The sequence below is a fragment of the Pyrus communis genome, chromosome 10, assembly GCF_963583255.1.
Source record: "Pyrus communis chromosome 10, drPyrComm1.1, whole genome shotgun sequence".
Taxonomy (NCBI): domain Eukaryota; kingdom Viridiplantae; phylum Streptophyta; class Magnoliopsida; order Rosales; family Rosaceae; genus Pyrus; species Pyrus communis.
Genome location: NC_084812.1, coordinates 2,357,216 through 2,501,394, shown reverse-complemented (window position 1 = coordinate 2,501,394; position 144,179 = coordinate 2,357,216). Strand labels below are relative to the sequence as shown.

Below are 144,179 nucleotides of genomic sequence, written 5' to 3'. Positions count from 1 at the left end.
AGCTGATGTGACACAAAGATGGGGCCTAGGAAGCCAATCAAATGGTGCCATGTGGATTGTTAGGACCAAATTGATAAGAGTATGGAACATAAGGGACAAAAACCGATGAGTTGATAAAACATAAGTAAAAATTCAAATAATATTGCAAATATGGATGCCCCACGTGTGTTGGATAAGCCTTCACCTACCATTTGCTACGAGAGTCTTTGCTTTCTGACTGTCATAGCCGTAAGATTATGGTTGTTTGTATCTATGATTTCTGCCCATATAAAAGAGTCATATTATGACCCCAAAATACACATAAACAACTTCGCATTTTCCTTACAAAACAACAAAAGATCAAATCATATTGTAGAAAGAAATTCTACAAGTTTCTCTCACTTCTTTTCTTCTATATTCATTTTTCTTATCTAACACAAGTAAAGAGAACAAGACAGAGTGATACACTGATCATGTCCTACTTCGATTCTAACAAAAGTTTTCTCTCTTTTACCTATTTACAACAAATGAACAAACTTAAAAGTACTCCACTTTTTTGGCTGAAAGCTGAATTGTGAAGCTGAAGGTGAAGGTTATTGATTTGGCTATTCTACCTGAAGTTGTCTATGCTTGTTGGCATTTGATTTAAGCCCATATTATTGTGAAGAAAATAACACTATAAAAAGTCCAAATTAAAATGCTACAGTTAAAACTAGAGGGAAAAAAAATTAATAAAAATGACTTGAAAACTTTGAGTTAATGATAAGGACAAAATAAAGGGTAAAGTGAATAGTATCAGGTTTGACTTTTTAGTGTAAAAATGTGATTTTTCATTAAAGTGAACAGTATCGCGGACTTTTCATTAAAACTCAAAAAAAAAAAAAAAAAAAAAAAAGCATATTTAATGGCTTTGCTTTGTTCTTAATACAACTCATATGCATGAACAATTGCACATGTGTAGGTTGAAAGCTCAAAACTCAGCATGAGACCTCACATGATTAGGCACCAATCTCCAATTGCTTAATTGAAATTAAACGGCGCAAAACCAAATACATTGATTATTAATTATTACCATCATATGCCAACTAATTTAAACTTTGAATCATTCTATGAAATTCTATATAACTACGACTACACTCGTGGATCCACTGTAAACGTTAATGTATAAAATTGCTCTCACTTCCCGCTATTCAGTTGATGGTATCTTTGAGTAAGTTTGGCAATTTCTTGTGCAACTCGTTAACCCAACACAAAATTATATGAAAATAACATATTTCAGGTCAACCTGTTAATAAGTTGGATCGTTGTCGTGTCATCCGTTAAGAACCTAATAACATATCGTTAGCCAGATCTAGAGATTAGGCTTGACAATTTCTTGGCATGATCCGTTACCCGGATACGAAATGACCCATTAACGAATTGAGTTGTTATCGGATCACCTGTTAAGAACTCGTTACCAATTCGTTATCAGGTCACCTATTAAGACCAGTTAACGTAACGAGTTTGACACCACATGACCCATTAAGATAATGAGTATGACACAAACGACACGAACACGACAAATACAACTCTTTTGTCAGGCCTTTGAGTATGACTCGAAAGGTTTAACTAAATGCCTCTAATAGGCTGAGGCAAGGTAATGAGTCAAACGTAACTAGTAAAAGTAGCGTGTGAACTTCATCTTGATATCAAGAAGAAAAAAAAATTATGAATCCATAACTATGAATTAGATGACTGATGTCTAATCCTATGAATCTCGCCAATGTTTGATAATAGTGAGATTTCAGCGGTGAACAAGGGTTTAAGTAAATGTTTAATTAAATATTAACTGGATTAAGAAAAAGAAAGAAGATTAACAAGTAATCTAAAGTTAAAACTGGTTGTGTTAAGCTGCGTGCTGGTGTAGCAATATAGGCATCTTCATTTTCATTTTTAGTGGCTGCCACTTGTTGGATTTCAATTCAACGAATTGAAAGGCGACACCTTTTCGACATTCCAACACTTGCCACATGCTTGTCGACTTATGTCATCCTTACTTTGGGAACTTGAAGCACTTTAGTTGTAGTCAACGAGTCATCCCCCCACCCCACACTTTTTATAGTTTTATTTACATTTTTTGAAACATATCATATTATTTACACTAAGAGATTGAAGCGTGAACCAAGTCCTACAATGACTAGTTATAATAAATTGGTTCGAATTCGTTTTGATGAAAATTAAACTTAAAATCTCTCATTTACAAATAAAAACTAATACATTCAAAACATAATACTAAGTGGCATCCTGTTTTATTTTACATTTTGAGAGATGAGTTTAGTGATCCAAGTTGATTGAAGGATTAATATATTATTATTACTATTAATAAAACAGCTTAATTAATTATTTTTGTTGTCAATAAATTTATCGACTTCAAAACCACCTTTCTTTCATGAGATACTCACATATTGTATGGGTTTTATGATTAAAGGGAAGGAAACGAAGGAGATGATGTGAAAACGGCTATATACCATTTTGTGTTTTTGGAAAATATTTTTGTTGTCCTTGAACAAAAGTATATTATAAGTCTTTCAAATGTTAAAGGAGGTAAAGATGTGGATTTAGACCAGTTGGCATGGACAATGTAATCCGCTTCTTTGCAGTCAAAGTTTTTCCTCTCCAAGTTTTGAAAGACCTAGTTAGATCATTCGTTAGATTCAATTTATTGTGATAAATTAAGTACACTTATGCATCCTTAAAGTTTGATAACTTATGTTCACAAATAAAAAAAAAAAAAAAAAAAGTTTGATAACCATATGTCACACAATCATTATACATTAGAACTTTAATGAGGACAAGCTTCTGACATGACAGATAACGTGATCTACCACATCAACTGTCATATTAAGTGGTTTATAAATGTGATATATAAATAGATGTATATCTATCCTTATTTTGCTCAATAATTAATTTGGCTTAAGTATTGCGTATGTTTGGCAATATCCCAATAAGAGTTGAAAACTAGAATTCATATGATGTTATCAATTAAACAAACTTTTCGTCTAGTTACATTTTTCTCCCTGATGTTTGAGCATTTTTCTCCCTAATGTTTGAGGCTTCAAATTTCAAATATCCTTTTCCTAGAGAAATACTATGATTCTCTAAATCAAATATTTAAGTGATATACCGTAATATCTACAAAAAAAAAAAAAAAATACAAAAAATACAAAAAGAGGATTGGGATTACGCTTATTGGATGATCCTAATGAAATTATAGATGTAAGCACAACAATTAGCACGAATAATTTTTTATAGACTTAAAACACGATTACATAACATTATAGTTTCACTCAAATGATATCACGTATATTTATAGCATATTCAATAATACAGTATGTAACTTTTGTTTATTATGCCTACAAAATTTCCTCCAATTAGTACTATTGATCATGTGGAATTTCTAAAAAGCATTATGGTAATTTTAGCAAGGAATAATGTATGGAAGTCGATTCAGAGAGAGTGACAGAAACTGAATCGGATTGGATAAACCGACAGCCGGCACGAACTTCTATGCTGCTACTGTCAAGCCATACATGTTAACAGCAAGCAGTGCTCCCACACCGGACCCCACGTGGACTCTCCTCATTCGCCTCCCCTTGTGCCGTTGAAATTTTCTACCTCCACTCTTCCTGTACTCTATATATGTAACAGCAAAGCAAACAACCTGCACAAGTTCACACAGTAATAGCCGGCCGACCGGAGAGCTGATGTCATCAAATGGAGTTTAAGGATACTGAGCTCACCTTAGGGTTACCTGGTACGACGTCGGATTATGATCATCATTGTGTCTTTGGAGTGTTCAACTTCAAGATAAGTAGTAGCAGCAGCAGCTCGATGAAACGGGGGTTCATGGAGACCGTTGATCAGATTGGCCTCCGGAAAAGCTCTACCGGGAGCTATCCACGTGGCAGTTCATCATCAAGTACTACTACCGCCGTCATCAAAGCCCCGGCTGCAAAGTAAAGATTTTGTTTTAACTTACATATGTTGTTTCTTACATGCATAGTTCCGATGTGTGATATCAAATCGTTCAGTTTTTAAATTGTACTCCAAGAATTATATATCCATGTCAAAAGTTGACTAAATCACCATACTTGTTTAGCTTGTCGACATTTTCATTTCAGCTTTGTCTAACGAACTGTGTATTTGGGGTTTTGATATTCAGAGCAAGAATAATTGGGTGGCCGCCGGTAAGATCGATGAGACAGAAGGCGTTGGTGGTGGTGGAAAGCAGGCAGAAGGAATGTAAAAGTGAGTGCAGATGGAGCTCCTTATCTGCGTAAACTAGATTTGGAGGTGTACAAAAGTTATCAGGAGCTATTGAGAGCCTTAGACCAAATGTTCACTTTCTTAACCATATGCCGTGAGTATTATAAAGTTAATTAAGCTAAAATCTGGCTAGCAATTAACTAGTTGTTATACCAATATAAATTTGTGATACAAGCTCTAATTAATAAATACAAGGTTAGTAATTAATCTGGATAATGTTTTAATTAGGTAAGTGTATTGAGGACAGCAATGAGGTTATGAAACCTACATTGAAAGGAATGGATCAATATGTGCTGACATATGAAGACAAGGATGGAGACTGGATGTTAATTGGAGAAGTCCCTTGGAAGTAAGTTGCCAGTACCTACTACGGGCTCTTATGGAAGTGTTTTTAAAATAACTGAAAGCGTTACATATGCATGTGTAATGAAAATGATTGTCACAAATCTGCCAAAACATTTCATATAACTAAAATTAGTTAGTGTTTAAGTATATATGTAGCAAGCCAAGAGTACTATGTGCATGTTAATCCTTATGGTTATATATAGTTGAGTTGGCAAACTGTTACATACTAGCGACCCTAATTCAAATCCCCACTAACCTTCTAAATTGCCAACTCTTTAGCATGAGTGGAGTTTGGTTAGTGGGACAATCATAGAATAAACTGTAAATTTAAATATTATCTTAGTGATTTTTCATCAACTATGAGAGTCTTGATTTAACGTGGTTGCGTAAATTAATATAGAGCCAATTCGTGTGACTAGGGTTCAGTCTATTTCTTGTTCATCATACTTTTATTTTCTTTTCCAGATTTAAGTTTGGTTATGCAATTTGCTTTCATGTGATTTGTCAAACCCTAAGCCTATGTATAACCATACGTTTTCTTCTTTGTTTTTTGTTCCAATTAATTGCAGGATGTTTATAGAATCATGCAAGCGTATTCGGTTGATGAAAAGTTCAGATGCTGTTGGGATAGGTACATGGCGTCCTGCACAGTCAAACTAGAAATAGATAATCCCTTTTAATTTAATTTCATTTCATTTATTTCTTCTTTTAAAAGGTAGTCATATAATATTTGATGTAATCATTTTGCAGCTCCAAGGACTCAGATTCCTTCCTGACCATGGATACAAATAGTACTGCTCATCATTTACATACAGATGGAATTCAGATTCCCTAGTTTAGGCCCGACGGATTGCATAATTCGAACTATTTAAGAGAGGGAGAAGAAATTTCGACGGTGAGATCATTAATTTTTATGTGGCAGACTAATAAAATAGGCTAATAAAGACCGTAAAATTTAAAATAAATGATCCGAATTATTCAATTTGTCGGCTTCAAATTGTGAGATACGGAGAAAATCTCAATTTAGGTGTTCCTATTTTCCTTGTTAAAGCCATTTTAGTCAGAAAAATAACAGAGAAGTTAACCTGACTGTACCTTCCACCCCCTCTCTTTTTAGTTGTGTGTTATTCAGTGAAACTTTGATGGTAATTACAGCTGCACCAGTAAAAGTAACTCTGCCCTACTACTTTTACTGCAAATTGATCATTTGGTTAGTAATAATAGCTTCCTTAGTTTATGCCAGAAATGCGCACCAGCTTTTGTTTTTTGACAACATCATCTTGACCTTAATAAGTACTTGTACTGAGCCAAAGTCATGTGCATTTTGCTGTTAAATTCTCCCAAATCAATACCTTCATGTAAACTTCCTAACCTTTCCGAACTTGGATACAAGAAAAAGGACACCGTTCTTACTAATAAGTGTAACTCGCAACTTCCACTCTAATTACCCTTAATTTGGTGTAGTTAGAATGTTTTAATTAGCTAGAATAGTGTGATAATCTCTTTACACTCATGTTCGAATTCTTTCGTTGTAGATTAGATTAGAACAATCAAAATATTACTTGAATAAAAGAAAAATAGTGCAAATCACAATATAAACAATATAATAAAGAAAAATGAGTCATCACATGTAAAGAGCAAAAATATTTTTACGTTCTTAGCATGCAAGGCCTTGTTCTACCCAACAGGGTGCCAATCAATTATAGTACCTAGAGTTAACGGAAGATTTGACGCAAAATTGAGTATAATGACGTTCTATGATTCATATATAAAGTCAACCTCATTTAGTAGAATAAGATTTTGTTGTTGTTATTGTTAGAATGTCATTAGACAAGCATAACTCTACAAAGAAAGTTCACTATAACGGATGAGATTGAAGTTAAATGAAAACAAAGTCATTGTTATGGGAATCATTTGGTCTTCTTTGCTTCTCAAAGCCGATAAGCAAACTCCAACCTTTTATTATTTTAACTTTGCTTTATTTTTGTTTAATACACATTTTTTCTGCTTACCAACTAATTGATGGGCACCTGTTGGGTAGGACAAGGCTTGGCACTATATTTTGTCATTTAGTTATGATGTTGATCCCATCATTTGTCCTGGGGAACAATTGAACAAATCAAAAGATTAACCTTTTGTTAAATTGGCCAACATGCATTATGGTTCCCTTTCTTTTCTTTTTTAAAATCACCCCTATGGAATTTCAAGACTGAAATACATTAATAAAAGGGTGGTGCTATCCATATATTATTTTTTACGTTTCACATACTATCTTAATAAAAGTTAATTATAATAATTCAAGCCACGAAGTTCATACAATGATTAAACGCAGAAGGCTCACAGTTAAATTACAAAGCAAGATCTTAAGCCGAGTTATTCAAGTAAGGAACTTGTAACTTAGTTTGTTAACAGAATTTAGTATTATCATTAGAGGCCATGAGTTGGATTCTCTCATTTTATGATAACGCTTTATAAAAGTCGAGTTACCTAAATAATCCAACTGGGTTAAAAAGATTATGTACAATATATGTTGGGGAGTCTATGCCTCGTCTAATTATATGTAAGATACTAATGTGAAGGTATCTCAAGTAAAAAACACATGTTCGGATTTACACTATAACATATTCAATATTTGATGCATCAATACAAGTTGCGACTTAAACTTAAAATATATTAGTAAGTAAGAGATACTGTCATAATAGCCTCATTATAGTAGGTTATTAGTCCTCTCCATCTACCCCTCTTCTTTGTTCAGGGCTAATCAAACATAAGTACACCAAATGGACCAACAAAAATATCAGTTAGAAAGGGAACAATACACAAGAGTTGGGTTGGTGCTACTGCTAACATGGTACACAACGAGGCCGCTTTCGGTGCCCCACAAGTACAATAATAGCAATGCTTTTTTACCAAATGAAAATCCCATCCGGATCTTATTCAGCTCAGCCAAGCTTAGCTTAAGGAATATTTCTCAAATAGTTTTCTATTTTTTCATATAATTTATTTTCTTTCATTTTTCCTCTCTACCAACTGAACCCAAAAGTGTTGAACTTTATTTTTGTTGGGTGGAGACTGGCGCCTGCAATTCTCAGAAAATGCCACACCGCCTCTTCTATTCAATCGAGGACCTCGTATTGATCTCCCATGGAAGCCCTCTAGCTTAAGCTTTTTGTCCAACATAAAGGGAGATAGTGGATCAAAGCATCATTTTTTTCACAGCCAAACGCTGCCTCTCCCTCCCTCTCTCTCTCCTTCTCTCTCTCTCTCTCTCTCTGCCGCCTGCCTTGTGTTTTTCTTCCCTTTTATTCTAAAGTAAATTGCTTTTTCATTTCTCACCCAAAATTACACTTTGGGTAGTTTTGTGGATACCATGACCTCCTCCTCTGCTCCTCTCATTTGCTAAAAAGTGTCTCTCTCTGGTTTTTACAAGCACACCCAGAAGCTCCAAAATAGGTTTCTCTCTCCTCTTTCTCTCTCCTTGAATGTTTGTGTTCAGTTTAGTTAACTTGGGTAGACTTCAAATTCTTGTTCTTGATGAATTTTGTTTGTGCATTGTGTAGATCATGCCCAAGTTTTCTTTTTTTGAGAGGGTTTTATGATAATTGTGATCTGGGGTTGGTGTAGATCTGTGTTATAATTGTGTTTTTGTTCCAGATCTGAGTTTCCATTGTTTGTTGTACCAAAATCTAGTAACTTTATAGGCATTTATTATCTTATAATTTGTTGCTAATTAGAGACTTGTTTTTAACTTGTTTCTTTCTGTAGTGTTTGTTTCTTTTTTGGTCAGATTGATGTTCTTCTTTAGTAAGATAGAAGTATTTGTTAGATTTTTATTGGTGTATAAAATTTTCATGTTTTGAATTGATTGCTTTTGAGGTTGATCTGGTGGGTGAAAGATTCAGTTCAATTGTTACTTGTATATGCTTTTGTTCTGGACTTTACTGAAGAAATGCTGTCATGTAGATATTACTAACTGAAGTTGTCTTCTAAACGGCTTCAATTTCATCGCAAGTTGTGTTCCGCTCAGTCTGTTTTTCATTTCCCGTTACTACCTACACAGTTGAAGTCTTATATTGCTTTGTTGTGTAATCCCTTTGCGGGACATTGTAGTACTATGATTACACTCCATATATGTGGATGGTTTTGTAGCTGATGTGCCTGAAAATGTTCTTTTTGAAGGTTTTATGCATTGATGTATTGATTTGATTGCTACAACATTTCGCCATCTTAAATGTTGGTTGGATTATGCAGGGTCCACCATGCTGAAGCAAATCCTAAGCAAACTTCCTCGCAAGTCGTCAAAGTCTGATTCACTAGATTCTATAGGGAGTGATTCTGGCAGCAATACTTCCAATTTGGGGAGTGGGTTCCCATGTACAATTGGTGGGAGTTCTCTTACAAGCAAATTAAATGTTGTCAAGCGGGTGTCTTCAGCAGTTTTCCCATCAAGCATCGCAGCCGGAGCTGAGGCAGTGGAGCCCCATCTATCCTTCAAGGAGGTTTCAAACCCACAGAAGCATAATCTATTTATCAGCAAGCTGAACCTTTGCTGTGAGTTCGTCGATTCCAGCGATCCAGTTAAGCAAGATCTCAAACGTGAAACATTGATAGAACTTGTTGATTATGTTTCTTCTGGGACTGTGAAGTTCACTGAACCAGCAATTTCTGCAGTGTGTAAAATGTGTGCAGTCAACCTGTTTAGAGTTTTCCCACCTAAGTATCGATCTAATTTTACTGGGGGTGAAACAGAAGATGAAGAACCAATGTTTGATCCTGCTTGGTCGTATCTGCAAATTGTGTATGATCTTCTGGTTCGGTTTATCAGTTATAGTTCACTTGATGTAAAGGTGGCAAAAAAGCATGTGGATCACTCTTTTATCGTGAAATTACTTGACCTCTTTGACTCTGAGGACCCAAGAGAAAGAGATTGTTTGAAAACCATTCTGCATAGGATTTATGGAAAGTTCATGGTACACAGGCCATTTATTCGGAAAGCTGTCAGCAATATCATATATCGTTTTGTTTTCGAAACTGAAAGGCATAATGGAATTTCTGAGCTGTTGGAGATTTTTGGAAGTGTAATTAGTGGGTTTGCTTTGCCACTGAAGGAGGAACACAAGATATTTTTGTGGAGGGCTCTGATTCCTCTACACAAACCAAAGTCCGTGGGTATTTATCATCAGCAGTTGACATATTGTGTTGTACAGTTTATAGATAAGGATCCGAAATTGGCGAGTACTGTAATAAAGGGGTTGTTGAAGTACTGGCCTGTAACAAATAGCCAGAAGGAGTTGATGTTTTTAAGCGAGTTAGAAGAGGTTTTGGAAATGACTAGCATGGATGAGTTTCAAAGGGTCATGGTTCCCCTGTTCCGGCGGATAAGATGCTGCCTCAATAGTTTTCATTACCAGGTAATATTCTACTGGATAAACTGGAACCCCCTGTTTGACTGAAAATTTGCTTGCTTGATAGTAAAGAACTATACGTTAGCATGATCTAGGTCATTCAACTGATGATGCTTCTAAACGATGACATATTTCTTGTTTTAGGTGGCTGAACGAGCCCACTTGCTGTGGAACAATGAACACATCCTTAACCTTGTCGCACATAACCGCCAGGTGATCTTGCCGCTTGTCTTCCCAGCTATTGAGCGAAACACCCAACACCACTGGAATCAAGCAGTGCTGAACCTGACCCTGAATGTGAAGAAGACGTTTTGCGATATGGATGAGGAGCTGGTAATTGCCTGCCAATGTAAGTTGGAGGAGGAAAATTTAAGGTCAAGCGCTGTAGCTGAGAAGCGAAGGTTAACATGGGAACGCTTGGAAGCTGCGGCTGGGGTCCAACCTGTAGCCTGTAACTTTTTATCTCCCATAAAACCTCCTGCTTACCCTGTTGTCTGCTAATTTCTTAAGTAACGGAACTTGGCATGCATAGTTTGACAGCTCTAATGGAGTATCAAAATTTGGTTCTGAACTGGACCAGAGATAACAAATGGTGCAGATTGTGTTAGTGCTTGGATGTTGTACTTCTGAGTTGTATTGATAGATGATCCCGCTGCGCTGAAGATTCGTTAAAGGACCGTTTTGCTTGCCGTGTGTTATGTTTGTTGACACATCTTGTATCTTTACAGAAGGGTTGGTTTGTTGTGGCCTATCTTTTGTAAGTTGTATTTTTTCTGTCTCCCTGTTGAGTAGATAGTGATCATGTTTAAAGCCATCCGCTTTGCAATGTCAAGAATTTGTATAGCTAAATTAATGCCCTCCCCATTTCATATTTTTTATTTTGGGTTTTTTTTTTTTGGACAAACATGTTTGACCTTGGCTAGCATGGATTCACATGTACTAGGTGAAGTTCATAAATCTAAATGTTGTTGATATGATGACTTTTGGAACAACTTTTGACTCGTTTTATACACATTATTTGTGTTATTGTGTCGGTGTTTTGGTCTTGCTTGTGTTGATAAATTTTGAGTTTAAAGTTATTTTTCTGCTAAAAAGAGTTTATCTACATACTTGAGAAATTTTGGTAGGGCTGGTTGACTAGGATAACTTTCACATGAAACAAGATCACATACAAATGGTCGAAATTTCAATAGGACTGTCTGACTAGGCAACTCCTGCACCGGTGGAAGATCAATGGGATCGAGTAAGACCAAATTATACGCCATCCCTTAATATTTTGAGAGGTGTTTTATGGATGACGTGGTTGGACTGCATTACCCATATTTTTCTGTCTACTAACCCATGTTAGAATCATACAATTGTAATACATGAAAGAATAAAAAGAGAGAAGGTGTGGTAGTCTCGTCTTAATACTGATAAAGAAATCAGTGATTTCTTGTGAATATGAATCACGGGAAGCCCTGATGATGGTGTCATGACTCAAGCCATTGGAATCTGACTTCACATCTCCATTTGGACAGTGACCACACATGGCCTGCGCGTATGTACCCACATGTGTAAATGTATATACACACCATGTATACATGTGTGTGTGTGTGTATATATATATATATATATATATATGCACGTAAACATGTATGTACGTATGTTTATATTTATGCTGTTGAGAATGTAAGGTGCAGTTTGGGATTAAGGTGATTAAAAAAAAAGTTGGGATGAAAAAAAAAACTCGTAGGGGTTTTGGTGTTTGGTAAACATCCCAAAATAGCTTTATTTCAAAGTTTCACATGAAAAAAAGCCAAAAAGTGGAAGCTGCATTTTGCAGCTTCAAGAAGCCGCTTATTATCCAAAACACGGAGCTATAGTACCAAGTTAATGAATTTTTTCAATTTGCCAATACTGCCCCCTCCTTTCTCCTTTCTCCTTCTCCTAATTCCTACACTCTGCACTCTCTCTTTCTCTCTCGCAAAACACTCCGCATGCCCCTCTTCCCTCCTGCTGCTGCACCTCTTCCTCCTCCTCCTTTTCCTTTCTCTCCGTCGGTCTCAGCGCCACACCGCCGTCACCTTCCAGGTACCAGGTACTCGACTTGCTTTCAATTTTTGCTATAATTAATTAATTTAATTTTTAGGTTAGGGTTTGGCTGCTCTCTGATGATGAACCCATTTTTTTGAGGGTTCAATACCACCTCTGGATCAAGTTCTATACATTGGTAGGAAAGGAATACCGACTCAAAATGTTATGGCTGCATGTAATTTTGACATACAATTCACATTTGCTTGTGCCGGATGGGAATGCACTGCACATGATACAAGGGTTTTTCTATCCGTGCTACGGAATCTAAATTTAAACTTTTCTAAGCCTCCAAATGGTAATCTTCATACTTGCTTTGTATAATTATTACAATACAAAACAAAATTTTCAATTGTCAGGAAAATATTACTTGGTAGATGCGGGGTACCTACAAATGAGAGGTTATTTGGGACCATATAAAGGTGAAAGATATCATGTCCCGGACTTTCGTAGGGGTGCCGAACCAACGGGTCATAAAGAGGTATTCAACCACATGCATTCTTCTCTTAGGAGCATCATTGAACGAACTTTTGGGGTATGGAAGAAAAGATGGGTAATTTTAAAGGATATGCCTAATTACCCGTTCAATAAGCAAGTGAAGATTGTCATTGCTACAATGGCTTTTTATAACTACATACGGAGGTATTCTGAATGTGATCGTCATTTTGATGACCCCAGAGACTATTGTGAAGAGAGTGATAGTAGTGATGATGATGATGAAGAATACCAAAATTATGAAATTGAAGGATCACATGAGATAAAAGCATTAGGAAATAGAATAGCGGCAAGTTCGATGAATGCATCTAATTAGACTACTTTCAAGTACATTAACAATATTGTACTAATGAATTCTAGCTATTCAGTATAAAATATTTCAATTGAAGTAGTTTGTCATATTAATTAATATTTAAGATAAAGTTTATAAATATTTTTCTTTTACAAATAAAGTATATTTAGTAATTCACCTTTATTGGTTAAGAAAACTAAATTAATGGCACATCTAGTATTATACCATTTTTGATCATTTTACACAGTCACAGCTGTTTTACATAAAAGTTTACCAAACACTATCATACTGCTTTTTTTTCCAAAAGCACTTTTACAAAAAAGTTTACCAAATACTCTGCTGCTCTATTTCACAGCCGTTTTTTTTCACAGTACAGCAGAAACAGCTTTTTTTGCAAAGCACAACAATACCCAACCAGCCCTAAATTTCACGTTGGTGAATTAAGGATCTTGCATGTCCTCGTAAAGAGTTGGGCTACCTCCAATATTACTAATTGGTTTATTTACCTCAACTTTTCCTGAACTCTTTTGTAATGATATCAGAGCATGTTACTCACGTGTTGAGTCACATCTTGCTTGCTCCCACTTTACCCAGGTGTGCTGTCATGTGCTAAGGCTTAAATGACCCCACACAGAAGGAAGTGTGTTCCACAACGAAGATTAAGAGATTTTGTCTGTACTTACAAAGAATTAGACTGCCCACTTCTGTGGTGGGATAGAATCTCAGCTTCATTCCCTCACCCACCTGTCAACCACTGATTTTGTAATGGAAGCTCATAAAAATGATTGGTGGATACATTTAATACCAAATCTGAGTGGTTGCAAATCACACACAGCTTTTATCATTCAGTATTTCTATCAAATTTGTAAGCCTAAAAAAGAAGAGAGTTGCACAGAAAAATCAGCACTCAGTCTATTTATCTTTCTTAACTTGTGGTGGGAGGAGGAAGAAGAGAAAATGTATGCACCACCGGGGTACCAAGAAATGTCGCCGGTTGATCACGTTCGACGGCGCCATGAGGAGAAGGGTTGCCTCTATGCTTGGTTAGTCTGATTGAAATTTTTACAGTTTTTACTTGTATATGTGTCCTCGATTATCCTTTTAATTTCGTTTTGTAATCTGTGAATTTCGGTGCAGTTTGTTTGCAGCTTGTTGTTGTTTCTGCTGCTATGAGACTTGTGAGTGCTGTTTAGATGTACTCTGTTGTTGCTGCACTTGATTTGTCATCTTTTATTTGGAGATGGAGACTTGGAGTCTCCGCTCTTTAGAAAGGAGGTTCTGACTTTAAAATTTTATGGATGACGGGTTGTAATAAAAGTAAAAAGAATCGGAGATTAGATTTCTCATGAATAAATAATGTAATAAACTATATATAAAAAATGCTACTCTAGTTATATTTTATACATCATATTTGTGCCCGTTTAGATTCTTTTCAAATTTTGCAGTTCGGAGTCGACAAACCGCGTAATTTGGATCATTTAAAAGAGGGAGAATGATCTGAATGTTTGGATTTTGTGAGATGAGTTAGTAAGATACACTAATAGGGGCCGTAAGATTCAAAATGAGTGATTTGAATTATTTGGTTCGTCGGCTTCGGACTTCAAGATCCGGCGAGGATCTCGATTCCATTTGTACCACCTCTCTAACATTTTTTTGTTATTTTTTATTTATTGTAGTTTGTCTTTTCCCAGTCTATTTTATCTTCAATCCACTTGGTCATATGTTCTACATCAGTTAATTACACTAGAGAAGGAGAAGCTCTTGAACAACAGATAATTAATTAGATTTGACATTAAACTAGTGCCAAAACAACTGCATTAATTCCCCTTCAAGTTTCGAAAATACATAATAACGATACTAGATTACATAATCAACAAACAAATTAATTAACAGCATATATGCCGTGATTATAACGAAATTAAGAAGCCAGCACAGTTGGGTGTCATTTGAAGAGTTTCTTGACAAGTTTTCTGGTTGTGTGCCTCTCTCCTGTGTACGATTTCCCAACGCCACGAAAAATGACTTTAGCTCCAGATAAGTACGCCGTCGCCAGCACAGTTGCAGCCTACACAATGCATGGTCAAATTCAGTCATTAATTCACACAACGCATAATCATAGGACTTAATAATTTTTTACATGACCCGCTAACCTAACACGAAATCATATGATACGAAAATAACAGGTTTTGGATCAACCTATTAACGAGTTAACCTAGTATCATCGCAATATTCTCCCAATTAGATAATTATCTTGACAAGTATCGTGACGATTTTGTTTTCGACCGCGATTCTTACTAAATACCTGCAAATGCTTATGATTTAGTGAAATATATGAAAATCCTTGTTTGTTTATTAGACCAGATTGTAGAAAAAGAATGTGTGGCTAAAAGTATATTATTGATACGTGAAGAAAAGGAAATATATACAATTACATGCCTTGCACAACAAGGTACTATCCCTACAAGATAGGAATACACTTATAATTAGGATTACAATCATATCTAGACTCCAACTAGGAAGCTATTTCTAACACTCCCCCTCAAGTTGGAGAGTGGATGTCAAGAACTCCCAACTTGCGCAACATAGTCGAAAACTTATCCTTCCCGAGAGGCTTGGTGAATAAATCTGCCAACTGGTGTGTCGTACCAACATACTTGGTTGTGACTGTGCCATCCGCAATCTTATCTCGTATAAAGTGACAATCCATCTCAATGTGACGAGTCCGCTCATGAAAAACAGGATTAGCAGCTATATGTAACGCTGCTTGATTATCGCAAAAATAATGCAGAAGGACCATCCAAAGGAATGTTCAAGTCCTTTAATAAATACCGAAGCCAAACTAACTCACAACAAGCACCGGCCATAGCCCTATATTCGGCCTCAGCTGAAGAAAGTGAAACAGTTTTCTGTCGCTTCGTTCGCCACGAAATCAAATAATTGCCTAAGAAAACACAATACCCAGAAGTTGAACGACGAGTGATAGGACAACCTGCCCAGTCAGAGTCACAAAATGCAACCAACTTGGTGTGGTTGTCTGAACGGAATAACAAACCTTGTCCTGGAGTAGACTTTAAATAACGAACAACACGAAGCGCATCATCCATATGAGGTACACGTGGCTCATGCATAAAACGACTCAAAACATGCACAGAATATGTGATATCCGGCCGAGTGATGGTGAGGTAGATTAACCGTCCTATTAACCGCCGATACTTTTCAGGATCCTTGAGAAGTTCTCCTTGATCAGATAATTTTGTATCATCCATAGGGAAAGCAATTGGCCATGCTCCCAGAAAACCATAATCCTTGAGGATCTCTAGTGCATACTTCCGTTGTGAAATATAAATCCCACGTTGAGATCGAGAAACCTCAATACCCAAAAAATATTTTAAATCACCAAGATCTTTTATTCGAAAGTGATCTCGAAGAAAAGACTTCAGAGAATCGATGGCATTAACATCATTGCCTGTAATCACAATATCATCTACATAAATGAGCAAGGCTGTGAAAGAAGTACCGGATTTTCTGGTGAACAGTGAGTAGTCAGCTTTGGATTGTTGAAAGCCGGCAGAAAGAATGGCACTAGTGAACTTGGCAAACCATTGACGAGAAGCCTGCTTGAGACCATAAAGAGACTTGTGAAGGCGACACACAAGATTCTCCCCCTGTCGCCGAAGACCAGGAGGAGGAGACATGTAAATTTCCTCATCCAAATCACCATGCAAGAAAACATTATTAACATCAAGCTGATGGAGAGACCAAGACTGGCTAGCAGCAAGGGCAAGAAGACAACGCACTGTAATCATCTTGGCAGTAGGAGAAAAAGTGTCATGATAATCAATACCTGCGGCTTGAGTGAAACCCTTAGCCACCAAGCGAGCTTTGTAACGCTCAATAGAACCATCAAAATTATGCTTTAGTTTGTACACCCACTTACAATCAATAGGAACTTTGCCAGGAGGTAAGGGAGTCAATGTCCAAGTACCGTTGGCATGTAAAGCCTCAAGCTCCTCATTCATGGCACGATGCCAATTAGGATCACGAGCAGCCTCTGCAAAAGAAGATGGCTCCAAACTCCGACTGACAGCGTAAATATATGAAAGATGATTGGGAGATAACCGGTGGTAAGAAATAAAATTACAAAGTGGATATCGCGTACCTTTAACAGAACTGGGCTGCGAAGACGATGGGTGTGGAGGCAAAATCACTTGCGAGCAAACATAGTCTTTTAAATAGGACGGGGGATGGTGAGGGCAGGTGCGAGTGGCTGGTAAAGGAGGTGGAGGTGCCGTGGGTGATGAGGGAGTAAGAGGGGCCGTGGGGAGGATAGGAGGAGAGGGGTAAATGTCGGTGGAGGGTGGGACAGGTGGGGCCGGGACTAAAATGGGAGAAGTGGGTGGCAGAGAAGTGGAGGGAGGAAGAGGTGATGTGGTGTCGGTGACAGGAAGCAGGGGAATGGGTAGGGTAGGAGGAGGTGAAGGGGACGTGGGGCCAGGAGAAGGGGAATAGGGAAAGTCCGGGAAAGGGGGAATGGGAAGAGAAGGTGTGGGGGGTTGGGAAGGTGGCGTCGTGGCAGCAAAAGGGAAGGAATCTTCATGGAAAATAACATCTCGACTGGTGAAGGTGCGGTGAGTGTCTAAGTCATATAATTTGTATGCTTTTTGGCCATGAGGGTAACCAATGAAAGCGCATCGTTGGGCCCGAGGGGAAAATTTTGTGGGAGGATGGATAGAGGTGGCATAAGCAAGGCAACCGAAGACGCGAAAATGGTCATAGGATGGGGTTGTAGTATGGAGGACCTCAAAAGGAGATTTATTATGTAAAAGTCGAGTAGGGAGACGATTGATGGTATAAGCAGCGGTAAGAACACATTCACCCCAAAATTTGAGGGGAAGGTGTGATTGAAAGTGAAGGGCGCGAGCGGTTTCAAGAAGGTGCCTATGTTTGCGTTCAATAACGCCATTTTGTTGCGGAGTGTAAACACAAGAAGTTTGAAAAAGAACCCCATGATTAGAAAAAAAATTGCGAAGAGAAACAAATTCTCCTCCATTATCGGTACAAATGCTTCGAACTTGAGTGTGAAATTGGGTATTAACATAGGCAAAAAATGATTTGATTAATGGTTGAGTATCAGATTTGTGCGTCATGAGAAAGACCCACGTAAAGCGGAAAAATCATCCACAATAGTCAAAAAATAATGAGCACCAGTAAGGGAAGATTGACGATTCGGACCCCAAATATCACAATGAATTAAATCAAAAGGAAAAGTTGTAGAAATTGAACTTAAACCAAAAGGTTGACGAGTTTGTTTTGCCAAAGGACAAACAGTACAAACATGACTAGAATCAAATGAACAATTAAGGAAATTAGAGGCTAAAATTTGCAAACGGCTAGGAGAAAGGTGACCAAGACGTCGATGCCATAATGAGGATGGGATGGTGATGAGATTGCATAGAGGTTGACGGGTGGGAAGGGAGGAGGTAAGGGCCACGAGGTAATAAAGGTCACCACGTCGCTTACCCACACCAATCATCGCCTTCGAAACCAAGTCCTGCAAAACACACCAAGAAGGAAAAAATGTTACGAAACACGATAATCCATCTGTAAGCTTACCAACCGATAAAAGGTCCACTTTAAAATTAGGGACACATAAAACATCTTCCAAGTCAATCAAAGAATTTAAACGAAGAGTGCCAGTTAAAGTAATTGGAGCAGTGTCACCGCTAGGCAAAGAAATAGGTGGCAGGTGCGAAGCAGAAGTATTAACCAAACATGAAGCGGAGGAAGTGATATGATTCGTGGCGCCACTGTCAATGATCCATGGACCATGACGAGAAGACACAAGTAACAAACCTGTGGCAAAGTGATCACGGGAAACGACATGAGCCTGAGGAGTAGATGCCGTGGATGCTGTGTTGTCATTGAGGGCAGCAAGGAGACGATGATGCTGTTCGGCAGAAAGATGTGGCATGGCAACCTGCAGGTCATGTAAAGTGGGCTGCGGCGTGTGAGGGGCTGGTGGGCCAGGGTGTGGAAGGAGATCATCCAAAATGGGCTGATGTGCGTGATTAGCAGATGGGCGTGAGAGGCTTGCGGAGCTGCGGATGGGCCGAGAGGCAGCAGTATTGCTGCGAGCAGATGGAGCAGCAACGCTGCGGGCAGAACCTGCGGAAGTGGAGGAGCGGCGGGGAGGTCTCCACGGCTGACCATGGAGAGGAAGTCCAACCGGATACCCATGAAGCTTGTGGCAAGTATCACGGGTGTGGAAGTCATAACCGCAATAGGTGCAATGTAGAGGAGGCCGATCGGACTAAGACCGAGGAGAGCTACGCACCACCATGGCAGCAGGAGGCTCGTCAGTGCGTGAAAAACCAAGGGCACGTTGTTTTTCGGCTTGAGAAACAGAGGAACAAGCTTGGCGGACTGTGGGCAAAGGATTCATTAAAAGAATTTGGTCCCGAACGGCGGCAAACGATTCATTGAGACCCATAAGAAACTGCATAAGTTGTTGGCGATCATGTTTGGTGCCACAAGAACAAGAACATGCATCACTATAGGAGGCGAGCTCGTCCCAAAGACCTTTGAGGCGAGTGAAGTATGTTGAGACCGAGGAGGACCCTTGGGAGATGGTGGCAATTTCACGATTCAGGTGGAAGATACGGGGAGCATTAGACTGTGAAAAACGTTCATGAAGATCGTCCCAAACAGCCTTAGCGGTGGTGGAAAAAAGAACGGATTCGGCAAGGTCGGGCTCCAGGGAATGAAGGATCCATGAAAGGATCATATCATTGCAGCGCCTCCAAGAGGCGTGAGCATCAGGGTCTTCGGCAAGGTTGGGTTCTGCAATATCACCTGTGATAAAACCAAGTTTATTCTTGGCGCTTAAGGAGATGTGCATCCCGCGTGCCCAGGTCGTGTAGTTATCTCCGTTTAATTTCTTGGAGACAAGAACAAGATTGGGATGGTCGGAATGGTGAAGATAAAAGGGGTTGGGGCCATCGGAAGAAGAGTCTCCCATGATAAAAGGAGAAACGGCAGGGATGACTGCCGAAAAAAATTGTGGTTGAGAAAAAAGCTAGGGTTTGCAACCTGCTCTGTATACCATGTAGAAAAAGAATGTGTGGCTAAAAGTATATTATTGATACGTGAAGAAAAGGAAATATATACAATTACATGCCTTGCACAACAAGGTACTATCCCTACAAGATAGGAATACACTTATAATTAGGATTACAATCATATCTAGACTCCAACTAGGAAGCTATTTCTAACACAGATCGAGATTTCGTCATGGATGTTGTGAAATTTCTCCCTTTGATCTTGTTTGTTTGTACTGCAGACTTTGGACGTATGTTATCTATGTATGTATGTATGCATGCATGCACGCATGTACCCATGCGGAATTATACCATTTATGCACATTAAAAGGAATCTCACAAGAATAATATAACGTGGGGCATATCCCTTTTTCTTCGATCTTCTCCAAAACGCCCATCTGTTTTAGATTTGAACCTATATATATGAGAAATTTTTAGTGTGCCGGAAATACAGCCTGATACACTAGGTGTTATAATACAAGTGGTAGGATACTTGAAAAAAAATTTCAACTATTTGTACTATGACATTTAGTGTGTTTCCAGCACATTAAAAAATCTCTCTGCATATATGGTGTGGTGCTTACAGTGTACCTTAATTGCCAACATGCAAATTAAAATAAACAAAACAAAACAAAACAAATCTTTAGTATATTGGATACAATATCGAACGTGATTGATATCTAGCAAAAATCATAGTTTCTTTTATAAATCAACCATATATCATTTTCCATTGTAATCTTTTCATATTCTAGACCACGATCTTCCTACACTAAATTAAGCTGGAAAAATCGGTCAACCGGTTGCATTTTTAGTGGTATTTATTGTTGTTTTACGTGATAAGATACGTAAAAAGAGATATACACATGATTGCATCTAAGGTAAATGAACTTATTGGTGCCAATTCCTACGAAATTCATCCATTTTAGTGAAATTAGTTCGCCACACCAGAGGAAAGACCGATTAACTCCAATTTAATAACTCCCAAGACAAAATCAGTTACAGCCACACATAAAAAATTGTAAGATTAAGGCAAGTTGGGTCTAGGATTAAGGCCAATATACATACAATGTGATCACGAGTGTGAACAAAATCAAATTCATTACTTAATGTAACTCGAAATTACCTCGAACAGATTTCATTGGCGCACGTTTTGCAGCTGAAAATTCTACAATGCTGCTCGCTAGCCATCTAGAAGTATCAGTTCCTCAAACCACACTTATCAGTAGGTTGGCATTTACTGAACCCTTTATCCAAATCATAGTTTACAATGATAGAGACTATCGTTATCCTGCCGGTCTGCATGAATCAGTTTCGAATTGCATCAACACCATCTTAGCTGATAATGGAAAGATATTTGGTTGAGCAGGTCGATCTCAAGAAAAGTAATTGCAGGCAATGGAAGTGAGGATTGTTGTCAGCAGTATTGAAACAACATTCACAGCATTGTTGTCAAGAAAGTTAAGACCTGAGATTTTCTTAACTTTTGGCCAACAACCTAGAGAAACAAAAGAAGTTAGAATGAGATTAGTTAGGCAGATTCAATTGTTGCCATAAATATGATAACGTCAGATTCACGTATTATATCTTTAACACACCTTGTTACGAACAGTGCAGAATCCACTGAATTGCAGCGTTGCTCCCAAAGAGAATCGATGACACTACCGCCTAGTGCAGCAAGAGTAGAAATAGGTATCACCAACAACTGCTTCAGTGCTACATCATATGCGCATTTTGTAGTGAGAAATCCAAAAACCACAAATGTCAGTCCGATAACAGAGCCTGCAGCTGCCAGTAGTCCTGCTTTCGTAACTCCGCCATTGGTAACAGGCTGCCAATACAATGTGGAAACCCAAAATAGTATCCATAGTCTACGTATTGAAGCAGCCAGATAATTTCATTTTGTTCAAGCTTGACCAATACATTCCCCAAAACTCTATAAATCCCAACCATGACAGAACAAATACTTGATATCCTTAGTCTATAAGGCGATCGGTATTCTTTAGAACAGTTCCAAGAATAAAAAGATGCACAAATAACACTCATAAGCAACGGCACGAACGTAACTAGGCTTTTAAAAGAAAGACGTGAGACGACAGGGAACTGCGAAAAAAATAATGATACATATGTTTGTGTGTTCATATGATAATTGAACTATTTATCGAGTTTAAGGAAACGTTTTCTAGCCAAGACTTTGATTATTAAGTACGAAGAGAAATTCACCTACAACGGGATGCCAGTTAGGTAACGCAGCTCAATCACGCTTAGCCATTCATTTTAACTTTCCAAAATGATTGTGAGTTATTAGATTCAAATACCGTCACGATAACATCCCGTTATGTAAGTTTCTCCAGCTCAAAATATCAAAAGAAATGCGGGCACATGCAGCAAAGCAGAACAAGATTGGGAAAAAAAAAATCGAAACTTTTCAAAATTCTAGCTTAACCCAAGTGACAAAATGCTAAAATCGAGCCGATCATACAGACCTTGAGAGTCGTGATCAATCGAGGCTGAGCACTCCCAGCTCAGAAGACCAAGTGTCGCCATTGCTACAAGCATAGTGACTAATAACCCCACCAACAAGCGACGTAACAAGAAACGAGTCTTCCGAGTCCAAGCATTTCTCCGCAATACCGATTTTGCCCAGAGAACCAGAACCAAGATCGACGCAATCCCACTGTTGGATAAGACCTGCACCCAATTCCTCTGCCCAACATCTTTCAAGTCGGCATCGACGCGCCGCTTCTTGTCTTCCCCGACCTTGGTCAGCTTCGACGATGTGAAGAAGAACACCAGCAGCAGAGATCCGTACCTTCGAGGAGCAAAGTTTGTTAGCAATAATAAGGCTGTTTGGATGCCGAGAAAATGAAAGAAAGTAGAAAGAAAATTTGATACCTGTATACGACGGCAGTCTGGATGGTAATGACGGCAAAACCCGCGATTGCCCCTGAGGGGTCGAGTGATTTTCGTCGGTAGGATCTGGCGGGGATCAACAACGAGATTAGGACCGCGATTAGGGGTCGGATTAGAAGTTTATCCATGCTTATCGCTGATTAAGTTTCGGGATTATGGTGGGAAAGAAGGAAACAAAGGATGGAATGAGGAAGAATTTGTGCTCATTGTGCACTGCGCCTAATAATGTTTAACATCATACTCGTTTACTAATATGTAATCAAATTGAGGGGTATTGAATTGAGAAGAAATTAGATTGAAGATGAATTACAATGAGGTGAAATCAGAATTAAATTCCTATTAAAGTTGTTTACTAAAATAGGCCGGAATCGGAGTACGAATGATATTGATTTATATAAACTGTTTACTAATTCACATGAATTAGAATGAAAATTAATGTGATTACAAAAATAACCCTATTGTAAATTAGGGGCTTTTAGATTCAGGTTCAAAAACATAGATGGTTTATAGGAGTGAGTACAATTACCTAATTATACGTATTTATTTTTTTAATGCTCATTTTATATTTTCTAAAAATATTAAAAATCAATTAAAATCTTCTAATATTATGAATTTTCAACCCCAAAAAATATAATTAATATCTTATAATAATAAAAAATTAATATATTGATATAAATCTATCTGTAAATCATTTTACCCTAACTCAAGTAACAAATATATGAATGTATATCATACCTATAAGTAAGATATGAAACTTAACTAAAAGGTAGAAAAAAACATAATATATCTACAAGTAAGACACATGAATCTTACTTGATTATAAAAAAGAATCTATCATATAGGTAGATAAATGTAATTAACCTGTGATATAGGTTGATTATAAAAAAAAAAAAATCTATAAATGGGGTTTAAAACGGGATAAAGAACAAGAAAGAACAAAAAAAAAAAAAAAAAAAAATCAAAGAGATAATTAGGAAGAAAATTGATTTTTATAATAAATCTTATCATTTAAGAGATAATTATTGATAATAAAATAATAAGAATTAAGGAATTGGACTTATTTTAATAAATTGGACTATTCCTGCTATTGGCTCAAAAAATTGGACCTATATCAAGTTTTACCTTTTAGTAAAATTTATATTCTTTCATTTTTCAGTAGAGAGAATAACCATTTTTTTAATTTTTTAGTAACTTTTATTCTTTCATTGCTCCTTACCAGTTACCAACATAAAACAAACCCTAAAAAAGGAAAATGTACTTCATGTCCTCTCTCACCCCCATCTCTCTGCTGCCGTGCCGACCCATCCATTTCTAAAATTTCCCAGGCACCTCTCTCTCTTCCCCATCTTTCTCTGCTACTGACCCACCCCTGATCGTGAGACCACCATCTTCCCTGTTCTTTGGTCTTCATCGGGAACGCTAGCCTTGTCAAACAAGGGGTTGAAGGCAGCACCTATGGCCAACCATCACCATCGCAAGGGCTGCAAACACTGACATTATTCTCATCTTTGGAGTTTGAGGGTATTATCGGTTTAAAATTTGGATTCCTAATGAAAACCATTTCCAAGAATCTAAATACCTCCTCCCACTCAAGAATTGGACTTCGACCATTTCAGGAGTTGAATTCCTAATTTTATGCGGGTCCCACAATCATTTTGATTCCTGATGGTTTGGTAAACGTTGGAATGGTTAGGGATATGTGCAATTCCTGTTCCCACCATTTCATTCCCCTCTGGCAGCCTAGAGTGATTATATGGATAATAGTAGGAAGACTAAATTTGTACATAAATTTACAAACTTCTAATAAGAATGAGTATTATCAATTCTTGAGTAATAATTCAATCACCAATTTCCATATCATTTAGTTAACAAAATTTTGGTCATAAATTTAATCTCCTTAACATTACCTATATACATATGAAGAAAGACTTGTTACATTAACTATGACGGTATTTCAAGACTAATCACACGTTGACACCATGCAATGTAAAGGTAATGAAAGCCGCGACAGTATTTCAAGACTAACCATGAACTGACACTTTGACATCCTGAAACGTGATGGTTGGTGATAAGGGACTTACGTTTATTAGGATTGTTTATGCAAGATAGGAATATAGTCTCATTTCTGAAGTTATATAAGCTAAATAGTTAAAATGGTTCCTGAGATTTGCATAACACATTGTTTTGATCCCTGAGATTGTCCACCATCCATCATTTTGGTCATTCCGTTAAAAACTCCGTTAAGTGTCCCGGAGCTCTTAGCCGAAAGTTTGGACAATTTTCAAAGCTTCGTAACTTAATCGTTTCTTAACCAAATAAGATCCATAATATATCAAAATGAAGATAGGAAAGTGTAAAACAAGATTATACCTATCTGAAAGCCCAATGGTTACCGGTGATGGCCAGAAAATAGCTTCAAAGGTGACTGGTCGGCGAGAAAACTGGGTAAACTTTAAACGTTCGTAACTTCTTTAATACTCAACGAATCATACTTCTCGACGAGACAAAGAGAATGGTATCTTTCTCAATAGTTAATTCTCCATGGTTGGTTTGTTGTGGCCTATCTTTTGTAAGTTGTATTTTTTCTGTCTCCCTATTGAGTAGATAGTGATCATGTTTAAAGCCATGCGCTTTGCAATGTCAAGAATTTGTATAGCTAAATTAATGTCCTCCCCATTTCATTTTTTTTTTTTTTTTTGGACAAACATGTTTGACCTTGGCTAGCATGGATTCACATGTGCTAGGTGAAGTTCATAAATCTAAATGTTGTTGATATGATGACTTCTGGAACAACTTTTGACTCGTATTATACACATTATTTGTGTTATTATGTCGGTGTTTTGGTCTTGCTTGTGTTGATAAATTTTGAGTTTAAAGTTATTTTTCTGTTAAAAAGAGTCGTCTAAATACATGAGAAATTTTGGTAAGACTGATTGGTTAGAACAACTTTCACATGGTGCAAGATTACATATAAACGGTCGAAATTTCAGTAGGACTGTCTGACTAGGTAATTCTTGCACCGGTTGAAGATCAATTGAATTGAGTAAGACCAAATTATATGCCATCCCTTTATATTTTGAGAGGTGCTTCGTGGATGACGTGGTCGGACTGCGTTAGCCACATTTTTCTGTCTATTAACCCATGTTAGATGCAATTGTAATACATGAAAGAATAAAAAGAAGAGCAGGTGTGGTAGTCTTGTCTTAATATTGATAAAGAAATCAGTGATTTCTTGTGAATATGAATCACGGGAAGCCCTGATGATGGTGTCATGACTCATGCCATTGCAATTTGACTTCTCATCTTCATTTGGACGGTGACCTCACATGGCCTGTACGTATGTACCCACATGTGTATACGTATATACACATCTATGTATACATATATATGCACGTAAACTTGTATGTACATATGTTTATATGTATGCGGTTGAGAATGTAAATTTTACTTTGAGCCACATCTTGCTTGCTCCCATGTTACCCAATTGTGATGTCATACGTTAGGCTTAAATGACCCCACACAGAAGGGAGTGTGTTGAGAATGTGAATTCCACTTTTCTATATTATATTTGTACCAGTTTAGATTTTTTTCGGATTTCGTAGTTCGGAATCAACGGATCGCGTACTTTGGATCATTCAAAAGAGGGAGAAAGATCCGGACTCTTACATTTTGTGCGGTGGGCCAATGAGATAGACTAATGGGGGATGTAAGATTCAAAATGAGTGATCCGGATTACTTGGTCCATCGGCTTCGAACTTCGAGATCCGGAGAGGATCTCGATTCCATTTGTACCACCTCTCACATTTTTTGTTATTTTTCATTTATTGTATTTTGTCTTTCTCTGGTTCATTCCATCTTCAATCCATTCGGCCATCTATTCTACATTAGTTAATCACAATAGAGAAAGAGAAGCTCTTGAACAACAGATAATTAATTAGATTTGACATTAAACTAGTGCCAAAACAACTTCATTAAGTCACCTTCAAGTTTTGAAGAGTTTCTTGAAAAGTTTTCTGGTTGTGTGCTTCTCTCCTGTGTACGGCTTCCCACCGCCACGAAAAATGGCCTTAGCTCTAGATAAGTACGCCGTCGCCAGCAAAGTTGCAGCCTACACAATGCATGGTCAAATTCAGTCATTAATTCACACAATGCATAATCATAGGACTTGACAACTTTTAACACGACCCGTTACTCTGACACGAAACAATACGAAAACAACAGATTTTAGGTCAACCTGTCACATCCCGGCCCGGGACGGATCACTTTCGGGGCCAGCTCCACCACCGTAGCACGATATTGTCCGCTTTAGGCTTACCATTCCCTTACGGTTTTGTTTTTGAGAACTCACGAGCAATTTCCCAGTGGGTCACCCATCTTGGGATTGCTCTAGCCCCCTTCTCGCTTAACTTCGGAGTTCTCATGGAACCCGAAGCCAGTGAGCTCCCAAAAGGTCTCGTGCTAGGTAGAGATGAGAATATACATATAAGGATCACTCCCCTGGGTGATGTGGGATGTCACAATCCACCCCTTTAGGGGTCCGACGTCCTCGTCGGCACACTCACGACCAAGGTTAGGCTCTGATTCCAAATTGTCACATCCCGGCCCGGGGCGGATCACTTGTCACATCCTCGCCCGAGACGGATCACTTTCCGAGTCCACTCCACCACCATAGCACGATATTGTCCACTTTGGACCCCGACCACGCCCTCACGATTTTGTTTCTGGGAACTCACACGAGAACTTCCCGATGGGTCACCCATCCTGGAAATGCTCTCGCGCACTACTCGCTTAACTTCGGAGTTCCCATCGAACCCGAAGCCAGTGAGCTCCCAAAAGGCCTCGTGTTAGGTAGTAATGGGAATATACATATAAGGATCACTCCCCTGGGCGATGTAGGATGTCACACAACCTGTTAACGAGTTGAGTCATTATCGAGTTACCGATTAAGAATCAATAAATGAGTCATCTCGTTACCAGTTAAGAAATCAATAAGACATTAGGCATGACAATTTTTTGCATGATCTGTTAACTTGACATGAAACCACACGACACATTAACAAATCGAGTCATTATCTAATCACTTGTTAAGAATCCTTTAAGATAACATGTATGACACGAAAATAACACGAACACGACAAACACGATCCGTTTGGCAGACCATCAGTAACGCATAAGAAAAAACTCGGAAACGCGATATACCTGCTTTGGACTGACTACATGAGCAACCACATCGGAACCATCGTGTCGGGCCTCCTGGACTGCTTTGTTATGGTAATTGCAGGATCCTTCTCATGCTGCATCTCGAAAGCAGGAATCCGCTGACATGGAGCAAAATTGGTTTCTTAATAATCGGAAGTTAATTATCAGGCTGAGACAGTAAGTAATAATCGACCCTAATTTACAAGTAAGGGGGTTCGAACTTAAGTGCAGGGGCGGGACACTACCATGACAAACTGACTTATCCCACGTCTGTTGAAATATAATCTTCTTTAAGTGAATGTGAATCCTATAAATAAAAACCATATGTAGTTCAGTACCTGGAGTTTCCATGCATCTCTGCGCAGCTGCTTAACAGTTCTGACCGGAATGTATCACGGTCAGCCACCATAATAATGCTGTTCTTCCGTTCCTTCTGGAGCCGACAAGCAGCCAGCAGCAAATTGATCACAATATATGATTAAGCAGAACCATTTAGTAAAATTAGAGGCCTGCTTGACTAAAGCACAAGAAACAAATTAATCGGCTCAATTACCTTAACCGAACTGGTTGCTTTCCAATCTCCTGTGGTGTCAATGTAAGCGAAAATACAAGGTTTCGTGGGCAGATTCTTCTGCGGGTTCAGTATGGGAGAAGAGTCCACAGTAGTTGTTAAAATACAAACAAGTGCTTCTTCCATTGCTGCCTGCACAGCAGAAGATATTGTCGTGAACCATGGCAACTTTTTAGCCTCAAGACTAGCTGCCACTGATCCACATAGCTCCTCAGCTACGGCCTTGGCCTACGAAAGAGCACAAACCAATTACAAATGAATTTAATTAAGAAACTTGATGATCAAGGCAACAGCATAAGATTGGGTATAATTGAATTAAGAAACAAAATTATATACCACATTCTTGGTAATGATCAGCTTCTCTTTGAGAGCTTTCAAAGCTGGTTCGAGGCCAGACTTCTCCAATGGCATTCTTTAAGAAATTCACCAGCATAATTAGTAATTAATCAGCTTAGAGTAAGAGTATAGATAAAGATAATAAAGAATTAAGATAAATACAAATACTTACCTCCGGAACATACACGAAAACCACCCCTGTTCTTGTATCCTTGAAGTCCAGCCTTTTGCGCATTGGGAAAGTGTATTCAACTGGGATTTTAACAGACTGATTAAACTCCCTGTTAAGGCGAGGGTATTCAATCAGATATTTGAATTCCTCGTCAAGGGAAGGGTACTGAATTGGGATTTTAATGTAGTTCATAAGTTGTTGAAAAGGTTCATCAAAATCATTGTAGACATCCCTCGTCAGATCATATATCTCCAAGAACTTATGCTTTGCCATCGAAAGCAGTTCATCCACATACCAGACATCATGGAAGGTTTTCTGATTATAAACAGAAAGAAACACGAGGCGAAGTTCATCAAGGAAGGTCCATTTGAGTGTGTAAGCAGCCCCCGGGCGAGTATGATCCAAAGATGATGTTGCTGCTGCTGCGCCAGACGGTTCCTCCATAAGGCAGAATTCGATGAAGGTTCCAAGTACTGGGACCCATGGCCGCTAAGAGCACATTGAAGCTCTTTATACGTCCACAGAATTAGTCCTCCCCTGGTAAATATGAACAATTGTTCCAACATCTTCAAGTGATAACTTGAATGCCACTCTGCAGTCAAATGCATAACAAATTAATTAATTCAGCAGCCGTAGAATCAAAAGTTAAAAACAAGAGGTTTATGTCCTCCCAACTAAATGTACTTTCTTCAGTCGAAAAACAAAAATTATAACTAGATATTAAGTTACACTACACAAGAAGGAGACAGCGAAAAGTTTATCAATGTTATGAACTAAGAAGATCTGTAGGCAGAGTGCTGAAAATCAAAATTACGTTCGCTACACAGCGTTGGTGCTTCGAAATGCAGGCTCGGTGCTTAAACCAAGATTAGGTTTGTACAATGAACTCAGAAGAAATGCATCTATCTCTCTCCATTTATACTCATCGTTCTTACTTGGTTCTCAAGCAATCCCTAAGTCATGAGAGGTATCATGATCTGCATCTTGATTTTCTTAGGAGAATCTGTTTTCGAATTAACCTAGTATCACCGCAATATTCTACCAATCAGATGATTATCTTGTTAAGTATCGTGACGATTTTTTTTTCGACCGCGATTCTCACTAAATACCTGCAAATGCATATGATCTAGTGAAATATATGTAAATCCTTGTTTGTTTATTAGACCAGATCGAGATTTCGTCATGGATCTTGTGAATTTCTCGCTTTGATCTTGTTTGTTTGTACTGCAGGTTTTGGACGTGTTATCTATGTATGTGTGCATGCATGCATACATGTACCCATGCGGAACTAGCTACCATTTATGAACATTAAAAGGAATCTCTCACAAGAATAATATAACGTTTCTTCTTTGATCTTCTCCAAAATGCCCATCTGTTTTAGATTTGAGCCTATGTATATGAGAAATTTTTAGGGTGCTGGCACGACATGATACACTAAGCATTATAATACAATTTGTAAGATACGTGAAAAGAAAAATTCAACCATTTGTATTATGACACTTAATAAACCGAACTATGTTTCAGGCACACTGAAAAATCTCTCTGTATATATGATGTGGTGCTTACGGTGTACCTTAATTAACAACAAGCAAATTAAAATAAAACAAAATAAAACAAAACAAAAGAAATATATAGTGTATTGGAATACAATATCGAACGTGATTGATATCTAGCAAAAATCATAGTTTCTTTTATAAATCAACCATGTATCATTTTCCGTTGTAATCTTTTCGTATCCTAGACCACAATCTTCCTACACTAAATTAAGCTGGCAAAATCTTTGGTGAACCAGCTGCATATTTGATTTGTATTTATTGTTTTTTTTTATGTGATAAGACACGTAAAAAGGAGAAATACACATGGTTACATCTAAGGGTGGCGGGGCAGAGCCGCCCTTAGACCAGGGTGAGCTCCAGGTCAGTGTACACTTCGGTAAATGAACTTTTTGGTGCCAATTCTTACGAAATTCTTCCATTTTAGTGAAATTAGTTCGCCACACCAAAGGAAAAACTGATTAACTCTAACTTAATAACTCCCAATACAAAATCAGTTACAGCCACGCAAAAAATTGTAAGATTAAGGCAAGTTGGGTCTAGGATCAAGGCCAATATACATACAATGTGATCATAAGTGTGAACAAAATCAAATTCACTGCTTAATGTGACTCGAAATTAGCTCGAATAGATTTCAATGACGCACGTTTTGCAGCCGAAAATTTTACAATGCTGCTCGCTAGCCATCTTGAAGTATCAGTTCCTCAAACCACACTTGTCAGAAGGATGGCATTTGCTAAACCATTTATCCAAATCATAGTTTACCATGATGGACTATTGTTATCGTGACTGCCTACATGAATCAGTTTCGAATTGCATCAACACCATCTTAGCTGATAATGGAAAGATATTTGGTTGGGCAGGTCGATCTCAAAAAACGTAAACGCAGGCAATGGAAGTGAGAATTGTTGTCAGCAGTATTGAAACAACTTTCACAGCATTGTTGTCAAGAAAGTTAAGACCTGAGATTTTCTTAACTTTTTGGCCGGGGTTTTCCAACAACCTAGAGAAACAAAAGAAGTTAGGATGAGATTAGTTAGGCAGATTCAATTGCGGCCATAAATATGATAACGTCAGATTCGCGTATTAATGTCTCTAACGCACCTTGTTGCTGAGTGTGACTCTACACCATTTGCTAGTGTCTTTGTGTGCATTGTTGTCGGTATCTAACGACCAAGTTTCTTGCGTATGCCAATATCCGTTGACAGACTCGATCGGAGGTTTGTCTTCGTCTGACAACAACCGTGCAATAAGGCTCGGAAGAGGACTATAGCCAGTGGTGGAGCCAGGAATTTAATAAGACAATGGGGTCAAAAAATAGCTTTCAATCATTCGATCGCTTACTAGATTGCTCTGCTCTTCTTGAATTCTTTGTTCCCTGGCTACATCTTGCTGAGCCCTCTTCTCTCGCCTCTTCAAACTCTTGCTGGGCTTTACCTGCTCAGGTTGACTGGTGACAGAAACACCAGCTATGGCCTTCACTAAAGTGTCAAGTTTACTTTTCTCATTACCATTACTAGCACTATAGCCTAACGAAGCAAGTTCTGCAGCATGTTTTTCTTTAAGATTAGCAGAAAGCCGAGTAATCTCTTCCTCCACCTGTTTTTTCTTAGCTTTTTGTTCAGCCTCGCTCCCTTTGGCAGCTGCCCTTTTCATTTCAGTTTCCTTGTCCTGAAGTTTTGATCTCTTTCCTATATAAGCAAACATGTCGTCAACAGGGAATGACATGAATGATTTATGGGAAAGTCAACAAAGTAGAACTAACAGTTTTAAGGCACCAGCCTCAATGAAACTACGACAAATCCTCATTCTTATTCTCAACCACTTCTTGGAGAGCATGAAAACGCCTTATGCATGTCATGGTCGAAACAAATACTACCAATAAAATTACATGGTTTCGAATATCTTGAAGATAAGTTTTCATATTAGACGACCACAAGTGCGTTTGCGTTTGATTACAAATTTACCATGTAGATTTAAGAGTTAATCTTACTTGCTTTACCAATGGAACCACCAGCCAAATACAACATCACAAGAAAATCTAAAAAGAAGAACCAATAACGCAGATTTGATGAGAAAATCCCAGCCTGACCCAACATCTAAAATCAAAGCAGAAACTAAAGAAATATTTAAATACTACACACAATCAAATCACAAAAATTAACACCAACTATACAAGGAACTTCATTAAAGTCCAATGAATAATTTTACCATAAACAAAAGTACAACATAGATTTGAAATTTAACATTCTTTGAAAAGAAAAAGCAAAAAAACAAAAAAAAAAAAACCAACATTTGGACTCTGTTTGTTGGTTCTGATAATTTGAATCAACAGTTTGGATTCTTGAATATTATGCTAGGACTATGAACTTCAAATTCCAAATTTAATTCAGCTGATGGGTAGAATGAAATCAACTTACCCGAGAGTCCTCCCTTGCCGTCAACGACGGCGATCGCAAGCTAAGCCTTTGAAGCTTGTCACGGCCAAAGCCCTAACCCCTTACGTCCAATTCCTATTACACTCTACTAATCACTGCAAACCTCATCCCTTCACTCTTCCCACCCCTTTTTCATTCAGATTCTCCCCTTCCTAAATTTAAAAACCCAAACAAATAAATAATGAAATTTCAGACAAGAGAAGCTTACCAGAGGAAGGATGCCAAGCCGGGAGAATGCAACCTGGAGAACAAGAGAGATCGCTGGGAGGAATGATGGCTTCTTTCTGATCTGGTGTGGACTGTGTACTGGAAAAACTGGCTTCTTTCATCAAAGGGGTCAAATTATTTTTTAAAGGGATAAGTTACAAATCTATTGGGGTCAAGGGAGCTCAATGCCCGCGCATTGGCTCCGCCATTGACTATAACACACTAATTATTCAAGAAAATACCACACTAAAAATGTATGTGTTGTTTTCGTCCGACAAATTTGCTTGTGAGCTATTTCCTCACTGACCCTCTCAAGATTTTTTCCTGGATCCGCCACTGGTAGGTCAAATATTGTTAGTCCATCAATGGCAGAAATTGCAAGAGTTTTGGTACATGAAAACGATTAGGGTTTTGGTAAACTTCACAATTTTCATACAATATAAAGAAGACAACAAGACAATTAACAGCAGCTATTCTGATGAAAATGTCACTTTCAGTAAGGTCAAGAACTGTCATGCCATATTGATGAAATGAAGTTCTCATGCTAGCAAAAGATATACAAAGAATTGCATTTAACTTCCATATATCTTCAGTCGTTCATGTACCCATTTTAGGTTTTCACAATCCATCAACCATTAATAACTGCCGATGATGGCCTGGAGCATTTTTGACCTACGTACAATGCGTTAATAATTAGAATTGTAGGCGATGAATCAAAGCATCCCTAACCAATAATGCATCAACGGTCAGGATTATTGAGATACCAAAGCCGATGACAATATATCAATTGTTAGGAATTATAGACATCAACGATGAGGAATTGTAGATTATGATCTAACCATGTATCTTATCTACTATACATCAGTAGTAGGCGATCGATAGAATTAGCTATGACCTACTATGAGTCAACGATTATCATTTGTGAGTGCTGATAATATCAACCCCAACTTAATACACATAAACAAATTAAGCGGAAAATTCAAATGTATCAACGGTTAAAATGGCAACAAGTGACCATAGCAGCTCTTAGAAAACACACAAGTATCACCATTCATGAAGGTACTTGCAGTAGTTCAAATAGGAGAGGAGGGAAGGGTTGAGAGATTAGGAAGAGAGAGAATCGTCCTTCAGGAATAATACCCGAAGAAGATCTTGATATATCCGTGAAGGTACTTGCAGTTGTTCGATATGTCAATTCCATTGTATATTAAATGATTGCTGACACAATTTCTTTTCCAGTCATTAGCTCTTGGGAGGGAGGAAGGAGACAAGCTTTGTGGTGGAGTACATCATGAACGTACTTGTTTGATGCTTGTCATTTTCAAATACATGCCATTTGGAGTCTGTCTGGTTCTTTTCATTTATGGAATGAATGAAATATTTTGTGAGGTTATATTCTTGCAAAAGTGGAAAGGTCTAGTTTCAACAACATTCTGGACCACATTGTTAAAACGGGCAAATTTTGATTTTAAGTTCAAACGGAAGGAGAAGAGATTTATGGAGAATTTGTTTTCACAAAGTGAAGTGTATGTTCAGGGCATTAGGCTTAGTTTTATATTAAAGGAGGACCAAGAGCAGCACTAATCCAATGCTGATCTCCCGTACTGCTATGTTCCACAGGCAAAGTATGTTGACGCGTTCGTTTATTTCAAGTTGGAAAGACCATCCTGCAGCTTTAGCAACGTCTCTCTATGGCATGAAGAGGGGTGAGCTTTTCAAAACAAGCTATAACTCTCAACTGCTACTAACGAAGCGAAATGTGCATTTATCTACGTTTTCAAGTTCATTCAGGCAACAGTTCACTTGTGAGTTATTACCTTAGTACCTTTTTCTTTTTTTTCTTTTTTTTTTTCTTTTTTTTTCTTATCCCGGTCATCAGTTATATGAAATTGTTACATTGCGCGTAAGCAAGCCAAGCGCCAATTTGAAAGAATTAAGCTTTCCAACCGAGTACTCTATGTCATTTCTTGAACAAGTTCTCACTTGTCTTATGAAACAAATTTGTTTTACCGGCGGAACCTCAGTACTGTGCATTTTGCTTCTTTTGTTGGTATTTTGGATCAATGGGCTCAGGGGGCCTACTCTAACACATCGATATTGTCCCCAACGTGGCAATTACCAACTGTCCAATCTGTCAGACGTGTAGTTTTATTACAAAATGTCTCGATATTAGTTAGAGTAGGTTTATTTTATAAAATAATTGTTAATTATCCCTTCACATTTGGGTTTATAGATTCTTTAATCACTTTATGTTTATTATGTAGTTGTTGTCATGTTACTTCTCAAATGTTTCCAAATTTCAACATAAAATAATGCATAATTGATAGTAATCACTTTCCTTGCACCTTCCCGCTCGACTATATGTTATTTCTCGAGTCCATACGCAAACGTTATTATATTGTGAACTTTTTGTTTTTGTTGACTGAAGGATCTTGAGATCACCTAAAATAATCGATAATTGATAGTAATCACTTTCCTTGCGCCTTCCCGCCCGGCTATATGTTATTTCTCGAGTCCATACGCAAATTATGAACTTTTTATTTTTGTTGACTGAAGGATATTGAGATCACATGCTTTTGTAGTGAGACCACATTTTCGAAAGTTGATTGGTTAACCAATTTGTTTTATAAAAGTTGCAAAAATACTTTCTACAATAAGCAGTTCATTCCCTCCTTAGACACCTATTTTGCTTCTTTTTTTTTTAATTGTAAATAAATTTATACATGTATGCAAATAGTATTGTTTATTGTACATATATTTAGAATTTTCTACATATTTATATGATTTTACAACCCATAGCATCACAGGTACACCCTTGCTAGTTTATTTCTAAAACCTACAAACGCAAACAATTGCGAAGTAAATAAATGTAGAACCTTTATAAAAAAAAATAAGTTCACTAAATGTGTTTTTTGTGTGATTGTTGATACAAACAAAACTTATCAGAAATATGGTTTTCCCTCGATTCAAATTATTCAAGTTTTATTGTGCCACCTTACACCTACCCCATCTACAACTGTATATGCACCGCTAGTCCTCTAGAAATAATCAGTGAACAAATCCAAGGGTAAAAACATCGGTCTCCTCTCGACCACTTCCCCACGACTAAGAGACAAAATTAAACTTAAAACTACATTAGTGGTAGTTGAACTGCACGTGGAACGGATGGACCTAGCTAAAATTAATAGGGTCGTTCTAGCCAATTGTAAATAAAAATTATGTGTTAGTTCCAGAATTTTCAAAATTATTTTTTTACTCCACAATTCATTTCGCTCCAGTATTTCATACATACTATCTGAAAGAAGCCTCCCCTCAATCCATCCTGCAGCAAACTTGCCAATCCACAAATTATTAACGAATGATGAGTGTTACAAGAATATAGATTAAAATTGGTGAAAAAAAATATCTTAAGAAATAATCACTACTAGACTTCTAAACTGAAAAAAGAAAAATTCCACTTATTAAGGAATCCAATGTATGCTAAGATAATTTTATTACTTAGCACAAATAAGTTTGGGGTCGTCACTTGCATATATAATCATATCATGTTTTATACATATTCATTGTTGACTAGGTGAATAGTTGTAATCACGGTCAATAAGTCATTGTTATAATCTGTTGGATAGTCTTTGTCCCTTTATCCTCTCCTTTCATTTTGAGTAAATTGTAGCAATGATTCCTTAACTTTAATCAAATTGAAGTAATGGTCTTTCAACTAAAAATTCATTACTATTGGTCTCTCAAATGATCAAAATGTGTAACTATGGTCATTTTCGTCAGCTTCGTCAGAATGTTGTCAAAATGAATTATGTTGAAATGACCATTGCTACATTTGGGATCTCTCAACTTATCACAACATGTAACTACGGTCATTTTCATCAACTTCATCAGAATTTTGTCAAAATGAGTTATGTTGGAAGGACCATTGCTACAATTGGGTTAAAGTTGAGGAATCATTGCTCCCATTAGCTTAAAGTTGAGGGATCATTTCTACAGTTGGATTAAAGTTGAGGGACCTATGGTAATTAATTTTTAGTTGAGTAATCATAGTTGCACGTTTTGATGAGTTGATGGAACAATAGTAATAAACTTTTAGTTGAGGAACAATTACTCCAATTAAGTTAAAGATAAAAACTGTTGCTACAATTTACTCTTCCCTTTTTAAACTGACAAAGTGTTCCGACAATCCCATAGACAAATGTGGCATCCAACAATTTCTTTGTCCCGGGATCATTCATTTACTTGCTCAGGCCACATTCAGCCGGGAACCTGACTCTCGCCTTTCTCCTCCGTGGACCTTCATGGCGTCCTTCCGCTTCCTTCCCTTCTCCGTCTCAGCTGTAGGAATCGATTATATACTCGGCACCCATTTCTATACAAACCAACCCAGCAAATCAGCTACTTCACTCCTCCGAGAGAGAGACCAAGTAGTTCAATCTAAGCAGCAACACTCTCACCATCAAATCAATGGCACGAAAACATTCAAACCCATTTTTCAACCCACCTAACCAAATCAATCAACAATTCAAACCCAAATCTTCAATCCAATAAAAGAAACCCATTTCCCTGTTTCTCCGTAGACGCATCACAACGCTCAATCCCAGCAGCTCATCTCACCGTCCCAACCCCGCCGCTCGTGGCGGTCGGTTCAGCTAGTGTCGACATCTACGTCAAAATCGACCAGATACCCAAATAATGCGAGACATTTTTAGCCAAGAGTGGACAGACCCTGATAGGCGGCAAAGGCGCCAATCCTGCGGCAGAAAGCTTTCTCACCGAACATAGCCAAGTGGGCGAGGACGCGCACGGGAAGCTGATCACTGAGGCTCTGCTGAGTGGTGGGGTCGTCCTTGATCACCTGACTGCTGTTTCTGGTGCGCCCACCGGTCGTGAGGAATGCTGGGATTTTTATTTGCCACGTCATAAAATATGTGGAAGTCATTATTTGCCATGTCATCAGGTCAAGTTAACCGATTATGTAAATATGTATGACATTATAATAAACGATAAGAAAATGAATGGGATTGAAATGTTTTAAAAATGTTAATGAGATTGCAACACAAACAAACAACGCTCAGGAGATCAAGGACGACCCCACCACTCAGGAGATCAAGGACGACCCCACCACTCAGGGGATCAGCTTCCCATGTGCATCCTCGCCCACCTGGCGGAATCCTCGCCCACCTGGCGGACGAAGTATGTTGGGTAAGAAAGCTTTTCGCCACAGCAGCCTGGTTGGCGCATTTGCCACCGATTAGGGTATGTCCACTCTTGGCCAAAAGAGTCTCGCCTTCTTTGGATATCTGGTCGATTTCGACGTAGATGTCGACACTGGCTGAACCGACCGCGACGATTGGCAGGGTTGGGGCGATGTGAGGGGTTGCTGGGTTTGGGGCTTTTGATGCATCTATGGAGAAACAGGGAAATGTGTTTCTTTTATTGGATTGAAGATTTGGGTTTGCGTTGTTGATTGATCTGGTTAGGTGGGTTGAAAAATGGGTTTGAATATTTTCGTGCCATTGATTTGATGGTGAGAATGTTGCAGCTCGGATTAAACTAATTGGTCTCTCTCTTGGAGGAGTGGAATAGCTGATTTGCAGGGTTGGTTTGTATAGAAATGGAGTGCCGAGTATATAATCGATTGCAACAGCTGAGACAGAGAAGGGAAGGAAGCGGAGGGGCGCCCTGGAGGTCCACGGAGAAGAAAGGCGACCCCCTTTTTTTCCTTTTTAAATTTTATTTTTAACAATTAATTTTTTATTTGTAACGTCATCACGCAACGATCAAGTTGACAAATTATATAACGAACGTAGATAAAGACAAACAAATGGATGAAATTAAAATATTTTAAAATTATTGTATAAAGACCTAAATCTGAAGAAGTAAAATATAATTTACCGTTGAAGTCTTATTTTGCCACCTTACACCTGCCATCCACAACTATATATGGGCCACCCCATATGCCTCCTTGAAATTCCTAAATATTATATAGAACAGCACTTTGAAAGTGAGATTTGGTTTGAGATTTTTACAGACTTTACGTTCATCCTGAGGAATAGAGAGAAATTGTTACCTTTAACTGTTATTAATTGTGGAACCAATACGAGGTTTAATCGAATAAGTGGAAAACCAGATGAATAAAGCATCTTTCAGAGTTCCTTGTGTCTCAAGTATTATGGCGGAAGTGGAAGCAATGCGGGTGGTTTTGGTGGCTTGTGTGGAGAGAGGCTTTACCTCAATACAATTGGAGACCGACTCCCAGGTTCTTGTTGATATGATTCATGGCCGTATACAACCGGAGGCGGTTTTAGATGGTATCTTGTGGGATATAAGTATTTTAACGCAACAATTTGAAGCTATTGAATTTTTATATGCTCCTCGTACATGTAATGAGGCTGCACATATGGTGGCATCTTATGTCGTGCGTGTGGGAGATAGTCATTCTTGGGATGGTTTTGAACCAGAATGGTTGTTTAACACTTTGACATTTGATGTAAACATTTTGATTCGTATTTAATATTACTCCAACTTTTGGCAAAAAAAAAAAAAGAGTTCCCAGTACATACCCACCACAACAAGTTGCCAATTATCTTGTCGTATTCAGATTTACGAATCTTTAATCTTAACCGTCTAGTGATCAGATCGTGCGGCCACAAGTGGCATCGTGGTTTCCAAATAGAAACGTCCTTGTATTTTTTTTTAAATGCAGCTACTGCTTTTCCACCGCCCTATTACGTGTCGGTAGGTTTACACGACCTGTCACATCCCGGCTCGGGACAGACCACTTCCCAGGCCCGCTCCACCACCGTAGCACAATATTATCCTCTTTGGGCCCCGACCACGCCCTCACGGTTTTGTTTATGGGAACTCACACGAGAACTTCCCGATGGGTCACCCATCCTGGGAGTGCTCTCGCGCGCTACTCGCTTAACTTCGGAGTTCCAATGGAACCCGAAGCCAGTGAGCTCCCAAAATGCCTCGTGCTAGGTAGGGATGAGAATATACATATAAGGATCACTCCCCTGGGCGATGTGGGATGTCACAATCCACCCCCCTTAGGGGCCCGACGTCCTCGTTGGCACACCACGGCCAGGGTTAGGCTCTAATACCAAATTGTCAGAACCCGGCCCGGGGCGGACCACTTCCCAGGCCCGCTCCACCACCGTAGCACGATATTGTCCGCTTTGGGCCCTGACCATGCCATCACGGTTTTGTTTATGGGAACTCACACGAGAACTTCCTGATGGGTCACCCATCTTGAGAGTGCTCTCTCGCGCTACTCGCTTAACTTCGGAGTTCCAATGGAACCCAAAGCCAGTGAGCTCCCAAAATGCCTCGTGCTAGGTAGGGATGTGAATATACATATAAGGATCACTTCCCTGGACGATGTGGGATGTCACACGACCACTTTTGTCTCTGTGGAGTGTGGAAAACTTTTGTCTCAAATGCTTCCACTCCCGCGTCATTTTAATATTTTTCTTAACGGATTGTGGCATCATTTTAAGACTGTCATTTCGTGTTCTTTTCTTTCCCCTCTTCTTCTCTCTTCTCGCCACGCAGTATGTTGTTTTTCAAGTCCATACACCAACATTATTATATTATAAACTTTCGTTTTTGTTGACTGAAGGAGCTTGACTTGTATTTTCTTTAGTCGACCGATAACGTTAGTATGTTAGTTGTTAGATTAGTTATCGACATGATTCAAACTCACATCGTCATGTAATGGCACAACATATTTCCACCGCTGTGGTAAAAGAGTTGTGTTTAGGTAACACAACCACTGCCATTTTTTAATTGTCTTCTGAACCACTCAGTGCCATAACGGTGGATACCGCCGTGACAACCCACGAAGCCTCCTCTATTTTGCCCGTCGATGTTTTGTCGGGCTAATGCAGCACCGGAATAACTTAGACGCTGTTCCCTTAAAATATGACTAAGAGCACGTGCAGGATGGTCGTAGGTAACAGTAACAAACTTCCAAAATTCTAAGATTGCATACAGACTGTCCGTAAGAAGCCTTTCACCGGCAAGCTTGCTATAGTTTTGCAGATTCTCGATCCAGTTACAAACTTCCTCCACCAACTTGACCAGAGATATGTATATATACTCGACTTGCCTTGACATGTTAGTAGCAGATGAGTAACTGTTTCTTTGGCCTACTCACTAGGTATGTCTTGAGTTCTTTCATCAAGGGAATCTACCTTACAAGTGTTATCTATCTTATTTTATTTATTATTATTGAATAAGTTTAAATTTTGAAATTTTTTTTTGTTAATGACTGACTTTATCGAACATCGAGCAATATTTGCACTATTCTTAAAAGTCAGAACTTGATGTTAACGATTCAAACCGTTCATATTCTTCAATTCACCAAAAGAGCATGTTTTCGAAAAGGAAACTCCAAAAAACGGTTTCCGTGATAAAAAATTGGAGAAATTAGGCTCCAGTCCTTAATTATTGATCTTCTTTGATTAAAACCTTGTTATTTTTTACTTTTTGATCAAGGTCCTTGAAGTTTGTACACATGAGCATTTTATTATCAGTATATTTCCATGTCAGCTTTTTATTTTTATTTTTATTGAAATAGTTAATTATTGCATTTTTTTATTCGGGGCTGCGTTTTTATTCCACGATTGTTATGCCTCAAACGCCTCCTATGTTTACCAAACTGAATTGACGCATCCATTCCACCAACTAATCCCGCTCACTTGATTTCTTCCCTTTTTAATTTTCGTAACTGCAAATTCCACAATAATCTCACTAAGTTTTTCAAATCCATCATTATTATCTTTGATATGATGCTTCAAAGATAATAATAGTAAAATTTAATAACAAGCTGCAAGCTGGACATGAACGAAGATCCACCTTCTTTTGGTCTCGTAGTCGTTGCAAAGCTACTCTTTTATCTTGAGTTCTTTCATCATGGGAATCTTCCTTTCGATTGTTATCTGTCTCAATTTTTTTATAAGATCTATCCTTTTGCTTTCAATTGAAGGTTCTGCTGCCTTCCAACTGATCTAACCTCAGTATTTCTAGCAATAGCCCACTACTCTTGGAGCTAACGTCAGAGTAATCCGCCTATGATTGCATCATGCCCATGAGTTATGCATGCAATAGCAACGTTGAGTGGTTGAATATTATGGTAATAGCAAAGTGTCTTGTTGAGGAAACCGACTTTTAGCTGCCCCAACTAGCAACTTCTCAAATGCAGGGGGGCGTTACCATCACCTTCCTGTGAAACCTGGAATATTTTTTATTCGTCTGCCATCGATTGAAATTCATATTGAGTTTATAGAGACACCTAAAACTTCTTATGAAATTCATATTGAGTTTCATGAAAATGTACTTACATCAATTAAAAATTTGATGTGGATTCGCTTCAAGATTGCATACACAAATACGAAGCAGTGTTCATTACTAAGTTCTAAGAAAGTGTTGGTTTCTTAATATGGTATTATCCCATTTGCCGTTGTTTTCCATAATCTAGCTCAATTTCATACCAGCTTGAATACTAAACTGAACATATTCAAAATCCAAAAAGTGATCAATCAAAGAAATCTCTAACTTATTTACATGTATAACACAAGCTGAGCAATGCTTAGAGAGACAGGTTATGAAGGAATACACTGAGGCTAATTAGTGGTCATGGGAGTGGGCAGATTAAGAGTATGATAAGCACGTGATTACTAATTAATAATAAGTTATTCTGGAAGGATTAAACCCGAATTAGGCAAACAATTAAGAAGAAAAAAGTAGCCACTTACGACCTGGGATTTTCTATGGATCTCAGTGTCCGAAGTGAACAGATGCAGATTTGGATCACTTATTTTAAATTATGCAGTTCTCATTAGCTGATTTTACAAGTCCACCTCACATAAACTAAGAATCAAGATCTCTCTTTTTCCTTTCTTCAACAATCCTTCTGCTCCGACACAGAGATCTAGAGAAGATCTCAACTAAGGATGGGCAACGGTTATGGCAGACGGGTAACCGTTGTCATTTACCCATAACCATTTAAACTTTTACCTGCATAACCGTTTACCCGTTGGGTAATTGCATAAACGGTTATACTCATACTCATAACCGTTTATAAACAGTTAACTATACCCATAACCGTGTACCCATTTAACTGTAATCATTTACCCCTTTTTTTAACTATCATGGCTTTTTAACAACTTCAAAATTAAAATAGAAATTTGTCATAATTTTTTTTCTAGCAATTAAACACCGTTATAAGTAGATTGAACATGCATTTCTGTATTTTAATATTATAAATCCTGAAAAAATGTGTACATATTACTGTATCGTTGATTAAAACAATTACGATTGATATATGCTCATGTTATACAAGTTATTGTCGTTAAGAAACTAGTGTGGTTGAGGTTGACAATCAATTCGTATCTTAAGAAAAAGAGTAAATAAAACAAATACTGAGGCATCAAGATAAAAACCCAGTGTGCGAGTGTCCATGAAAATAAATTAGGAAGCAGGGACTCTCGCCTTGGAGATTAGTCAGCAGCACCACAAACAATTGCCTCCTTCCTTAATTATTTACCACATGTGAGACCAATCCAAACCTCCAATTCAATTAAATCCAAAATATAAATCATTGAATTAATTTTGAATAAAAATAAAAAGAGAAGAGAAGTGGGATTTGTGGTTGACGGGAGTCGGAATGAGGTGCCGCCAACATTGACGACAAAAAAATGGGCAATGAATTCAAAGTTTCGCCGGAGATTAGAGAGGCGGATATGAGAGAGAGGGTAGCAAGAAGAGAGATGAGCGGCGGAAGTGTGGGAGGCCGAATAATTTTAGAGTTTTAGTTTTTTAATTTTTTTTTTTAATGTGATGTATATTAAATAAATAATTAAATGGATACCCATTACAATTGTGCATGATAATCATAACTATTTATTTAAATTTTATAGATAAATAATTACCCACAATTATAATCGTGAGTTTTAAATAAATAGTAATAACTCATATCCCGGATATTTTGCCCATTCGTAATCTCAACTCGCCACTTCCTAGAAAGCAAGGAGAAAGCCAAATGGTGGAATATTCCGTTGGGGATCAGGATCCTCTCCTAATCTAATCTAAGGATGAGGATCCTCTTGATTAAGGAGCATAGATTGTTGGATGAAAATCTAACGGTTATAAATAGGAAATCCCTTTAAAATTATAATAATTATAATCGTTAAATTTTCATCTAACAATCCATATTCCTTGATCAGAAGGATTCTTATCGTCAGATGAGGAGAGGATCATAATCCTTGGGTTGGGATGTGATCGTGTGAGTGGAGTACACGTAGGCGTTCTTGTGTATATTTGGGTGCTTTTGGCAATTGCTCCATCCACATTTTCCATGCCCTGCCTGTCACTCGCCAAAACTATATTACTCCAACCCAACTTTCTCTACCTTCAACATTTCTATACATGAAGATCGATCTGGTCCGTTCTACAGTTCTACTTTCACTGTAACCCAACTTTCTCTCAAACTCTTCTCCAAATCGTACTCTTTTTCGGCTCTCTGATTAATCATTTTTATTGAAACTTTAATTCAACTGCAGGATGTTTCTCTCTCTGTTCTGGGGCTAAGGTTCATTCTCTCTCTCCCTCTATCTATATATCTATCTATCTCCTTCCCTTCTGCCAATTTCTCTGCAGAATTTAATCTTGAAATTACAATCTGAAATTATAAGGAATGGGTTTTTTATTTTCTGTCAGTTAAATTGAATTTACTTAATTGTTTGGGACTAATCCTTTTTCTTTTGGGGTTATTTTCTTCTGGTTGTAGTAGTTTCTGAAGAGAGGAAGGGAAAGCTGCTGTTTTCAGTAAAACGGTACTAACTTTCTTACTTTTTAATCATTTTTATCTTCTGGGATTTTATCTAGATCTTTCTTATGCCCCCAACTTTTGTTTTTGGGGGGTTTTGTTACAAATTGCCCATCTGGGGTATTCTGTACATTTCAAAATCTATGTTGATTTTCCCTTTTTTTATTTATAATATAACATTTAGACTTTGGTGGCTTGTTGGTATAGTGTTTTTTTTACAGTAATTAGGACAAATATAAATTAAAAGCTCATCTGGTAACGTTTCACTACCAGTTTAAAAACCAAACAACAAAAATAGAACTTTAATTTTGTGCAACTCTCCGTTTCCGGGACTCGGTCATTTCTCAAGTTTTTAACGTGAAGGCTATATTATTAAGATTTAGACTTGGGTATTTATTTCGGTATTATCTTTGGTAGCTTACCACACACACATAACAAATGCAAATATTGTAAAAGATTCATACAAACTGATCAACGACCCTAATTGTTAACTAAAGAAGCAGCCATTGTTGGCTAAAGAATTAGGTGAAATCCATTGTAATTAATATAGTAGTTTCATAGCAGTTTTTTTTGGCTTCTTGTACTGGTTTCATACCTGATCATCATTGCTTGTATTCCTATATAAATCCTCCGATTGGGAGATGAAAATATCAAGAAATTAACTCTATTTTGGCATGGTATCAGAGCCATTCTGATCCAAAAGGAGTTTCTATTCTGATTAACCTACTGGCACTACTGCCATCTACCCCATAAGACCTGCAGAATAGCAGGCCTTCTACTTTCATACGAATCCAATCCCTCTTTGGCCATATCTGCCAACATCACTACCCATATTGAGCTTGTTAACCATATACATTCCGCTGCATCTCTACCCATCTTATGTCCATTTGCAATATCTCCACGAACCCATAAAACTTTCCAAAAAAAAAAAAAAAAAAAAAATTAAATACTACCCCATACCCTATAAACCATACCCGTTGGAATCACCCAACAAACCAGTGCCATTGCCTCTTCCTCCTTGCATTTTGTTCCTGCATCTCTCTCAGTGAGATTGACTCTCTATTGTTTCAATAAAGAGAATTCGTTGCAGTAGTAATGGGTGACTCCAAGACCACTGTTTCAGCTGCTGTTACACAAAATGATATGTCTCTACATATCACCCCAGACAAGTTGGATGGGTCCAACTATTCCTCGTGGTCCCAAAGTGTCCGCATCTACATCACTGGCAGAGGCAAATGGTCTTATGTCAGTGGAAAAAAGAAGGCACCAGCAGAAGCCGATGCATCGTATGCTATATGGGAGGAAGAGAATGCCATGGTTCATCTTGGCTTCTCAACTCCATGACTAGAGATTTGCGGGCCATTTTTCTCCGACTCTCTACTGCAAAAGATGTTTGGGATGCTGTTACCCAAACTTACTCAATTGAAAAAGATGCATCAAAATTATATGAACTTCGCCGTCAAGCACTGGCGACTCGCCAGAATGGTGAGCCTTTATCTGCATATTATGGTAAACTTCAGCAAACATGGAAAGAAATAGATTTCTTACGTCCTGGAAAATTGAAATGTGCTGATGATGTTGTTGCTCGAGAGACAGAAATTTCAGAAGAAAGATTGTATGATTTTCTGGCTGGCCTTGATCCTCATTTAGATCATGTTCGCAGTCAAGTTTTGACTCAAACACCTTTGCCATCTGTTCGTGCTGCTTATGCTCTTGTGAATGCTGAAGCAAGTAGGCAAACCATTATGTTGGTTGGCCCACAAGTGGAAGGATCAGCCATGGTAGCTGCTCCGTCTCGATTTCCCCGTGGAGTCTCGAATTCTCGATTAGGTGGATCTAAAGTTACTGATACAAGGAAGTGTACTTATTGTGACAAGGATAAGCATACTAGAGACACTTGTTTTAAGTTGCATGGATATCCTGATTGGTGGGTTCAAAAGAAGGAAAATCAAAAGAAAAGCATTGTTGGATCACAAGCACACCTGTCTACACCAACGCCTTCCGTGCCTCGAGTAGATCAATCTGCTCACTCAGTTTCTCCTACTACTGCTTCCACTTCCTTAGTCGACGCAGGTAACTTTGGTTTTGCCTTGAACACCACATTTGGTGCTCCAAATACACCTTGGATCATTGATTCGGGGGCTTCTGACCATATGACCAATAACTCTTCATGGTTTGCTTCTCACACTACTCCACCTTTAAATACCGTTAAAGTTGCTAATGGTATTTCCACTCCAGTGCTTGGAGCAGGCTCCATCTCATTAACACCATGCCTATCTCTCTCATCTGTTTTACATGTTCCTAATCTTTCTCACAATTTGCTTTCTATTGGTAAACTCACAAATCAACTAAACTGTCTTGCCATCTTTTCTCCTACTCATTGTTGGTTTCAGGATATTCGAACGAAAGCGTTGATTGGTCATGGTAGAGAGAGGGGAGGTCTATACTACTTGGACTTACCACCAGATTGTGAGAAGACAAGTTACAGTTGTCAAGTGGAAGCTAAACAATTTGAAGCTTCTGAAAAAATTTGGTTATGGCACAAAAGATTGGGACATCCTTCCTTTCAGTACCTGCAATATCTATTCCCTTCTTTATTTTCTAAAGTCAAGGTTTATAATTTCCATTGTGAAACTTGCATCTTTTCTAAAAATCATCGTGTCTCATTTCCTTTAAGCTCCAATAAAAGTGATGTTCCTTTCTCTCTTATTCATTTTGATGTTTGGGGACCATTTCATATTCCTACTTATACTGGTGCTAAATACTGTCTCTTTCATTGATGACTGCACTCGAGTTTCTTGGGTATACTTACTAAAAAATAAGAGTGAGGTTATGTCTGTTTTTCCAATATTTCGTCAAATGATTCAAACCCAATTTAATGCTAAAATTCAAGTTGTTCGATCTGACAATGGGAAAGAGTATTTGAATTATGGACTTGGAACATTTTTTCAACAAGAAGGTATCATTCATCAAACATCTTGTCCATATACTCCTCAACAGAACGGTATAGCAGAACGTAAAAATCGTCACCTCTTGGATGTGGCTAGATCTTTATGTTTTGCTATGCATGTTCCTAAACGTTTTTGGGGTGATGCCATTCACACAGCTGTTTTTCTTATCAATCGCATGCCATCACGTGTTCTCCAATTTCAAACACCTATCCAAACCCTTTCCCAGTATCATTCTCTTCCTTCACTCCTCCATATTCCTCCAAAAGTGTTTGGTTGTGTCTGCTATGTTCATGTCCACATGCAAAATCGTGATAAGTTGGATCCTCGAGCCATCAAATGTATGTTTATTGGCTATTCTGCTACTCAGAAAGGGTATCGATGTTACTATCCTCCCAATGGGAAAATTTTTGTCTCTATGGATGTTACCTTTCAGGAACAAGAGGCTTATTTTTCAGAGGGAGATTCGGTCACTTCTCTTCAGGGGGAGATGGGGAGTAAGGAGGAAGAGCAGTGGCCACTTGACATTGGTGGTATGCAGTTTTCGGATGAACACTTGTCTGATGCCGGTGATGGTCCAAATTTGCCTAATGATGAGGCAAAGAGTGGAAAAATATTGAAGGTATATGAGAGGACAAGAAAAAGGAGAGATAAAGGAAAAGAAAAAGAAAAAGTGGCTGATGAGATAGACCACCCACATATAGATCCCCTCATTGACCAACTCTCTGACCAATCAGCTGCTACTCATACGAATTATCCTGAGGTAACCACTCATTCTCCTTCTCTTCAGCCTACTATATTTGATGAGTCCAATCATGAGATTTCAGTAAGTGATGATCCAAATGAACCACATCATGAGTCTGGTTCTCGTTATCCTATTCGAGAAAATCGAGGGATACCCCCTGTTCGTTATGGTTATTCTTCTACAAAGGGTATTCAATATCCTATATCTAATTTTGTTTCATCTCATCGCTTGTCAGACTCTTATATAGCTTTTGCAAACCAATTGTCATCAGTCTCAATTCCTAATAAGTTACAGGATGCTCTTAAAAATCCAAAATGGAAAAAAGCTATGATTGAAGAGATGGAAGCTCGTCGAAAAAACTCCACTTGGGAACTGGTTAAACTTCCTGAAGGCAAGAAACCTGTTGGGTGTAGATGGGTGTTCACAGTAAAGCATAAAGCTGATGGTTCAGTGGAGAGGTACAAGGCCAGATTGGTAGCCAAAGGTTATACTCAAACCTATGGCATTGATTATCAAGAGACATTTGCGCCGGTAGCAAAGATCAACACTATTAGGGTTCTTATGTCATTGGCAGCAAATCTGGGGTGGCCTCTACGACAGTTTGATGTGAAAAACGCATTTTTACATGGAGACTTGGATGAAGAGGTATACATGGATCTTCCTCCTGGATTCACTACCACTTGTGATATTGGCAAAGTATGCAGGTTGAGAAAGTCCTTGTATGGATTGAAGCAATCACCAAGGGCATGGTTTGGCAGGTTCGCTCAATCGATGAGAAATTATGGGTTCAAGCAAACTCAGGCTGACCATACCTTATTTCTTAAGCATGATAAAGGTAAACTTACAGCCTTAATTGTTTATTTGGATGATATGGTGGTTACAGGTGATGACGTCGAGGAAATTCAAAAACTTCAAATGTATCTAGCCAAAGAATTTGAAATGAAGGACTTGGGTACTTTGAAATATTTCTTAGGTATTGAAGTTGCAAGATCAAAGCATGGCATTTTTCTTTCTCAAAAGAAATATGTTATAGACTTATTAACTGAGACTGGGATGTTAGCTTGTAAACCTGCAGACACACCAATTGAGCAAAACCATAGATTAGGAGACTATCCTGATCAAGTTTCGGCTAACAAGGAAAGATACCAAAGATTAGTTGGGAGGTTGATTTATTTGTCTCATACACGACCTGACATAGCCTATGCTGTAAGTGTGGTGAGTCAATTTATGCATAGGCCAAGTGAAGCCCACATGGATGCTGTACAACGCATTCTCAGGTATTTGAAGTCTGCTCCTGGAAAAGGCTTGATGTTTTCCAATCATGGACATCAAGAAGTTGAAGGATACACTGATGCAGATTGGGTTGGGTCAGTAACTGATCGCAGATCGACTTCTGGATACTTTACATTTGTTGGAGGAAATCTAGTTACTTGGCGCAGTAAGAAGCAACATGTAGTGGCTAGATCCAGTGCTGAAGCTGAATTTAGAAGTATGGCACACGGCGTGCAAGAATTGTTATGGCTCAAGATTTTGTTGAGAGAATTGGTTTCAATTCTACAAAGCCATCAAATCTTTATTGTGATAACAAAGCCGCCATTAGCATTGCTCATAATCCAGTTCAACATGATCGTACTAAACATGTTGAAGTGGATAGGCACTTTATTAAGGAAAGGTTGGTTGATGGTACCATTCACTTGCCTTATGTGAAGAGTGATGACCAGCTAGCAGATATTTTAACAAAGGCAGTATCAAGTAGGATTTTCCATCTTTCACTCAGCAAGTTGGGCATTCGAGATATTTATGCACCAACTTGAGGGGGAGTGTTAACTAAAGAAGCAGCCATTGTTGGCTAAAGAATTAGGTGAAAACCAGCCATTGTTGACTAAAGAAGCAGCCATTGTTGGCTAAAGAATTAGGTGAAATCCATTGTAATTAATATAGTAGTTTCATAGCAGTTTTTTTTGACTTCTTGTACTGATTTCATACCTGATCATCATTGCTTGTATTCCTATATAAATCCTCCGATTGGGAGATGAAAATATCAAGAAATTAACTCTATTTTGGCACTAATCACACCAATATTTTCTCTCAGCTTGAATCTTACCACATGCACAACATATCATATGTGAAAGTTTCATCATAAAATACTTTGGTATAATTAGAAGTGGAAACCGCACAATATAAGTTATCTTTAATTTTGTCAAATTTTATATGAGATTCTTGTACACTTCAACATGTATAGGGATGGACTTCTTGTGGAAATGGTGGCATTTATCTCATGGTATTTATGATATTCCCGAGTGGTTTGAGTTTGCTTGCGAGGGAATGTAGCTGACTTTGTTATACCTGAAAGTGATGGTCGTAATTTTTAAGTGTTGGTTGTCTGATGCATTTACTCGTCAAGTGAACAACCTGAAGGTCCTCATGAGGTTATTGTTATAAATTCTACCAAGCATACTACTTTGCACACCTTGATAACATTTACCTCAGTACTACCAAAATCTCATGAACGCGAAAGCGATTATCTTTGGCAAGTTGAGATACTGCAGAATAAAAACATAGTGCGAAAAAAATTAATTATCTGTTCTTGAAGAAAATTAATGTATAAAAAGCAAAATTAAAACAGAATGCTACTAACATTGGTTGGGAATAAATGTAATATGAGGTAGATCTTAATTAAACATGAGCCTTTTCCCTTCACGTGAATAAAGCATCTTTCAGAGTTCCTTTCTTTCCTGCTTTCCACCATCCTATTACGTGTCGGTAGTCTGTCCTTTCGTGTTCTTTTCTTTCTTATTTTCCTCTCTTTCCTTGCATGGTAGTGTGTCGTTTCTCAAGTCCATACGCCAACATTATTATATTATAAACTTTTGCTTTTGTCTACTGAAGGATCTTGACCGGTGTTTAGGTATCATCCTTCGGCGACACAACCGCAACCATTGCCATTTTTCAGTCTCTGATCTGAACCATTGCAGTGCCATAACGGTGGATACCGCCATGACAGCCCACGAAGCCTCCTCCTCGTCCTTCTCCAAGTCAGAACTTTGGAGTTACGATGTGTTCTTGAGCTTCAGAGGCGAAGACACACGGAATGGCTTCACCAGCCACCTCCACGAGGCATTAAAATACAGAGGATACCATGTCTTTATTGATGAGGTCGGTCTAAAAAGAGGGGAAGAAATAAAAGAGAAACTGTTTCGTGCAATCGAAGAGTCGAGGATCTCTATCATTGTCTTCTCAAAGATGTATGCGGATTCGAGTTGGTGTCTTGACGAGCTGGTGAAGATCATGGAGTGCAGAGACAAACTGGGGCGACATGTTTTGCCAATATTCTATCACGTTGATCCTTCGCATGTCAGGAAGCAGGACGGAGATTTAACCGAAGCATTTCAGAAGCACGAAAAGGACATCCGTGAAGAAAAAGATGACAAGAAACGTGAAGCTAAACAAGAAAGGGTAAAGCAGTGGAGAGAGGCTCTCACAAAAGCTGCAAATTTGTCTGGCCACCATCTTCAAAGCGCTAATAATAGGTAATTATTCACCTGCTTTTCAAGATTTAAGTTGTAATACTCTAATTAACGTACTTTTTTTTTTATCGGATGTCTCCGAAGGGACTAATTAACATAATTAATGCACCTTAATCTCTCACGCTGATCCTTCACATGTCAGGAAGAGGCGGAGAGAGGCTCATACAGCAGCTACAAATTTGTCTGACCACCAAACAACTGGCAACGGGTAAGCATTTACCTGCTTATTTCAAGATTTGAAACATTTTAGTGAATGACTTGATCTCTCAATTAATTAACATGCTTAATTAACATTTTACATAATCTTTTTTTTTTTTTTTGGTTGAAAAACCTCGACAGATCTAAACTTTAGTTCACATGCTTAATGAATACACCTTAATCTCTCATATAAAACCTAAACCGTAATTGGAGTTTAATTGATACACCTAACTTTTATGGATCAAGGAATGACTTTCTGTCTTTTATTCAAGTTATCGTCACAAAATCATATGCTAGCTGTTAGTTAGTGTATTATATATATAGACACCTCTTGATCGTTAGATTTGACTTCAATGAAATTCTGTGGTTGAGATTAAATCACAAGCCACATAATCCCAACCACATAATCTTAAACACATAATTTTATTAAAACCAAATCTAATGGTTAAGAGTGTGTCCTCATTTTTTTTGAAAAATGAGGATTGTTAAAGGGTTCCTCTCTCTCTCTCTCTCTCTCTCTCTATATATATATATATATATATAATCAAAGTCCTTTGATTTTGTCCACGTCATCATTTGAAAAATTACACGTCAACAATTTGCTAATTATTTATAATTTTTGGTTGAAGTATTAGCCCTTTTTTTTGTTGAAATTAATATTAATTGCTTTGTCCAGATTTTTAGTTAGGTAATTGAAATCTCATCCCATCCTGCGTTTGAGTCAAATAAACAGCAACTCCTCCATTCTTTTTCATCCCTCACGCACATCACCTCTAAACTCAATCCATCATGCTTGTTCATTCTCGAGACCCCAACCAATATATTTATGTATCAACTTCTTTTCTTCTTTTTATTTTTTATTTTCCTTTTATTATTGAATATTAATCATTTTGTTTAAAGAATATTGAATATTAATCTTGATTGTTGAATTTATAGTTGGCTATACTTTTGTATTTCATGGGTACAATTTTATTCTACATTTTATTTCATTCTAATATATCTATTGGTACAATATATTTTGTGAGTACAATTTCATTATACATATATATATATATATATACCCATGAGTTTTTTCTCTTTTATTTATTTTTATTTGGGTACAATGTGAATTTTATATATATATATATATATATGTATATATATTTTGTAAATTTAGTATATGTACCCATTTGGTATTTGTGTGTTGTAGTGGGCACGTACATTTCTTTTATGTTCGTTGTTACTTTTTTTGTCAAGTTCAAGGGTACATTGTTTTTGTATGCACTCATAATAAATTTCATAGGGTACATTATTTCCCTTAATACCACTTGATAAAATTTGCAGAAATATGGGCACTATTTTTAATTGTAGACTTTTTTTTTAAGTCTCATTATCTGTAAGATTAGTAGATCTATGATCCAATAAATTTTGGGAATTTAAATTTCATAAGTTTTTAGATTCGATCTTGGATTCAAATCCTTTAAATCCGTGAGATATTAATTAAATTATTTTTTTGGGTCAAATGATAGATTTTGTTAGATTAGTTGTTAGGTTAGCCACTGATGGGATTTGAACTTATGCTGTCATAAAAGAGCTCAACACCATTGCACCACTGTAGTAAAGGGCCACTTGCGATATGAATTAAATTAATTATTTGATCTAAATCCCTTAAATGTTGTTAACTAAAGCCATTTTCACATTTAAAAAAAAAAAAAAAAAAACAAGAAGACAAAGTGTTTTAAATGTTGGACTCAATCAACAATTTTTAATTTAAAAAATACAAAAAAAAATGACATGGAAATTTAATCAATACTAAAATGCAGGTGTACAAAGTCAAAAACTTTGATAAAAATTTGAAAAACTAATGTTTCAATCTAACAATTGAGATGACCAAGAACCGCAATTAAAATGACCTATATATATATATATATATATGTATGTATGTATATTACCACTAATGCTTACAAATTCAATTTTCAGGCGCGAAGCAGAGTTCATTAAAAAAATTGTTGATGAGAGTATTTGGGAATGGCTCCCTAGAACAAACGAATTACATGTGACCAAGCACTTAGTTGGAATCAAATCTCGCATTCAAGGTATTATCAGTGATCTTTCAAGTGGTGGATCAAATGATGTTCTCATGGTTGGAATTTGGGGGATGGGTGGATTGGGTAAAACAACAGCTGCCAAAAGGATTTATAACCAAATTCATCGTGAGTTTGAATTCAAAAGTTTCCTTGCCGACGTTAGCGATGATACAAGTAAACATGGTCTGGTTTATTTGCAAGAGACACTTATTTCTGACATCGACATCTTGGAAGAGAAGTCTCAAATAAGAAGTGTTGACAAAGGTATCAATAAGATACAAGAAGTAGTTAAACATAAAAGGGTACTTGTCGTCATGGACAACATAGATGAAGAGGTACAACTGCATGCAATAGCTGGAAGTCGCGATTGGTTTGGTCCAGGAAGTAGAATTATCATAACGACACGAGATGAACGTCTACTACTAAATGTGGACAAAGTTTATCCGCTTCAGGTAATGAATGAAGATGAAGCTCTGGAGCTCTTTAGTTGGCATGCCTTTGGAAATAGTTGGCCTGACAACGTATATCTTGAAGTCTCAAAAAAGGTTGTTTCTTACTGTGGAGGTTTGCCACTAGCCCTTGAAGTTTTAGGTTCTTTTTTGTTTAAAAGGCCCATAGCAGAGTGGAAAAGTCAATTGGAGAAATTGAAAATAACTCCTGATGGAAAAATAATAAAACCCCTAAGAATAAGCTTTGAAGGGCTAGATGACACACAAAAGGCTATATTCCTTGACATATCTTGTTTCTTTATTGGAAAGGACAAGGACTATGTCGCAAAAATATTAGATGAATGTAAATTTTTTGCAACAATAGGAATCAGTGTCCTCCGTGAACGATGTCTTGTAACTGTTGAAGACAACAAGTTGAATATGCATGATTTGCTTCGTGAAATGGCTAGAGTAGTAATTTCTGAAAAATTCCCAGGTCGCCCTGGAAAATGGTGTAGGTTGTGGGATGAACGAGAGGTCATGGATGTATTGATAAATAAATCTGTAAGTACATTCCCAATAAAATTTTGAATTAATGCATCGTACTAGATAAGCTTATATGTAATCTACTTATGTGTATTATAAACTAAACAACATTCATGTGTAAATATGCATTTGCTTTAAGAAGCTCAATTAGGCAAAATCACGTAAATATATATGCACATTATCCTTTTTCTTACTCATTTAACCTTTTTTTGTTAACAGGGAACTCGAAAAGTTGAAGGACTTGCTCTAAATATCCCATTCTACTCGAAAAGTTTTAGTACAAAAGCATTTGCCAAAATGAAGAAACTGAGACTGCTTGACCTCAGCTTCGTAGAGCTCAAAGGAGAATACAAACATCTTCCCAAAGAGTTAATATGGTTGCGTTGGGAATGCCCTTTAAAGTCCTTACCAGATGACTTTTTTAATCAACCAAGACTAGTTGTTTTAGATATGCAGGGGAGCAGTCTGGTACAAGTTTGGGAGGGTTCCAAGGTCCAATGAATTACACTTGATGATGTTGTGTTTCTATTTGTTTTTTGGATTTCTTCTCTTTTTTTTATTTTTTTATTTATTTTTTTATAACATCTTCATTTCAGATATTAATTTCAATTTTCTTTTGATTTTCTGCAACAGTCGCTGCATAACTTGAAAACCCTTGATCTCAGCTATTCCAAATCCGTACAGAAATCACCAGACTTTTCACAAGTCCCAAATCTTGAAGACTTGATATTGGAAAAGTGTGACAATTTGTTCGAGATTCACCCCTCCATTGGTCATCTTAAAAGACTTTCTTTGGTGAACCTTATGAGGTGTCGCAATCTTATTTCTCTTCCAGGGGATTTCTACAAGTCGAAATCTGTTGACACTCTTCTTCTTAATGGTTGTAGTCAATTAGAACTGCATGAGGATATAGGGGAGATGATATCACTGAGAACACTTGAAGCAGAGGATACAGCCATAAGAGAAGTACCACCTTCCATATTAAGATTGAAGAATCTCACTCGTTTATCCCTTCACCACATCAGCTACGTAGAACTCAGCGGCGTAGAGTTAATATGCTTGCGTTGGGAAGAATGCCCTTTAAAGTCCATACCAGATGACTTTTTTAATCAAGATAAACTAGTTGTTTTAAAGATGCAGGAAAGCAAACTGGTACAAGTTTGGGAGGGTTCCAAGGTACAATGAATTCCACCTGATGATGTTCTGTTTCTATTTGTTTTTTGGATTTCTTCTCTTTTTTTAATAACATCTTCATTTCGGATATTAATTTAAATTTTCTTTTGATTTTCTGCAACAGTCGCTACATAACTTGAAAACCCTTGATCTCAGCTTTTCCTATTACTTACAGAAATCACCGGACTTTTCACAAGTCCCAAATCTTGAAGAGTTGATATTGGAAGAGTGTGAGAGTTTGTCCGAGATTCACCCCTCCATTGGTCATCTTAAAAGACTTTCCTTGGTGAACCTTCAAAAATGTGATAAGCTTATTTCTCTTCCAAGGGATTTCTATAAGTCAAAATCTGTTGGGACTCTTCTTCTTAATTGGTGTTTAGAATTCAGAGAAGTGCACGAGGATATAGGGGAGATGATATCACTGAGAACACTTGAAGCAGATGAAACAGCCATAAGAGAAGTGCCTCCTTCCATAGTAAGATTGAAGAATCTCACTCATTTATCCCTATCAGGTGTGGAAAGTATTCATTTGCCATATTCGTTACACGGCTTAAACTCCTTAAGGGAATTAGATCTCTCATTTTGCAGATTAGCTGATGATGCAATCCCTAAGGATCTTGGGAGTCTAATTTCTTTACAAGTTTTGGATCTTTCATGGAATGATTTTCATACCCTACCCAATCTCAGCGGTCTTTCAAAGCTTGAAACTCTGCGGTTAGATACACGGTTTAACCTTCGTACAATCCCTGATATACCACCAAATGTGAAAGTTCAGCGTGGGTATCCTGAGGTCAATAAGTGCAATGCTCTAACCTTCGTACAATCCCTGATATACCACCAAATGTGAACGTTCAGCATGAGTAATATCCTGAGGTCGATGCGTGCAATGTTTTGTAGGCAGAGAAGATTGGGAGGAGCTACTATATGAAGACTATCTTTTCAAGCTTTTACTTTGGAGTTTTAGGTTCTTTGGGGCTCTTGAAGCAGATTCTACTGCCATAAGACAAGTACCACCTTCCATAGTAGGATTGAAGAATCTCACTTTTATCTCTGAATAATTTGCCTAGTCATTTGCCCAAAATTACCTGATGATGCAATCCCTAAGGATCTTGGAGGGAATCTCACTTTTATCCCAGCCTCAATGGCCTTTCAAAGCTTGGAGGGAATGGATGCATATATCTTCATACAATCCGTGATTTACCAAGAAGTTTGAAATTTCTATATGCCGTTGATTGCCCTGCATTGGAAACAATGCCCAATTTTTCGGAAATGTCAAATATGAGAGAACTGGAAGCAAGTGATTCTCCCAAACTCACAGAGGCTCCACGCTTGGATAAGTTATTAAACCCCATGACATGGACTGATATGAAAAGGTTTACCAATCTCACAGCTGATTTTGGCAAGAACATCATACAGGTATCTCTCTCCCCCCTCCCCCTCTCTCCCCTAAGTTCTAATTGCCTTCCTATTGTGCGCATCTTCCTATGGTTTTTCCAAAACGTAGTTGTTTTGAATTTTGAAGATATATTGCATTCAGAAACATTTCAATATTATAAGAACCGATATAAGACACATCCAATGATTCGAGAAATAGCACTCGAATTCGCAGAAATACAAATGCACCAACGTTTTCTTGTCAAATGCACGTTCTCATTTTACGAGTGCAACCATACTTAATATTCAACACTGGACATTACATAATCAAGTTCTTGTAATTCAAAAAGGCCATACCTCCACTCACTCTGAGATACAAAGGCACCTGTTTCTTCTTCCTTAGGGTTTTCGTCTGCAAGACCAGCTTTGATTGGGGAAGCGTCACTTTTATAGTCCGCAATAATTCTGTTCTCACTTTCTTCACTTTCAACATTTTTTATCTGCATAAAGAACATTACTACATTCTGAGATGAGCCTTTCAAGATTGTGATTGTCGCAGTAATTGGCTGCCGAGATATTGACTAGAAACAGTCTTCTCACCTTCCTCAAACTGTTTCTTTAGAGCGGCCTGCAAAGGTCTCGATGGGTACTCTTCGATTCCCATGAGCTTGGCAATCAGACTCGGCCCTTTCCCCACCTTTTGCGAAGAAGCTGTTGTTGCTGCAATGGTGGAGTCACTGGCGGTATGAAACATAGAACTCTGGGTTGAGCTGGTGGAGGGAGTATCCAAGCACGAATCCATATATCAAAAAAAGGAGCTAATTTGTAAGCTTTTGGATTTCCTGCTTATGTGGGAGGCACAGGTTGACTTGGAATGATTCCAAGTCACTTATTGTTACATACTCTAGATAAGATATACGGTCACTCGTGCAATCAAAAACCTTCTTCTAAGAAGAAGACAATTAAGCATCCAAGTTGAAGAAAATCAAACCCTAGCTTCACTGAAGTCGGATAGAAACTGTCTTTACTGAAGTTGTCTCTAGCTAGGGTGAGATGAAGAGAGAAAATGGATTACAAACTTAGCTCAGCAACGTCAAACACCAAGACTACTGCAAGTTAGAATATGCCAATCCAATAATGGGGTTTAAGGTATGCATTTCAGAATACAACGTAACAAAAATGTTGATTCCAAGTTGAGCATATATTGGGTCACTTGATATAGAAAGTCACTACTGGAAATAGGATCACACTGCAAAAGAACGAAGAGTGAACATGATCAAAAAGCAATCTCGAAGAAAGAGAACGAAGCCTTGATCTCATTAGCTACTAGATAAAATAAAAAAATTCACGCACACGACATGATTAGCGTAAAATTACATGAAATGGGCTCTGTCTAAAACTATTAAGAAATTAAGTTGTGCATTTCTTGAATTCATCTAACGAGAGGCTATTTCTCTTATCTTATCCAATTATTCCCTTGCCTGTAACAAAACTCCTAGAGTTCAAACAAATGAGAAAAGAATAGAGAAAAATAGATTATAAACGCATGCCAACAATCCAAGTTTAAGTTCCTATCACTACTTAAAGCAATCCATCTTTCAGCATATCTCATGGCTCAAGCTAATAAATTTAACAACTACTCTCAGCTTTATATTTTAAGAATAATCAGAAATCCAACAACTTTAAAGATATTTGACCCTCCCCACAGCATAGGATTGATGGTTGACACACACAGTATCGATATAGTATTGCATATGAACATGATTTGAACAAAATAGGAGCCAGAAGAAAGAAATGGCCATCATCCTATCTAGGGGTGGTTCGGTATGGGATCCCATACCGAAACTCTTGTCCCGATTCCCAAACCAAATTTTCGGGAATCCCAATTTTTGGGAATCCCGAAATAATTTCGGGATTTCGGGACAAATCGGGAATCCCGAAATGTTAAGAGTTAGTGTTCCTGTCTTATCACTGCATACCCGCCATTTCCTCAATGGCAGTCATCCTCTTGGTGATGGCACCCTGCTGAGATAGCCTGTGAGAACCAATAGCCATTGTCACGGACAAGACAGTGGGCATGGCAATGGGAATGCCTCCAATCAAGACAGTGGGCATGGCAATGGGAAAGCCTCCACTACCCTCTTTCCATCTTCAACCAAATCCCCAAACCCCAAATCCATCTGTGCAACAAGCTCCTGCGCGAGTTCTCACGATGCGCTGAGCCCGATAAGGCCCTTTTGGTGTATGAGAGGATGAGGAGGGAGGATGTGGGGGTGGACAGGTTCAGCATTCCGCCGCTGCTGAAGGCGGTGGCCAGAGCTTCGGCTTTGAGTGAAGGGATGGAGATTCACGGTGTAGCTTGGAAGTTGGGTTTTCATTCGGACCCGTTTGTGGAGACCGGGTTGGTCAGAATGCATGCCGCTTGTGGGAGGATCATGGATGCACGGTTGGTGTTTGATAAAATGTCTCGCAGAGATGTGGTTGCCTGGAGTATTATGATTAACGGGTATGATTTGGTCTGATGTTTTCAGAGTGGCCATTTCGACACTGCATTCCTTTTGTTTGAAGAGATGAAGAACTCTAATGCGGAGCCAGATCCAGATGAGATGATACTTTCTGCCATTCTTTCAGCTTGTGGTCATGCTGGAAAGTTGGCTTATGGGAAAGCAATCCATGACTTCATTCGGTATGGGAATACCGAAAAAATGGAGATGTAATACCGAATCCCATACCGAAAATTTCGGTTTGGTTCGGGATGACATACCGAAATTTTCGGGAATTTTGGTTTGGGATTTTTTTGGTTTGGGATCGGGATTTTTTCGGTTTGGTTTGGGATTTTTGGGATTTTTTTCCAGCCCTAATCCTATCATGAACTTTTTGGATGACCAACATCTAACAACTTTGGAAAACGTCTGCGCAGAGATAAAAGAGATAAGAATGATTGTTATGAAGATTAGAAAAAGGAACACAAACACTCAAAAAGTATGAGAAAACTTATGCGGCAGCAACTTAGGCCACCAAAAGTAATCAACTTTGACACACTCTAACCGGTTCTTGATAAATTACCGCTGACTTACGGGACAAATTTTTACGTGCATACCAGTGGTATAATGCAGCAGGGACACCTTTAAACTGACCAAAAGTAAAACGCAACGATGTCACTAAATTTCTTGTAGAAATGCTTAGATATACCCGAATCAGTTGTTTGATCTTCTTATCACATTACTTGGAAGCTCGAGCAGAGAAATAGAGCTCTAGAGCTCTACTCACACCCAAATTTCAAACAAATGAGCGGAAAGTAATACCGAAAATCCAAAATAGCACATTACAAGTCCAAATGAACACAAACAAAACAAGACCCAAATCTGAGTTTGCTCCTCCATTAGCCTCAGGAAACACTAAATCAGACAATGTCAAACACAAAATTAGAAATTTAATCGCAAAAATCAACACATAAATCACAATTAGCACACACTTGTTGGAGAACAATTCAGAAATAAACAAAAATAACAGAAATAAACAGAACTTGAAATTCTAATATTTTATTTACCAAATATACTTGATGTGCAGAATGAAATTATACAATACATACATAAACTAATATAAAAATATCAATGATACTAACTTGGTCACAGAAGGTAGAGGCTAGCGTAAAAGCTATGTCATTCGAACAGTATTTTCGTCCCACTCTTGTGCTTGTGGTTCTACAACGTCTGCTTGACCAGGATACAATTACCTAATTCTACAACCCGCACTGGATTATAGAACTCTAGCGAATTGCTTTGTGTGTTTACTCTCTGGAAATTTTGTACGGAAGATAAGAAGGAAGAAAAGATGATTCTCACTTGGATACTGTGATTGCAGATATATAGGTTGTTTCACACCCTTTCAAATACCTATTCAGTGTATTTGAAAGTACACAACTCTTTCTAATAGATATGTCTTTTAATCAAAACGTTTTTTAATTAATAAATTAATTAAAAAACTTAATCCGAAAATTAAAATTAATGCATCTGATTAATTTTAAATTCCAAGCCCCTTGTCTTGATTAATTAATATTAATTGTATTTAGAACTCTAGCGAATTGCTTTGTGTGTTTACTCTCTGGAAATTTTGTATGGAAGATAAGGAGGAAGAAAAGATGATTCTCACTTGGATACTGTGATTGCAGATATATAGGTTGTTTCACACCCTTTCAAATACCTATTCAGTGTATTTGAAAGTACACTACTCTTTCTAATAGATATGTCTTTTAATCAAAACGTTTTTTAATTAATAAATTAATTAAAAAACTTAATCTGAAAATTAAAATTAATGCATCTGATTAATTTTAAATTCCAAGGCCCTTGTCTTGATTAATTAATATTAATTGTATTTAGGCTATATTATATTCAAACCTAATCCACACAACCATAAGGCCTAAGCCTTCAATCCATTTCCAAATGATCCAAGTTCTAATTACTAAGAAAAGGGAATAAGCCTATATAAAGGCTTGTGAAAAAATACTATTGACCGATGTGGGACAAGAGGGTCTCAAACTCCAACAACACTAACTTCAATTCGCAACCTCTGCAAAAACTTTCAGCTTTTCCCTCGAATTTTCCTCCATTTTCTCAGCAACCAAACATAACACAACACGCAAAGCAATGAAAAGAAACAGCAATCGAAACTCACCTCGCGGCCGGTGCGGTAGGAGGAGGAGGAAGACGAGGAGGGTTTGGACGATGCATCTTTGTCGCCGTAGTCCGCCAACGGAACGAGAAGCTCACGATCGCGGTTCTCTGTCTCTGCTAGCCGGATTATTACGTGTGAGGAGTTGAAGGAAATGTTGTGTTTTGTTGTATTGCTAATTAACCAGGGGGCGGATTAATTAATGCTTAATCTCTCATTGTTTCTCAATTGTTTGGCAATGAAATCTTTAGATATGAGAGTTGTTGCTCGCTTCTTAATTAGGAATGTAATTTGGATGCTCTTTTAAATTATTCAACCTCAGTTTTGGATTTCTAAGAGCGGATTTGAATGAGTAGAACCGAGCTTAAAGTGAAAAATGATAAGAGCATTTTAAATGACATGTCAAATTTATAGTAACATATCATTAACTTTTAGAAAACACAATTGAGTTTGGCTTTAACTGAAATGTTTTAGTTACATGAAATAGCGACTTCAATAAGTACTGCTAATTTTAACATTATTTTTTTATTCTCTCTTTTTTATATATCATGCCCACTTGTTTCTACTATTAAATTTAAAGTGGGGCTCAATGTAGATACATAAATAACTTTTACAAATGAAAAGATCTCAATTGGAGATAGCATTTGTAGATGAACAAAGGGAAGGAAAAAAAGAAAAGAATTTAATTTGGTTTTTGTTAAGGGAAAGGAAAGACATAACATGGCTTGGGACTTTGACTTGGACATCTTATTTCCTTATGATTGCAACATTTTTGAAAGTTGAAGTTTGAGGAAGCCTAAAGAAGTTGAAAAGTATGTTTTAAAGTTTGTGTGTTGAACTTTAAACATCATATAACATAAATCAGGCATCATAGATTAAGAAATACTCGCACCAAATACTTCACTCAATATTAAAACGCGTCTTTTACGCTGTAAAAGTCACTTCTTTATAATATAAAAGCACATATTGGGTTGTTTGCCAAATAACAAACTACTTCTTCGTAAACGTGCTACTAACAAAAGTGTATTATAGAGAAGCACTCTCAAACAACCCAGTATTTGTCTAGTTTTATATATATTTCTTCCTAATAATAATGAAATATAGAGAAGTGCTCTCAAACAACTCCTAACAAAGAAATATTGAGATAAGAGAGGTCTTTTTTGGCAGTTTGATCCCCTTTCAAATTTGATGATAAGTGCCTCATCGTGCAAGAAGCATGGGGATGGTGACGACGATGGTGATGACAGATACGATTATGCCCCTACAACATGCATAGAAGATGATGGTGATGACGATGATTTAAATTATGACTATGCTCCAGCAGCATCTATGGAAGGTGATGATAGCGACAACGATGGTGATGGTTATGATCATGCACCTGCTGCATAAGAAACTAGTGGTTTATTTTTCATGTTTTTATGCAGGCTAACTAGCTTTGATGAATTGAGGAATTATAACGTGCTAGTAGGATTGCTCGATCCCTTCGAAATTTTTTGTGGTCGAACAATTTATGAAGTACGTTGAATTTAAGTCAATCAGTTATTGTCTCTGATGACATTAATACATGGTTAAATGGAGCAAAATTGTGCAAGGTTAACTTGTTATTATTGGGATAAACTGTTTCTTTCCTATCATACTAAAAAGTACCACAATATATATGGAGAGGAAGATAATGGAATTCTTAGAGACTAATTAGTGGTCATGGGAGTGCAGATATTTGTCAGTTTGTCAGATACATACAATAAATGTTATACTACAATTAGTTTAAAACTTAAAAAAAAAAAATTTCAACTATTTATATTATAACATTAAGTGTATCGGATCATGTTTCTGGCATATTGAAAAATTTCTCATAGGAGTGGGCACATTAAAAGTGTTATAAGCACGTTGTACTGATTAATAAGTTATTCCGGAATGATTAAACCCCAGTTAATAAGAAAATTAAGAAGAAGAAACAAAGTAGCCACTTACTAGCAAAGGCAAGGAGAGAGCATAAGGTGGAATATTGGATTGGGATGTGAGTGGAGTACACGTAGCCGCTCTTGTATATATATATGAGTGCTTTGGCGTTGGCACGTTGCTGCATCCACTTTTTTCTTGCCCTGCCCGTCATGTGCCAAAACTGTATCACTCTAGTCCTACTCTCGTCCTTCAACAATTCTAAATGAAGATCGATCTGGTCCGTTCTATATTTCCATTTTCACTGTTGAATTTGAGCAACTGCTTGTAGTTATTTTTAAGAGTACTTTCAAACAATCATTAGAGTATCAATAACTTCTTTCATAAGTATTTACTATTAAGTCTCTCTAGATGCTAAAAATACGACAAAGACCGTGCATGTATATAAACAGTGGTCTCTTCTTTTCTCTTTGGAAGTATTTTCTAATTTCTAGGTAGAAAATTTTGTATGTTTCTTATATTATAGATCTGTAGGCAACTAATCCATATGAAAATTGAAATTGTGTTTATCATATGATGACATGAAGTCAGTGCTACAAAGAATAAAATGATTCCTCTTGAGCTAATGGTACATTAAATAATAAATACCTAACATGTATGTCTTGAGCTAAATGATGTTACATAATCAAATAGTATTATACGATGATCGGAAACATTTTTCTAATTCACCATTTAAGAACAACTCCTGCAAAAAATCAACCAAATGAGTGATAGTTTAACCACTGATTAAAGTTGTCAAAAATTTCAAGGTTTATTAAATAACATAGTTTGTCTATTTATTAAATATCTATCAGATTACTACACGGTTTCATATTTGGTTAAGCCTTAGTATTGTTCATGTTTAAAGGGTAACTTTGAAAATAAAAAGTTTAAATCATGTTTACAGCATTACAAAATGAGAAACAAAATAAAAAAGAGAGAGCGAGAAAATTTTAATTTGAAAGTTGCTAGTATTCGTTCATAAAATGAAGGATGACTATTAATTATTTCTACCATAAGATTGAAAAGCAAACATGAGCTTTTTCTTTAATGCATAAATCATATTGTTCCCACCACAAAACACGTTGCCAATTACCTTGATCGTATTCATATATGAATCTTTTGCAAAACTTCAATTTTAGACGTCCAATTATCAGATAGTAGCCTCGTGGTTCTTCATTGGAAACGTCCCTTTAACGTCCATACCAGATGACTTTTTTAATCAAGATAAACTAGTTGTTTTAGAGATGCGTTGGAGCAAACTGGTACAAGTTTGGAAGGGTTCCAAGGTACAATGAATTACACCTGATGATGTTCCTTCTTTCTATTTGTTTTTTGGATTTTTTTTTTTTTTTTTTTAATAACATCTTCATTTCGGGTATTAATCTCAATTTTCTTTTGATTTTCTGCAACAGTTGCTACATAACTTGAAAACCCTTGATCTCAGCTATTCCCGTTCCTTACAGAAATTACCGAACTTTTCACAAGTCCCAAATCTTGAAGAGTACACTTCAGAAGGATAAATATACATGCGCTCTGTAATTTCATTTCTCAGTTCTACAATTGCCACTTATTCTAAAAGGGGTGTGCTATCGACTCATCCAATTTTACTTTTTACACACCCATTGTTAATTTCTATCCGTTGATTTTCTTCAATTTATCCGATCCGACGGCCGAAAATTAAAAATGTGTGTAAAAAGTAAAATGATAACACACTGACATGATAACATCAGAAATCTTGCAATACAACAACAATACCAATTTTCATGATCATTGATCAGAATATGATGACACACTGGCATGATAATCATCCTAATCAAATTGATTTTGGAGCTGCCGTGCAAGTTCCTCCTCACGACTACTACCTGTACAGGTCCTCCAATTGAAGGCTTTGCCCGGCTTTTCTCTCTTCCCATACATGCAAAGTGAACACCACGGCTTTTCTGGCAATATCCCACTACTCTTGGAGCTAACATCAGAGTAATTAATCTGCCTATGATTGCATCATGCCCATGAGTTATGCACGCAATAGCAACATTGAGTGGTTGAATATTATGGTAATAGCAACTTGCCCTGCTGAGGAAACCGACTTTTAGCTGCCCCAACTTGCAACTTCTCAAATGGAAGGGGACGTTACCATCACTTTCCTGTGAAAGCCTTAAAGGTGAATGTAAAAAACCTGGAATATTTTTTATTCATCTGCCATTAATTGATATTCATATTGAGTTTAGAGAGACACCTAAAACTTCTTATGAAATTCATATTGAGTGTCATGAAAATACACTTACATGAATTAAAAATTTGATGTGGATTCGCTTCAAGATTGCATACACAAAGACAAAGCACAGTGTTCATTACTAAGTTCTAAGAAAGTGTTAGTTTCTTAATATGGTATTATCCCATTTGCCGTTGTTTTCCATAATCTAGCTCAATTTCATACTAGCTTGAATACTAAACTCAACATATTCAAAATCCAAACAGTGATCGATCAAAGAAATCTCTAACTTATTTACATTATAAAACAAGCTGAGCATTGAGCAAAGCATCAAGTAGCAGTAAGTACCTTAGTTCTAGGAACGACGCTTCTGTGAGCCCAAGTTTCAAAAGCCACCGACTACTCGAATTCCTCGCAAACGAAGGACCACATTTTTCTTTCTCTTCATCTATTTTCTCAGCAACCAAACAGAAAAGGAGAAAAATTAACGAGAAATACAGAGAGGTGTGATTTACCTGGATGACTTTGGAGGCGAGGTGGTGAGAGGACTTTCGGAGTGTATGCGGGTCGGGCAAAGACTTGGCGGAGATGGATTTGAGGTCCATGTTGGCGAGCTCGGCTTCTACTGGATTCACCACCGTACGCTCGTCGACGGACAAGGCGGAGTGGATCAGGATCATTGCCTCCACTTGTTCATGGTCGCGAAGCACCGTCCTCTGGTTCTTAAGGTTTCAATTGCACCGTCGGAAGTGGCGCCGGAACTCCCTCTGTTTGGGTTAATATTTGAACTTTGACTTAAAGGAAGAAAAGCCCAAATGGAGCTCATAAGACATGGCTTTGCCCAAAGCCCGGCACCAAGCCGAGTCCAAGACCAAGTGGCGACTTCCCATTAATGCAAAGGCTAGGTGCCTATGTGGAGGTGACAACTGATGGAAATCCACCAGCTTTCAGCCCAAAAGCACTTTTTGAGGGGCAGGTTGTGTAAATGAAGTAACAAGAGACTCATTATCTCCAGCTGTTTTCAGGCAAGGGTGAAATGCTACAGTTCGATCCAACTCACCTATAAAAGGAGGAAGAGGGCCCAGAGATAAGAACACTTAACCAATCAAACAAACAAATACACAAACTCTGCTCAAAGCCAGATTTGCATCTACGAAGCTGTAGTCAACCCCAACCTCGGTCATTTTCAGGATCAGACCTCACAAATAACACCCTTCTTTTCATGTAATAGCTCTGCTACTCTCTCAACCATAGTAGTATCGATTCCTTCTGGTTCATCTTGCTTACCAATCATCTCCCTTTAGCTCCCAAACCTTTGTAATCATGAAGAAGAGAAGCTGCACAAGATTCAACCTTGCCCGACAAGGTTAAATCTAGCCCGACTCTCTTTGATTTGTCTTTCAGCTTATAGATATAGTGTTGTAATGCATTCCTCAATCTATATTCAAGTTATTTCCAGTCTCTTAATGATCCTAAGTTCCACTTATCCCCAGATCTGGTTTAATTAGTGGTTTTTACCATTTGAAAATGGATTAACTTAATAACTTGATCAGATCTGAACCTTCCCCCCTTTTACCATATAAGATAAACAAAAGTCCTTGAACTCAAGGCATAGAAAAGAACTTAATGTAGACTTAACCCATCTACGACAATTCTTTGATAAATAAGAAGTCAGAATAACTTGGGACGCAAGTAATCAGGCTTAAAAACACTTGTTTTACATCTGCCATACTGAGATGGCAGTGGCACGCCTAAGCACTTAGTTGGTTTTGATAGTGAGCCTCCAGGCCTATACCTAAGGCCCTGCAAAGGTACATTTCGGAACTAACTTTGTTCTCCTCTTGAAGCAATTGTGGCAAGCAGGAGCTCGACAAACAACCAAAGTGCCAACTCCTCGGGAAGCTGTGTGCTCGAGCCAACGACGCCTGCCAGCCAGATTTCGTGCCTGAACACCCTCCATTTTTTTAGCTCCTTTTTTATTTTTTATTTTTGCAATGGAAAACGGAAAATGCACGGTACAATCCCAAATAGTTCATGATACGGCGTAGTCAGGGTTATTGGTTCATCTTTGGTGAGAAATTGAGGGCCAGTGGCCCAAAATTAAAGCCTAAAATGTAACGGACAACCGACAAGGGCAGGCCCATGTGTAGCCTTAAAGGTGATATGTTGTATGGGCCGAAAGCATGGATTATTACGGCCCTTAAACCCCAGCCCATGTTCAGTTTCTTTGGCCCTTAAACGCATTTGCTTCAACTACGTGTTGTTCCCTTCTATACACACCATCAAATTAAGATGTCACACAGTTAAAAAAAAAAAAAAATGAAATCATCAAGATACACACCATCAAATTTTAATGATCAGAATATGCGGTGACACTGACATGATAATCTTCCAAATCAAATTGATTTTGGAGCTGCTGTGCAAGTTCCTCGTCACAACTACCACTTGTAAAGGCACCTCCAATTATCAGAAGCCTTTGCCCCGGCTTTTCTCTTTTCCATTCTTCCAAAGTGAACACCACTTAACTCAAAATGCCATCTGTATCTGATATAAAATTATATTTGTATTTCTTAATGAATAAGATTACAACTGATGGTTATATATATGCAACCAATAAACCTTTGAAAAATGACAGCACACCTAACTTATTACAGCTCATAAAACTAACTATATCAGAGAAATATCTTCTAAGTTTTGTCTTTTACAATACTAGCCTTAATAGTATCTATGCACCAGTTTTCCCTGAAGCACTTAAGAAAGTGGGATTAAAGACACATAAAACTTCTTGTGGAATTCATCCCGAGTTTCATGAAAAAGTACTTATATATGGTGCATAATGGTGTTCCACGTAATAACTGTCAAGATTTAAAATTTATCAGAATCTTTCAATGCAGTGTCGAGCTAATGTAGCATATGGAATGAAAAAAATAAATAAAATTATTAATTTTTTGTGCTAGGTGTGGATTCACTTCGAGATTGCATACACGAAGACGAAGCACAGAGCGTTCATCACTAAGTTCTACTAAGGTGTTAGTTTCTTAATATGGTATTATCCTGTTTCCTTTGTTTTCCATAATCTAGCTCAATTTCATTTTAGTAACGGTCCTTACCCAAGCTATATGAGATTAAAAAAAAACAAACGAAGAACACATTTTTCTCTCTTTATCTATTTTCTCAGCAACTAAACAGAAAACAAAAAAAATTAACGAGAAATGCAGAGGAAGGTGAGAGGACTTTCAGAGAGAATGAGGGTCGGGCAAGGACCCTCATTGGTACAGTCCCAAATAGGTCATGAAACAGCGTATGAGGTTGATCTTAATTAAACAGAATGTTACTAACATTGGCTTAGTAATATGAGGTTGATCTTAATTAAACAGGAGCCTTTTCCTTGTGTTCAGATATTCTTGAAGAAAAGTAAACATGAGCCTTTTCCTTCACGTGAATAAAGCATCTTTCACTTTCAGAATTCCTTCCTTTCCTGCTTTCCACCGTCCTATTACGTGTCGGTAGTCTCAGTCTGTGCTTTCGTGTTCTTTTCTTTCTTTTATTTTTTTATTCTCTCTCTCTTTCCTTCACCTTCCTGCGACAACATTATTATATTATAAACTTTTGCTTTTGTTTACTGAAGGATCTTGACTTGTGTTTAGACGTCATCCTTCGGCAACACAACCACAACAATTGCCATTTTTTCAGTCTCTGATCTGAACCACTGCAGTGCCATAACGGTGGATACCGCCATGACAGCCCACGAAGCCTCCTCTTCGTCCTCCTCCAAGTCAGAACTTTGGAGTTACGACGTGTTCTTGAGCTTCAGAGGCGAAGACACGCGGAATGGCTTCACCAGCCACCTCCACGAGGCATTAAAATACAGAGGATACCATGTCTTTATTGATGAGGACGGTCTAAAAAGAGGGGAAGAAATAAAACAGAAACTGTTTCGTGCAATCGAAGAGTCGAGGATCTCTATCATTGTCTTCTCAAAGATGAATGCGGATTCGAGTTGGTGTCTTGACGAGCTGGTGAAGATCATGGAGTGCAGAGACAAACTAGGACGACATGTTTTGCCAATATTCTATCACGTTGATCCTTCGCATGTCAGGAAGCAGGAAGGAGATTTAGCCGAAGCATTTCAGAAGCACGAAAAGGACATCCGTGAAGAAAAAGATGACAAGAAACATGAAGTTAAACAAGAAAGGGTAAAGCAGTGGAGAGAGGCTCTCACAAAAGCTGCAAATTTGTCTGGCCACCATCTTCAAAGCGCTAATAATAGGTAATTATTCACCTGCTTTTCAAGATTTAAGTTGTAATACTCTAATTAACATAATTAATACACCTTAATCTCTCACGCTGATCCTTCACATGTCAGGAAGAGGCCGAGAGAGGCTCATACAGAAGCTGCAAATTTGTCTGATCACCAAACAACTTTCAACGGGTAATCATTTACCTGCTTATTTCAAGATTTGAAACATTTTAGTGAATGTCTTGATCTCTCAATTAATTAACATGCTTAATTAACAAGCTTAATGAATACACCTTAATCTCTCATATAAAACCTAAACCGTAATTGGAGTTTAATTCATACACCTAACTTTTATGTATCAAGGAATGTTTCTTTCTTTTATTCAAGTTATCGTCACAAAATCACATGCTAGCTGCTAGTTAGTGTATTTCATATATATATATATATATATATATATATATATATATATGCTAAGAACATGAGACTTGTCAATTGTTTTGACGTGATGTTCGGATTTAAAAGAGGTCAAAGACCATTTTTTCTTGTAAATATTTTGGGTTGAAACTTTTGGAATGTTCCAGTCGGAAAAATCAATACTTTCGTCTGTTTGAAAATCCAATTTTTGTTCTTCATTGACAATGTCAGGTATAGTTCCTAAGGTGGATCTAGAGCTAGTGCTGGCCATTGAACTAGATCTAAATAATCTACTCATGAAATGCACAAAACAAGTATACTATATGCAAGACTTAAAAGATTCACCTTCCTCGTATGTCTAGACTCTTCCCCCGCTCATGAGCGGAGCTTTGATTCTTTTACAAAAGTTAAAAGAATAGTGACCTTTTTGTTTTTCACTATTGTGAATAGTGACATTTTTGTTTTCACTATTGTGAATAGTGACCTTTTTGTTTTTCACTATTTGAAGAATAATGCTTCGGTTTTTACGGAAGATATGAAAGCAGCTACTGCTGATGATGTTGCTGGGCTGACATAATCACATGGGCAAATATTGCTTTTCAGATATCAAATGGGTCCTGGGCATCTTGAAAATCTGCTTGATCAGCCCATTTGGCGGGAAGCTGAGACGAGGCATCAGAATTATCTGAATCTGAGTCTGAACCTTTTTTCTTTTGCAGCAATGCTGCTTCCGCCATTAGCAGATGAGCCATATCCAGCAGTTGGGTAGTTTTTTCTTTCTTTGAACTGGAGGACTTGGCTGACTTGGAAATTCCTTTGAGGGAGGAAGATGGACTAATGTCTGATAAGGACTGAACTGGTTCCTGAGCTTTTGATAATTCAGGAAATTGCTGATGAACTGGCAAAGCTTGTGAGGACGAAGATGAAACTTTGATTGGCAGTGCCTGAAAAGATGCCTGGGGAAATTCCACTTTTACAAGATCAATAATTTTTTGGTGGTTGAATTTATCCCACCATTTTACCCATCTGGTTCTGTAAATACCACTGGTGTCCATTTCAAAGTTCCATTTGAGAATCCATGGGATCTTGTACTTGGCCATGAGCAGTGAAAAAATAGTAACTCTGTTGTCGAAACGACTTCTGTCAAAACTGGGCTGGAAGTTGTTTGTGAGAACATGACGAAGGTCATCTGGAATGATGGAAGAGCTTGGGCCATGGGAAGCCCACCAATCTGGAAACCATGCAGGAAACCGCAATCTGAAATTCTTATCAAAAGTTATGAACCATGAATGACTAAAGTCTTCTGTCTGGTGGAGAAAAATGTTGGTCCATGCTTGGATATAATCATAGTAATTGTAATGATTGTTTGGGATGAGAACATGCTGAGTATGAAGGGGTTTTGTGTGAAAAAGGGGAATTCCCCATTCGAGTTCGGTAAGGAATTTTCCAATATGGAGTGAATGATACAATATTTTGTTTTGGTGAGTGGTACTGTAAATTGGCTTAATAGCAATGCTTTCTGTTTCTGAAAGGATAGCCTGGTAATATTTTAGGCTTTTATAGGATTCAGTTGGTAAGAAATGAAAATTTGGTGGAAGGAGTAATTTGGCAATGCGCTCTGGGGGTTGGTTTTTGTTAATATGAAGAGGAATGTTAAAAAGCTTTTCAGAATGAGGGTTCTGGACATATGGTGATGTTTTAGCATAGCTAGGTGTTTTTGGTTGTGAGGGAGCTGGAGAACGAACTGATGAGTAAGGATCATAAGGGGTGGCTAAGGCCGTTTGGTAATTTGGTCGGATATTTCCTACTGTTGATCCTAAGGGAGTAAATCTGTTTGTAATGGCGAGGGCCGATGAAGAGTCGGGAATAGACTCTTGTTTTACTGGTGCTGGGGTTTGGGTAAGGGTGGCTGGGAGCCTTCGTTGCTGAGTAGGATTAGTACCCATTCTTCCCCTGCAAAAATTCTCTGGTTAGAAAATCTGGGATGCAATTCTGGCTGCCTTTAATGTATTCAATATCAAAATCAAAAATACTTAATATGGCTTGCCAGCGTGCAAAAATTTGTTTTGATGCAATATTTTGAACATCTTTTTGTAAAACATGTTTTGCAGATTTGCAATCAACACGAACTAAAAATTTTTGATTTAATAAATCATCTTGGAATTTGCTAATACATAATACAATAGATAAAATCTCTTTTTTAATAGTACTATAATTAGCTTGAGCAGAATTCCAAACTCCTGAATGGAAACGAACAATTTGTTCAGGAGCTTCGGAAGAAATTTTTTGTTTAAGGATACCTCCATAACCGATTTCAGATGCGTCGGTTTCGACTATTTTGAGAGAGCCGGGAGTTGGAATGCCAAGGCAAGGCAAAGTCTTGACATGATTTTTGATCTGTTTGACAATGGAAGTATGATTTTGTGACCATGATGGAGGATTTTCCTTGAGACGATCAAACAAGGGCTTACATTGTTGACGCAGATGAGGATAAAATTCTGAAACATAATTGAGAGATCCAAGGAATCTTTGAAGCTGGGTTTTATCAAGAATTTGATCTGGAAATTTATCAGCAAACTGGATGACTCGATCTATTGGTTGAATGGTAGACCTGTAAATATGGTAACCTAAAAATCTAACTCTGGTTTGAAATAACTTAATCTTAGATGCCGAAACAACTAACCCATTGGACCTAATGATCCTAACAAATGCATGCAAATGCTTCCAATGCTCTTCTATTGATTTTGAGAAAATTAATACATCATCAATATAAACAATCGAAAAATGGCTGTATTGATTAAAAATTTCATTCATGATATTTTGAAATTCACTTGGTGCATTTTTCAAGCCGAAAGGCATTACATTCCACTCATAATGTCCGAAAGGAGTTACAAAAGCAGTTTTGTATTTATCAGATTCATGAATTTGAATTTGCCAAAAGCCTGATTTCATATCAAATTTAGAAAAAACAGTTGCCTGAGAAAGTCTCTTTATCAAGTCTCTTTTGTTAGGAATTGGATATCGGATCCATTCTAAAACATCATTCAATGGTTTGTAGTTGATAACCAGTCGTGGAGCACCGCGTTCTAATTCTGCGTTTTTCTGGACATAAAAAGCAGGGCATGACCATGGAGATTTGCTTTTACGGATAATTCCTTTTTCTAAAAGTTGATTAATTTCAGTTTTACAAAACTCTAAAACTTCTTGATTCATTTGAATTGGTCGTGCTTTTGTGGGGATTTTTGACTCAATAAAATCTTTAATATAAGGTAGTTTAACAATATGTTGTTTTCTGTGCCAAAAAGCATTTGGAAGATCGGAACAAATTTCTTTAGTAAGCTTATCAGAAAACTGGCAAATAGAATCTAATAAAGATTTGTTTGTTAATTGTTCTTCAATTCTTTTGTGAAGAATTTCTTCCTGTAAAAAAGCAATTTGTTGGGATTTTGCAGTAATCTGGTTGAGAGTTTTTGAAACATTATCTTTTTGAAGTTGTTTTAACTTTTTAAGATCTGTTTCCATGCAAAATTCAAAAGTAATTTTTTGGCCAAAAACCTTGGTAGAAATACAGTTGTGATGAACTTTGAAAGGATAAATTAATGCAATGAAAGGGAGTCCCAAAATAACTGGATCAGAAATATTTTTGATTAAAACAAATGGAGTTTTAAAACAAATATTTTGTTGACAAACATGGGCTTTGGGAATTTCATATTTTAATTTCATCGGGGATTGATTTGCAGCGCTAAGTGTTTCCGTAGACTTGTGAAAATATTTAGTAGGTATTAATCCTTCTTGAATGCAGTTTAAATCTGCACCTGAATCAATTAAAGCGATGGTTTCTAAATGAAAATCTTCGATTACTATCGTAACTTTAGAATACCATTTTCGAATTCTTATTTTGTCTAAAAGACTTAAAACAAGTTCTTTTGAAGAAGAAGATTTAGTCGAGTGAGCGTCGGAATCGGAATTTGAGGAAGAACCATTTTGTTCTTGGACGAGTTCTTGCGTACGTACTCTACTGAGTTGTGAACGAATGTCGGTATTTTCGGATTTTAAAAACTTAATTTCCGATTTGATTTGATTAACTTCTTTTTGCAAATCTTTGAGGGTGATCTCCTTTTTGGATTTATTAAAACGTTCCAAAGTGGTACTGAGAGAAATCTTTTGAGAAGAAATTTGACTAGTGCCAGGTTCATGAGAAGAAATCAAATTTTTGAGTTTTTTCAAATAAAAAGATTTTAAATCAGGATCATCGACTTTACTAATTAATTCTATTAAAAACTCTTCTTGTTCTTCTTGCTTATTAAGCACTGAAATTTTGTTACAACAAGTGTCCGTGCACCCAAACTTAATGTTTGGCGAGGAGACGTCGCTAGAACTGCTAGAATCGGAGACGGAAAAATCGGGATTTTTGTCAGATTGACTAGAGTCGGTATTTCTAATTTCTAAAGCCTGGATAAGTTGAACCTTCTCTTCTTCAGAGATTTTTAGTTGGTTAATAACCTTTTTAACCTTGCATTCATTTGCATAATGACCAAATTTACCACACTTATAACACTTTCCCTTTTTATTTTGAAAATCCTTTTTAGACTTTCTAAAAGGTTTTTTGTTTGAAGATGGTTTTTCATAAAATTTATTTGTCTGAAAAGGTTTGTTGGAAGATCTTTTGTTTTTATAAAATCTGGATTGATGTTTAGAAAACTTGCTAGTTTGTTGGGCTTTTTTCTTTTTACTCGAAGGAGCGATTGGAGGTAAACCGTATTGTTCACAAAATGTTCCAAGTTCGTATTTAGCAATAGATTTATCTTTATGAACTTGTTTTGAAATCTTCATGTCGATACACATTTTCAATCCTTCCTTTTGAATAACATTAACTATGTTACCATAAGTAAGGGTATGATAAGGTATGACACCTTCTTCATTTACTAAAACATTTCGAATTTTGTGAGCAAAAAGATTGGTTAAACCATTGATAAATTTTTCTTTCCAAAAAGGTTGATTACTATCTTCCCGAAGCATAACTCTGGATATGAAAACATCTTTATACCATCTGAAATCACTTAAGGTTGGACACCTTAAATTACTCAGTTGGTCGTGAATACGCGTAGTAACGTTGCTGGGTGTTCCTATAAAGTGTTCTATAATCGTATAAAGTAAAGTATTTACTCCGTCGGGTATTCCCTGTCCTATCGTTTCGTCAAAAATGGGAAATCCTTCCTCATCTTTTTTGACCGCAAAGCGTATTTCATCTCTGGACTGAGAAGTTAAGTGCTTCTCCCACCAAGAATGAAGCATTCCAGTGAAACCAGTGACGAGAAGATCAACGATTTGTGTTTGTGTAAAATTGTGATTTGAAATATAGCTGTTAGCAACCATGGACATGTGTTGAAGTTTGTTCAAAAGTTCTTGTTCGGATAAGCCATCTATGTTCCACTCATAAAGTTTGTCGGCTGAAACTGAAAATTGATTTTGAATATTTCGTTCTTCAAATTGAAGGTCAGGAGGAGTTGGCCTGGGATACCAGTTTTTTGTGAGAGAAGTAGGGTTGACCGGATGAGTACGAATACGTTTTAAATCAAAAGTTGGTTGAAGATCAATGTTTTGAAAAATATTTTCAATATTTTGGATAGCAGAACTAGTTTCCGTGTCCTGAGAAGAATCAGAAGTATTTTCTTCTTCGACAGAAACATCATTGTTTTGCAAAACATTAACAACTTTCTCTTTTTTGAGCTCAGTGAGCATATGATCAATTTTTTGTAAAGTAGTCATGGATTTTAAAGCAGTGGAACTTGAAGCAGTATCAGTAAAATTTACTAAAGGTTTTTCTTTTGGAGAAGAAATTGGTTGAGACAATTTGTCGATTTTGGTTTCAATTTTGTCTAACTGTTTTCCAATAGTATGAAGACTTTGGTTTGTAAAATTGTTCTGTTCAATGACAGGTTTAAAACCAGAATCTTCTTTTGGAATTTTGAAAGGGGTTGCGGGGATGTTGGTATTACCAGTGGAAATCAAAATAGTTTCTTTGGGAGGATGACTGGAAGAAATCAAAGTTTTGTCTTCCTTAACCCAATTTTCTTTGGTAACAACCATAACTTTATTTTTTGTTTCAAAATGTTTTTCAATAAAATCAAAGAAAGATATTTCAAATTGGTATTGTTCTACAAAAGCTTTCCATTCGGCATATATGGCTAGCTTTTCTTCATCACAATACTTTTTTCTAAAAATATTTCTTCTGGGAATATTTTCCTCAGAAGCGATGTCAGCTTTAAGCTTCCTCCATCGGATTTTATGTGGTTTATTCAAAACAAGTAATTGGTGATTCACCGATGTTGTTTCAAAATCAGAAGGAGTTGGAGAAGTGGGTTCTTCTTGGTTTGGAGGATGATAAACAGGATGTGCAACTTGTGAAGAAGTGTCGACAGACTTTAATTTGAGTAAATCATTGACTAGATCTTGTTGTGCAGCTTCCTGCTCTTTTAACTTTTTGTTTACTAAAGATTTGATCAAATCCTGATCTCGACCCAGTCTATCGGTTGACGTGGATCCAGAAAAAGACTGTCTGCTAGGAGTAAAAGATTTGTGTGACAAAACTGATTCACAAGATTTTCTTGCTGGACGATCAAAATTGATTTTAACTGTGCCATCAAAATATTGTTCAATGTTGTCAAGATTAACGAGGCTGTTTTGGACGGAAACCGGCTTACTTTCATTAATTAAACACCAATCTGAGGGGAGACTGATGTCTGACCACCTAATGGTTCTTGGTACTCTAATGTTTGCGCTTTCTTGGGTTGTTTGGATTAAAAGAGTGTGGTCGCGAGGACTTTTGTTCAAAGCTTGAAAATTCATGTTTGTGCCAGTGACTTTGTAATAAACTCTAAAAATAAGTGCCAAAGGTTGTGTTCCTTCCAGGACTTGGTACCCGGAGGTTTTGATATTAAGAGTAAGAGCTTTTAAAACATGTGGGTCTGAAAGACTTATTGTGAGATCTGGAAAACAATCAAAATGGATAGGTCCGTTATAAAGACTTGATTCAATCATTCCAAGAATACTATCGTTAAAATCAGTAAATCGGGCGTCACGAAGACATAAAAGAATAGACGTATTAAGACCTTTTCGTGTTAAAGGTTTAACAGCGATTTGAACTAAACCAATGTGAAGATAGTTATGACCGTTTTTGCGATGCGCTTTGATTTGTTCTGGAGAAAATAATTGACAAGTCTCATGTTCTTTGCTAAGAGCATAAGCCTTCTCAACTGTTTTGACGTGATGTTCGGATTTAAAAGAGGTCAAAGACCATTTTTTCTTGTAAATATTTTGGGTTGAAACTTTTGGAATGTTCCAGTCGGAAAAATCAATACTTTCGTCTGTTTGAAAATCCAATTTTTGTTCTTCATTGACAATGTCAGGTATAGTTCCTAAGGTGGATCTAGAGCTAGTGCTGGCCATTGAACTAGATCTAAATAATCTACTCATGAAATGCACAAAACAAGTATACTATATGCAAGACTTAAAAGATTCACCTTCCTCGTATGTCTAGACTCTTCCCCCGCTCATGCGCTCCGCTCATGCCTCTCCTGGGACTTATTGTTTGGACCACGTCTTACTGTTTGGCTGGAAGAAAGAAGAACTGAGGACCGACGATTAAGAAATGCAGATAAGATACAAGTATGTGAATAGCAATGAACAGATTAGATAGATGCTAATGCAATTACCAACCACTTGGCTCTGATACCAAATGGGGCGGAACTATCAACAGGCGGCAAAGCCAGCCATAGAATATAATGCAATAGTTCCGCCCCATTTGGTATCAGAGCCAAGTGGTTGGTAATTGCATTAGCATCTATCTAATCTGTTCATTGCTATTCACATACTTGTATCTTATCTGCATTTCTTAATCGTCGGTCCTCAGTTCTTCTTTCTTCCAGCCAAACAGTAAGACGTGGTCCAAACAATAAGTCCCAGGAGAGGCATGAGCGGAGCGCATGAGCGGGGGAAGAGTCTAGACATACGAGGAAGGTGAATCTTTTAAGTCTTGCATATAGTATACTTGTTTTGTGCATTTCATGAGTAGATTATTTAGATCTAGTTCAATGGCCAGCACTAGCTCTAGATCCACCTTAGGAACTATACCTGACATTGTCAATGAAGAACAAAAATTGGATTTTCAAACAGACGAAAGTATTGATTTTTCCGACTGGAACATTCCAAAAGTTTCAACCCAAAATATTTACAAGAAAAAATGGTCTTTGACCTCTTTTAAATCCGAACATCACGTCAAAACAGTTGAGAAGGCTTATGCTCTTAGCAAAGAACATGAGACTTGTCAATTATTTTCTCCAGAACAAATCAAAGCGCATCGCAAAAACGGTCATAACTATCTTCACATTGGTTTAGTTCAAATCGCTGTTAAACCTTTAACACGAAAAGGTCTTAATACGTCTATTCTTTTATGTCTTCGTGACGCCCGATTTACTGATTTTAACGATAGTATTCTTGGAATGATTGAATCAAGTCTTTATAACGGACCTATCCATTTTGATTGTTTTCCAGATCTCACAATAAGTCTTTCAGACCCACATGTTTTAAAAGCTCTTACTCTTAATATCAAAACCTCCGGGTACCAAGTCCTGGAAGGAACACAACCTTTGGCACTTATTTTTAGAGTTTATTACAAAGTCACTGGCACAAACATGAATTTTCAAGCTTTGAACAAAAGTCCTCGCGACCACACTCTTTTAATCCAAACAACCCAAGAAAGCGCAAACATTAGAGTACCAAGAACCATTAGGTGGTCAGACATCAGTCTCCCCTCAGATTGGTGTTTAATTAATGAAAGTAAGCCGGTTTCCGTCCAAAACAGCCTCGTTAATCTTGACAACATTGAACAATATTTTGATGGCACAGTTAAAATCAATTTTGATCGTCCAGCAAGAAAATCTTGTGAATCAGTTTTGTCACACAAATCTTTTACTCCTAGCAGACAGTCTTTTTCTGGATCCACGTCAACCGATAGACTGGGTCGAGATCAAGATTTGATCAAATCTTTAGTAAACAAAAAGTTAAAAGAGCAGGAAGCTGCACAACAAGATCTAGTCAATGATTTACTCAAATTAAAGTCTGTCGACACTTCTTCACAAGTTGCACATCCTGTTTATCATCCTCCAAACCAAGAAGAACCCACTTCTCCAACTCCTTCTGATTTTGAAACAACATCGGTGAATCACCAATTACTTGTTTTGAATAAACCACATAAAATCCGATGGAGGAAGCTTAAAGCTGACATCGCTTCTGCGGAAAACATCCCCAGAAGAAATATTTTTAGAAAAAAGTATTGTGATGAAGAAAAGCTAGCCATATATGCCGAATGGAAAGCTATGGAAAGCTTTTGTAGAACAATACCAATTTGAAATATCTTTCTTTGATTTTATTGAAAAACATTTTGAAACAAAAAATAAAGTTACGGTTGTTACCAAAGAAAATTGGGTTAAGGAAGACAAAACTTTGATTTCCTCCAGTCATCCTCCCAAAGAAACTATTTTGATTTCCACTGGTAATACCAACATCCCCGCAACCCCTTTCAAAATTCCAAAAGAAGATTCTGGTTTTAAACCTGTCATTGAACAGAACAATTTTACAAACCAAAGTCTTCATACTATTGGAAAACAGTTAGACAAAATTGAAACCAAAATCGACAAATTGTCTCAACCAATTTCTTCTCCAAAAGAAAAACCTTTAGTAAATTTTACTGATACTGCTTCAAGTTCCACTGCTTTAAAATCCATGACTACTTTACAAAAAATTGATCATATGCTCACTGAGCTCAAAAAAGAGAAAGTTGTTAATGTTTTGCAAAACAATGATGTTTCTGTCGAAGAAGAAAATACTTCTGATTCTTCTCAGGACACGGAAACTAGTTCTGCTATCCAAAATATTGAAAATATTTTTCAAAACATTGATCTTCAACCAACTTTTGATTTAAAACGTATTCGTACTCATCCGGTCAACCCTACTTCTCTCACAAAAAACTGGTATCCCAGGCCAACTCCTCCTGACCTTCAATTTGAAGAACGAAATATTCAAAATCAATTTTCAGTTTCAGCCGACAAACTTTATGAGTGGAACATAGATGGCTTATCCGAACAAGAACTTTTGAACAAACTTCAACACATGTCCATGGTTGCTAATAGCTACATTTCAAATCACAATTTTACACAAACACAAATCGTTGATCTTCTCGTCACTGGTTTCACTGGAATGCTTCATTCTTGGTGGGAGAAGCACTTAACTTCTCAGTCCAGAGATGAAATACGCTTTGCGGTCAAAAAAGATGAGGAAGGATTTCCCATTTTTGACGAAACGATAGGACAGGGAATACCCGACGGAGTAAATACTTTACTTTATACGATTATAGAACACTTTATAGGAACACCCAGCAACGTTACTACGCGTATTCACGACCAACTGAGTAATTTAAGGTGTCCAACCTTAAGTGATTTCAGATGGTATAAAGATGTTTTCATATCCAGAGTTATGCTTCGGGAAGATAGTAATCAACCTTTTTGGAAAGAAAAATTTATCAATGGTTTACCCAATCTTTTTGCTCACAAAATTCGAAATGTTTTAGTAAATGAAGAAGGTGTCATACCTTATCATACCCTTACTTATGGTAACATAGTTAATGTTATTCAAAAGGAAGGATTGAAAATGTGTATCGACATGAAGATTTCAAAACAAGTTCATAAAGATAAATCTATTGCTAAATACGAACTTGGAACATTTTGTGAACAATACGGTTTACCTCCAATCGCTCCTTCGAGTAAAAAGAAAAAAGCCCAACAAACCAGCAAGTTTTCTAAACATCAATCCAGATTTTATAAAAACAAAAGATCTTCCAACAAACCTTTTCAGACAAATAAATTTTATGAAAAACCATCTTCAAACAAAAAACCTTTTAGAAAGTCTAAAAAGGATTTTCAAAATAAAAAGGGAAAGTGTTACAAGTGTGGTAAATTTGGTCATTATGCAAATGAATGCAAGGTTAAAAATGTTATTAACCAGCTAAAAATCTCTGAAGAAGAGAAGGTTCAACTTATCCAGGCTTTAGAAATTAGAAATACCGACTCTAGTCAATCTGATAAAAATCCCGATTTTTCCGTCTCCGACTCTAGCAGTTCTAGCGACGTCTCCTCGCCAAACATTAAGTTTGGGTGCACAGACACTTGTTGTAACAAAATTTCAGTGCTTAATAAGCAAGAAGAACAAGAAGAGTTTTTAATGGAATTAATTAGTAAAGTTGATGACCCTGATTTAAAATCTTTTTATTTGAAAAAACTCAAAAATTTGATTTCTTCTCATGAACCTGGCACTAGTCAAATTTCTTCTCAAAAGATTTCTCTCAGTACCACTTTGGAACGTTTTAATAAAAACAAAAAGGAGATCACCCTCAAAGATTTGCAAAAAGAAGTTAATCAAATCAAATCGGAAATTAAGTTTTTAAAATCCGAAAATACCGAAATTCGTTCACAACTCAGTAGAGTACGTACGCAAGAACTCGTCCAAGAACAAAATGGTTCTTCCTCAAATTCCGATTCCGACGCTCACTCGGCTAAATCTTCTTCTTCAAAAGAACTTGTTTTAAGTCTTTTAGATAAAATAAGAATTCGAAAATGGTATTCTAAAGTTACGATAGTAATCGAAGATTTTCATTTAGAAACCATCGCTTTAATTGATTCAGGTGCAGATTTAAATTGCATTCAAGAAGGATTAATACCTACTAAATATTTTCACAAGTCTACGGAAACACTTAGCGCTGCAAATCAATCCCCGATGAAATTAAAATATGAAATTCCCAAAGCCCATGTTTGTCAACAAAATATTTGTTTTAAAACTCCATTTGTTTTAATAAAAAATATTTCTGATCCAGTTATTTTGGGACTCCCTTTCATTGCATTAATTTATCCTTTCAAAGTTCATCATAACTGTATTTCTACCAAGGTTTTTGGCCAAAAAATTACTTTTGAATTTTGCATGGAAACAGATCTTAAAAAGTTAAAACAACTTCAAAAAGATAATGTTTCGAAAACTCTCAACCAGATTACTGCAAAATCCCAACAAATTGCTTTTTTACAGGAAGAAATTCTTCACAAAAGAATTGAAGAACAATTAACAAACAAATCTTTATTAGATTCTATTCGCCAGTTTTCCGATAAGCTTACTAAAGAAATTTGTTCCGATCTTCCAAATGCTTTTTGGCACAGAAAACAACATATTGTTAAACTACCTTATGTTAAAGATTTTATTGAGTCAAAAATCCCCACAAAAGCACGACCAATTCAAATGAATCAAGAAGTTTTAGAGTTTTGTAAAACTGAAATTAATCAACTTTTAGAAAAAGGAATTATCCGTAAAAGCAAATCTTCATGGTCATGCCCTGCTTTTTATGTCCAGAAAAACGCAGAATTAGAACGCGGTGCTCCACGACTGGTTATTAACTACAAACCTTTGAATGATATTTTAGAATGGATCCGATATCCAATTCCTAACAAAAGAGACTTGATAAAGAGACTTTCTCAGGCAACTGTTTTTTCTAAATTTGATATGAAATCAGGTTTTTGGCAAATTCAAATTCATGAATCTGATAAATACAAAACTGCTTTTGTAACTCCTTTCGGACATTACGAGTGGAATGTAATGCCTTTCGGCTTGAAAAATGCACCAAGTGAATTTCAAAATATCATGAATGAAATTTTTAATCAATACAGCCATTTTTCAATTGTTTATATTGATGATGTATTAATTTTCTCAAAATCAATAGAAGAGCATTGGAAGCATTTGCATGCATTTGTTAGGATCATTAGGTCCAATGGGTTAGTTGTTTCGGCATCTAAGATTAAGTTATTTCAAACCAAAGTTAGATTTTTAGGTTACCATATTTACAGGTCTACCATTCAACCAATAGATCGAGTCATCCAGTTTGCTGATAAATTTCCAGATCAAATTATTGATAAAACCCAGCTTCAAAGATTCCTTGGATCTCTCAATTATGTTTCAGAATTTTATCCTCATCTGCGTCAACAATGTAAGCCCTTGTTTGATCGTCTCAAGGAAAATCCTCCATCATGGTCACAAAATCATACTTCCATTGTTAAACAGATCAAAAATCATGTCAAGACTTTGCCTTGCCTTGGCATTCCAACTCCCGGCTCTCTCAAAATAGTCGAAACCGACGCATCTGAAATCGGTTATGGAGGTATCCTTAAACAAAAAATTTCTTCCGAAGCTCCTGAACAAATTGTTCGTTTCCATTCAGGAGTTTGGAATTCTGCTCAAGCTAATTATAGTACTATTAAAAAAGAAATTTTATCTATTGTATTATGTATTAGCAAATTCCAAGATGATTTATTAAATCAAAAATTTTTAGTTCGTGTTGATTGCAAATCTGCAAAACATGTTTTACAAAAAGATGTTCAAAATATTGCATCAAAACAGATTTTTGCACGCTGGCAAGCCATATTAAGTATTTTTGATTTTGATATTGAATACATTAAAGGCAGCCAGAATTGCATCCCAGATTTTCTAACCAGAGAATTTTTGCAGGGGAAGAATGGGTACTAATCCTACTCAGCAACGAAGGCTCCCGGCCACCCTTACCCAAACCCCAGCACCAGTAAAACAAGAGTCTATTCCCGACTCTTCATCGGCCCTCGCCATTACAAACAGATTTACTCCCTTAGGATCAACAGTAGGAAATATCCGACCAAATTACCAAACGGCCTTAGCCACCCCTTATGATCCTTACTCATCAGTTCGTTCTCCAGCTCCCTCACAACCAAAAACACCTAGCTATGCTAAAACATCACCATATGTCCAGAACCCTCATTCTGAAAAGCTTTTTAACATTCCTCTTCATATTGACAAAAACCAACCCCCAGAGCGCATTGCCAAATTACTCCTTCCACCAAATTTTCATTTCTTACCAACTGAATCCTATAAAAGCCTAAAATATTACCAGGCTATCCTTTCAGAAACAGAAAGCATTGCTATTAAGCCAATTTACAGTACCACTCACCAAAACAAAATATTGTATCATTCACTCCATATTGGAAAATTCCTTACCGAACTCGAATGGGGAATTCCCCTTTTTCACACAAAACCCCTTCATACTCAGCATGTTCTCATCCCAAACAATCATTACAATTACTATGATTATATCCAAGCATGGACCAACATTTTTCTCCACCAGACAGAAGACTTTAGTCATTCATGGTTCATAACTTTTGATAAGAATTTCAGATTGCGGTTTCCTGCATGGTTTCCAGATTGGTGGGCTTCCCATGGCCCAAGCTCTTCCATCATTCCAGATGACCTTCGTCATGTTCTCACAAACAACTTCCAGCCCAGTTTTGACAGAAGTCGTTTCGACAACAGAGTTACTATTTTTTCACTGCTCATGGCCAAGTACAAGATCCCATGGATTCTCAAATGGAACTTTGAAATGGACACCGGTGGTATTTACAGAACCAGATGGGTAAAATGGTGGGATAAATTCAACCACCAAAAAATTATTGATCTTGTAAAAGTGGAATTTCCCCAGGCATCTTTTCAGGCACTGCCAATCAAAGTTTCATCTTCGTCCTCACAAGCTTTGCCAGTTCATCAGCAATTTCCTGAATTACCAAAAGCTCAGGAACCAGTTCAGTCCTTATCAGACATTAGTCCATCTTCCTCTCTCAAAGGAATTTCCAAGTCAGCCAAGTCCTCCAGTTCAAAGAAAGAAAAAACTACCCAACTGCTGGATATGGCTCATCTGCTAATGGCGGAAGCAGCATTGCTGCAAAAGAAAAAAGGTTCAGACTCAGATTCAGATAATTCTGATGCCTCGTCTCAGCTTCCCGCCAAATGGGCTGATCAAGCAGATTTTCAAGATGCCCAGGACCCATTTGATATCTGAAAAGCAATATTTGCCCATGTGACTATGTCAGCCCAACAACATCATCAGCAGTAGCTGCTTTCATATCTTCCGCAAAAACCGAAGCATTATTCTTCAAATAGTGAAAAACAAAAAGGTCACTATTCACAATAGTGAAAACAAAAATGTCACTATTCACAATAGTGAAAAACAAAAAGGTCACTATTCTTTTAACTTTTGTAAAAGAATCAAAGCATCTTCACTATTCATTCACCTTTTGTAAAAGTATCATCGTGACTCCACAGTAGAGATCCATCAGTCAGACAGCTTTGCCAGCCTTCTCCTCTCGACCAGCGAGATTCCCGGATCAAATTGGCATTCTTCAACCATTCTCCTCCCTCTATAAAAGAGGAACTCATCTTCAGAAGAAGCACATAAGTTTTTAACTTCAAAAGCTCAGTCTCTGAGATTATTCAAACACTTGTAATACATATATATTATTCAGGATGCCTGCGAGCTCCATCTCTTTGTTTACTTGTTTCATCTGCCATTAGGCAATACCTGTTTGTTATCTGCATTGCAGTAAGTTTTCAATAAAACTTATTTTCCAAATATACTTGCATCATTACGTTTAATTCATTATTTTGATATGCTACTCTGTCTTTATATGTTTTATTTCTGCACTTTAAATTATATGGACGGCTATGCCTCCTGCTGCTATTTTACGTTTTACTTCCGCACTTTATATTCTATGGCTGGCTTTGCCGCCTGTTGAAAGTTCCGCCCCATTTGGTATCAGAGCCAAGTGGTTGGTAATTGCATTAGCATCTATCTAATCTGTTCATTGCTATTCACATACTTGTATCTTATCTGCATTTCTTAATCGTCGATCCTCAGTTCTTCTTTCTTCCAGCCAAACAGTAAGACGTGGTCCAAACAATAAGTCCCAGGAGAGGCATGAGCGGAGCGCATGAGCGGGGGAAGAGTCTAGACATACGAGGAAGGTGAATCTTTTAAGTCTTGCATATAGTATACTTGTTTTGTGCATTTCATGAGTAGATTATTTAGATCTAGTTCAATGGCCAGCACTAGCTCTAGATCCACCTTAGGAACTATACCTGACATTGTCAATGAAGAACAAAAATTGGATTTTCAAACAGACGAAAGTATTGATTTTTCCGACTGGAACATTCCAAAAGTTTCAACCCAAAATATTTACAAGAAAAAATGGTCTTTGACCTCTTTTAAATCCGAACATCACGTCAAAACAGTTGAGAAGGCTTATGCTCTTAGCAAAGAACATGAGACTTGTCAATTATTTTCTCCAGAACAAATCAAAGCGCATCGCAAAAACGGTCATAACTATCTTCACATTGGTTTAGTTCAAATCGCTGTTAAACCTTTAACACGAAAAGGTCTTAATACGTCTATTCTTTTATGTCTTCGTGACGCCCGATTTACTGATTTTAACGATAGTATTCTTGGAATGATTGAATCAAGTCTTTATAACGGACCTATCCATTTTGATTGTTTTCCAGATCTCACAATAAGTCTTTCAGACCCACATGTTTTAAAAGCTCTTACTCTTAATATCAAAACCTCCGGGTACCAAGTCCTGGAAGGAACACAACCTTTGGCACTTATTTTTAGAGTTTATTACAAAGTCACTGGCACAAACATGAATTTTCAAGCTTTGAACAAAAGTCCTCGCGACCACACTCTTTTAATCCAAACAACCCAAGAAAGCGCAAACATTAGAGTACCAAGAACCATTAGGTGGTCAGACATCAGTCTCCCCTCAGATTGGTGTTTAATTAATGAAAGTAAGCCGGTTTCCGTCCAAAACAGCCTCGTTAATCTTGACAACATTGAACAATATTTTGATGGCACAGTTAAAATCAATTTTGATCGTCCAGCAAGAAAATCTTGTGAATCAGTTTTGTCACACAAATCTTTTACTCCTAGCAGACAGTCTTTTTCTGGATCCACGTCAACCGATAGACTGGGTCGAGATCAAGATTTGATCAAATCTTTAGTAAACAAAAAGTTAAAAGAGCAGGAAGCTGCACAACAAGATCTAGTCAATGATTTACTCAAATTAAAGTCTGTCGACACTTCTTCACAAGTTGCACATCCTGTTTATCATCCTCCAAACCAAGAAGAACCCACTTCTCCAACTCCTTCTGATTTTGAAACAACATCGGTGAATCACCAATTACTTGTTTTGAATAAACCACATAAAATCCGATGGAGGAAGCTTAAAGCTGACATCGCTTCTGCGGAAAACATCCCCAGAAGAAATATTTTTAGAAAAAAGTATTGTGATGAAGAAAAGCTAGCCATATATGCCGAATGGAAAGCTATGGAAAGCTTTTGTAGAACAATACCAATTTGAAATATCTTTCTTTGATTTTATTGAAAAACATTTTGAAACAAAAAATAAAGTTACGGTTGTTACCAAAGAAAATTGGGTTAAGGAAGACAAAACTTTGATTTCCTCCAGTCATCCTCCCAAAGAAACTATTTTGATTTCCACTGGTAATACCAACATCCCCGCAACCCCTTTCAAAATTCCAAAAGAAGATTCTGGTTTTAAACCTGTCATTGAACAGAACAATTTTACAAACCAAAGTCTTCATACTATTGGAAAACAGTTAGACAAAATCGAAACCAAAATCGACAAATTGTCTCAACCAATTTCTTCTCCAAAAGAAAAACCTTTAGTAAATTTTACTGATACTGCTTCAAGTTCCACTGCTTTAAAATCCATGACTACTTTACAAAAAATTGATCATATGCTCACTGAGCTCAAAAAAGAGAAAGTTGTTAATGTTTTGCAAAACAATGATGTTTCTGTCGAAGAAGAAAATACTTCTGATTCTTCTCAGGACACGGAAACTAGTTCTGCTATCCAAAATATTGAAAATATTTTTCAAAACATTGATCTTCAACCAACTTTTGATTTAAAACGTATTCGTACTCATCCGGTCAACCCTACTTCTCTCACAAAAAACTGGTATCCCAGGCCAACTCCTCCTGACCTTCAATTTGAAGAACGAAATATTCAAAATCAATTTTCAGTTTCAGCCGACAAACTTTATGAGTGGAACATAGATGGCTTATCCGAACAAGAACTTTTGAACAAACTTCAACACATGTCCATGGTTGCTAATAGCTACATTTCAAATCACAATTTTACACAAACACAAATCGTTGATCTTCTCGTCACTGGTTTCACTGGAATGCTTCATTCTTGGTGGGAGAAGCACTTAACTTCTCAGTCCAGAGATGAAATACGCTTTGCGGTCAAAAAAGATGAGGAAGGATTTCCCATTTTTGACGAAACGATAGGACAGGGAATACCCGACGGAGTAAATACTTTACTTTATACGATTATAGAACACTTTATAGGAACACCCAGCAACGTTACTACGCGTATTCACGACCAACTGAGTAATTTAAGGTGTCCAACCTTAAGTGATTTCAGATGGTATAAAGATGTTTTCATATCCAGAGTTATGCTTCGGGAAGATAGTAATCAACCTTTTTGGAAAGAAAAATTTATCAATGGTTTACCCAATCTTTTTGCTCACAAAATTCGAAATGTTTTAGTAAATGAAGAAGGTGTCATACCTTATCATACCCTTACTTATGGTAACATAGTTAATGTTATTCAAAAGGAAGGATTGAAAATGTGTATCGACATGAAGATTTCAAAACAAGTTCATAAAGATAAATCTATTGCTAAATACGAACTTGGAACATTTTGTGAACAATACGGTTTACCTCCAATCGCTCCTTCGAGTAAAAAGAAAAAAGCCCAACAAACCAGCAAGTTTTCTAAACATCAATCCAGATTTTATAAAAACAAAAGATCTTCCAACAAACCTTTTCAGACAAATAAATTTTATGAAAAACCATCTTCAAACAAAAAACCTTTTAGAAAGTCTAAAAAGGATTTTCAAAATAAAAAGGGAAAGTGTTACAAGTGTGGTAAATTTGGTCATTATGCAAATGAATGCAAGGTTAAAAATGTTATTAACCAGCTAAAAATCTCTGAAGAAGAGAAGGTTCAACTTATCCAGGCTTTAGAAATTAGAAATACCGACTCTAGTCAATCTGATAAAAATCCCGATTTTTCCGTCTCCGACTCTAGCAGTTCTAGCGACGTCTCCTCGCCAAACATTAAGTTTGGGTGCACAGACACTTGTTGTAACAAAATTTCAGTGCTTAATAAGCAAGAAGAACAAGAAGAGTTTTTAATGGAATTAATTAGTAAAGTTGATGACCCTGATTTAAAATCTTTTTATTTGAAAAAACTCAAAAATTTGATTTCTTCTCATGAACCTGGCACTAGTCAAATTTCTTCTCAAAAGATTTCTCTCAGTACCACTTTGGAACGTTTTAATAAAAACAAAAAGGAGATCACCCTCAAAGATTTGCAAAAAGAAGTTAATCAAATCAAATCGGAAATTAAGTTTTTAAAATTCGAAAATACCGAAATTCGTTCACAACTCAGTAGAGTACGTACGCAAGAACTCGTCCAAGAACAAAATGGTTCTTCCTCAAATTCCGATTCCGACGCTCACTCGGCTAAATCTTCTTCTTCAAAAGAACTTGTTTTAAGTCTTTTAGATAAAATAAGAATTCGAAAATGGTATTCTAAAGTTACGATAGTAATCGAAGATTTTCATTTAGAAACCATCGCTTTAATTGATTCAGGTGCAGATTTAAATTGCATTCAAGAAGGATTAATACCTACTAAATATTTTCACAAGTCTACGGAAACACTTAGCGCTGCAAATCAATCCCCGATGAAATTAAAATATGAAATTCCCAAAGCCCATGTTTGTCAACAAAATATTTGTTTTAAAACTCCATTTGTTTTAATAAAAAATATTTCTGATCCAGTTATTTTGGGACTCCCTTTCATTGCATTAATTTATCCTTTCAAAGTTCATCATAACTGTATTTCTACCAAGGTTTTTGGCCAAAAAATTACTTTTGAATTTTGCATGGAAACAGATCTTAAAAAGTTAAAACAACTTCAAAAAGATAATGTTTCGAAAACTCTCAACCAGATTACTGCAAAATCCCAACAAATTGCTTTTTTACAGGAAGAAATTCTTCACAAAAGAATTGAAGAACAATTAACAAACAAATCTTTATTAGATTCTATTCGCCAGTTTTCCGATAAGCTTACTAAAGAAATTTGTTCCGATCTTCCAAATGCTTTTTGGCACAGAAAACAACATATTGTTAAACTACCTTATGTTAAAGATTTTATTGAGTCAAAAATCCCCACAAAAGCACGACCAATTCAAATGAATCAAGAAGTTTTAGAGTTTTGTAAAACTGAAATTAATCAACTTTTAGAAAAAGGAATTATCCGTAAAAGCAAATCTCCATGGTCATGCCCTGCTTTTTATGTCCAGAAAAACGCAGAATTAGAACGCGGTGCTCCACGACTGGTTATTAACTACAAACCTTTGAATGATATTTTAGAATGGATCCGATATCCAATTCCTAACAAAAGAGACTTGATAAAGAGACTTTCTCAGGCAACTGTTTTTTCTAAATTTGATATGAAATCAGGTTTTTGGCAAATTCAAATTCATGAATCTGATAAATACAAAACTGCTTTTGTAACTCCTTTCGGACATTACGAGTGGAATGTAATGCCTTTCGGCTTGAAAAATGCACCAAGTGAATTTCAAAATATCATGAATGAAATTTTTAATCAATACAGCCATTTTTCAATTGTTTATATTGATGATGTATTAATTTTCTCAAAATCAATAGAAGAGCATTGGAAGCATTTGCATGCATTTGTTAGGATCATTAGGTCCAATGGGTTAGTTGTTTCGGCATCTAAGATTAAGTTATTTCAAACCAAAGTTAGATTTTTAGGTTACCATATTTACAGGTCTACCATTCAACCAATAGATCGAGTCATCCAGTTTGCTGATAAATTTCCAGATCAAATTATTGATAAAACCCAGCTTCAAAGATTCCTTGGATCTCTCAATTATGTTTCAGAATTTTATCCTCATCTGCGTCAACAATGTAAGCCCTTGTTTGATCGTCTCAAGGAAAATCCTCCATCATGGTCACAAAATCATACTTCCATTGTTAAACAGATCAAAAATCATGTCAAGACTTTGCCTTGCCTTGGCATTCCAACTCCCGGCTCTCTCAAAATAGTCGAAACCGACGCATCTGAAATCGGTTATGGAGGTATCCTTAAACAAAAAATTTCTTCCGAAGCTCCTGAACAAATTGTTCGTTTCCATTCAGGAGTTTGGAATTCTGCTCAAGCTAATTATAGTACTATTAAAAAAGAAATTTTATCTATTGTATTATGTATTAGCAAATTCCAAGATGATTTATTAAATCAAAAATTTTTAGTTCGTGTTGATTGCAAATCTGCAAAACATGTTTTACAAAAAGATGTTCAAAATATTGCATCAAAACAGATTTTTGCACGCTGGCAAGCCATATTAAGTATTTTTGATTTTGATATTGAATACATTAAAGGCAGCCAGAATTGCATCCCAGATTTTCTAACCAGAGAATTTTTGCAGGGGAAGAATGGGTACTAATCCTACTCAGCAACGAAGGCTCCCGGCCACCCTTACCCAAACCCCAGCACCAGTAAAACAAGAGTCTATTCCCGACTCTTCATCGGCCCTCGCCATTACAAACAGATTTACTCCCTTAGGATCAACAGTAGGAAATATCCGACCAAATTACCAAACGGCCTTAGCCACCCCTTATGATCCTTACTCATCAGTTCGTTCTCCAGCTCCCTCACAACCAAAAACACCTAGCTATGCTAAAACATCACCATATGTCCAGAACCCTCATTCTGAAAAGCTTTTTAACATTCCTCTTCATATTGACAAAAACCAACCCCCAGAGCGCATTGCCAAATTACTCCTTCCACCAAATTTTCATTTCTTACCAACTGAATCCTATAAAAGCCTAAAATATTACCAGGCTATCCTTTCAGAAACAGAAAGCATTGCTATTAAGCCAATTTACAGTACCACTCACCAAAACAAAATATTGTATCATTCACTCCATATTGGAAAATTCCTTACCGAACTCGAATGGGGAATTCCCCTTTTTCACACAAAACCCCTTCATACTCAGCATGTTCTCATCCCAAACAATCATTACAATTACTATGATTATATCCAAGCATGGACCAACATTTTTCTCCACCAGACAGAAGACTTTAGTCATTCATGGTTCATAACTTTTGATAAGAATTTCAGATTGCGGTTTCCTGCATGGTTTCCAGATTGGTGGGCTTCCCATGGCCCAAGCTCTTCCATCATTCCAGATGACCTTCGTCATGTTCTCACAAACAACTTCCAGCCCAGTTTTGACAGAAGTCGTTTCGACAACAGAGTTACTATTTTTTCACTGCTCATGGCCAAGTACAAGATCCCATGGATTCTCAAATGGAACTTTGAAATGGACACCGGTGGTATTTACAGAACCAGATGGGTAAAATGGTGGGATAAATTCAACCACCAAAAAATTATTGATCTTGTAAAAGTGGAATTTCCCCAGGCATCTTTTCAGGCACTGCCAATCAAAGTTTCATCTTCGTCCTCACAAGCTTTGCCAGTTCATCAGCAATTTCCTGAATTACCAAAAGCTCAGGAACCAGTTCAGTCCTTATCAGACATTAGTCCATCTTCCTCTCTCAAAGGAATTTCCAAGTCAGCCAAGTCCTCCAGTTCAAAGAAAGAAAAAACTACCCAACTGCTGGATATGGCTCATCTGCTAATGGCGGAAGCAGCATTGCTGCAAAAGAAAAAAGGTTCAGACTCAGATTCAGATAATTCTGATGCCTCGTCTCAGCTTCCCGCCAAATGGGCTGATCAAGCAGATTTTCAAGATGCCCAGGACCCATTTGATATCTGAAAAGCAATATTTGCCCATGTGACTATGTCAGCCCAACAACATCATCAGCAGTAGCTGCTTTCATATCTTCCGCAAAAACCGAAGCATTATTCTTCAAATAGTGAAAAACAAAAAGGTCACTATTCACAATAGTGAAAACAAAAATGTCACTATTCACAATAGTGAAAAACAAAAAGGTCACTATTCTTTTAACTTTTGTAAAAGAATCAAAGCATCTTCACTATTCATTCACCTTTTGTAAAAGTATCATCGTGACTCCACAGTAGAGATCCATCAGTCAGACAGCTTTGCCAGCCTTCTCCTCTCGACCAGCGAGATTCCCGGATCAAATTGGCATTCTTCAACCATTCTCCTCCCTCTATAAAAGAGGAACTCATCTTCAGAAGAAGCACATAAGTTTTTAACTTCAAAAGCTCAGTCTCTGAGATTATTCAAACACTTGTAATACATATATATTATTCAGGATGCCTGCGAGCTCCATCTCTTTGTTTACTTGTTTCATCTGCCATTAGGCAATACCTGTTTGTTATCTGCATTGCAGTAAGTTTTCAATAAAACTTATTTTCCAAATATACTTGCATCATTACGTTTAATTCATTATTTTGATATGCTACTCTGTCTTTATATGTTTTATTTCTGCACTTTAAATTATATGGACGGCTATGCCTCCTGCTGCTATTTTACGTTTTACTTCCGCACTTTATATTCTATGGCTGGCTTTGCCGCCTGTTGAAAGTTCCGCCCCATTTGGTATCAGAGCCAAGTGGTTGGTAATTGCATTAGCATCTATCTAATCTGTTCATTGCTATTCACATACTTGTATCTTATCTGCATTTCTTAATCGTCGATCCTCAGTTCTTCTTTCTTCCAGCCAAACAGTAAGACGTGGTCCAAACAATAAGTCCCAGGAGAGGCATGAGCGGAGCGCATGAGCGGGGGAAGAGTCTAGACATACGAGGAAGGTGAATCTTTTAAGTCTTGCATATAGTATACTTGTTTTGTGCATTTCATGAGTAGATTATTTAGATCTAGTTCAATGGCCAGCACTAGCTCTAGATCCACCTTAGGAACTATACCTGACATTGTCAATGAAGAACAAAAATTGGATTTTCAAACAGACGAAAGTATTGATTTTTCCGACTGGAACATTCCAAAAGTTTCAACCCAAAATATTTACAAGAAAAAATGGTCTTTGACCTCTTTTAAATCCGAACATCACGTCAAAACAGTTGAGAAGGCTTATGCTCTTAGCAAAGAACATGAGACTTGTCAATTATTTTCTCCAGAACAAATCAAAGCGCATCGCAAAAACGGTCATAACTATCTTCACATTGGTTTAGTTCAAATCGCTGTTAAACCTTTAACACGAAAAGGTCTTAATACGTCTATTCTTTTATGTCTTCGTGACGCCCGATTTACTGATTTTAACGATAGTATTCTTGGAATGATTGAATCAAGTCTTTATAACGGACCTATCCATTTTGATTGTTTTCCAGATCTCACAATAAGTCTTTCAGACCCACATGTTTTAAAAGCTCTTACTCTTAATATCAAAACCTCCGGGTACCAAGTCCTGGAAGGAACACAACCTTTGGCACTTATTTTTAGAGTTTATTACAAAGTCACTGGCACAAACATGAATTTTCAAGCTTTGAACAAAAGTCCTCGCGACCACACTCTTTTAATCCAAACAACCCAAGAAAGCGCAAACATTAGAGTACCAAGAACCATTAGGTGGTCAGACATCAGTCTCCCCTCAGATTGGTGTTTAATTAATGAAAGTAAGCCGGTTTCCGTCCAAAACAGCCTCGTTAATCTTGACAACATTGAACAATATTTTGATGGCACAGTTAAAATCAATTTTGATCGTCCAGCAAGAAAATCTTGTGAATCAGTTTTGTCACACAAATCTTTTACTCCTAGCAGACAGTCTTTTTCTGGATCCACGTCAACCGATAGACTGGGTCGAGATCAGGATTTGATCAAATCTTTAGTAAACAAAAAGTTAAAAGAGCAGGAAGCTGCACAACAAGATCTAGTCAATGATTTACTCAAATTAAAGTCTGTCGACACTTCTTCACAAGTTACACATCCTGTTTATCATCCTCCAAACCAAGAAGAACCCACTTCTCCAACTCCTTCTGATTTTGAAACAACATCGGTGAATCACCAATTACTTGTTTTGAATAAACCACATAAAATCCGATGGAGGAAGCTTAAAGCTGACATCGCTTCTGAGGAAAATATTCCCAGAAGAAATATTTTTAGAAAAAAGTATTGTGATGAAGAAAAGCTAGCCATATATGCCGAATGGAAAGCTTTTGTAGAACAATACCAATTTGAAATATCTTTCTTTGATTTTATTGAAAAACATTTTGAAACAAAAAATAAAGTTACAGTTGTTACCAAAGAAAATTGGGTTAAGGAAGACAAAACTTTGATTTCTTCCAGTCATCCTCCCAAAGAAACTATTTTGATTTCCACTGGTAATACCAACATCCCCGCAACCCCTTTCAAAATTCCAAAAGAAGATTCTGGTTTTAAACCTGTCATTGAACAGAACAATTTTACAAACCAAAGTCTTCATACTATTGGAAAACAGTTAGACAAAATTGAAACCAAAATCGACAAATTGTCTCAACCAATTTCTTCTCCAAAAGAAAAACCTTTAGTAAATTTTACTGATACTGCTTCAAGTTCCACTGCTTTAAAATCCATGACTACTTTACAAAAAATTGATCATATGCTCACTGAGCTCAAAAAAGAGAAAGTTGTTAATGTTTTGCAAAACAATGATGTTTCTGTCGAAGAAGAAAATACTTCTGATTCTTCTCAGGACACGGAAACTAGTTCTGCTATCCAAAATATTGAAAATATTTTTCAAAACATTGATCTTCAACCAACTTTTGATTTAAAACGTATTCGTACTCATCCGGTCAACCCTACTTCTCTCACAAAAAACTGGTATCCCAGGCCAACTCCTCCTGACCTTCAATTTGAAGAACGAAATATTCAAAATCAATTTTCAGTTTCAGCCGACAAACTTTATGAGTGGAACATAGATGGCTTATCCGAACAAGAACTTTTGAACAAACTTCAACACATGTCCATGGTTGCTAACAGCTATATTTCAAATCACAATTTTACACAAACACAAATCGTTGATCTTCTCGTCACTGGTTTCACTGGAATGCTTCATTCTTGGTGGGAGAAGCACTTAACTTCTCAGTCCAGAGATGAAATACGCTTTGCGGTCAAAAAAGATGAGGAAGGATTTCCCATTTTTGACGAAACGATAGGACAGGGAATACCCGACGGAGTAAATACTTTACTTTATACGATTATAGAACACTTTATAGGAACACCCAGCAACGTTACTACGCGTATTCACGACCAACTGAGTAATTTAAGGTGTCCAACCTTAAGTGATTTCAGATGGTATAAAGATGTTTTCATATCCAGAGTTATGCTTCGGGAAGATAGTAATCAACCTTTTTGGAAAGAAAAATTTATCAATGGTTTACCCAATCTTTTTGCTCACAAAATTCGAAATGTTTTAGTAAATGAAGAAGGTGTCATACCTTATCATACCCTTACTTATGGTAACATAGTTAATGTTATTCAAAAGGAAGGATTGAAAATGTGTATCGACATGAAGATTTCAAAACAAGTTCATAAAGATAAATCTATTGCTAAATACGAACTTGGAACATTTTGTGAACAATACGGTTTACCTCCAATCGCTCCTTCGAGTAAAAAGAAAAAAGCCCAACAAACTAGCAAGTTTTCTAAACATCAATCCAGATTTTATAAAAACAAAAGATCTTCCAACAAACCTTTTCAGACAAATAAATTTTATGAAAAACCATCTTCAAACAAAAAACCTTTTAGAAAGTCTAAAAAGGATTTTCAAAATAAAAAGGGAAAGTGTTATAAGTGTGGTAAATTTGGTCATTATGCAAATGAATGCAAGGTTAAAAAGGTTATTAACCAACTAAAAATCTCTGAAGAAGAGAAGGTTCAACTTATCCAGGCTTTAGAAATTAGAAATACCGACTCTAGTCAATCTGACAAAAATCCCGATTTTTCCGTCTCCGATTCTAGCAGTTCTAGCGACGTCTCCTCGCCAAACATTAAGTTTGGGTGCACGGACACTTGTTGTAACAAAATTTCAGTGCTTAATAAGCAAGAAGAACAAGAAGAGTTTTTAATAGAATTAATTAGTAAAGTCGATGATCCTGATTTAAAATCTTTTTATTTGAAAAAACTCAAAAATTTGATTTCTTCTCATGAACCTGGCACTAGTCAAATTTCTTCTCAAAAGATTTCTCTCAGTACCACTTTGGAACGTTTTAATAAATCCAAAAAGGAGATCACCCTCAAAGATTTGCAAAAAGAAGTTAATCAAATCAAATCGGAAATTAAGTTTTTAAAATCCGAAAATACCGACATTCGTTCACAACTCAGTAGAGTACGTACGCAAGAACTCGTCCAAGAACAAAATGGTTCTTCCTCAAATTCCGATTCCGACGCTCACTCGACTAAATCTTCTTCTTCAAAAGAACTTGTTTTAAGTCTTTTAGACAAAATAAGAATTCGAAAATGGTATTCTAAAGTTACGATAGTAATCGAAGATTTTCATTTAGAAACCATCGCTTTAATTGATTCAGGTGCAGATTTAAACTGCATTCAAGAAGGATTAATACCTACTAAATATTTTCACAAGTCTACGGAAACACTTAGCGCTGCAAATCAATCCCCGATGAAATTAAAATATGAAATTCCCAAAGCCCATGTTTGTCAACAAAATATTTGTTTTAAAACTCCATTTGTTTTAATCAAAAATATTTCTGATCCAGTTATTTTGGGACTCCCTTTCATTGCATTAATTTATCCTTTCAAAGTTCATCACAACTGTATTTCTACCAAGGTTTTTGGCCAAAAAATTACTTTTGAATTTTGCATGGAAACAGATCTTAAAAAGTTAAAACAACTTCAAAAAGATAATGTTTCAAAAACTCTCAACCAGATTACTGCAAAATCCCAACAAATTGCTTTTTTACAGGAAGAAATTCTTCACAAAAGAATTGAAGAACAATTAACAAACAAATCTTTATTAGATTCTATTTGCCAGTTTTCTGATAAGCTTACTAAAGAAATTTGTTCCGATCTTCCAAATGCTTTTTGGCACAGAAAACAACATATTGTTAAACTACCTTATATTAAAGATTTTATTGAGTCAAAAATCCCCACAAAAGCACGACCAATTCAAATGAATCAAGAAGTTTTAGAGTTTTGTAAAACTGAAATTAATCAACTTTTAGAAAAAGGAATTATCCGTAAAAGCAAATCTCCATGGTCATGCCCTGCTTTTTATGTCCAGAAAAACGCAGAATTAGAACGCGGTGCTCCACGACTGGTTATCAACTACAAACCATTGAATGATGTTTTAGAATGGATCCGATATCCAATTCCTAACAAAAGAGACTTGATAAAGAGACTTTCTCAGGCAACTGTTTTTTCTAAATTTGATATGAAATCAGGCTTTTGGCAAATTCAAATTCATGAATCTGATAAATACAAAACTGCTTTTGTAACTCCTTTCGGACATTATGAGTGGAATGTAATGCCTTTCGGCTTGAAAAATGCACCAAGTGAATTTCAAAATATCATGAATGAAATTTTTAATCAATACAGCCATTTTTCGATTGTTTATATTGATGATGTATTAATTTTCTCAAAATCAATAGAAGAGCATTGGAAGCATTTGCATGCATTTGTTAGGATCATTAGGTCCAATGGGTTAGTTGTTTCGGCATCTAAGATTAAGTTATTTCAAACCAGAGTTAGATTTTTAGGTTACCATATTTACAGGTCTACCATTCAACCAATAGATCGAGTCATCCAGTTTGCTGATAAATTTCCAGATCAAATTCTTGATAAAACCCAGCTTCAAAGATTCCTTGGATCTCTCAATTATGTTTCAGAATTTTATCCTCATCTGCGTCAACAATGTAAGCCCTTGTTTGATCGTCTCAAGGAAAATCCTCCATCATGGTCACAAAATCATACTTCCATTGTCAAACAGATCAAAAATCATGTCAAGACTTTGCCTTGCCTTGGCATTCCAACTCCCGGCTCTCTCAAAATAGTCGAAACCGACGCATCTGAAATCGGTTATGGAGGTATCCTTAAACAAAAAATTTCTTCCGAAGCTCCTGAACAAATTGTTCGTTTCCATTCAGGAGTTTGGAATTCTGCTCAAGCTAATTATAGTACTATTAAAAAAGAGATTTTATCTATTGTATTATGTATTAGCAAATTCCAAGATGATTTATTAAATCAAAAATTTTTAGTTCGTGTTGATTGCAAATCTGCAAAACATGTTTTACAAAAAGATGTTCAAAATATTGCATCAAAACAAATTTTTGCACGCTGGCAAGCCATATTAAGTATTTTTGATTTTGATATTGAATACATTAAAGGCAGCCAGAATTGCATCCCAGATTTTCTAACCAGAGAATTTTTGCAGGGGAAGAATGGGTACTAATCCTACTCAGCAACGAAGGCTCCCAGCCACCCTTACCCAAACCCCAGCACCAGTAAAACAAGAGTCTATTCCCGACTCTTCATCGGCCCTCGCCATTACAAACAGATTTACTCCCTTAGGATCAACAGTAGGAAATATCCGACCAAATTACCAAACGGCCTTAGCCACCCCTTATGATCCTTACTCATCAGTTCGTTCTCCAGCTCCCTCACAACCAAAAACACCTAGCTATGCTAAAACATCACCATATGTCCAGAACCCTCATTCTGAAAAGCTTTTTAACATTCCTCTTCATATTAACAAAAACCAACCCCCAGAGCGCATTGCCAAATTACTCCTTCCACCAAATTTTCATTTCTTACCAACTGAATCCTATAAAAGCCTAAAATATTACCAGGCTATCCTTTCAGAAACAGAAAGCATTGCTATTAAGCCAATTTACAGTACCACTCACCAAAACAAAATATTGTATCATTCACTCCATATTGGAAAATTCCTTACCGAACTCGAATGGGGAATTCCCCTTTTTCACACAAAACCCCTTCATACTCAGCATGTTCTCATCCCAAACAATCATTACAATTACTATGATTATATCCAAGCATGGACCAACATTTTTCTCCACCAGACAGAAGACTTTAGTCATTCATGGTTCATAACTTTTGATAAGAATTTCAGATTGCGGTTTCCTGCATGGTTTCCAGATTGGTGGGCTTCCCATGGCCCAAGCTCTTCCATCATTCCAGATGACCTTCGTCATGTTCTCACAAACAACTTCCAGCCCAGTTTTGACAGAAGTCGTTTCGACAACAGAGTTACTATTTTTTCACTGCTCATGGCCAAGTACAAGATCCCATGGATTCTCAAATGGAACTTTGAAATGGACACCAGTGGTATTTACAGAACCAGATGGGTAAAATGGTAGGATAAATTCAACCACCAAAAAATTATTGATCTTGTAAAAGTGGAATTTCCCCAGGCATCTTTTCAGGCACTGCCAATCAAAGTTTCATCTTCGTCCTCACAAGCTTTGCCAGTTCATCAGCAATTTCCTGAATTATCAAAAGCTCAGGAACCAGTTCAGTCCTTATCAGACATTAGTCCATCTTCCTCCCTCAAAGGAATTTCCAAGTCAGCCAAGTCCTCCAGTTCAAAGAAAGAAAAAACTACCCAACTGCTGGATATGGCTCATCTGCTAATGGCGGAAGCAGCATTGCTGCAAAAGAAAAAAGGTTCAGACTCAGATTCAGATAATTCTGATGCCTCGTCTCAGCTTCCCGCCAAATGGGTTGATCAAGCAGATTTTCAAGATGCCCAGGACCCATTTGATATCTGAAAAGCAATATTTGCCCATGTGATTATGTCAGCCCAGCAACATCATCAGCAGTAGCTGCTTTCATATCTTCCGTAAAAACCGAAGCATTATTCTTCAAATAGTGAAAAACAAAAAGGTCACTATTCACAATAGTGAAAACAAAAATGTCACTATTCACAATAGTGAAAAACAAAAAGGTCACTATTCTTTTAACTTTTGTAAAAGAATCAAAGCATCTTCACTATTCATTCACCTTTTGTAAAAGTATCATCGTGACTCCACAGTAGAGATCCATCAGTCAGACAGCTTTGCCAGCCTTCTCTTCTCGACCAGCGAGATTCCCGGATCAAATTGGCATTCTTCAACCATTCTCCTCCCTCTATAAAAGAGGAACTCATCTTCAGAAGAAGCACATAAGTTTTTAACTTCAAAAGCTCAGTTCAATATTATCTCTCTGAGATTATTCAAACACTTTTAATACAAATATATTATTCAGGATGCCTGCGAGCTCCATCTATTTGTTTACTTGTTTCATCTGCCATTAGGCAATACCTGTTTGTTATCTGCATTGCAGTAAGTTTTCAATAAAACTTATTTTCCAAATATACTTGCATCATTACGTTTAATTCATTATTTTGATATGCTACTCTGTCTTAATATGTTTTATTTCTGCACTTTAAATTATATGGACGGCTATGCCTCCTGCTGCTATTTTATGATTTACTTCCGCACTTTATATTCTATGGCTGGCTTTGCCGCCTGTTGTTAGTTCCGCCCCATTTGGTATATATATATATATATATATATATATATATTATACATACACACACACACATACATATATGAAAAATTTGGTTTTCATCTCTCATTTTCATATTGCATTGACACCTTATTGTTTTTCTATTTTTAATCTAGGTACTTTGATTTTGTCCACATCATCATTTTAAATTTTGAAAAATTACACGTCAACAATTTGCTAATTATTTATAATTTTTTGTTGAAGTATTAGCCCTTTTTCTGTTGAAATTAATATTAATTGCTTTTTCTAGATTTTTAGTTAGATAATTGAAATCTCATCCCATCCTACATTTAAGTCAAATTAACAGCAATTTAAACTCCTCCATTCTTTTTCATCCCTCACGCACATCTCCTCTAAACTCAATCCATCATGCTTGTTCATCGTCCAGACACCAGCCAATATATTTATGTATCAACTTCTTTTCTTTTTTTTTATTTTTTATTTTCCTTTTATTATTGAATATTAATCCTTTTCTTTAAAGAATATTGAATATTAATCTTGATTGTTCAATATATGGTTGGCTAGACTTTTGTATTTCATGGGTACAATTTTATTCTACATTTTATTTCATTCTACTATATCTATGGATACAATATATTTTGTGAGTAAAATTTCATTATACATATTGATATGGGTATAATTTTTTTGGGAGAAAATGAGGTAAAATGGTTGTGGTTGCTGCATTTTTTATGTACCATATGTATGCTTACTAACAATAAAAAATAAAAATAAACAATGTGGAACATTCTTTGACAAAAAAAAAAAAAGGAAAAAAAATAAAATAAAATAAACAATGTGGAACATTCTTTTCCTTGAGTTGTTTAAATGTACCCATGACTTTTTTCTCTTATATTTATTTTTATTTGGGTACAATGAGAATTATATATATACATATATATATATATATATATTGTAAATTTAGTATATGTACCCATTTGGTATTTGTGTGTTGTGGTGGGCAGTGGGCACGTACATTTCTTTTATGTTCGTTGTTACCTTTTTTGTCAAGTTCAAGGGTACATTGTTTTTGTATGCACTCATAATAAATTTCATAGGGTACATTATTTCCCTTAATACCACTTGATAAAATTTGCAGAAATATGGGCACTATTTTTAATTGTAGACATTTTTTTTTTTTTAAGTCTCATAATCTGTAAGATTTGTAGGTCTATGATCCAATAAATTTTGGGAATTTTAAATTTCATAAGTTATTTAGATTTGATTTTGGATTCAAATTCTTTAAATCCGTGAGATATTAATTTTTTTTTTTAAACGATAGATTTTGTTATATTAGATGTTAGGTTAGTCACCGACAGAAATTGAACTTACGCCGTCATACAAGAGCTCAACATTTTTACACCACTGTGGTAAAGAGCCACTTGCGATATGAATTAAATTAATTATTTGATCTAAATCCCTTAAATGTTGTTAACTAGAGGCATTTTCAAATAAATAAATAAAAAATAAATAAAAAATAAAAACAAGAAGACAAAGTGTTTTAAATGTTGGACTCAATCAACAATTTTTAATTTAAAATACAAAAAAAATGACATGGAAATTTAATAAATATTAAAATGTTGAGGTGTACAATTGAGATGACCAACAACCTCAACTAAAATGACCAATATATATATGAAGAAAAGAAAGAAAATTGTTAATGTACTGATATCTCCTACATAGCCTTCATTGAGTCACACTAACGCTTACGAATTCAATTTTCAGGCGCGAAGCAGAGTTCATTAAAAAAATTGTTGACGAGAATATTTGGGAATGGCTCCCCAGAACAAACGAATTACATGTGACCAAGCACCTAATTGGAATCAAATCTCGCATTCAAGGTATTATAAGTGATCTTTTGAGTGGTGGATCAAATGATGTTCTCATGGTTGGAATTTGGGGGATGGGTGGATTGGGTAAAACAACAGCTGCCAAAGTCATTTATAACCAAATTCATCGTAAGTTTGAATTCAAAAGTTTCCTTGCCGACGTTAGCGACAATACAAGTAAACATGGTCTGGATTATTTACAAAACAAACTTATTTCTGACATCTTGAAAAAGAATTTTGAAATAAGCTATGTTGATGAAGGTATCGGTCTGATAAAACAGCAGTTTCGACATAGAAGGGTACTTGTCGTCATGGACAACATAGATGAAATGGAACAGCTGCATGCAATAGCTGGAAGTTGCAATTGGTTTGGTCCAGGAAGTAGAATTATCATAACGACACGGGATGAACGTCTACTACTAAATGTGGACAAAGTATATCCACTTCAGGAAATGAACGAAGATGAAGCTTTGGAGCTCTTTAGTTGGCATGCCTTTGGAAATAGATGGCCTGACGAAGAATATCTTGAAGTCTCAAAAAAGGTTGTTTCTTACTCTGGAGGTTTGCCACTAGCCCTTGAAGTTTTAGGTTCTTTTTTGTTTAAAAGACCCATTAAAGAGTGGAAAAGTCAATTGGAGAAATTGGAAAGAATTCCTGAAGGAAAAATAATAAAACCACTAAGAATAAGCTTTGAAGGGCTAGATGATAAAGAGAAGGCTACATTCCTTGACATATCTTGTTTCTTTATTGGAAAGGACAAGGACTATGTCACCAAAATATTAGATGGATGTGGATTTTATGCAACAATAGGAATCAGTGTCCTTCGTGAACGATGTCTTGTAACTGTTGAAGGCAACAAGTTGAATATGCATGATTTGCTTCGAGAAATGGCCAGAGTAATCATTTCTGAAAAATCTCCTGATCATCCTGGAAAATGGAATAGATTATGGAACCGTCGAAAGGTCACTGATGTATTGACAAATAAATCTGTAAGTTCATTCCTAATAAATTTTGGATTTATGCATCGTATAAGAAAAACATATATGTCACCCACGCAAGTAAATTATACATTAAACAGCATTCATGTGTAAATATATTCACCGTACGTGATTTTGCGTAATGAATAATAATAATACATGTAAAAATATCCAAATATACCGTTTCTTACCACTATAAGCTTTTTTTTCTTTTTTTTATTAACAGGGAACTGGAAAAATTGAAGGACTTGCTCTACATTTCCCTTTTGCAATCTCTGAAGAAACTAAGGTTCGTAGTTTTAGTACAAAAGCATTTGCCAAAATGAAGAAACTGAGATTGCTTCATCTCAGTTACGTAGAGCTCAATGGAGAATACAAACATCTTCCCAAAGAGTTAATATGGTTGCGTTGGGAAGGATGTCCTTTAAAGTCCATACCAGATGACTTTTTAAATCAACCAAGACTAGTTGTTTTAGAGATGCGTATGAGCAAACTGGTACAAGTTTGGGAGGGTTCCAAGGTACAACGAATTACATCTGATGATGTTCTGTTTCTATTTGTTTTTTGGATTTCTTCTCTTTTTTTTATAACATCTTCATTTTCGGATATTAATTTCAATTTTCTTTTGATTTTCTGCAACAATCGCTACATAACTTGAAAACCCTTGATCTCAGTAATTGCCATTCCTTACAGAAATCACCGGACTTTTCACAAGTCCCAAATCTTGAAGAGTTGATATTGGAAACCTGTATTAGTATGTCTGAGATTCACCCCTCCATTGGTCATCTTAAAAGACTTTCTTTGGTGAACCTTGGATATTGTCATATGCTTATCTCTCTTCCAAGGGATTTCTATAAATTGAAATCTGTTGAGACTCTGCTTCTTAAGGGATGTTCAAAATTCAGAGAACTGCATGAGGATATAGGGGATATGATATCACTGAGAACACTTGAAGCAGAGGAAACAGCCATAAAAGAAGTACCACCTTCCATAGTAGGATTGAAGAACCTCACTCGTTTATCTCTGGAGGGTACTATGAGGGGTATTCAATTGCCCCATTCGTTAAGAGAATTCGATCTCACATACGGCGCATTAGATGATGCAATTAAGGATCTTGTCAGTTTAATTTATTTGCAACATTTGCATCTTCAAGGTACTAAGTTTCAAAGCTTACCAAACCTCAATGGTCTTTCAAAGCTCGAAACATTGTGGTTAAATGGAAGCAGATATCTTCGTACAATCCCTGATTTACCAACAAATTTGAAAGTTTTGTTTGCCAATGATTGCCCTGCATTGGAAACAATGCCAGACTTTTCGGAAATGTCAAATATGAGAGAACTGGATGTAAGTTATTCAGCCAAACTCACTGAGGTTCCAGGTTTGGATAAGTCATTAAACTCCATGGCGTGGATTGATATGCATGGCTGCCCCAATGTCACAGCTGATTTTAGGAATAACATCCTACAGGTATCTCTCTCTCCCTTTCATTGCCTTCCTATCATGCGCATACATGTGTATATATATGACACTTGTATTGTATACATAGGGATGGACTTCTTGTGGATTTGGTGGCATTGCTCTCCATGGGAATTATGTTCCTAATTGGTTTGAGTTTGTCAACGAGGGCGCTAAAGTCAGTTTTGATATTCCCCCGACCGATGATCGTAATTTTAAAGGGATAACTCTGTTCTGCTTGTTCCGCGTATACATAACAAAATATTTACCTCATCTTGAATTTACTGTTATAAGTAATACCAAGTGTACTAAGTTACAGGCTTACAAAACCAGAGCTGGTAATGTGGATGAGAATTTTGAAGATGATTATCTTTGGCAGGGACAACTCTCGAACAATGAGCTCAATTTGCAAGGCGGGGACAAAGTTGATATAGTTTTTGAAGATCCATGGACGGATTGGTCTTATTATGTTAAAATAATGAGAATAGGGGTTAATCTAGTATGGGACAAACTTATCAAGGAAAATATGAATGATTTGTACGACAATAGAATCAATTCGGACTGGGAGTTTTCATTATAATATGAAGATGCAGAGTGAGTTTTCATCATTGAGAGGAATTGGTGATCTTGCAAAGGAGTTGGTGAAGACTGGGAGGTGTGCAAGCTATATGGTAGTGTATAAGCTTCTTAGATTGGTTTTGGTGTTACCGGTTGCAACCGCTTTGGTGGAGAGAGCTTTTTCTGCTATGATGATTGTGGAAACACCATTGCGTAACAAAATGGGAGATCAATGGTTGAGTAATAGCATGCTTGTTTACATTGAAAGAGGTGTATTTGCTTTTATTGATAATGAGTCTATTACACAACGTTTTCATGATATGAAACATCGCCGGCAACAATTGTAATTTGTTTGTATTGATAAATTATGGAAGACATTACTATATAAAAGGATTTAGTTATTGCTATTCTTTTGAACTTTGCACTCTTTTAACTTCGCCCCTACCCCCATCAATTCTTGGCTTCGCCACTGCCAGCATGCCAACTTTGTAGCTAATAGAATTGCTAGGTTTGCCCTCCTTACTAAAGGTGATTATACTTGGTTTGATGGTCCTCATTCGTTTATCTGTGATCTTCTCGAAGAGGACCTTGCCACCCCTTGTACTGCCTAGTCTTTTATTGGCTTTTGAATGAATTAGATCGCCTTTATTTCATAAATAAAAAAAATGCAGGGAATTAGAATGCATCAACAGCCAGAAATAGCGAGAATTGACCGTAGCAAAGAACACACGAGTATCGTGAGCAATGGCTATGGAAAAGCTTCCACAAAATAGGCAATGCCTCGCCTTTTCGATAAAATGGAGGATGAAGGATAAATAGTAACAACCCGTCCCGACTATTTAACGGATTTTGAATCGGAAGGGCATTTCTGTAATTTCACAAAAAATTGGGATACTTTTATTTTGGGTAAATTACATTTTCATACCTCAGGTTTGGGGTCTATTTCAATTCCTTACAACATCTTCAAAACATTTCACTTTCATACCTTAAGTACTATTTTATTTCAAAATAATACCTCCATTACATTTTCCATCCATTGATCTGTTACGTGCTGACGTGGCTGCCACATATATGACACGTGGCTACCAGGGTTGGGGTGGGTTTCTACGTTTTCAAGTTTTTTTATTTTTATTTTTTATTTTTAATTCATGTTTTTAAAAAAGAAAATTAAAAAAAAAAAAATTTGTCACGTGGCAGACATTTGACAGTCACGTGACATATATATGACAGCCACATCAGCGTTTAACAGATCAATGGATGGAAAATGTAACGGAGATATTATTTTGAAATAAAATAGTACTTAAGGTATGAAAGTTAAATGTTTTGAAGATGTTGTAAGAAATTGAAATAAACCTCAAACCTGATGTATGAAAATATAATTTACCCTTTTGATATGGGTTACTATTTGGATCTTATTATGTGTTTCCAAGTGGGGCCCATTGCTTTTGGGTTTGTCCCCCCAACCCCAATCTCTCCCTTTCACCTCTCCCAGTTTTTTCTCTCTCTCTCACAATCACTCTCAGTCTCTCTCATTTACATTCATTTATAATTAAAAAAATTAAATATGGGCATATTAATAAAATTAGAATTTAATGTGGAAAGATTAAATAAAAATACACATTAAATAACAAAAATTGAATGCAAATTTTGATAAAAGTACACTTCAAGGGATTAAATTGAATATATAATCTAATTTTTTTACATTTTAATCCTTTGCAAGGACTAATGTTTAAAACCCCCTTATAATAATTCCAAATGCGATTATTTTCTTAGCGACATTTTCTTTTTGTCCTTTCCAACTTCGAAACTTTTCTCTTGTACTTAATTTGAGTCTGTTTGGCTGCTGAGAAAGGGTCGGCAGAGACTACGAGTACTGAAGCTTCTGTTTTCTCTCGTTTTCTCAGCAACCAAATAGATTTTCGTTTTGTCCTTTTAAATTCCGGAACTTTTCTGTTTTGCTTAATTTGTTTTGGTGTTCTTTATTTGTGTGTGCAGAGCAGCATTGAATTTTCCGAAGATCGAGGTCCCATTTTTTTGTGCTAAAATATCTTTGACAAAGATTTTAGGGTTGGACATATGTGCTGATACATTGGTAGGAGATGAAATGCTCAAGGGTATCTCAGGGAGGCAAAAGAAGCGGCTAACTGCAGGTGCATATTAGTTTGTTTTTAATTTTTTTATGTGGGAGGGAGTTCTTGTGCACCAGTAAGGTAAAGCTGTTTCTAATAACTCCACTATGATTTACAGGTGAATTATTAGTAGGTCCGGCAAGAGTTCTTTTCATGGATGAACTATCAACCGGTCTTGACAGTTCAACTACTTATCAAATCATCAAATATCTAAGGCATTCAACTCGAGCACTTGATGCAACCATTGTCATATCTTTGCTTCAACCTGATCCAGAGACCTACGAGTTGTTTGACGATGTTATACTTTTGTGTGAGGGCCAGATTGTGTATCAGGGACCCCATGAAACTGCTCTGGATTTCTTTTCCTATATGCGATTTATATGTCCGCTGAGAGAGAATGTGGCAGACTTGTTGCAAGAAGTTATATATAGAGACCCATATGCGATTTAACTGGTAACTTCTATTAATGAAGCGAAATGCATTTATCTATGTTTTCAAGTTCATTCAGGTAACAGTTCACTTCTGAGTTTGCTTGTTGATTAGCTTAATATCTTTTTATTCTTTCTTATCCCAATCATCTGTAAGATGAAATTGTTACGTTGCACCATAATGAGTGTTTTTTAGGGATTCTTTTTGCTATCTGGTGCTGATTTCCCAAGTATATATGTTGTGTCTTCCAGCTTCTTTTTGTTGCTATGGCCACAATGAGTGTTTTTTTCCGGTCAACATTGGACCACAATACAATTGATGATGGAGGTTTATATCTCGACGCACTACATTTTTCCATGGTTATTACTCTTTTCAATTGCTTCTTGGAGGTGTCAATGTTGGTGGCCAAGCTTCCGGTACTTTACAAGCATGGGGACTTGCACTTCACCCTAGCTGGGTCTATAGCATTCCGTCCTGGGCCTTAAGTGTTCCAAATTCATTCATAGAGTCTGGTTTCTGGGTGGCAATCACGTACTATGTCATTGGATTTGATCATTCATTTACCAGGCTTCGATAAGTCATTGAACTCCATGACATGGATTCATCTGGAAGAGTGCGCCAATCTCACAGCTGATTTTAGGAAGAACATCCTACAGGTATCTCTACCCTTCTCTCTCTCTCTCTCTCTGTCATTGCCTTCCTATCGTGCGCATACATGCATATATATGACACTTGTACCGTATATGTAGGGATGGACTTCTTGCAGATCCGGTGGCATTTTCCTCCCTGGGAATTATGTTCCTGATTGGTTTGAGCTTGTCAACAAGGGCACTAAAGTACGTTTTGATATTCCCCCTAGTGTTGATCGTAATTTCAATTGAAAAAAAAACATGAAATCATCAAATATAGCATAGATATCTTTGTAGGATTTCAATTGAAAAAAAGAAGAAGAGAGAGAGATCTTTGTTGGGGTAACAAACTAGTTTCATCACTAAGTTCTACGGAAGTATTAGTTTCCGTTGTTTTCCACAATCTAGCTCAATTTCATACGAGTTTGAATACTAAACTGAACATATTCAAAATCCAAAAAGTGATCAATCAAAGAAATCTCTAACTTATTTAAATGTAAAACACAAGCTGAGCATTGAGCAAGCATCAAGAAGCAGATGGTACCTTGGTTCCAGGAACGACGTCGTCAGAGATTGCCGGGACATGAGAGTACTCCACAGCTGCTACCTCACTGTGGCCGTCTGTGAGCCCAAGTTTCAAAAGCCGCCGACGATTCGAATTCCTCGCAAAATCCTCCATGCTGCTTTTAGTAACGTCCTTACCCAAGCTATTTGATAAATAATAAAAAATAAAAATAAAAAACACAAACGAAAGACCACATTTTTCTCTCTTTATCTATTTTCTCAGCAACCAAACAGAAAACAAGAAAAATTAACCACCGTTGGTGAGCTCCGGATTTGAGAGGACTTTCGGAGCGTATGCGGGTAGGGCATGTACCTGGCGGAGATGGAATTGAGGTCCATGTTGGCGAGCTTCGCTTCCACTGAAATCACCACCGTACGCTTGTGTCGGACAAGGCGGAGTGGATCAGGATCATCCACTTCACTTGTTCGGTGTCGCCGAAGCACCACCCTCTGGTTCTTAGGTTTCGATTGCGGCGCCGGAACTCCCCTCCATTTTTTTAGCGCCTGTTTGCCGCGTTATATGATTTGGGGTTTTTCTAATTTTGCAACGGAAAACGGCAAATGTACGGTACAGTCCCAAATAGGTCATGAAACGGCATCGTCGCGGTTGGTTCCTCTTTTTGTGAGAATGAGGGCCAATGGCCCAAAATTAACGCCCACAATGTCACGAAAATCCGACAAGGACGGGTCCATGTGTAGCCTTAAAGGTCAATACGTTGGGTGGGCCGAAAGCATGAACTGACCCATTACGGCCGAATGGCTATAGGATGATCTAGTCCGACATGACACTTTACTTAGTACACAGGTGAGCGGAAAAATTATCCAAACTGTTCAAACTAAACCATTTTAAGGGGTTTGTTACTTAATATTATGATCTAGTGATATTTTTCTTTATTTATAAATGAAAAGTTTTAAGTTCGAATTTCATGAGTGACAAGTTCGATACAAATTTATACCCCCACCCCTAATGTAAATATATCTTGTACAAAAATCAATCCAAGCAGTTTAGTTTGACTTTTATAATGAAAAGATGCAATTTTAGATTGAACTAATTCAAATTATAATCAGCTTTGGCTTGGTTGGTTCGGTTTGGCATACTTGGAAACTGCTTAAACCAAAACTAATTTGAACGATGATGCTACATTGATTGGTGTTTTGTTTAAGACTTGGAGCGAATCGAAGTGAACTACGCTTATCTCTACAAAATGAAGTTCACTTGTCACATCAATTATTATTGATAATTGATATATTAATTCATAGTCTAAAATTGTAATTTGATTAGGGTAATGATTTTCACACTTTTCATGTTGTTTATGCCTACTAGTTCTCCTTTATTTTGTTCAATATAAAAGAACATAACAAACTCAAGTGCATGTGGACAACGAGAGATTACAAAAATTCCTCTTCGTTCTCATTCTTTTGTCATTTATAACTGGTGCATTACTCCGTTTATGTGTACAATCGCGTCATAAAATTCTGGTTCAATCTATAAAGGTTATATAATATTGACATTTGTTTACTATGTATATAAACAATTTTGTATATGGTTTTCTAATTCTTATGGTTGATCGTGAATTTGTTCATAGTTGCTCACCAATGTGAACTACTCTCCACCAACAAGTATATAACGAGAGAAGGAAGTTCTTGATGCAATAGTCGCTCACAGGTCATCTCGATTCGAGTGAAAACATGCGTGTGTGCCATGCATATCTCACCTACAAACGATATTATTTGCGTACAATAACAATAAATATTGGATTAATCTCATACATCAAGTATTTTTTTATCCTAGTTTGGTACCTAAAGTTATTATTCTTGAACACTTTTATACATCCGTTAAAAACCATCAGAACTTCCGTTAACTAATCACGTGACGTCCACATAAATAATAATTGAGACTACGTGTCAATATGGGCCATAAATAATTTTAAATTTTTGACATATGGTTTTGTACGTGTGACCACGTTGTTCTAAAACATGTTCAATTATGTAAATGCCTTAGCAGTCTGGTCAATTTTATTGAAACTTCAAACAATATTTTTGTCAAGGTGTGCACATCGAAAACACATAGCCACAAATTCCACTAATTCTTGGGTGGATTAGAAGGACCAAATTAGAAATGAGGATATTCAATATAAAGTAGAAGTGGTAGTAATTGAACATAAGACGAGAAAAAATCAATTAAAATGGATGGACATGTGAACCAAGGACCTACAAATGCTCTTGTTAGAAACAGTAATTTTGAAACGTAAGGTCAAGGTAAAAGGGGTAAAGGAAAACCTCATAATACTTGGAAAGAGACTTAAGAAAATACATGAAGTACATGGAGATGATGGAAGACTTGGCATAAAGCCAAGCACAGTAACGTTCCAGAAGACATACAACCGATCTCATTTAGTGGGATAAGGTTTTGTTACTGTTGTATATGTTGGATTGGAAGGAATTATTGAGTTTTTGCAACTATATATCAACCTTGTGGCGTTACATATTTCAATGATGGGCCTTGGGCATTAAGTTTTGCCATTAACATCCCAAAGCCATTGCCAACTATATATGAACTAGCACGCTACGCTAGTCTACTTTTTCAGCGGATGAGATAGGCCTTGGGCATTAAAAGGGATTGTATTTTCTGCTCGCACTTATTTTTACATTTCACACACTTTGTTAATTTTTTATAATTGATCTTTTTTAACTCATTTGATTTGATTGCTTAAAATTAAGAAAAACTTGTGAAAAGTAAAAATAAGTGTGAGAAAAAATCATGTTAACAATGAAGTGACAAAAATCCATGGAAGACCAATATCTCTCGCGTATGGACGTCCTTTCATGCGAAGCAACTATGAAATACAAGGACCCCGCTTTTCTGCCCTCCCAATTCCCATACACCCCAATCCCCTTCTATTTTGTGCGGGAAATAGATCATCTCTTGAGTAGGAGATCAGGATCCTCCTAATCCACTAACATGGGCCGTTGGATTTTGATCTAACGGCTACAATTATTATAACTTTTAGAGGGATCCCTTGTTTGTAGCCGTTGGATCAAAATCTAACGATTTGTGTTAGTGGGTCAAGAGGATCCTGATCTCCTGCTCAAGAGAGGATCCAATTCATTTTGTGCAATCACGGTTAAGCCACATCAACATTTTATATTGATTTTTTTTTATAGAGATAATAAGACAAAAGGCAATAGTGATATAAAATATTGACGTGGTTTAATCGTGACCGTATAACTAGGAAAGGATAAGAATGTATGAAAGCTGGGAGGGTAGAGAAGCTAGGTCTGAAATACAAAGACGTTGTTGCCACACAATTTGGGACGAACAATTTTATATCAACTTGATGGATTTGGATCCTCTCCTGATCCCTTCTCTGGGGATCCTGGGAATCAAGACACAAGGATCGTTCATCAAAGATCGTGCGGCCATAATTAAATACTTTTTACGCAAAACGAAATTACTTTACTTTTAAAAATATAAAAAACATTTAATTGTGACCACACGATCTTTGATGAACGGTCCTTGTACCTTGATCCTTGGGATCCCCAGGAAGGGGATCCGGAGAGGATCCAAATCCATCAAATGGACGTGGATGACTTTTTCTTTTGTTGACTGAATTATCTGGGTTTAGATATTTCAATATGTACCAGTACCCACCGCTGAAGCTGCCAATGATCTCGATCGTATTCATATCTGAATCTTTTGTGAAACTTAAATCTTAGCGGTCAACGTCCTTCTCTTGTACTTTCTACTATCTCATCTTCTTAGTATAATATTTTATAATATTAATATAAAAATTATATAAAAAAGATGAAGTGATCGAGAATTGATGAAAATTTCTGTTTTGAAAAATATCTCTTTGACATTTCTTTTGTTTTCTTTTTCCCCCTTAAAAAAAGACAACTCTGCAAGCTTTTCCACCGTCCAATTACGTGTCAGTAGGGTTACCGGACCCTTTGTGTCTCCCTGGGGCCTCTCCTGAAGGTGCTTTTCTTTGTAGACTAGGATTCTCTCTCCTTCTTTGCTCATTCCCTTTCATCTCCTATTCTCATATTCTCTTATTTTGTCTTTTTCTTATTATAAAAAATTAATATAAAATATTACGTGGTTTAACCATGACCGTTCAAATAGGAGACGAGGGAAAAAAAAGAAGGGAAAGAATCCTACTCTTTATTTCAGAGGACACCTTAAGAGTCTTTCACTTGGAGTAGATGGTTGTTTACACATCATTTTTAAACAAAACACAACCATTGCCATTTTTTTTCAGTCTTGATATGAACCACTGCAATGCCATAACGGTGGGTACCGTCATGGACTCATGGCAGCCCATCCCATGGAGCCTCCTCTTCATCCTCCTCCCTGTCAAAATTTCAGTTTTTAATGACATGGTTTGTTTATTTATTATGACTATTAGATTATTAAATTTGGCTGAATTTTAGTATAATTAATTTTAAAAGAGTGATTTTGAATATAAAAGATTCAAATTATGCATACCAGATGAAAATAAATAAAAAAATTAGAGCGAAATTATTTTAATGAGAATATTACTGTCATTACAATTAATGGACGAGGAAATATAATGAGCTAGTTCTTATTTTTTCAAATGAGAATATTAATATCATTACAATTAATGGAAGAGGAAATATAATGAGCCAATTCTTATTGTCTCTGCAATTTCGTGCAACTCTCCGTTCCCAGGACTCGGTCATTTCCCAAGGTTTAGACTTGAAGGCAAATTATTATGGACTTTAGACTTGGGTATTTATTTCGGTATTATCCTTGGTAGTAATTTTAAGGGTTGGCTGTTTGATGCGTTTACTCGTCAAGTGAACAACCTGAAGGTCCTTTTGAGATTATTGTTATAAATTATACAAAGAATACTGCTTTGCACACCTTGATAACATTTACCTAGATACTACCAAAATCTTGTGGATGCGAAGGCGATTATCTTTGGCAAGGAAAGATATCAAACGCTTAGATGATCAATTTGCAATACGGGGGAAAAAATTATCGGTGTGTAGTCAGTTGACATTGCAGACGAGTATTCTGTGAGAGTGAAGAAAGTAAGGGTTAATCTAATATGGGTGTTATGCCTATGAAGATTCAATAAAGTCTTTGGGTATGAATGAAAAATACAGATAGTGTTTGTCCTTTCGTGTTCCTTTCTTTCCTTTTCACACTCCCTTTCGCTGCACCTTCAGCCGGCCAGTGAAGAAAGATTATTATATATTAATTATTATTGACGACTTTGTGGACTGAAGAAATGTTGACTTGTCTTCGGAATTTAAGTACCATTCGTTCGGCAACACAAACACAACCATTGCTATTTTTTCAGTCTGTGATCTGAACCACTGCAGTGCCATAATGGTGGATACCATCATGACAGTCCACGAAGCCTGCTCTTCGTCCTCCTCCAAGTCGAAACTTTGGAAGTATGATGTGTTCTTGAGCTTCAGAAGCGAAGACACGCGCAATGGCTTCACGAACCACCTCCATGTGGCATTGAAAGGCAGAGGATACCAGGTCTTTATTGATGAGGACAATCTAAAAAGAGGGGAAGAAATAAGAGGGGAACTGTTTCGGGCAATCGAAGAGTCGAGGATCTCTATTATTGTCTTCTCAAAGATGTATGCGGATTCGAGTTGGTGTCTTGACGAGCTGGTGAAGATCATGGAGTGCAGAGACAAACTGGGGCGACATGTTTTGCCAATATTCTATCACGTTGATCCTTCGCATGTCAGGAAGCAGGACGGAGATTTAGCCGAAGCATTTCAGAAACACGAAAAAGACATCCGTGAAGAAAAAGATGACGAGAAACGTGAAGCTAAACGAAAAAGGGTAGAGCAGTGGAAAGGGGCTCTCACAAAAGCCGCAGATTTGTCTGGTCACCATCTTAAATCCACTCATAATAGGTAATCATTCAGCTGCTGTTCAAGATTTAAGTTGTATTACTCTAATTAACATGCTTAATTAATACACCTTAATCTCTCACGTTGATCCTGCATGTCAGGGAGAGGCGGAGAGATCCTCTTACCGAAGCTGCAAATTTGTCTGACCACAAAACCACTGACAACGGGTAATCTTTCACCTGCGTTTCAAGATTTGAAACATTTTAGTGATTGACTTAATCTCTCAATTATATAACATGCTCAATTAACATTGTACATAATCCAAACATTGATTCACAGGCTTAATGAATACACCTTAATCTCAGATATAAAACCTAAACCGTTATTGGAGTTTAATTCATACACCTAACTTTTATTTATCAATGAATGACTTTCTTTCTTTTATTCAAGTCACATACTAGCTAGTTGCTAGTTAGTATATATATACATACTTTTATATATATACACATACATACATACATACATACATACATACACACACATATATATATATATATATAGGAAAAACTAGGTTTTCATCTCCCATTTTTATATTGCATTGATTGAAACCTTATTGTTTTTCTATTTTTCATCAAGGTCCTTTGACCTTGTCCACAACATCATTTTAGAATTTGAAAAATTACACGTTAACACTTTGCTAGTTATTTATAGTTTTCAGTTAGGGAATTGTTATTAGCATTCCAAAATTATCATTTAGCACTATAAACTTTCTATATTTAAAAAGAAAAATATACTTGTGAGGAGTGTCAAATGAGATTTTTATTACTAAGTTCTACGAAAGTGTTAGTTTCTTAATATGGTATTATTCCATTTGCCGTTGTTTTCCATAATCTAGCTCAATTTCATACTAGCTTGAATACTATACTGATCATATTCAAAATCCAAAAAGTGATCGATCAAAGAAATCTCTAACTTATTTACATGTATAACACAAGCTGAGCATTGAGCAAGCATCAAGTAGCAGTAAGTACCTTAGTTCCAGGAACGACGCTTCTGTGGGCCCAAGTTTCAAAAGCCGCCGACTACTCGAATTCCTCGCAAACGAAAGACCACATTTTTCTTTCTCTTCATCTATTTTCTCAGCAACCAAACAGAAAACGAGAAAAATTAACGAGAAATACAGAGAGGTGTGATTTACTTGGAGGACTTTGGAGCCGAGGAGGTGTGATTTACCTAGCGGATACGGATTTGAGGTCGATGTTGGTGAGCTCCGTACGCTTGTCGTCGGACAAGGCGGAGTGGATCAGGATCATCGCCTCCACTTGTTCGTGGTCGCGAAGCTATATCCTCTGGCTCTTAAGGTTTCGATTGCGGAGTCGGAAGCGGCGTCGGAACTCCCTCCATTTTTCAGCGCCTGTTTGCCGCGGCTTTGATTTTGGGGGTTGTCTGATTTATTTATTTATTTATTTTCCTGCAACAGAAAACGGCAAATATCTGGTACAGTCCCAAATAGTTCATGAAACGGCATCGTCCGGGGTATTGGTTTGCCTTTTGTGAGAAGCCAGTGGCCCAAAATTAAAGCCTAAAATGTAATGGACCACCGACAAGGGCAGGCCCATGTGTAGCCTTAAAGGTGATATGTTGTATGCGCCGAAAGCATGGATTATTACGGCCGAATGGCTATGGCATGAGAGGTCTGAAACTTAATTTTCATGAATGGTTGGTTTGATATAACTTTATACTTCTGCTTCTAGTGCAAATATATTGTTGTATAAAAAACCAATTCAAGTAGTTTGGTTTGGCTTTTAGAATGAAAACGTAAAGCGTTAGGTTGAACTAAATTAAATTATAATTAGCTTGGTTTGGTTCAATTCGAATTGACGTATTAAGAAACTATTAAACCAAAACCAATCTTAACGATGTTGCTACACTGATTGGGGTATTGTTTAAAACTTGAAACGAATCAAATTTAACCACCCTTATCTCTACAAAGTGAACTCCACTTGTTACATCACTTATTATTGATAATTGACATTTAAATTTACAATCTAAAATTGTAATTCATGTAGAGTATCATCTTCACATTCATATTGTTTATATAAACTAGTTCTCCTTTATTTTGTTTAATATAAAAGAATATAACAAACTTAAAAAGTGCATGTGCATTAATTACTCCGTCTTTGTGTACAATTGTGTTATAAAATTCCAGTTCAACTTATAAACTGTATATAATGTGGATTAGTTGTGGAACCCACTTCACATTTAATTTCAACTATCTAAACCGTTTATTTTGTAAGTCTTGATTCATAGATCATCCTTACAAAAATTCAATTCAATATGAAATCATTTAACTATTTAATTATTACGATAAAATTTTATTGTTTCTTATAGAACAAAGTGTTCATTAATTTCTTTGAACCCATTTAGATATTTGAAGTATATCCAATTTGGCTATTTTTTTGCAATGATGGTCTATGAGGTACAACTTGAAAAATAAACGGTTCGGATCATTGAAGTTCGTTGTAGTATGAACGTTACAACTAATCCCTATTTAAAAAAATAAAAGAAAAAATAAAAATAAGAATTCCTTCGCTTAAAGGCCTAATACACACACATCATTGTACACGGTTTTCTAATTCTTATGATTGATCGTGAATATTGTTAATAGTCGCTTACCATTCACCAATGTGAACTACTCTCCACCAACTAATACATAACGAGAGAAGTAAGTTCTTGATGTAATATTGCCCGTTAAGATTGAAGAGAGGTGAGAAAGTTTGGTTTTCTTGGTGTAATAATTAAACAACTCACAGAGTCACTAGTCTATGCGCCATGCACATCTCAACCATGCATATTTCAAACTTCAGACATATGGTTTGATGTATGATCACGTTGTTCCATAAAACATGCTCAATTATGTAAATGCCTTAGCATCTTGGTCAATTTTATTGAAACTTTAAACAATATTTTCGTCAAGGTGTGCACATCAAAAACATATAGCAATAAATTCCACCACTTATTTGGTAGATTAGAAGGATATATGAGATAAAGTGAGAATACTTGCAATTGAAGATAGATGAAAGAAAATCAATTAAAATGGTTAGACATGTGAACCAAAAGACCTACAAATTTTTATGTTAGAAAATGCATTTTTGACACAAAGGTTTAGGGTAATAGGGGTAAATGATGACTTGACGTAAAACCGAACACAATGATATTCTGAGATTCACACAATCGACCTGCTTAATGAAACAAAGTTTTATTGTTATATTTAAAGGATTGGAAGGAATTATTGAGTTTTTGCAACTACGTATAAAACAGTAGTGGTGGTGTTGCATATTTTCAATGCTGGGCCTTGGGCATTTAGTTTTCCCATTAATATCCCAACGCCATTGCCAACTAGTAAAGGGCAAAGGAACAGTAATAATATGCGGTTGGCAGGGAAATGTTGTCCAATTTCCATTGTCTGAATAGTTTTTTTTTTCCTTTGACTTGTCACTTGTTCTTTTTCCATATAAACCAAATTCTCGTCCGTAACGGAGGCAGAATTTGAATCCCACTTGTCTTTTTTGCTTTTTGATCACCGAACTCTTACCATAGATTTCTTTTTTGCTAAATCATGTATCATTAATAGGAATGAGCACGTTCATCAACGTTTAAGTAATAAATCAGTTACCGATTTTCATGTCCTTTAGTTTCCAAAAATTTATCTACAAATTTAATCTCCTTAGCATTACCCTTTATTATATACATGGAGTGTTGGAGATAACTTCCTAGCTTGATTGTAAAAGTTATGACATTTTCTCTCTACGTTATATATTTTACTTTTTTGGGGGCTCGAAAGACTTACAAAGATATTTCAACCTTCTCTTGACTATTATTGTGTGATTCATCAGCGCCAGGGATTAAACCCAAAACGTGCTATGTAGAATATGAGTTTGTAATTCGTCTCCTACCATTGAATCATTCCGAGGTGGTTCTAGCTTTTGGTTTGATAGGTCAAATATTTTCTGACCATCAATGGCAGAAATTGCAATATTTTTGGTGCATGAAAACGACTAGGGTTTGAAAATCCACAATTTTCATGCAATATACAGAAGACAATTTAACAGAAGCTATTCTGATGAAAATGTCATTTTCAGTGGGGTTAAGAACTGCCATGCCATATTGATGAAATGAAGTTCTCATGCTACCAAAAAATATACAAATTAAGAAATTGCATTTACCCTCCATTTATCATATTAACCATATGATCATATACAGTTCGGACCTGAAACACACAAAAGTTTATATGTTCTGTCGTTCACGTACGGAGGCAAGTGATGGTTTAGACTGTTCTTATCTTACAATGCATTAACAATTAGGATTGTAGGCGATTAACCAAAGCATTCCTAACCAATAATGCATCAACGATCAAGAATTTTGGAATACCAATGCAACCATGACCCACAGTGCATCAATTGTTAGAAATTTTGGATATCAATGATGAGGAATTGTAGATGATAATCATCAAATATCTTACCTAGTATCCGTCGACAGTAAGCGACCGACATGATTAACTATGACTTATTATGAATCAACGATTATAAATTATGAGCAAAGTGTCAACCTTAATTAAAAACTGTGTAGAATTAGAATGCATCAATAGTTAGAAATAACGAGAACTGACCTTGGCAGAGAACACACCAGTATAGTGAGCAATGGCAATGGAAAAGCTTCCACAAAATATGCAATGCCTCACCTTTTCGACGGAATGGTGGATAATGGATAAATGCTTCGGTTTAAAGAAGCGAACGTCAGGCTTTTTCCCTTGTAAAATTGAACTTTACCTGCCGTTTTTCAACTCCGAATCACCCCAACAGGGTGGTAAATCAGTAAAAATCACACCTTCCCAACCGTTTCATTTAAATTCCCACGAAAATAACCCACACGCGCCGGCGCCAACCCAACTACAGCGCACGCGCCAGACCTATGAACAAAACCAACGGTCCTTTCACACTCACAGTGGGAATGTTGGAAATTTGATTTTTAGTGGGCTCAAAAATACGTTTGTTGCCTTAATTTATAAAATATGCTATTTTTGTATGTGAAAAGACATAATAGGTCTTATAATTTGAGAATCTCTAAGAATTTTACGCTTGAAGTTGATAGACTGAGAGATTCTGATCACTTAATTTAAATCATGCGATCCTTATTAGCTAATTTTACTGATACACCTCGCACAAAAATAAATCCTTAAACTATCTGAATGTCATATGTCCTGACATCGAAATACGTGCAGAATCGACACGTGACGTTAGGAAGTACCTATTCAACTATTACACTTCACTTCCGAGTCATAATTTAATTGCACTCAATTTGTTTATCTACCTTTAGTTGCCACTCTCCAGTATGTCTTAAGCTAATCTCAAGCGCTTGTCGAGTCATTTTTATTGTCTTGAGTGTCATATGTACTTCTTGTTATATTATTCGAGAGGTGTTGAAAGGGCTCGAGTTGTTTTTGAAGGGTCTCGAGCAATAGTACCAAAAAACAGAGTTTTCTTATTTCGTATGTGAAAAAGAAAACAAGGGCATCAATTATTTTGAGCCTCTAAAAATAGATAAATTTGAAAGTTCCCCATATCACGATTAATTCCAGCCGTTGGATGAGATAGAAGCTTCATCCGTGGGGCGAATAGAGTTGATTTAAATACCTGTGCGAGTGGGGATTTGAAAGGGGCCTCCTGCTCATTGTCTTTCCCGCGGCCATTAAATGAACCCCTCTCACTCTCTCTCGTCCTGCACAAACTGCGAAAAATTTAACGGCCATTTTAGAGAGAGAAAGTAGAAGCTGTCTCTCTCTCATCCGTCACAACAAACACCAAGACTTATTTAGAGGGAGAAATTAAATGCAGAGCTCCAACCACCATTTCCAGCAATCAAACATGTCCATTTCACGTTCACACTCCACTTTTAATTAGCCTCTCTCTCTCTCTCTCTCTCTTATCTCCCTCTTCAGCCAAAGCCTCTGCATTTTTCTGTGGCTGGGGAGAGCTTTTGGGGATTTCCGATGTGGAACTCGGCGGAGAATGTGTTCACGAGATCGGGGTCGTTTAGGGAGGGAGGGGACGATGAGGAGGCGCTGCGGTGGGCCGCGCTGGAGCGGCTCCCGACCTACGCCCGAGTACGGCGCGGCATTTTCAGAAACGTCGTCGGAGACACTATGGAGATCGACGTCGGCGAGCTCGAGGCTAAGGAGCATAAGCTCCTCCTCGACCGGCTTGTTAGCTCCGCGGACGACGACCCCGAGCAATTCTTCGATCGCATGCGCCGGAGATTTGACGCGTAATCCTCTTCAATTTTACTGGATATACTTTGATTTACACTGTTTAGCTGCTGAGAAAATCAATGATTTCAGTATAATGATGCCTAATGTGATTATTTTCTCAGCAACCAAACGGAGGATTTTCTTTTTGTCCTTTCCAATTTCGAAACTTTTCTCTCGTACTTAATTGAGTCTGTTTGGCTGCTGAGAAAATGTCGGCAGAGACTGAGAGTACTGAAGTTTCTGTTTTCTCAGCAACCAAACAGATTTTCATTTTGTCCTTTTCAATTCCGGAACTTTTCTTTTGTGCTTAATTTGTTTTGATGTTCTTTATTTGAGTGTGTAGAGTAGCATTGAATTTTCCCAAGATCGAGGTCCGATTTCAGAACTTGAAGGTCGAAGCTTTCGTCCACGTCGGAAGCAGAGCGCTGCCGACTATTCCCAATTTTGTTTTTAATATGACGGAGGTATAAACTCATTCAAATTCTCCCTTTAATTTTCTTAAATTACATAATTGTGTGAAAAAATTGTAATCCTTGCATTTTTCGGATGGCATTTTAGGCCCTTTTTAGGCAATTGCGAATATACAGGGGGCAGAGAAGCAAATTAACGATATTAGACAACATTAGCGGGATTGTAAGACCTTCAAGGTAAGTTTTTTAACCTTCAGTCAGTACTCGGTTACTGAATTTCCAGTCCAGTGTTTACGAGGACTTGGTTATAATTTGGATGCTATTGTGGCAGTATTTCAAGTCAATTTCTCACGTGGTAGTGTTTGATTGGCTTGGTATACCGCCACAGTGACATGTCTGTGTGTTTACACGCCTAAGAAGCCGTTGGTATTGTCTTCTAGATTGACATTACTGTTGGGTCCACCAAGCTCCGGAAAGACTACGCTACTATTGGCTCTTGCCGGACGCCTGGGAACCGGTTTGCAGGTAACTCCGTTACTTTTTTGAGTTTTCATGAAATCATGAAATCTTTGATCTTTTTCCTATTGAGCAGATGTTTGAAGGGTGAGACAATATTTCGTGTTGTGAAATTACCGCTTTTTCAGATTTAATGACAGATTTTCTACTAGTTGCTCGCCCCTTTTGACATTTCCTTTTGCTCATTTGTACTTTTGATTATTTTGAAGATGTCAGGGAACGTCACGTATAACGGACATGGCTTAAAGGAGTTTGTCCCTCAGCGGACATCTGCTTATGTCAGCCAACAGGATTGGCACGCGGCAGAGATGACTGTAAGGGAAACTCTTGAGTTTGCCGGACGATGTCAAGGTGTTGGAACCAAATATGGTAAGCTTTGCAAGGTCACGTGTTTGTGTATGTATCGTTCTTGTTTATATGCTGACATGAATACTTGTCATCATAGATATGTTAGTAGAACTTGCAAGAAGAGAGAAGTGCGCTGGGATAATACCCGACGAAGATCTTGATATATTCATGAAGGTACTTGCAGTTGTTAGATATGTCAATTCCATTGTTTATGAAATGATTGCTGACACAATTTCTTTTCCAGTCATTAGCTCTTGGGGGGAAGGAGACAAGCCTTGTGGTGGAGTACATCATGAAGGTACTTGTTTGATGCTTGTCATTTCCGAATACATATATTCTGTCCGGTTATTTTCATTGTAAAAATGAATGAAAATATTTTGTGAGGTTATATTCTCCCAAAAGCAGAAATGTCTTGTTTCAACAACATTCTGGACCACATTGTTAAAGCGGGCAAATTGTGAGTTGAAGTTCAAACGGAAGAAGAGATTATGGAGAATTTGTTTTAGTAGAGAGATTAGATTAGGTTTTTTCATTTATCCCTTGTTTGGATTTCATTGTCGTGTATAGTATGTCATAATCTAGTTTTATTCTTGGATTATCTTTGATACTAAAATATGTTTGACAAAGATTTTAGGGTTGGACATATGTGCTGATACATTGGTTGGAGATGAAATGCTCAAGGGAATCTCAGGAGGGCAAAAGAAGCGGCTTACTACAGGTGCATACTTTGTTTTTTAATTTTTGACGAGGGAGGGAGTTCTTGTGCACTAATAAGGTAAAGCTGTTTGCTAATAACTCCACTATGATTTCCAGGGGAATTATTAGTAGGTCCGGCGAGAGTTCTGTTCATGGATGAAATATCAACTGGTCTTGACAGTTCAACTACTTATCAAATTATCAAATATCTAAGGCATTCAACTCGAGCACTTGATGCAACCACTGTCATATCTTTGCTTCAACCTGCTCCAGAGACCTATGAGTTGTTTGATGATGTTATACTTTTGTGTGAGGGCCAGATTGTGTATCAGGGACCCCGCGAAACTGCTATTGATTTCTTTTCATATATGGGATTTAGATGTCCACTGAGAAAGAATGTGGCAGACTTCTTGCAAGAAGTAAGTTATATATAGAAGTCTTGAGTTGTAGTTGTAAATTTGCATTCTGTTATGTACATGGAATGGTTGATAATTGTTTTCCTTGTACGCAGGTTATATCAAAGAAGGACCAAGAGCAGTACTGGTCCAATCCTGATCTCCCATACCGCTATGTGCCACCGGCAAAGTTTGTTGACGCTTATCGTTTATTTCAAGCTGGGAAGACTTTGTCTGAAGAACTAGATGTTCCTTTTGATAAACGCTATAACCATCCTGCAGCTTTAGCTACGTCTCTCTATGGCATGAAGAGGTGTGAGCTTCTCAAAACAAGCTATAACTGGCAACTTCTTCTAATGAAGCGAAATGCATTTATCTACGTTTTCAAGTTCATTCAGGTACCAGTTCACTTCTGAGTTAGTATCTATTTTTCCCTTATCCCAATCATCTGTAAGCTGAAATTGTTACATTGCGCCACAATGAGTATTTTTTTTTCCGGTTTCTTTTTGCTATCTGGTGCTGATTTCCCAAGTAATATGTTCTGTCTTCCAGCTTCTTTTTGTTGCTATGGTCACAATGAGTGTTTTTTTCCGGTCAACATTGCACCACAATACAATTGATGATGGAGGCCTATATCTTGGTGCACTATACTTTTCCATGGTTATTATTCTTTTCAATGGCTTCATGGAGGTGTCAATGTTGGTTGCCAAGCTTCCGGTACTTTACAAGCATAGGGACTTGCATTTCTACCCTAGCTGGGTCTATACCATTCCGTCCTGGGCCTTAAGTGTTCCAAATTCATTCATAGAGTCTGGTTTCTGGGTGGCAATCACATACTATGTCATTGGATTTGATCCTTCAATTACTAGGTAAATCATACGTTCCTTTGGATTTCTCCATGCATTCTGAAAGTTGGGATGAAATTCTTAGGTTAAATTGTTGAATATGCAGATTCTGTGGGCAGTTCTTGATATATTTCTTGCTACACCAGATGTCAATAGCTCTCTTCCGTCTTATGGGATCCTTGGGTCGAAATATGATAATTGCCAACACTTTTGGATCTTTTGCTATGTTAGTTGTTATGGCTCTTGGAGGATACATCATCTCAAAAGGTAAACTAACATTTTGTCAATGCCTATATGTTTCCAATTTGAGTTTATAATTTTACTAATGTCCTTATTTGATTGCGACAGATCATATACCAAAGTGGTGGATATGGGGCTTCTGGTTTTCTCCCTTGATGTATGCTCAAAATGCAGCTTCCGTAAATGAATTCCTTGGACATAAATGGGATAAGGTAACCTTCCAATTCACTGTATATTCAATTTTGATTAATGGATTATAATTTTTTTATTAATTTTTCTAAATCGTATAAATATTCACAAAATTCCACACTGTACAGAAAATACATATTTTTTCAAGCTAGTCTCTAGGATTCTATTTTGGAACTTCTAATTTGTATTTTCTGTTATTTATGCAGAGAATTGGAAACGAGACCATTCCATTAGGCGAGGCATTGCTAAGAGCACGCAGTTTGTTTCCACAGAGCTACTGGTTTTGGATTGGTGCTGGTGCTTTGCTTGGATATACAATTTTATTCAACATGCTCTTCACATTCTTCCTAGCTTACCTTAACCGTAAGTCATTTCTGCTCACAAGAATACCCTAATGTTTTTTTTCTCTTTCGTGCTACATGTAACCAAACAAACTCAAAGAAAGAAAGCTAATTGAGTTGATTTATGATATATACAATAGCCTTGGGGAAACAACAAGCAGTAGTCACCAAGGACGAGCTTCAAGAGAGAGAAGGGAGAAGAAAAGGAGAAACTGTTGTTATTGAGCTGAGACAGTACTTGCAGCATTCAGAGTCATTAAATGGTTTGTAAAGAAGTTCAGAAATTGAATGTATTAGAACAACTCTTTTCAATTAACTATGGATCAGTCTAATTTCGAAAATTCTTGTTCATATCCTGTGCAGCAAAATATTTTAAGCAGAGAGGAATGGTGCTCCCATTTCAACCACATTCCATGTCTTTCAGCAATATCAATTACTACGTCGATGTCCCTCTGGTGAGAATTTAACACTACTCACTTGCGCCATCTATTCTTGGAAACATGTTGACTATATAATCGTTTCTGATCCAAGTACGGCTGCAGGAATTGAAGCAGCAGGGCATTCAAGAAGAGAAATTGCAGCTGTTAAGTAATGTCACTGGAGCATTTAGGCCTGGGGTGCTTACAGCATTGGTTGGAGTAAGTGGTGCAGGGAAAACCACCCTCATGGATGTATTAGCTGGTCGAAAAACTGGTGGGACGATAGAAGGGAGCATTCATATATCTGGTTATCCAAAAAGACAAGAAACTTTTGCGAGAATTTCTGGTTACTGTGAGCAGTCTGATATTCATTCCCCCTGCTTGACTGTCCTGGAATCGCTTCTCTTCTCTGTTTGGCTTCGGTTACCATCAGATGTTGAGTTGGAGACACAAAGGGTACGCACATAAAATTATTTACTGTTTATGTATGTCTTCATTATAAGATCAATTAATCCATCATTTTAATAATTTAAAAAAAAATTACATTCAGGCTTTTGTAGAAGAGGTGATGGAACTAGTGGAGCTCACTCCGTTAAGTGGGGCGTTGGTTGGTCTACCGGGGGTGGATGGTTTGTCTACAGAACAAAGAAAAAGGCTAACAATAGCTGTTGAGCTGGTTGCCAACCCCTCAATAGTGTTCATGGATGAGCCAACATCAGGGTTGGATGCACGTTCTGCAGCTATTGTGATGAGGACTGTGAGGAATATCGTCAATACTGGACGTACTATCGTATGCACAATCCACCAGCCTAGCATAGACATCTTTGAATCCTTTGATGAGGTACACACACTCTCTCTCTCCCTCTCTCTCCATGCATATGTATACCGAGAATAATGCTTTAGTATCTTGATTCATCCTGCTACAATCTTATCTATCATTGCAGCTCCTATTTTTGAAGCGTGGAGGAGAGCTCATATATGCTGGTCCACTTGGTCCCAAGTCTTGTGATATCATCAAGTACTTTGAGGTCGGATCTTGCATGCCAGTATTTCTTTAATAAAGTGTGATTGCAAAATGGTTACAACTGTCAACGTACCATGTAAATATTTGCTTCTGCAGGCAGTCGAAGGAGTAGAAAAGATCAGGCCTGGATATAATCCTGCCACATGGATGCTTGATGTTACTTCTACAGTTGAAGAAAGTCGTCTAGGGGTGGATTTCGCAGAAGTTTACCGAAGTTCTAACTTGTTTCGGTGTGACTACTACATGAATCCTGGCTGTGTTGCTTGTACAGAGAACTATCTGTTCCTTTAGCTAACAACCTATATTCCTTTGTTTCAGACATAACAAAGAGTTGGTTGAAAATCTAAGCAAGCCAAGCGCCAATTTGAAAGAATTAAACTTTCCAACCAAGTACTCTCAATCATTTGTCGAACAATTTCTCACCTGTCTTTGGAAGCAAAATCTGTCTTACTGGCGAAACCCTCAGTACACTGCAGTTCGCTTCTTTTACACTGTCATCATCTCGTTGATGTTAGGAACAATTTGTTGGAGATTTGGAGCTAAGAGGTTTCCTTCTTTTTCTTAATCTTTTGATTTTATTGCAACTCTAATAGATTTTGAGCTATGATGATTAGTATCCGTACCATTAGGTTCTATACATGACAGGAATTTACTTTCGTTCTCTTTACAGGGATACACAGCAGGATTTATTAAATGCCATGGGATCCATGTATGCAGCAATCCTATTTAGCGGAATCACCAATGCCACTGCTGTTCAACCTGTTGTTTCTGTAGAACGTTTTGTTTCATATCGAGAGAGAGCTGCAGGGATGTACTCAGCTTTACCGTTTGCATTTGCTCAGGTTTACCTTTGTTGTGTTATGCGACTCTTTTAACGCACAATACCCTGGTATCCCGAAAAGTTATCTAATGCTTTGGTCATGCCTGCAGGTGGTGATAGAGCTTCCTTATGTGTTTGCACAAGCGATTTTCTACTGCACAATTTTTTACTCCACGGCCTCATTTGAGTGGACTGCCTTGAAGTTTCTTTGGTACATATTCTTTATGTACTTCACAATGCTGTACTTCACCTTCTACGGAATGATGACAACCGCTGTCACCCCAAATCATAACGTGGCCGCTGTAATTGCTGCTCCATTTTATATGCTGTGGAACCTCTTCAGCGGCTTTATGATTCCTCACAAGGTAACGAAAGTGACTGCTTTCTTTCTTCTCAGTTTGCTTAATTTGATCACTTGCATTCCGCGCTACATCTCGGATGTACAGTGCTAGTTCAGACACGAAAACCTGATTTACAGGTGAAAACACTGATTGATTGAGTTACCTATCTAACGCGTTGCACTTGTTCAGAGAATTCCAATATGGTGGAGATGGTATTACTGGGCAAACCCGGTAGCCTGGAGTCTATACGGCCTCTTTGTTTCACAGTACGGCGAGGATGAGAGTCTTTTGACACTAGCCGACGGAATCCATAAAATGCCTGTAAGGCAGTTACTCAAAGTAGGGTTTGGTTACAAGCATGATTTTCTGGGTGTAGCCGGCATTATGGTGGTCGGTTTCTGCGTGTTTTTCGCCTTTATTTTTGCCTTCGCAATAAAATCATTCAACTTCCAGAGGAGATGACATGTCTGATTTTTATACCACATTGCTTCAGTTCTGGGAATGTTACTTGTATTACAAGTATAGCAGCTTCTCCTGAAGAAACAGTTGAGGTATATAGCCACAAGATTTACATTTTTATATATAGGACCAACTTATTTGTTTGTTTTAGATCGAGTGCAGATAACAGCCGGTGGACTGGCTGGAAATTTTCATTTGTAAACTAATTACTTGTTCCATACTTTTGGTTTGAACGCATTTCTTCAACCTACCGAATAAAATGTCGTCGTCTTTTTTGTTTTCTAAGGTTGCGTCTGATAACATTTTTGTGCTTTTTATTGGCCTGTCAATCATGCATGACTGACAATAAGAAAAAAAATAAAAAAAGATCCAATGGCTTCGGACCATCTCACAAGAGTTATGATTCAAGAGTCGTGTCATGATGGAAAAGTTTACGTATCAAAGAGACGAGTCAATGGTACAACACTGATCTTATCCCCAACTTAACCGTCATGCTAACCAAGCACTAGTACAATTCCATCCTAAAAAAGTATCGATGATAATGGTTGTACCTTTTGACATATAAACTGTACATTAGTTTATATCTATGATGTGAGACTCTATTCTCCGATACATATCCGCTTGCCCTCTCATCACAATCGATTTTTCTCGGGTTATGGACACTCGTATACAATCCGACATATCGTACGTCGGAAGCATGGTAAACCAAATCAACATAAACGGCCTCCCAAGTCCTGGATCCGGCGCACCCGATCCCCGGTGCACTCGTCATAAACGTTGGTGACTTGATGCACATACTGTAGAACGGACGCTTCAAGATTGCGGTGCATCGTGCAGTTGTGAACAAACTACACCATCGGATTTCGATCGCATAATTCTATGGCCCGCCAATGGACGTGGAGATATCACCGTTGATTGACCACAATCGTCCGCTCTATCTCCGGTAACATGGACAGAGTACCTTGAGTACAAAGCAACATATTTCGACAAAGGAGCTTGAACTAATCCAGACAGATGCACACAAGCTGTAGTAGCATACATCTGATGATATTTCATTTGGCCGAAAATATATTTACATATAATCCCCTTATGTTGAACAAGATTCTTCGATTGAGATCGTTTTGACATCGCAGTTAGGCCCGGGGCAACAAAATTCTTGTATCGGTTAACTGGGGTTGGTTAAACTAAAGATCTAAAGCGCCTTTTTTTCATGCTACGACACAGTAACCATATAAACAACGAAAGCATCTAAACACTGACTCACTTCCAGAGCTTGACGCACTTGTCATGGCTGGCTGAAGCAACTAACCCCGTAGCACTTGATACCGCCAGAGAAGACACTAGCTTGTCATGAGCACGCAGAGTCATTGTCTTGTTCTCGGCCATGTTCCAAAGCTCCAAATTCTGAATTCACACCACATCAAAACAAAAATCCGCTTAGCATCTTCGATAAGAGCAAGTCACCACGTAATAGAAAGGTAAAGAAGTTATGACTTACCTCATAACAGCCAATGATCAACAATGCAGGATAACTAGGATGGAACACGCATGTATTGAATTTGTTGCCAGAACAGCTCAACTCGTGAATGAATTCCCCTTTGCAGCTGGAACCAACTGTCCACACTCGCACCAAATCATCACTCACTGATGCTAGATTCTCGCCAGAAGGATCCCAGCACACAGAATGGACAGCGCTTTTATGACCCTATGATGAATACCACAAGAAACAAATCAGAAAGTAATCATGATGAACATGATGGTTAGGAAAGTTTAAGAAACAAGGACAGTAATCGTAAGATTTTGATTCATATATTTTGAGGTTTGTAAAGAAAAGAGTGTCCAGGCAAAAGAACACAGTAATCTTGTTTTCATATACTTTCACAGTTTCACTAGAGCCCAAACAGGAAGTCAATAAGAAACCTGTAACTTAAGCCTGCAAACTTGTGTTTCGACATCCAAGATGGATACGACATTATCTGCTGCAGCAGCAAGGTTTCTTCCAAAACGCGGTTGAAACCTCGCCTGAGTTGCACCACCCTGAAAAAATAGGGTAACATTATTAAATACAAATGGATTTACTAAACGGAGAAATAGAATTCTGGTAATCCGTATATAAAGCAGACAAATTAACACCAAGTTGTATACCTTGAAAACTCCAGCACAACTACCGTTCTTGATACTCCAGTACCGTATCTCACTGTCGTTATCACAGGAGCAGAGAAAGTCCTCTTTGCTGGGGTGGAAGTCCACCGACGTGACAGTGGTAGAATGTCCCGTAAAAGTACGTAGTGAATATCCAGGCTGCACAAATTAACATCAAATCATCAATTGCATGAAACATTATCGGCATTGTATTGAATTAAGAAAAAACAAAAATGTCGACCCACGTTATCAGCATCCCAAACCCTGACGGTTTTGTCAGCAGAAGATGTAGCAAGCCTTGACATGCTAGGACTAAAGCGAACGTCAGTTATCCAATGAGAATGCTCTTCAAGTGTAGACTTGACACTAAAAGTTTCAGTGCACCACAATACAGCCTGCACCACAAAATAATCAATTAATCACGAGTACTGTGTGTTTATATAAACCATATGATCAACAAAAACAGTATCAAACTTGAACCATTCATATTTGCAACACTTCTTTGAAAAACAGGAGCAGATAGCAATTTAAGTTGGTCATGCCCACAGTATCTATATGAAATTTCGATCTAGGCTTACCTTTCGGTCATGCCCACCAGTGGCAAGTGATTTTCCATCTGAAGAGAAGTGGCAACATTCAACTTTATTTGTACTTGCAGGAATAAGCTGGACTTCCGTAAAACTGAAGCCTATTTCATCAAGAAGATATAGAAAGCCTTTTGTTACATTTCCAGCATGAAGAAACCAAGACATACATCTTCTGACATAATTAACAAAGTTCATACCTTTGCTGACATCTGAACACCGAACGACTCTACCTCTAGGGTCAGCATCATCATGTGATAAGAACGACTCAACGTTATCCTCCAAAGATCCATCGTCCACAAAACGGTCTACATCAGTCTGCAATATATAGCTCAGTTACAGATTGCCAATGAAGTTCTAAGAACAATCCCTGATAAGTAAATTTTCTACGTTTTCTCGCAAAGGGCACATTAATGATAAGAAAATCACAAGTGAGTCAAGTCTCTAAGAGCATGTTATACCCACTACAAGTGACTTGGGGTAACACAAATCAAGTCATCCCAAATGCAATCAATACAGAGAAGTTAGATAAAATAATTTCAAGTTTCTAACCAATTTATTTGGCGCTGATGCAAGTGAGCCCAAGCCATCAGAGCCAAACACAAGTAGAGACTTCGACGAACCACCATTTTGGGGTAAAGTTGGCATAGACATGACATCTCCTGCTGTGTTAGTAGAAGGCGTTGAAGGTGAACTGAGAGATGGCCCTGTGGTATTAACTGTCCCTGAGCTATTGGCAGGACCCGAAGATGACACTGGCAGCTTTCTCTTTCGCCCAAGTTGATTCTTTGAAGCCTTGAACAAGGAAAACTAAAGTGAGAATCTCGTATAACAGTATTCAACACTAATCATGTTCACAGCGAAAATACAGATAAAAAAGCCGTTGGCTCTAGAAATATGATGAAATTGAGTTTAGTATTATAAAACCAGTTAAGTAGGATGGAAGTTAAAGCATGCAAACTACACAATATATTTCTAAGAACGTTTTTACTGCAATGATCAAGTTGAAGAAAAGAAAGAGATAGATAAGAAAAAGGACATAGCTATAGAAAACATGAATTCAATAGGCAGTAACAGAAAACCTGATCATTCCCTTGTAAGGTGTTAGGCATGCTACCATCTGGCGCCACGCTGCCAGAACCCATAATTTTTTCATGCTGCTGAAGGTGTTGGCTTGAATTCTGAGAATGCTGACCTGAAAGCGGATGCTGCGAATATGGCTGCTGCTGTTGATTATTGCTTTGCATCTGCTGTTGCCGTAACTGATAAGTTGGCTATATAAGCAAATATTTATAGGAAGCATGAAGTTGACATCTAGTGATAATAGTTAAGCTATTCAAAAAATCTAGTGTAGACGAAGTAATGATACCTTCATCAGCATGTCAGCATCTCCACGAGGCAAGACCGGGCAACCAACTTGCACTGGTGATCCAACATTAGGTGCATCGACAGAACTTAATTGACCATCCTTCCCAATAACCAAATTTCGATTGTTGAGAAGCATTTTCATCCGTCTATTGTCCAAGTCATTGGAAGATGGGGAAGCCAAATTTTGTTGTGCTAGCATAAGTTGCTGCTGTTGCAGAAGTTGATTATAGGGTTGTGGGGACTGCATCAAAGAATTTTGCTGCTGAAGAATCCCAGATCGAAGCCGATCAAATCCCTAAAAAGGTGAAACTCAATCAGAAAACCACTGTTTATCTAATTTGAAAGAAACACAAAGAAAAGATACATTACAATCATATAGAGTGGAAGGGTATATTCAGTCCTACCGTTAAAGGCCATCCTTTCAGAGTCAAATTGTTATTGCCTTGATTTGATCCTAAAATGAAAACACGAATCATTTGTAAGAGAAGAATTAAACACAAATATGAGTAATGATTTCTACACATAAACAAGCAATGAAATATGCAACAAACTGAAATGGAAATTGCATTTTCTGCATTAAATATGAGTCCTAACTGATGATATCAATCAGTAGATTCAGTACCGTGAGCACCAATCAATGATCCTTCTGAAGCAACAGCTCTGGGGTTCATCACCTCACTCTTTATGTCCTGTTTCATCATAGAAAACACACCCACAATAAGAAAATCAAATTATAGGGATAAAAGACAAGGAACCAGATCACTGATGATAATCACCTGTGAAGAACCAGGAAGTTGCTGACTCCGACTGTGAGGTTGTTGAAGATTCCCCAACACACCTTCAGGTGTACCATGCAGCATTTGACTGTAAAAGAGTTCAACCACTTTCATACTAAGTATCAATTGCATGCAGAGAACATGTGTTACACCGTAAAGCTGAGTCATGATAAATGTGGAATCTTAAGAGAAATACCCAGGAGGCAGGCCACCTGCTGTGGCTGCTTTCATCATCGACGCATGATTGGGATCCAAAAGCTGACTCATATTATCGCCTAACCTTTGCTGCAGGGTGTATGTATTGTGAGTTTGTAACTAGATTAAACGAATATAAGATAGAAAGAAAGTCTCTCGGAGTAATATGGCAAAACTCATTACCTTGATAGCTGCATCATCCATAGCATCTCTCTGTGGTGGAAGCTTTAATCTCTCCTCGTACATTTTTGTTGCCATAGAATTTGCAGTTGCCGGGTTCTGCCTCAAAAGAGAATCATTGGCAGTGCCATTATGAAGCTGGGTCCCATCTCGACGCTGCTGTTGCTGTTGCTGCTGCGGCTGCTGCTGTTGTTGTTGTTGTTGTTGTTGTTGTCGCTGCTGCTGTTGCTGCCTTTGTAATAGAAGCTGCTGCATTTGCATTTGATCTTGCTGCTGAGGCTTCTGCTGCTGCTCCCTCGCCTTTATCACTTGAGTCTAACGCATCCAGACAAACAGTGAAACGACTTAAAATGGAGAAATTCAAAAGATGCCAACTATATTGCAAGGGCAGCAAAAACAATAGAGCCAGGAATGAAGTCAAATCTAAGTCCACACCTCTATGTAAGATGCAGCTGCTTCTGAATGCTTCTCATTCGTCCTAGCAATGAATATGTCCCAAAAGACAGACCACCATTCGAAAAGAAAGCCACCAGGTGCATCAATAGCTGAAGCAACCATAAAATCAAAGAAATTTAATTAAATTCAGGTATAAATTCACGTATATACAATGAATCTCTTTTCTTTGGCAGATTTAAGTATATTCTCACCTACAGGATCCGTAGAAACTTTTCCTTCATCTTGAAATGCCTTTGCAGAAGCATGTAATTTTCTCTTCATAAGGTAATCATAGATATACACATCCAACCTGTGATCCAAACACATTATAATGTTTCCACACGTCACGAATCCAAAAAAACTCTTTAACACTTGAGAATCTGCAGAAAATAACATTGACAGAAGGTACAAAATGCAGAAACAACATCTCACATAATGCTAATCCACCAATCCAGTGCCAAGAAAATGAATGGAACTATTAAAAGTGAAAATCTTCGAGCCCCGAAAACTCAAATTCTTATCACTAATTATCTTTTTTAACGTCAAATTTTGTTGAAGCGAATTATTTAATTCCTAGAACTAACTGAATCAAACACGAGAGACAAAATTTTAAGCTGTTTTAAGAAAATTCACAGCATCAAAAGACATGTTACTTTATTTCCGCTAAGAAAATGTAAGAAAAGCAACTTTTTGGATCCCCAATGTCCCCATACAAGTCTGAAAAGTTAAATTTCTTTCTTATTTTCCCCTTTTTTCCCTGGAGCATGAGGAAAAAATAGAAAACTGGGAGCCAGACAGCCAGGGCGTTACCAACAACAAGAACACAACCTTATCATACACAAAAAAACATTGAGGATATCTCGACATAGCTTGCAAAAACATGTAAAATCAAACAACCCAGTACAGATTAAGGTCAGCAAAACATGAAAAACATAAATTTACCACAACCCAGCAGCAAAGGTTCAATCTTTAACCGAAAGGATGGTTATTTATGCGAGAAAACGAACAACATAATTGAAACAAACCCAAATGCCAAAAAGCAAAACACCATAAAATACCCATTTGGAATAAAAGATGAGAAAACAATAGTACCCACCAAAACCCTACAACCAAAAACTCACTACAAAAAACCCCCAGAGTCCAAGTTGCTGCCATGGCAGTAAGAACACGAAAAGCCCCTGAAAATTTTCGACCAAAATAACGTTAGGAGAAAAGAAAATTTTTACAGTGCAAAATTACTAACATTTTATCAGCTTCCCAATTGGTCTGGCTCTGAGACATGACTAAGATATTCGCAGCAAGTTTAATCTGCAGGAAAATCCGAAACTTGGGACACTTAGCGATGATGAAGTAGAACGTCGGAGGCTCTGTCTTTTTTTGTTCTGCGGAAGCAAACGAGAGTTTGTTTGTTGTTCTTTTTTTTTTGTCAAAATATATTCTATCTTTCTCACCCTATTAAACTTATAAAAGAAAGTTGAAGGAAGACGGTCACCCCCTCGTTAAGTCAACACTAAAATAATAATTTCTATTTGGCATTTTTACCAAAATGGTTCCCGAATTAACATAATTTTTCAATTTGGTTTCTAAGTTTGAAGTGGTTTCTGTGTTTATTCACCGTCAATCATTTTGATCATTCCGTGATAATTTTGTTAAACAAGAATCAAAATGAAACAACACCTTTAAATTTCACGGATCAAAATGAAAAATTATATTAATTTCAAAAACTATTTTAATTAAGAAAACTCTTCTATTTTAGTAAAAAGCGTGCAAAATTTTTGGACCAAAAACCCGAGTTGGAACTCCTACGAATGAACTTTTTAAAGCCACCAACTCATCGATTATGGGCAGTTGAATTTATGGTCAAAAGTGTGTTGCCGCCCCCATGTACTTCCAAAACTGCATAAAAAGAAATTAATTATAGGAAGTGTTATTGGCACTTCAAAAATCTCATTCTACACTCCTCACAAATGTATTTTTCTTTCCAAATATAAAAAATTTAGAATGTAGAATGAAATTTTTGAAGTGTCAATAACAATTCCCTTAATTATTATCTGCGGATGCCTCTATATTAAAAAAGAAAAGGAAAGTTATACATAATTCTAAAATGGCACGCAACCCGTGCAAAAACATGTTGGCCTTTAATTTATGTATTTTTAAAACGTTTGCTAGGAGTTATATTTTTGCCAAATTTTTAATAACTTGGTTGGTAAGCAACACAGCCATGTTTATATAATTTAAACCATGATTTCCACATCAAATCATTTTCATGGTCTCATTTTTCTATAATTCAAATTTTCTTATGTAATTTATTTTAATGTAACGCATTTTACGTCTCCTTATCTTTACATTAACGAGATAGGACAACCTAACAAGTGCATTTTTAATGTTATGTTTACTTGAAAGGGTACTTAATCAGTCCGCACGCTAACAAGGGAACAACTTGTTTCATATTTAGATATCATCCAATTATATAAGTACAACTTTCAATATATATATAATCTTGCTCAAATATTTGATTAACTAGCTCATCAGACTGTTCTACTTCGAGTTTTGTTTGATTCAATCACAGTAGGACACACAAATCGGTCAAAAGATGAGAACAAGTTTGGAGAGACCCTCTCTCTCTTTTTAAATCTGTGGCCGGTAAAAGGTATGCATATATCAATCACATCACAGTTTATAATATTTACTGCCAATTGTCTTCATTGGTGCCAGAGAAAAGGAGCCAAAAAAGTTGGGACATGCTTTTGGAGATTTGCCGAAAAGGGTCACAGAAGTCAAAAGATAGGTGGTTGGGAAATTCCAGTCCTCTCAATTTTTTGTAGAGCAGACCATTAGCTCATGAATAGTTCCAGTTTTCTGAAAAAACCCTAATCCCAAAACTGATGCATAACAAGGCAACAAAAATGAAACTGACTGCATATATAAATTATAGGGAAGAGATCCGGTCCGGATCTCTCTCAACAAAGCCCAAGGAAGTGATTTGGGTCCTTAAAATTTGATCAAACGGCTAAAACAAATGATCCTTTAAAAGTTATAATAATTGCAGCAGTTAGATCAAATTTCAAAAATCTGGATCACTTGATCCTTAGGCTTTAGTAGGAGAGATCAGGACCGGATCTCTTCCCTAAATTATAAACTCAGTTGTGTACAAAAATCTGGCATAAATCACATCACATTGTTGAATTCAAGCATTTCCTCCAATGTGCATGTGAAGCCCTTTTCTTGATAGAAGAAGAGACGAGATTCGAACACAGGATCTCAGCGCAATGGTAAACGTTTGACAACTTGAGCGACAAGCTTCATGTTATTAGCGTTAATGGTAATAAAACTTGACATAAAACTGATATCTAATGCACATATAACTTGGTAATAAAAAGTTAAACCAACTCTAACAAGTAATTTTTAAGTAAAAAAATACCCAGACAAAAAGGGAGGCCAAGTTTCTCATTCCTTGAAATCATCCTTGTCGTCGATTGGAATTGGTCTGTTTCTCCAGAAGACAGCAAGGGCACTCCCACCAAGCTGTTCGGAAGGACAATGTACGATGATAGTAAATAACGTTGTACTTTGTAGAACTCCCATAATTAATTACCTCAAAAGGGTAGTTAAGAAGGAAATTAAGAGAGTTAAAGAGAATCGTACCGCCATGCAAACAACGCTGACAGCAGAAGGGACGGCAACAAGAGGGTTTGTAAAATGTTTTTGAGCAAGTAAAAATCCAAGTGCTGAGCTCTGCGAACGAAATATCAAGACAGTAATTAGAGGGTACTTAAATGTATGAACTCGTTCAACTTGACAAACACCGTGCGAAAATCAGTAAGAAAATACTGAATGAGAAGATGGCTACCTGCATCCCACACTCTATGGATATGGTACGAGATGTAGATTCACCAAATGATAACTTCGAAATCCAGTAACCAATACAAAATGCAGCACTGTGCAGAATAGCCACTGGGAGTATCAGTTGCGCTCCTTGTGTTTTCAAGACTTCAGAAACTTGCCCAATCTTAACAGTTATGCGAATACAAGTTACCCCATTAGATTCGTAATGTAACTACTATGAATTTACTGAGGAGAAACAAAATGTATCCATATGGAAGTCAATTCAGTATATGTTTGCGACTTACCGGGCTGGCACAGAGTAGAGTGGTGAGCAGTACTCCAATTAAAGGTGTCACCGCAGCTATTTTTGAAGTGAATTTGGGGAAGAACTCATTTGCCAGTACTGTCATGGAAACCGGGGAGAGGGGGGGGGGGGGGGTGGGGGAAGGGTTGATTATAAATTTATGTCCAGATATTGGAAATAAGCTAAGATTTGTAGAAAGATTTCAAATTCCAAGGATAACTGTAAAAACCTTCTATTTACCTCCTACAATTGTTGGCATTAAAACAACCTGGAAAGTGCTGAGAGCCAGGCCCTGCAAAGATGGCGGGGAGAAAATCTCAGTGTAAACAGATTATTTCCGTATCTTTATATTTTATCCGTAAAATTTCTTTAATTACTCTTGGAAGTGCTAGCCAGCAAGTAATACTTATAAACTGCAGAAGTTCAAGTATTACATAACTTATCAACAAAGTTTGTTAACCATGTTTCAACTTACCGCAGCATCAACTGGAACAAGCTGGCCAGCAAGAAGCTTGGTAAGAAGTGGTGTCATAATAATAGCTCCTATTGTTGAACACCTACAGATTGACCACAAAATAATTGTTGCTTCAATATGTGACATTACGATAAACTAAGGCTGTCGAGTCTGGTTTTATCATACTTCAGTAGCAGTATAAGTTAATAAATACTGCAAACATATCCAGGACCTGCCAAAAGTCAAAATAAACATAAACATTTGAGGGCATGTAACTTACGTTGTCATGAGAACAGAAAGCGCTACGTTTCCCTTAGAGATATAAGTTGCAACATTTGATGCCTGACCACCAGGACAGCACGAGACCAAGATAAGACCAGTCGCAATAGGTGCAGAAAGTTTGAGAGTCTGAAAATCAAAATGAATTTCAGATCACTTATATTTCGTCAATGTTACATCTGCATCTAAACACTCGCAAGCTGTTCATCAATATAGAATCCAAAACATGTAATCCATAAAACTTAATCTAGTCAACATTCCCCTTCTTTGTAATAGAAGAGAAGATCTTCATACACTGGCGGTAAAAATGAGATTTTTTCGCTAAAGACTGAATTGAGTAAAAATTTAATTACAACTGTAAAACATTTCAATAGTAAATTACATGACAGACAACAAAAAATTTGACGAAGAATTACCAGGGCAATAACAAAACCTAGTAGGGGTTTGATCATGTACTGTGCAAGAAAACCTACACCCACCTGAAACAGAAACATTAATGATAATTTAAAATTAGATTATTCTGTTTCAGATACTGTCTGCGATTTAAATGTGAGTGGATGCTACTCACTGTCCAAGGATTACGCAAACATCGTCTAAAGTCCTCAAAGGTCAATGTCAACCCCATAGACAGCATGAGGAAACCAAGGCCAAGCGTGAAAAGGTCTGTCTGCAACCAAGTTACCTGTAGAAACTCCATAAATAAGCTAGTTATACACTAGTTGCTATGCCACACAATGAAGTAGCAGACAGAGAGATTACCGCAGCTGGCTTGTAGATCCCAAGGATGGTGCCCAATATGACCTGTCCACGGAAGTAGATTTAAAACTTGCAAGTGTTCTTGAGAAAGCTTTATTTTGAATATACACAGAACTAAGCAATTAAGAAGTACCAAAGACGAGAATCTGGGTAAATAAAATGTAACACCTACCCACACAGGAAATAGAGTTGTCAAAGTTTCGATTATTTTCTCGTACAGGTTCATCCCACTAGGAGTACTACTAGGAAGATCTCCAGATAAATTTGTTGCAGCCTTGCAGAAAACTTTGGAGTTCCTACATATAGTTGTCAACAAGCTGATGAATGTAGACTTGGGTATTCGTAACCAGGAAGTACACGAAAACGGTAATCATCTTTACAAATAAAATTAGGACAGCCTAGACCGTAAATGGTTGAGACCGTTATTGTTCTACATCATCCAACTGGTGTATATTCCACATTCTCCTCCAAGACTAAACACACTTATTCCGATTGTCTTTACAAAATTGAACTACGAGACCACTATTGTTCCCACTAGCATTAACCAGTAACTCTTGTGCATGATCACATTGATATACTAACATATATGCTCATTTTTCTCATCAAACAAAGGTAACAAGAAACATAAAACACACCTTGATGTTTGAATTATCGAAGAAGAAGGTTTCACAACGATGGGACTCCATGTCTTGCTTTGGATCGCACAGCACCTTACATTCTCAGGCACAGAAAGTTCACCTATGAAGTCTGAAACACCAATCACTGTTAGAAAAATAAATGCTAGAAACGGAGTGACATAAATAAACGTCACACTCCCCACAATTCAGGAACCCGAAAAAAGTCTCAAAGCACAAAAATTTACAGACAAAACATCAAAACGAGCTTAACCCAAATTTCTTGTCAGCAAATTTTAAAGTCCCAAAGCACAAAACTTTACAGATAAATCATCAAAACAACCAGAACCCAATTGGCAAATTCCCCAAAAAACACAATCCAGTAACAAAAATCAACGAAACATTATATCCAACGTACCCAGATGAGACTGCAGCCTCCTTGCAGATAAAGAAGCAGCTGGCCTGCAGAAAGCGTCGCATGTTCTCAGCTTGAAATCCTTGAGAGCAAATTTCGACGATATGGACGACATTGGATCGAATCAAACTGCTCGAACGATTCGATCAGACGGAGAAGACGAAAGGATTATGGGTTTAAGCTCAAATTTCAGTGGGGGTTTTGAGTGAGGTTTGCTGCAAAGGGAGGTTTTGGTTGCCTCCAAAAATGGTGGGGGTCTACGTTGCCTTGTTGGGAATCGTGGAAACCGATGAACCACACAAATGAATCTATCCGTTGCTTGCCTCATCCAAATTCTTTTCGCAAAAGAACGAAAAACGTTGATTGGTTTTTTGATGCTGACTTTTGAAAATTACAGTCTAGTCGGCATTGTAAGTACAGTTGAACAGTCGATAGCTTGAGCCTTGAGCTGATAGCTCCCACATAATTTCGTTTTGATTTGGGAAATCTAATTACAATTGACTTTCACTTATTTGACCTGAATTTTTAATCAAAAATACGCATTATAGTGATAAAAGAGCTGGGGTGGTGTTGGATTGAGATCTACTTCTGAATTCTGTGTCCCGCCTCCCAGAATGAGAGATTTAGATCATCCAATTTTAATTTGACAGTTCTCATTAAATTGAGATCTATTCTAGATTTTTGTTTAGAGCTCGTAGACAGAGAAATCCAAACGCTCTCATTAGCTCATCTCACTTATCCATCTCAAAAATTCAAAAAATTAAAACTACATGGATCTCTTTCTCTCTCTTGAATGGTCCAAATCTCTTGATTTGCGGACTCCAGACATAGATTCGGAGTGGGTCTCATTCCGAATGATGTTTAGAGATCATATTCTCAACC

General features: G+C 37.0%; 8 protein-coding genes, 1 long non-coding RNA gene and 2 pseudogenes across 11 annotated transcripts; 7 read left to right on the top strand and 4 right to left on the bottom strand.

Moving 5' to 3' along the window:
* The first annotated feature begins 3,732 nt into the window (after positions 1-3,732).
* LOC137746760 (auxin-responsive protein IAA15-like) lies at positions 3,733-5,405 on the top strand (annotated as a pseudogene).
* A 2,245-nt stretch (positions 5,406-7,650) lies between these two features.
* LOC137747605 (serine/threonine protein phosphatase 2A 57 kDa regulatory subunit B' kappa isoform-like) lies at positions 7,651-11,018 on the top strand. Its single transcript, XM_068487745.1, has 3 exons — positions 7,651-8,082; positions 8,881-10,040; positions 10,179-11,018. The coding sequence occupies exons 2-3, from the start codon at positions 8,889-8,891 to the stop codon at positions 10,533-10,535; spliced, it is 1,509 nt and encodes a 502-aa protein (XP_068343846.1). The 5' UTR covers positions 7,651-8,082; positions 8,881-8,888; the 3' UTR covers positions 10,536-11,018.
* A 3,801-nt stretch (positions 11,019-14,819) lies between these two features.
* On the bottom strand, positions 14,820-23,132 carry LOC137748924 (protein PGR-like; annotated as a pseudogene).
* A 21,611-nt stretch (positions 23,133-44,743) lies between these two features.
* Positions 44,744-59,096, top strand: LOC137748165 (disease resistance protein RPV1-like). 2 transcript variants are annotated; one of them, XM_068488263.1, is made up of 7 exons: positions 44,744-45,220; positions 51,815-52,436; positions 52,576-52,641; positions 54,591-55,689; positions 55,891-56,163; positions 56,305-56,847; positions 56,969-59,096. In XM_068488263.1, exons 2-7 carry the CDS (start codon positions 51,904-51,906, stop codon positions 57,689-57,691), a joined length of 3,237 nt encoding a protein of 1,078 aa, XP_068344364.1. In that variant the 5' UTR covers positions 44,744-45,220; positions 51,815-51,903; the 3' UTR covers positions 57,692-59,096. The 2 variants fall into 2 exon arrangements, with proteins under 2 accessions (XP_068344364.1, XP_068344362.1); XM_068488261.1 differs by having other exon boundaries at positions 51,796-52,436.
* Positions 46,173-47,800, top strand: LOC137746496 (uncharacterized). The gene is made up of 2 exons (XM_068486518.1): positions 46,173-47,286; positions 47,607-47,800. The coding sequence occupies exons 1-2, from the start codon at positions 46,449-46,451 to the stop codon at positions 47,639-47,641; spliced, it is 873 nt and encodes a 290-aa protein (XP_068342619.1). The 5' UTR covers positions 46,173-46,448; the 3' UTR covers positions 47,642-47,800.
* Positions 59,097-66,773: 7,677 nt separating the features above from the next.
* On the bottom strand, positions 66,774-119,053 carry LOC137748953 (uncharacterized). 2 transcript variants are annotated; one of them, XR_011070132.1, is made up of 3 exons: positions 118,854-119,053; positions 118,652-118,751; positions 66,774-66,974 (listed from the first exon to the last, which is right to left on the bottom strand). It is a non-coding gene; the product is annotated as an uncharacterized lncRNA (long non-coding RNA). The 2 variants fall into 2 exon arrangements; XR_011070133.1 differs by lacking the exon at positions 66,774-66,974 and adding an exon at positions 117,721-117,859.
* On the top strand, positions 70,652-108,426 carry LOC137748884 (disease resistance protein RUN1-like). The gene is made up of 6 exons (XM_068489076.1): positions 70,652-71,312; positions 71,409-71,474; positions 104,932-106,024; positions 106,239-106,530; positions 106,653-107,479; positions 107,559-108,426. The coding sequence occupies exons 1-6, from the start codon at positions 70,780-70,782 to the stop codon at positions 108,045-108,047; spliced, it is 3,300 nt and encodes a 1,099-aa protein (XP_068345177.1). The 5' UTR covers positions 70,652-70,779; the 3' UTR covers positions 108,048-108,426.
* Positions 117,026-117,893, top strand: LOC137748952 (toll/interleukin-1 receptor-like protein). The gene is made up of 2 exons (XM_068489140.1): positions 117,026-117,683; positions 117,782-117,893. Exons 1-2 carry the CDS (start codon positions 117,136-117,138, stop codon positions 117,849-117,851), a joined length of 618 nt encoding a protein of 205 aa, XP_068345241.1. The 5' UTR covers positions 117,026-117,135; the 3' UTR covers positions 117,852-117,893.
* Positions 119,054-123,417: 4,364 nt separating the features above from the next.
* LOC137746547 (ABC transporter G family member 32) lies at positions 123,418-131,256 on the top strand. Its single transcript, XM_068486563.1, has 24 exons — positions 123,418-123,944; positions 124,271-124,391; positions 124,486-124,574; positions 124,778-124,862; positions 125,063-125,222; positions 125,299-125,375; positions 125,446-125,499; positions 125,829-125,919; positions 126,015-126,316; positions 126,409-126,690; positions 126,845-127,161; positions 127,244-127,404; positions 127,486-127,589; positions 127,773-127,929; positions 128,048-128,170; positions 128,271-128,362; positions 128,450-128,782; positions 128,877-129,167; positions 129,271-129,354; positions 129,447-129,580; positions 129,669-129,896; positions 130,021-130,192; positions 130,281-130,535; positions 130,701-131,256. Exons 1-24 carry the CDS (start codon positions 123,670-123,672, stop codon positions 130,971-130,973), a joined length of 4,260 nt encoding a protein of 1,419 aa, XP_068342664.1. The 5' UTR covers positions 123,418-123,669; the 3' UTR covers positions 130,974-131,256.
* A 785-nt stretch (positions 131,257-132,041) lies between these two features.
* Positions 132,042-138,069, bottom strand: LOC137746548 (transcriptional corepressor LEUNIG-like). Its single transcript, XM_068486564.1, has 18 exons — positions 137,894-138,069; positions 136,863-136,960; positions 136,651-136,760; positions 136,219-136,530; positions 136,037-136,125; positions 135,841-135,928; positions 135,687-135,753; positions 135,469-135,518; positions 135,066-135,359; positions 134,779-134,958; positions 134,249-134,491; positions 133,897-134,014; positions 133,691-133,800; positions 133,358-133,507; positions 133,116-133,271; positions 132,891-133,007; positions 132,469-132,675; positions 132,042-132,374 (listed from the first exon to the last, which is right to left on the bottom strand). Exons 1-18 carry the CDS (start codon positions 137,929-137,931, stop codon positions 132,231-132,233), a joined length of 2,571 nt encoding a protein of 856 aa, XP_068342665.1. The 5' UTR covers positions 137,932-138,069; the 3' UTR covers positions 132,042-132,230.
* Positions 138,070-139,802: 1,733 nt separating this feature from the next.
* On the bottom strand, positions 139,803-143,607 carry LOC137747085 (sodium/pyruvate cotransporter BASS2, chloroplastic). Its single transcript, XM_068487095.1, has 13 exons — positions 143,301-143,607; positions 142,904-143,015; positions 142,441-142,564; positions 142,272-142,313; positions 142,081-142,194; positions 141,929-141,991; positions 141,514-141,641; positions 141,255-141,336; positions 141,020-141,071; positions 140,781-140,878; positions 140,501-140,659; positions 140,296-140,385; positions 139,803-140,175 (listed from the first exon to the last, which is right to left on the bottom strand). The coding sequence occupies exons 1-13, from the start codon at positions 143,410-143,412 to the stop codon at positions 140,098-140,100; spliced, it is 1,254 nt and encodes a 417-aa protein (XP_068343196.1). The 5' UTR covers positions 143,413-143,607; the 3' UTR covers positions 139,803-140,097.
* Between the last annotated feature and the right edge of the window lie 572 nt (positions 143,608-144,179).

Coding starts and splice junctions, on each gene's coding strand:
- LOC137747605 (XM_068487745.1), top strand. CDS start 8,889: ATGCTGAAGCAAATCCTAAGCAAACTTCCTCGCAAGTCGTCAAAGTCT. Junction 10,041..10,178: donor TCAATAGTTTTCATTACCAG/GTAATATTCTAC, acceptor TTCTTGTTTTAG/GTGGCTGAACGAGCCCACTT.
- LOC137746496 (XM_068486518.1), top strand. CDS start 46,449: ATGGTCTTATGTCAGTGGAAAAAAGAAGGCACCAGCAGAAGCCGATGC. Junction 47,287..47,606: donor CACTTCCTTAGTCGACGCAG/GTAACTTTGGTT, acceptor TGTTGGTTTCAG/GATATTCGAACGAAAGCGTT.
- LOC137748165 (XM_068488263.1), top strand. CDS start 51,904: ATGACAGCCCACGAAGCCTCCTCCTCGTCCTTCTCCAAGTCAGAACTT. Junction 55,690..55,890: donor ATGTATTGATAAATAAATCT/GTAAGTACATTC, acceptor TTTTGTTAACAG/GGAACTCGAAAAGTTGAAGG. Junction 56,164..56,304: donor AAGTTTGGGAGGGTTCCAAG/GTCCAATGAATT, acceptor TTTCTGCAACAG/TCGCTGCATAACTTGAAAAC.
- LOC137748884 (XM_068489076.1), top strand. CDS start 70,780: ATGACAGCCCACGAAGCCTCCTCTTCGTCCTCCTCCAAGTCAGAACTT. Junction 106,025..106,238: donor ATGTATTGACAAATAAATCT/GTAAGTTCATTC, acceptor TTTTATTAACAG/GGAACTGGAAAAATTGAAGG. Junction 106,531..106,652: donor ACAAGTTTGGGAGGGTTCCA/AGGTACAACGAA, acceptor ATTTTCTGCAAC/AATCGCTACATAACTTGAAA.
- LOC137748952 (XM_068489140.1), top strand. CDS start 117,136: ATGGTGGATACCATCATGACAGTCCACGAAGCCTGCTCTTCGTCCTCC. Junction 117,684..117,781: donor CTTAAATCCACTCATAATAG/GTAATCATTCAG, acceptor CCTGCATGTCAG/GGAGAGGCGGAGAGATCCTC.
- LOC137746547 (XM_068486563.1), top strand. CDS start 123,670: ATGTGGAACTCGGCGGAGAATGTGTTCACGAGATCGGGGTCGTTTAGG. Junction 127,405..127,485: donor AGGATACATCATCTCAAAAG/GTAAACTAACAT, acceptor TGATTGCGACAG/ATCATATACCAAAGTGGTGG. Junction 128,783..128,876: donor TTGAGTTGGAGACACAAAGG/GTACGCACATAA, acceptor AATTACATTCAG/GCTTTTGTAGAAGAGGTGAT.
- LOC137746548 (XM_068486564.1), bottom strand. CDS start 137,931: ATGTCTCAGAGCCAGACCAATTGGGAAGCTGATAAAAT. Junction 136,761..136,862: donor AGTTTCTACGGATCCTGTAG/GTGAGAATATAC, acceptor TGGTTGCTTCAG/CTATTGATGCACCTGGTGGC. Junction 135,360..135,468: donor TGAAAGGATGGCCTTTAACG/GTAGGACTGAAT, acceptor TCACCTTTTTAG/GGATTTGATCGGCTTCGATC.
- LOC137747085 (XM_068487095.1), bottom strand. CDS start 143,412: ATGTCGTCCATATCGTCGAAATTTGCTCTCAAGGATTTCAAGCTGAGA. Junction 143,016..143,300: donor GAGGCTGCAGTCTCATCTGG/GTACGTTGGATA, acceptor TTGGTGTTTCAG/ACTTCATAGGTGAACTTTCT. Junction 140,660..140,780: donor CTCTACTCTGTGCCAGCCCG/GTAAGTCGCAAA, acceptor ATAACTGTTAAG/ATTGGGCAAGTTTCTGAAGT.